Below are 144,179 nucleotides of genomic sequence, written 5' to 3'. Positions count from 1 at the left end.
CTTCTCTTTCGCATGATTAGGCAGCATTCTGACCGTGCTCTTTTTCAAACATTTTAACTTGTTAAATAGTTTCTTTTGGACGCTCCCAAACTTGGGGGGCAGGATATGGTTTTTTGTTGATTCACGTTTTTCCATGTTGTTAGAATTCTGAACAAAAACAGATGTATATATGCACTAGTTTATCTTATAAAATATGCCTCATGATATTTACAGTTATTGACTGAAAAGGTGGGAAGCATATAAATTTAACATCCTCATACTTGCCTCTGCTTTCCACCTTTAGAGAGAGGAGCCTTAAATATTGCTCTTGGTTTCATAGAGTTACTGCGTAAAGTGGGTTTCTTAAAAAATATAAATTTTGTTTATGTGAGCCCATAATCCTAGCTTGGGATTGTTCTCTGTAACTAACACAAGGTGTTAATGATAACCTGGCATGTTATATTACGCAGTTATATTATAGTGAACCTTAAAGTTTGTTTCGAGCATGATACTTAGCTGAAAATAAGGGAGGTTCGCCTTGGCCTCCTTCGCGTTTTGATGCTTTCTTCAGCGAGGCTATTATCCTGACGGTTCTCCCACCAGCTTGATTTTCTTCGCGCTCCTTTATTTTTGTTAATTTCGTTAGGTCTTAACTGCCTCCTAGTTAAGGTCTTACTGCCTTCCCCACATAAAACTTTAGGACTTATGGTCGCCTTGGGTAGGGTATTCCACCTGTTAGGCGACGAGATCTCAGTTCCATGTGCTCTTACGAGTCATTGGCCATCGATCTCTCCTTAACTGTGTTAGTATGCTTACCTCCTCAGACTATTCTGCGACAATGTATCAGGCCTAGGTACTCCCGTGAGTATAAATCCCCAGTAAATTGTCGTCTTTGACACAATCAGCTCCCTAATGGAGGGTGTCGTCCATTTATATTCCCCCATGAATCGCCCCTTTAAGGAGGTTACCCCTAACCATTTCAGTTGAGATCCTCCCATCCAGTGATACAACGACCAGTGTTGTCGCAACCTCATGCTTTTAGCCTACGTGTATTATTAGGAACGAGATCACACCCTAGGTGGGGTTTCCTTGGACCGGGTGTATCACAAATTCCAGGCCATCTTCTATCTCCACTGGCATGATTTTACACCCCATACCGGAGAACTTATTCGCTGAGTGGTTCGTTCTCAGTGGCCTCCAACGGATAGGCATTTCGCCCCAATATAAGTAACTTTTCCAGGATTACCAGCTATGACGCGCATTAGAGCTTAAGGGTCGTCTCTTACACATTGTGCAGTCCTTCGGTCGCACAGTTTTGTGCGAACTATAAGTTGACACGTCACAACTGTTGTCCCATCCTCCCTAGGTATAGGTTTTAATAGTATATTTCTGCCCCATATTGAGGTCTTACGAGTAATTCTTGTTGCTTCGCTTTGTAGCTTTGATATCACCTTTGGCTTGATCGCTTTCTTGTCAAAAGAACTCGCTTTGTATTAAGAGTTTATTTGAATCGATACATGGTTTACTTCTTCTGCCTTAGCTTTTCAGGTTCTTTTTCCTTCCTCGGGTGGTCATCGCAAAATGAGAAGCGTGCGACTGACAATCTTTTCTTTTTTCTTCATCAGGCTTGTATTGAGGCCTGGTTCCTGGTGAGATTATTTTTATTGTCTTCGCGGATTTGTCTCTTGGTTATTTTTCACGATCTTCCACCCTTCCGATTTGTGGGTGTAGCGTGTGATATGTCATAAGTTTCCTGATTTCCTCTTGTAGCGGTTTGGATATAGTTCTCGCGCTGAGCCATTTTTGTCCATTGTTTATTCTGGTACACCATTCTCCTTCTCATTCGATATCCCTTTCTCTTCTGCTAATTCATCTCGCTCCATAGATCCCTGTCTGTTTGTCTCTCCCTGTACCTTCGTTCCTACAGGTCCTCTCGTAGTTTTCTCCATATTCTATTCCCCATTCGTATTCTTGTATCCTTCTTCTCAGGTTCTGAATTTCTATCATCAACCATTTATGCTCCTGTGCAAGGTTGATTAGTTCTTCTATCAACATTTTCTCCGTTTCTTTCCATTGTGCGAATCTTGCTTCGTTTTCGCGATGGAGTGCAAAAATATCATCATCCTGGTTCTGATAGCGGAACTGGCTTTCTCTTCTTCCACTGCCTCTGCTGATGTCTATCATTGGTCTTTCTGGGTCATACGTCTGAACCCACTCCGTCCAATATTGTGGATCTTCCTCGGCGGTAGATGATTCTTTTTCATACCAACTGTTCAAATTTTCCCTTTGCATGGTTTTTCAGCGTTTGTTTAGAGTATTGAGAAGATGTGGTGTTTTAGAAAGATTTTTCTAAATAACTGAGTTTCAAAACAATGATGACCTCAAACAACCATGGGTGTATTTTTGCGACTGGCGGGAAGATGGTGGTAAAATGGTAATCACACTTGAAAAGATGGTGATCTTTATATGTACATCAACTGGCGAAGATAAATCCTCCATGTTTCTAGTGCCAAAATGTAGTTGCGGAAAATCGCACAACTACACCCAATGAAATGATAAGAACACAAAGTCTAAGCCATGGAGATAAACTTAAACATTAATGATATTATACACCTCTTGACACTAGATATGATCTTCATACAAGCTTTTATTAAGGATATGATGTTCTTACAAATATGATGAAGATTCAAGTTTATAACAATGGAGATCACAAGTAAAATATTAAACTGTAATGGCTTCTTTTTTCTCTTCTTAAAGTGGTTTTATCTTTGATTCTTCACTGGATTCTCTCCCAACCTCCTCCCTTTTTCTCTTTATTATTTGAACCCTTATACAGGCAAACACTATGGTAGAAGACAAACGGAGAGATGTCGTTATCTTTCGCGCTACTGCTTCGTGCTCTTCTTGATATACATCGTGCTATGTCTGTTGCGTGGTTATTCTCCGTGCTTCTTTCTTCTCATCGCATAATTACTCTTCGCCTAATTTCTCTCTTCTTCGTGTTGATGGTTGTCTTAGTCAGGACGAGGTCATGTTTTAGCTCTATGCGATATTTCTCCCCTACAACCTTTGGTGAAACAAGTGTGTAGCTAAACAAGAAATTAGATGATTATGATGCATCAACACAATATGACACACGAGAATCATCAAGTTTAGATGAAACACTAGTCCAGAAAGGGATATTAATCACGCTGTTAAATGATGGATTAGTCATGTGAATAGGGTTTCACACACAAATTCCGTCATATAACATGAAAATAATTGATCCCATCATTTAACGTAAAAACACCGTCATTCTCAAACGTAGTAATTTACTAGGTGTGTGATTTATTGAGAAACTATAATATCACGGAATAAATCCCACAAATATTTTTAGTATTTATACTCCCACCACTAATCTTCTGTTGCATGCCCAGAAGTGGCTAGCCAAATGTGATGTCATGTAATTATAAATTTGGAAATGGTTAGCCACGTACTAATATGCCGTGAGCTTTTCATCTAGTTCGGTAATGACCCATTACCCATAGCTAAGTTTTGAGCCCACTTCTTTTTTGATTAACTTCTAAACCTATCCTTTTTCCGCTCCTCTCTCCTTCTCTTCTCCGTCTTCTGCATCTCCTAAAGAAGAGACTAAAAAATTCAGAAAAACTAAACCCCTCCATCTTTTTCATCTTCTCTACAGAATGCAAGCTCTCCAACAAACCTAGAGACAACAACAACAGTTTGTTTCTCATTAAACAAACCCCTTGCAACATGTATGATTCTTCTTCTTCGTTTTCTATTGTTCGATTTTGATTTGATTAGATTTAGGTTTCTTGTAAGATTCTAGGGTTTTTATTAAAAAGTCCGATTTGGGGAAGATTGTTGTACAAACTCTAAGGTTTTAGTGAAATTGGTGATTATTTGTTGAACCTGGAATTTGCTAGGGGTTTTGATTTCTTCATGTTTGTTAATGCAGCTCTTATACCAAGAAACAAAAATAGTCGATCTATTCAAATTGTTCTTTGTGATTTTTCTAAATTATGTTTAAGTTCCCTTTTAATTAGTTAACACAAAAGTATTATTATGTTAATGTTGTTCCTTTTAGGGGTTTCTACGGTATGTATGATGTAGTTATAAGAAATCTTACAACTACACTCCACTATAACTAGTTCAATCTCTAGATGATCATTATGAATTCTTGTTTTATTAACTAAAGAATAAGAATGTTTATAAAACGGATTCAAGTATTACAACAATTCTACTTGAAACCTAAACTCACTTTCTCTCTCTTCCTATTTCTTTTCCAAGACATGTCCTAGAATCCTCCCAGAAACAATGACTCTCTCCTTTATATGATTTTACATAGTGGATGACAGCTAAGAATCCCATTATTTTCAGGATCACTATGCGACATATTCGCTCATATACAATCACTCATCTTCGCATGGCATACTTCTTCGCATAATTCTTCACACTTTACTCGTGACTTTGCTGACATCATCCGGTGCGTCATCTTAACTTTGCTATGTGCGATGCTCTTCGCTCAGGTTGTATTCTTCATTTCGCGTAGTTATTAACGTGTGCCAAATTTAACTCCTACATTTTCCTCTTTACATATTACTTATTCTTCAGAGTGAGTGGTATGAGAAATTCTCCTCTTAAAAATCGCACATGCCTATGTTTTTCAATTATACTTTGTCGACAGTTATTCGGGTTTCAAGTTCCTTTCTACACGTGTCGATTTTCTTCCTTTTTATCGGCTTGAACCGTCTTCAACCGGTTACTTCTTTTCATCTATTTAAGGGTTTTTTCACAATAATATCTTCCATCTTCATCATTTATCTTCTCTCTCTTGTTGTTATTCATCTTCAACTGTTATTACCCATTTCCGCTGATGTCACTGATTTCTTCTGTTATTATTCTTCCACCATGAACTCTAAATCAAAGTTTGTTTCCTTTCTTCATGATGACTATTGATTTTAACCATTCTTAAAAACTTTTTTTTATGATCTAATTCCCATACTTTCGCAGGAAAAGCTCTTCCATTAGCGCTCTTCGAATCATGCAAAAACCCAAGTCTTTTTCAAGTGAAAATAAGGAATCGCAGAAGAAGAAACCGAGCATTGATAATGAATCTCAAAATAAGGAATCTCACAAGAGGAAGGCTTCGCACAATAAAGAAGTAAGAAATATTTAACTATTTTAAAACAATATTGTTGCCTCTATTTCTTATCTACTTTATTTTCGCAGGCTTCCGATGTTGATATCGTTGATGGTAAGAAGCAGAGAGTTAAGAAGTCTCGCAAACCCATAACACTTTCTTCAAACCTTTCCATTCTAGATTTTAGCGCTATAAATTTTGTTCATGTGTCCACAGCTCAGCCTCCACATACTAGTCCTCCTATCACTCTGATAATAAGTCAAACTCTTGAAAAGATGTTTCTGTTACTCATATATCTCCCCAGTCTTCTGAGAAGAATGTTCCTGCTACTCCTTCACCAACAAATCTTCTTATGGGTGAGAATTCCTATGTCACTTATGACGAGCTTTTTAAAGAATCTCTTACAAATAAGGAATTTTCTCTTAGCCAAGTAATGAAAAGCACTCCTCCTGCTTCCTCTGCGACTTCATCGCATGAAAATCAAGCTTTTCCTTCACCCATTAACTCTAGATCTCAACCGAACCTTTCTCAAAAGGAATCCCCCATTCCAAAATATTTTACTACTCATTCTTCTGTTTCCTTACTAAATTCTTTTCCTTTGAATAAGAAAGCTTTGGATAGTGTAAAACTTGCTGCTCAAACTCTATCCGATGTCATCAACTCTGCCCAATCTTTAACTGATGATCCTTGCAAGATTCGCTCCTGTTATGCCTTAAGCAAGCTTTTATGTGAATTTACCGTTGATAAAGCTTCAAGGGATGAGATCCTTTCTCAAATTGACCCGAGTTTCCATGTTGCTCTAGATGTTCTGGTAATTATCCTTCGCACCTTAAATTTATCTTCTTTAATGATACTTCCAAGTCATACTAACCTCATCTTTTCCTTTTTAGGATTCTCATCGTCGTATGATGCTTGCTGAAAAGCATTTTGAATCTAGTTGTTCTCAGTTGGAACTTTCGCAGAAAGATGTTTCTTTGGAAAAGGAAATACAAAGGCTGAGAGGAGAACTCCAAATTTCAAATTTTGATGCTGAAAATCTTCGCAGCGAATCAGAAACTTAGAGGTATTTATTATTATATTTTAGTCACTTATCGTATTTTGTATTCCTTCGCGTACATTTATTTTTTAAAATTTCTTCGTGCATTTGTTAATATTTAAACCAGAAGCGAACAAATGAGAGATATGACTTTCAATTCCTTGTTGAAGATACCCAAGCGAATAACGCGAAGTTGCAGTCTCAACTAAATCAATTAAATAATCAATATTCATATTCACTTGATCAGATTTACAATCTTTCCCATGAAAATGACCGTCTCACTCAAAAAATTGACTTTCTTAGTGATCAAATATCTTATTTATCTAAATTGTCACGCGATGCTGATTTACTTCATCAAACTTTATCAGAAGAGAACCATACCCTTTCTAAGGAGAAACTATCTTTCTCGAAGAAAGAAGCAATGTTTTCACATCAGTATTCAATTCTTCATGAAATAAATGAAAACCAAGCGTGAACTCTTCACGTACTGAAGGAGCAGTACGAAACTTCGCTTAAAGATTTAAGCTCCCGGAGTGAGAAATTAATTCAGAATAACATAAGTCTTTCTGTGAAGAAGAATCGGTTTCAAGAACAATATCGTCAATTAAAGAATTCTTATGACATTATTAAGAAGAAGAATAAATCTCTTTCCTCTGAAGAAAAGAAAATTCTCTCTCGTCTCAGTGGTTCAGTTGGTGATGGATTCGATAAGGATATGGAAAGTATGAGGGACAATACTCTTGCTTTTTCCAAATTCTTTCAAGGTAGTCAGCTAGGGTTGACTGCCTTATTATGATTTCTTAGCGTTTTTTCGCATAATATTAATTCTTTATTTCTACTTATGGCTATGTATTATTCCTTGTTGATTCTGAGAAATCGCACCAGTCTGCTGTTGCTCAATTGAATTCTGAATTATCCAAGGTTCGCAAAGAATATGAAAATCTGGAATTGTCTCGTGGTAACCTTGAGCTCTCTCTTTCTGCGTTTCGAAGCAGAGCATGAAGAAGGTTTGCATTTCAGAAGAATTTTCGAGAGATAAATGCTAGAAATCTTGAAAGAGCAGCTATTCGCAAAGGAAACTCTAGTTTCCAATCTGTTATTGATGGAATTCTCTCAAGGAACTCTTTTCCAGCTGTAAAACTCCCCGTATGCAATGTGAGTGCGGATGAAGAATATCCTGAGCCAGATAGTGATTTTGACTTTTTAAGCGATGATGAAAAAGATCTAGATGATGAAGAAATTCAGCAATAAGGAGAGAAATCTGCTAATGAAGCCGGTACTGAGATTGAAAATCCTGAATTCAGTGCTAAAGTCTGAAAAGTATCTTGAATAATACATTTGTCATATTTTGAATCTTCGCACGCTTGTTTATTGCAAGGAAGATAATACATTTTTTTTTAATTCCCATACTTGCCTCTTATTATTTTTCTTATAAGAAACAATCGTGCGAATTTATCAGTGGTTTATTTAATTTACTTGGGAGGTCTTATTTTGCCTTCCTATGTAAAGGTCTTATCTTGCCTCATTTTTGTGCGACGAGATCGCAGGAGGTCTTTGCATTTTAGTACATCGACCCATTGATATCCTCTTATCTTTTTCGCTTGCATTATTTCCTCTTCAGGTTTGTCTCATAAATATCACAAGTCTTAATACTCCCATGAGTAAAAGCCTTATGATATTTACGTCTTTTGACACAATTCAGCTCCCTAATGGAGGGTGTCGTCCTTATCTTCCCCTATGATTGCCCCTTCAAGGAAGCTTACCTCTATCTGGTTATGTATCCATTTTTCGAATACTTTCTGCACCATTCTTTGATAAGTCGCACCGGCATTTTTCAACCCAAACGACATTTTCGTACAACAATATAAACCTCCTTGTGCAAATAAAGCGATGTGTTCTTGATCTTCTTCTGCCAAAGGAATTTGATTATAGCCTTTGTACCCATCTAACATGTGACTCTATCGTTCCCTGATGTCGATTCCACCATTTGAGGTATGTCGAGTAAAGGGAAACTGTCTTTAGGGCATGCTTTGTTTAAATCTGTGAAATCTATGCAAATCCTAATTCCTTTGTTCTTTTTAGGTACCACCACCATATTTTCTATCCATTCTGGATATTTTGCCTCCCTTATAATTCCTGCATCTAACATCTTTTGTAGTTCTGCTTCTATTTTAGGATGATAATCAGTTGAAATTTTCATTATATTCTCGCAGGCATATTTTCCCTAGCTTAGTCACCTCTACTTGACAAGAGAAGTTTGACTGTATAGAATCTGCTCACCTTATTAAAAATGGGTGAACAAAACTGACATTTATAAGTTCACGAGCATATATGACCGTAGATACGAATCAAATCTTCAGAGGCTCTTTATAAGATTCCCAAATTACTGTGCTGCATGAATTCTCAATGGTTTCCTTTAACCACCCTGCTGAGTTAAACTAGAGGTGTCATGTGTAACTAACTATACCAAGTGCCGTTTGAGTGTTGGCGGCATTTTATTTGCCGTTTCACCTGAAGATGTATAGTAAATGTAAAAATGAAGACGGTATAAAATAATGGTATTTTGGCGTATATTTTCCCTAGCTTGAACGGCTATATTTTCCCTATCTTGAACGGATTTACATTCTTCTTAATGTCTAATTTAATGACATGCGACAAACGGATCTATTCCAGGCATTTCTTCCATACTCCATGCGAAAATATAATTATATTCTCGCAGAATGCTTATTGTTTTTTCCTCTTCTTCTTTATCCATTTTAGTTCCAAATCTTAATATTTTTGGTTCTTCTTCAGTTCCTATATTTATCTCTTTTGTTGGTTCTGTTGCGGTAAAATTCTCTTTTGGTTCTCCCATAGGTGTTGGTTCCTTAATTTCTTTACTTCGTCCACCTTCCTCCACTGGTTCTTCGCCTGGTATTCCTTTTCCTTCTTTCGCTCTAATCATGTATATTCAAAATTCCTCTTCTTTCCTTCGTTCTTTGGCTTTTCTCCATCGATCCTTTCGTTTTTTGGCTCGTCCTTCATAATTTCGCACATCTATTTGATTACAAGTATTCGCAGCCTTAATGTCTCCTCTGATTTCACCTAGACCGCTTGGAATTGGAAACCTGATACATTGATGTAACGTTGACGCTACTGCCTTTAATCCATGTACCCATGGTCGTCCCAAGAACATGTTGTATGGTGACTCAATGTCAATCACACACAGTGTTATCTTTGTTTCAACCTCTCTCAGTAATATTTGCATCACGATTTCTCCCTTTGGATTTGTAACTGCTCTATTGAATCCATGAATATTATATGGTGTAGGTATCATTTCTTCATCTTCGTATCCCATTGCTTTGAATGTGCGATAAAATAATATATCAACTGCACTTCCTGTATCTATCAATGTCTTATCAATCGCCCATCCTTCAAATGTCCTCTGGTTGGAAATAATGTTTTCTCGCTCGACTGTGACCGTAATTACCAATGGATCTGCTCGCTGTAAGTTTTCCTCTGGAATTTCATCTGTCGCAAAGGAAATCTTCACCTTTTCCCAATCTTGTAATGGTAATTCTTTCTCTACCGTTTCTATCTTCTTTCCTTCGTAATTTCTTTTATGAGTTCTCCCGATTATCGTCGTTTGAAAATCTTCCTCAGAAATTGATACTTTAGTTATATTATTACACTGTATATCTCTGCCTCTTTCTTGAATTAGTTTGACTCTTGTTGTCTTCATGGATCCCTTATGAATTTCAGATCTACTAACGGGAATTAACATCCAGAGTTGATTTCTAGCGCCAAAAATGTAGTTGTAAGAAATCTTACAACTACACTCCACTATAACTAGTTCAATCTCTAGATGATCATTATGAATTCTTGTTTTATTAACTAAAGAATAAGAATGTTTATAAAACGGATTCAAGTGATACAACAATTCTACTTGAAACCTAAACTCACTTTCTCTCTCATCATATTTCTTTTCCAAGACTTGTCCTAGAATCCTCCCAGAAACAATGACTCTCTCCTTTATATAGGATTTTACATAGTGGATGACAGCTAAGAATCCCATTACTTTTGAGATCATTATGCGACATATTCGCTCATATACAATCGCTGATCTTCGCATAGCATACTTCTTCGCGTAATTCTTCACACTTTACTCGTGACTTTGCTGACATCATTCGGTGCGTCATCTTAACTTTGCTATGTGTGATGCTCTTCGCTCAGGTTGTATTCTTCACTTCGCGTAATTATTATCGTGTACGATATTTAACTCCTACATATGAGATTCTTGAGATGTTCTTTGATTTTTAATATTTGATGGATATAGATTTTTCTATCTTCGTTAGGATTTTAGTTTTTCTGGGTATGTAGTACCGTTCTGTTGTTTTCTTTAATCTGAGAAGATTTAGAATCTGGTGTTTCAATCTTTACGTTTGGTTTTATAAAGGATTATAAACAGATGTACCCCTGTTTTTATATCCGATAGACAAATCCACCCCCGTTTTTTTGACATTCGCAAATATAGGTCTGTTGGATGTTTTCCATCCAAATCTGTTTGAAAAGTCAATTTCTCAAAATTTTGGTCAATTTCTCGTGGATGAGATGAGAAATTTAATTGCAAGATTACACTTTTACCCTTTAGTGAAGCCACATATCTAATATATGCATCTGTTACGTGGCAAAAGCATTTGTGATCACGTATCTCTCTAAGAGATTGGAGAGCTGCGATTTAACCCCTGCGTTATTAACGCAAGCTAATCCAACCCTCTTCGTTATTTTTATTTCTCCATCCATCCATCCATCTATGTTCTTCAAGATGTTCTGGTAGCAATAATGATAATTTATTCTTATTAACAACAACGAAACTACAGGAGCAGTAGTAGCACCTCCATCGTTAGTATCTCAATATATGATTCGGTTTTCTCTTTTGATGTTCTTCAAAAATCACCAACTAAGATAATGACGGAGAGCTACAGGGAGATGCTGATAATTAATTCACAAGAGGGCTTGAGTTAGAGATTTTGTTAACTGATCCAAGGTAAAATTTGGGTTTGACTTAGATTTTGATTTTGTTTATTGTGTAATTTAAATTTTGAAATTCAAAATTAGGGTTTATATGGTATTCAGAGTTAGCGGAAATTTTTACTCATTTTGTGTTAGAATGCGGGCATCCAACTCAAAATCAATTGGCAATGAGTGGAGAGGCCCTAAGAGATTATAAACCGCAGGATCTTAGATTGCCCAAATTATAAACCGCATGATCTTAGATTTCCCAACAATGTGGGACTAATAATCACAATACACCCCCTCACGTGTAGCCTCGTTGGGTCTAACACGTGGACAATAAAGGGAAAAATACATTTAGTCCAAAAATCAGTCCAAATGTACGGTTTAGTCCAGCCCGAGTCGACTAGGTACAAATTAGTCCAAATATATGGAAAATACACTAATAACCCTTATTTACAATTTGGTCCAAATATTTGCATTTTAGTCCAAAATGACTCATGATGATGTCAGAAATTTTAAATAATATATAAATAATTAAAAACCAATTTATCTTTCAAACCACTCGTCCAAAATTCACAAAATTTGTATATTCGGAAAGTTCTTTTCGAAATCTACAAAAAGAGTACTCATATGACTATATAATTTTCACTTTATAATTTTTTTTAATTCACGGTAGTATACAATTATGTACACATGGACAACAATACAGAAAATTCAACACTCATGTATACAATTAATTCACATACAGACAAAAATATCAACCACACCAAGCTCTTGTTGTATAGTGGACGGTTTTGCACCTGCATCCAGGACAAAACAATAAAACATAAGAAACCAGAACTTGAAAAAGAAGTGATATCCTTTCACCAACAACCACATAAGAAAGAAAGGAAAGAAAACGATCTAATAAAAAGTTAGGCGATTATTAAATTAAAGAGACACAATCCATTTGGACCTAACTGCATAAAATTAATATGGCCTCATACGATCCCAATACAGTGATTTATTACACTTTTATTGCACTTTACCGAAAAGGAGATTATTAAATGAACATGTTTCCACTTTCCATGTACCAATCACTAATGTTAATGAATCATTAGAATTCGTGAGACAAGAAAAGATGCACCTGTTTGTACACACACAACTAGAATCTTGTACCTTAAGCACCAATAATAGCAACATAAACACTACTACACGCTTAATAGCCCTAAACTACTAGGTATACGAAGCAAAATTGTGAAATAGTAAGCTAAAAAAGAATTCATATCAGCAAAAACGAACCAAAGTTTCCCTTCCTTGACAAATCAGTGACATGCTTCAAACCAAAGTGAAACATTCTAGGGTTCAATAAAACTTCCACAACACAAAAATATAATATCAACGAAAAAAGAACCATAACTTTGACAACATGCATAAAGTCGATCATTCGCAACCACACACAAACCTATTTTTCATGGGAATTACACAGGTGCACCAATATGTACACCGTTGTAAAACATGGGAAACCTATTTTTTCATGCAAAATACACAGGTGCACCAACATGTATACCCCTGCTAAACATGCACAAAACAATCACTCGTAACCACCCAATACACAGGTCCACCAATATGTACACCACTATAAAACATGCATAAAAAAGATCATTCATAACCACACACAAACCTACTTTTACCTAGGAATTCCACGGGTGCACCAATATGTACACCCATGCAAAACATGTATAAAACCTAATCTTTCTGCTAAGATATCCTAATACACAAAATCCTATTATCATCTGAGACCAACATTAAGGTGGGCATCAAAAAAGGAACAAGTATACAATTAGATCAAATACCTTTCATCGTGTTGCAACATCTTAGGTTGCAAGCACAGCAGCAGCATGAAGCGAGGACCCATTTTTATCACTTTTGACTTTCATTCCCCCAACAATTGAAAGAAAGAAAAAGGTTGAAAATTTGAGACATATATATTTTACTAATGATCTAATGCCTAGACAATCATTTGATCCTATCCACATCAAAAGGTTTAACATATGAGATAAGTAAAAGACAAACATAAAAACAAGGCTTTAACTTACATGGGTCAACAAATATCTCATAATAACAACATAAACACAACTATATGCATAGCACTGAAAACTACTAGGATAAATGAAGCAAAATTGTGAAATAATTACCTAAAACAAATTCATACCAGAAATAAAAATCATAATTTCCTTTCCTAAAAAATCTGTCACATGTTGCAAATCAGGTTGATACATACTAGGGACCAATACAGGTGTACAACCATATGCACATTAAAATTCAACTTGTGTGCAATCATGTGCACAATAACGATCAACATGTGTAAAATTATGTACACATTAACTAATAAGTGTACAACAATGTGCACATAAAAGGTCAATATGTGTACAATAATGTACACATTAAGAATCAACATGTGTACAACTATGTACACATTAACAATTCAATATAAAAACAGTTGAAAGTCATATTTTACATGAGACCTGATTCATTCATAAACAAAATCTGATTTTGTGTAACTTGTTTATAACATTATTGCAGTTACAAAGTAGAGGTGTTTATGGGTTTGATTTGAGACCATCCATAAAAAAAATGCCACATTCTTTCACTACAAAAAAACACACGTTTAGTGACAAAATTTTATGTGACTAGTAAAATTTTGTCTACAAATCTAGTGTTTAGGGAGGAATATTTTTTTGGTCACCATATATATTTTTTACGCGATAAAAGGTAAATTTTGTCTTAAAAGTTGTCACTGAAAATTTTTGTGACAACTTGCTGGTGACCAATTTTATCTCTGTCTCTAAATATTTCTTTTGTGCCCAAATATAGTGACCAATTCTGTCTCCGTCTCTAAATAGTTCTTTGTGACGAATTATTTCGGTCAAGAAATTGGTTTCTAGCGACGAAGAAAAATTATAGTCTCCAAACATATTATTGCTAACAATCCAAGACTTTTGTCCCTGAATGTATCTTACACCGACAAAATTAGTTTGTTGTCAAAATGAATGCCCGTCAAACAAGGATTTTGCCGTTAGAACTATTAGTATCCAAACAAATTGTTGTCGCAAATGGAATGTTTTATACTGACAGAAAAAATGTTGGTCTCCAAAAAAAGTATTGATGACAACGTGTAACTTTTATCCCTATATCTATTTTTGCGGACAAAATTTAATTCGTCCGAAAAACTATTGCTGGCGACGTGTGACTTTTGTTCCTATACCTATTTATGCAGATAAAAATTAATTCATCATCTAAATGAATACGAAGCAAATCTGAAATTTTTCCGTTAAAACTTTGTTAGTGGCAAGACAAATTTTTGTCTGCAAATCCTAATATTCCGCGACTCAAACTATGACCCTTTACAGAATAATCGCTGACTGCTAGTGACGCAAATCTGATGATTGTATCTGATCATTGCTCCCTACTGGATTTTAAGCCTTTTAAGTCTCTGATAAGAGGAAATAAAGATTTTCAAGCTATAGTTTAAAAGATAGATCCACAAAACCTGTAATCAAACCAGTTTTGTACATTACAGTTTAAAAGCCAGTTTTGAAACCATAAGTTATTACCAAGCTTAATTTCCTTAAAATAAGTTGCTATCAATGCTGCTTCACAGACCTGTAAGATTTAGCAACAGTCTGTAAACCTCATCGATAGTTCCATAATCATTTTCATTAACGGAAGCTTGAACTTCACGACTGCTGATGAGTGCCAAATATTATTTATATTTATCCCTTTTTGTTAGTATTTAACTCATCTTTTGTGCATTAATTCTACACAAGGAAGCCGCGAAGAATGTTGTGCGCAAGACCAAAAGGATAGAACTGGGCTTGAAGAGGAAGAATTGTTCTTAAACAAGATATGGGTTTGGAATACCCAAGGCCCAAAACCCTCACCCAAACCCATTTCCAATATCCATGCCCGTCTTCATCTTCAGCCGTCAGATTGGATCATCTCAGCATCCTACGGTGGCTTCATCATAGTTCATCAAAATCTGAAGCTCTTGTCAAATACTATAGCACCTAACTCCATCTTGAGCCATCAGTTTCGTTGTACTTCCGCATCCAACGGTCGCTCCTCGCTTCCTTCTATCTCGTCGTTAGATCGATCCATCATCTCCAAATCCCACGGCTCCTACTCGCTGTTCATCCAATTTGCTGAAACCGACCAACACTCGAGCATTAAATATTTATACCCAAACCAAACAACCCCCTTCTCTTTTCCATCGATCTCTCCTCCCTCACCTCCGTCTGCAACTCCATCACCACCACTCCCTGCCACTTCCACAACCACCTTCACCACTTCCTGACGCCACCAACTGCCACCAAACGCCATGATGGCTACAACCCATCTCCTTTCCCATCATTTCCCTACCACTCTACCCACCTAATTCATCGATTTCCCCTCTTTTCTCTCTGAAACCCTAGATGAGAAAATCAATGAATTAGGTCGAGCTAGAAGATCAATTGAGGCATGGGAATGGACCAGGAGAAGAAGAGAAGAAATGGGTCGACCTTCTTGAGTGATTTTTCACGTCAAAATTAGGTAAAAATCAAACCCTAATTTCACTGATTTGGGGGGAAAATTGTATAAACACTAATTGAGACTTTGGGTATAAATAGATGGTGAATGGGGATGTTGTACACATGCCTGGTCTAGCCAGAGCTTCACCCAAGAGGACTGGACTAGCCAGTGCCTCAACTGTGCTGTTTTGATTTGTTCTATCAATGCTCTGTTTATGTTCAATGTTTCAATTCAAGTTATTTAATGCAAAAGACCCATGAATTGTAAAATCTTCCATTCAAATTTCCTGTCAAGATACAAAAAAAATATTATCTCGAGAAAAATTCTAAGCATCCTTATCACTGTCACAACTATGTACAGAACTGACAGGACTAACTTCAGTTCCCATATTAAAACACATGTTTCTAGTAACATATTTATCCTCAAAGATGACTACCTAGCTACTGGGTCTTGCAGCTTTGAACTATTATCCTCAAAGGAACTGGCTCTTGCAGCTTTGAACTATTGTCCGATCCTTAGTTTTATACTTGCATCAGCAAGAATTCAAAATCCTATACAGGTAGTGGTCCACATGTTGACTATTATCAACACTGAATTTTTTAGTTGGCATGTTATTGATCGTTACATCAGTTTCCATCTTAAGTCCAATATGTATCAATCTGGACCAAATGGTTAAGGAGAGGGATGGCAGTAACAAAAAAATAGTGTCTACCACAGGAGAAATTAAACTAACCAGATGATGTACTTGTTTTACTGCTGCAGCATGTGAAGAGTCCACAGTAGACCTAGCTGCTTCAACTTCAAAAAAAAAAACACTGATACAGAATACTCACTGTAATAACAGCATGACTATAATGCAGGCACAATAAAAATGGTGTCAGCAAGGAAGCTTGCGCAACTCGGCTCCATCATCATGGGAAGAAACACAGATGCAACTCTCCATATCTGTAAGTTGACACCAAGCTTAATTTCCTTAGAATCAGTTGCTATCAATGCTGCTTCACAGGCCTGTAAGATTTAGCAGCAGCCTGTAAGCCTTATCGATAGTTCCATAATCATTTTCAATCTGCAATCAAAAAAGATAACTTGTTAGAATTTGAGGGAGAGGGAAAGAGACTATGTATCATGAATCTAAAAGAACATGAAAACTAATGAGAAACTTACCTACATCAGCATATGGCTTCCCAAGACTTAAAAAAACTTAGAGAAGAAGATTGAAAACTTAGAGAATCTAAAAGATTAATTTTATTTCTCATCAAATGAAGGTAATACAAAGCAGGAACGAAACCAAATTTAGACTGCTGAGCATGAGTCTCGTAAGTGACAAACTAAAACAGTAAAACCAAATTCAACTTAGACTACTGATCATGAGTGTCTGTAACTGTGACATTCAGACCTAAACGATTCAGCACATCCTGTTGGAATAATGCCTAGTCTTCTTTCATTTTCCGAATTTCTTCTTCTTGTCTTCGGACTTTTTCACGCAGTTCTTCAGTTTCTTGATTCGACTGCATAACAGCTACACGTCTTCTTGCTTTTTTCTTCCCCAGGACCTCAGCACAGATGTCGTCTTCATCTCTAGGTTCCGATCCTTCTTCCATGCTTTGTTCTCTGATAGCGATCATTTGATCCTACACAAAGATCATGTGTAAGTAATAAGAAGAACCTAAATATACAGATTTAGATACAGAGGCACGCTAAACAGATCCCGGAAAAAAGACATTTATGTTTCATGGATGATGCAAGGATATAGTTCCAGATGAAAAAAAAACAGTGTAACTTAACATTTGACACCTTTATTCACATGATGATAACTTACATATTGGCTGCGTGCCTTGTCGCTCAGCCAGATTCGATTATTAGTCGTTTTATCAATCACGCGAGTGTGTGTGTCATGGAACACTTGGATAGGGGAGTGATTTTCCGATTCCATACTCTGTTTCATGAAGAATAAGATCAAAAAAATTTCAGCAATTTCATGTGTTACAATAGATCGTACTATTCAACTAACCAGAAATCGGTAGTTAATATACTTTTACTTGCATGCTTGAATATACTTTTTTTTTCTTTTTTTTTTTAGAATGACACACGTTCAGTTTTTTTCTTCTTATGATTTGGTTCTGATGCAGGAAACACAAGAACGAGTTGAAAGAAGAAAGTAATGTCAATCTATCACGGAGGCAAAGAACACTGTTTCCGGAATGGTTTCGAAAACATGTGAGTACAGATTTCTGAATTATTACTGCTGATAGTTTCTAACTGTATATATCATCTTTTGTAATTTGTATATAATATTGTTGTCGAATTTTTTTTTCGCAGATACAAGATCTGCACAGCAAAAAAGAAGCCACAGATGAAATGCAAACTTTAGCTTGGGGAGTTGATGTCCGAGTAAACTCGTACAAAGCGTGTAATGTTAATGGGGTTAAATATCATTCTAAAGATCGTGAAGCTCGAAGGACAACTCAGAATAGTGGATTGTTAGTTGATGGAGAACATGGGGGAAATGCAATTGAATTCTATGGCACTTTGCGTGATGTTATTGAGTTGGAATATCAACATGGGTATCGAATAGTGCTGTTTAAGTGCGACTGGTTTGACGTGAGCCCGAATAGAAATAAAATTCGAAAGGATTACGATTTAACAAGCATAAATGTGAGCAACTTATGGTATGAGGATGATCCGTACGTTCTTGCGTCACAAGCACAGCAGGTATTTTATGTTGATGATCATAAAAATGGCGCAAACTGGAAAGTTGTTAATAATATGGAACATAGACACTTGTGGGATGTTCCGGAGGTGGATGATCTGGGCGCGACTGTTGACGAGGCCTATCAGCAAGGTGGGGATTTGCCAGTATTATCTACGTTTGATGGAGGGGATGATGTTGAAGAAAATGAACTTGACAGAGATGACGTCCAACCAGAGATGGTACAAGTGAATATTAACGATCCCAATGATGATTTGTTTGAAACAGATGACGAAGATGATGAGACATTGAATGAATACAATAATGACATTTTGGATGCCGACGAGATAGTGGTGAATGGTGAAGACAGTGATATAGAGTGATCACAATGTTCTTGGCATTTGAGTTTTTTTTAAGCAGGTGGTTTTTATTTTACTACATTTAAATATAGGTCTACTGTTTTCAATTTGACACTTTATGATATGCAGATTTTAGTTTTTTTTTTCTTCATTTTGACACTTTATGAGTTAGTCTTGAACACCGGTGGTTTTTGTTTTACTAAATTTAATGATAGGTCCAGGTGGATAGGTCCACTGTCCCGTTTGCCCAATCTGAAGAATGCCATACCAGTCCAAGTCCTTCCCATCGTTTATTTTAAACTGACCAGAATAGTGTACCGTAAAAACTTTAAAAGTCTTATTATTAGTAGTGTGACCCATTTTAAGTTTTATAATCAACAAGCAAATTTTACACGATATTCTCTCCAAAAATAAAAGAGATTTGCAAGATATTTTATCTCTCTTTTAGAAGAGAGATTTAGTCCACTTTCCATACATGTCGCTCCACTATTTATTTGGAGATAAATTTGTTCCTAAAAATACATGGAAAAAAATTCACCTAATTTATTAGGAGATAAATTTGTTTCTCAAAATACACGAAAATTAAATTATTTTTTTTTAATATATATCTTAGGGAGGTCTATGATTCTAAAACTTCCATCGGATTTTTTTAAGGGTCGTTTTCAAGGAAAAGAAGGAACCGAAGAATGACTTCTAAGGTATTACTAGCATAACTATTACTAGTTATTATAATTATACTTGTTTTAGGTATGGGCTAATGATTTTATCGTTGTTGTAGAAACGACAGGTAACTCTCTCAAATAGGGGCCAAAAAGTTTACACAGGGTCGAGGTCATTCATTAAACACTACAAAATGGTATATATCTTTTACTATACTATTCAAAAAAAAATTAATCTATCACTTGTAATTTATACTTTTGCTTACAACTTATGAGTCTCTCTTTGACATGGAACAGAAAAAAAATTCAGAAGAACCCAAACTTTTTGAGGTCTGTAAATAAAGCATCATTGAAGGAGAGCAAAGAGATGATATTTGCAATGAGGTTTCTGGAAGAAGATTTAAAAGAAGAGACATGACCATTTTGTCTTTTGAAGATTTGATTGAAAACCTAGAAAGTAAAATCTGGAAGATACAAGCAGATTCCGAATTATTCAAACTAGAGATATCGATTCAAATGTTGAATCTTGATGAATAATTTATGAATACACGGTTTCAAGTTTTTAGTGTTTAGAACTAGATGAATTTCAATTTATATATTGTTTTTAGGCAATTTGCCAAAGTAATGTTAATCTCATATTTAAATATTTTATTTAATAAAACATAAATATTTTATGCTCAACATATGTTATGATTTTCTAATTGTAATAAAAAAAACGAATCACGAAAATTAAATTATTTTTTTTTAATTATATTAGTTTGCGGTTTATAAAAAAGCTTGTAGAGACGAATAATTTTGTCTTTTAAATTCTCTTCTAAGCAAAACAAGTAGTCCTTAATAAAGTAGTCAGGGACGAAGAAGAAAGTTGTCTGAGAAATTCATTTTCTAAGGAAAAATTAATTGTCATTTTTATGATATTTAGAGGCGATTTTTTAGACGGAAAGTATTCGTCTTTGAATAAAGCATTTCTAGGCAAACTGAGTTGTCATTTATGGAATATTTCGGGACAAAACATGTTGCTTTTGGAGGCAAAAAAAATTGTATTTGAAAGTTCGTTTTAAAGGCAAAATGAATTGTCTTTAATAAATAATTTAGAGACAAAATAAAAAGTTTTGGAGAGGAAGAATTTGTCTCCAAAAATTCTTTTTAAGGCAAGGAATTTGGTCACTAAATTTTTTTTTTTGGAGGCGAACAAGTTAGTCTCCAAAAATTTGATATTCAGGGGCTATTTATATTGTCTCTAATTAATTTAATTAGAGACAATTTTTTTGGTTTTTGATAATAACTATTAAAGAAAAATTAAATTGACACGAAAATTATATTTTTGGGACAATTTTTTTGGTTTTAAATATTTATCATTAAAGACAAATTAAATAGACATAAAACTTCCGTTTTTGAGACAATTTTATTGGTCTTAAACAATTATCATTAAGGACAAATTAAATTGACAAAAAACTTTCGATTTTGAGACAATTTAATTGGTCTTAAATAGTAATCATTAAAGACAAATTAGTTTGTCCTTGAATTTACATTTTTGCGACCAAAAAATTGCCCGCAAAAAATTGCTTTTCGGTGGCCAATTTTTTGGTCAATAAAAAATCTTTCGCAGACAATTTAATTTTGTTGGTGAAAGAGACTTTTATTGACGATAAATTTTTAGTTGTTAATTAAGTTTTCTCGTGACCGTTCATAATTTTGTCACGAAATACTTTCCCAGACAGGGTATTTGAGACAACTTCGCGACAAAAAAAAATCCATCTCAGAAAATATTTTGAGACAAAAACAAGGGATTTCCTGACAAACTTTTTTGCCACTAAACGTGTGTTTTGTTGTAGTGTTTCTCCTCATTTATGAATGAGTGAACCACAAAAAAAGTAAAGACTAATTGATATCTTCTAATCAGATGCATTTCTAAGTCCATTAATTGATATCTCCTAAAAGTCTTTTTGCAATCTAAACGGCTAATTTGCAGCAGATCTAGCTAAACAAATCATTTACCAAGCATGTTTGTCACGATCATAAAATTCATTATTACAAAAATAGGGACACGCATAAGAAGAAATATCAACAACACCTAACTTCTAGGAAGTCATCCAAGAAGTATCAAAGATAACTCTTCTAGAGAATTTTGTAATAGAAACCCAAATAAGCTGGAAAAACAAATACCACGACAATGCAACCAATTACTACCAATGAAAAATTATGTGCACATAAACGATCAACATGTGTAAAAATATGTCCACATTAACAATCAAGGGTGTACATTTATGTACACACTAAGCATCAACATATATGCCTTCTGCTACACCCTATTTTTAACAGCAAAATAGATAGGATGTTAACACAGCAGTAGATGGAAACAAAATCATAGGAAAATGCCATCTTAAATGTGTTATCTTCTTAAAACCAAGACTACGACTAAGCATTTCCAACACTGGAAGCACATAATCGGTAATTAAGAAGCACTTGAAGAGCTGGTGTGGTCTACTTCTAAGACATAAATAAATTAACAAAATCTTATACTTTTGTACAAACAAAGAGTTCTCATGAAATTAACCGTATCAAAAAAACTTATACTGGGTCATAGGCAACCAAATTTGGAAGTACTAAAAGAAAAATGATGACAATACATTATATCTATAAATATATATAAAAAAGAAAAAAACATAAATTGTAGAATTATGCCCAGCCTTCAAAAAATAACATGTGTACAACTATCTACACATTAGTAATCCATAAATAAATAATGCACAAACTAATAAGGCAAGTGTTTGGAATATCTATAAATTGTAGAAAGCCAGATAAAAACTTTGACTAGTGATCTATCTAACGTTTGATACGTTCGTTTAGGAAATAGGTGCTACCTTATGAACAATCTCTGAATGTGACCCATAAAAATTACAAAAAATACTCGTGTGCGACAGTTGCCTAATTATGTCGAGGGAATGTACACTTTGCATGAGCTAGCATTCACAAAAATCATATATGGTTACATCTAAGTATTTATTTGTCAAACTGATTGTAATACCTGCCACTCAATGCTTCAATAACCAGTTTGTAGCTCTTTCGTTAGATGGACTTGCTCTCTGGTATTTGAAGGGAAAGTCTCCCATTGGTAAAAAGTAGATTGTAGTTTGTCAATCAGACCAAAAAATCTTAAAACATTATGTTATAGGTCATTGGAAGGACATTGGAGCAATCATGCACAAATCTTCAAATAATATAAAATATAAAAAATAGGAAAGATATCACCAACAAAGTTCTCCTAGATTTGCAATCACAAAGGATATCATTTATAAATAATATAATTTCCCTTTGATTAAAGGAAACCATATATAGACCGAAACATGGCATGTTGTCATGTAATTAATATTTAGGGAGAAAAGGGAACAAGCACTACAAACCTCTTTGGCATCAACCAGGAATTTAGAGAGGACTGAGATCCAAGTTGTCAAAATTGCAAGTTTTATTATACATTTACAGATCTCAGGAACTTCATCATCGTCACCAACACTGACTCCCTCCTGAGTTAACATCACATATCACGTTAGAGATGCAAAAAAAAAAGAGTAAAAAAAAATCTAATATAGAAGATTTTTGTATAGTGAGAAGCATGTGTACAACTAGATACACTGAAGCCTAGAATGTCAATACAATTAGACTTCGTTTTGTTTCAAAAATTGTAAGACAAACACCTGCCCACATTTTCAGTTGAACAATTTGTGTTTTATGACCAACTTGGGATGAAACAAGGACGTTACCAACAATTAGACTTCTAATTTGTTTATCTATTTTTTAATTTTCTTTCGTCTTTCTTTTTCTCTTAATTTCATTAGCAGCTCGTATCTTCTACAAAGCGTGACGGCATCGACTAACAACAATGATGAAATGAACTCCTTAAGAGCAACCTAAGAATCTTGAACATCTCTGATTAGTTGTTTAAGTACTCATAATCTAGAACATGCTATATGGCAATCTTACAAACTGGTGCTATTAGTTCACCTGTTGATTGAAGCATTTAACTTATCTTTCGTCTTTATTTATAAACTATGGATTTTGATATTAAATCCTAGAGCTCATTCAGCTAAGATCATGTGCTGCAATTACTTAATTTTGAAGTCAACGTACGTATTATGCTCAAAGGCTGTAGTACTCATCTATAAAATTTGCTTGCATGAACTGCAATTATTACATTTTTAAGTCTCATTACTATCAAATAAAATAAATTATATTCCCTATATATCATAAATTCCTAAGCTACTATATCGATGCATTCACAATTAAACAACACCAACCCAATTGTAAAAAATTTAACCTACTAATAAAATTCAACGATGACCTTAGCAAATTTCGAATCCGATGCACAAAAATGAAAACCAAAAATCAAATTATGGTGAGATCTGAAAAAATTTGGTTATTACTACTACTACTTACATCCTTGAATCGTAGGAATCCAATATCTCGTAGATAAGAAACGGCTCTATGACAAATGACATCTTCTCTGAACGCATTAGATCCATGCTCAATAATCTGTCTACGACCTTCGTTTTCCATCAACCAAAATAAAAATTATTTCTCTAGATCTTCAAATTCAATGGGAAAAAAAGTTTAAAGGGTTTCTCTCTCTGTTTTCTACGGGATGGAGGGAGATAAACTCAAATTAAATGATAAAAACATGTTCTCATCTTTCAAATCGCTTCCAAATGATGAAATCTTCAAACTGATTTGCCAAAAAATTTCGATTTTGAGTTACTCTTCAATGACGACGATTTAGGTTTTTCAAAGATGAATCCATCATTGTTCGATTATCATACAAACGACAAGATTGAAATTTCATTGAAACGAAGAGATTCAGTTTTATGATTGTTTTCTTCGCTCAGGGGAGCTATTTTCTATGAAATGAAAAATGAAAAGATGGAAACTGAATCACGGATAAGTGATACTACATTTAACTGAAGGGTTTTTTGGCCCACGGAAAAAATAGTTTTGGACTAAATCGTCCAGGTTTGGATTAACCCGTACAAAATTTGGTAGATCTGGACCTCCTAAAACTAGGCTTGAGATGAGAGGACTAGAGTGTCCAAAGTCCAACAACTTTGGGATTAAACGTTAATTTCTACGGCAATAAATCGGGTGATGCAGAGTAAAGGTGCGGTCAACGACTCGACACAATTAACCTGCTCTGATACCATGTTAGAATACGGGCATCCAACTTAAAACCAATTGGCAATGAGTGGAGAGGCCCTAAGAGATTATAAACCGCAGGATCTTAGATTGCCCAACCATGTGGGACTAATAATCTCAATAGTATTGTATTGATTTCGGATTTTCGATAATTGTATTGATAAATGAATTGAAATGGCTACAATCAGTTTGCAGCCAAGATATGAAGCTATAAAAATGGTACGACACCAATAACAGCAAAGATAAGAATGCGCTTGCACCTGAGATCCCAGAGGATTTGTACCATTTGATCAAGAAGGATGTTGCTATCAGGAAGCATTTGGAGAGGAACAGGAAGGGAAAGGACTTTGAGTTTAGGTTGATTTTGGTTGAGAGCAAGATTCAGCGTCTTACCAGTTATTACAAGAGGACCAAGAAGCCTCCCCTATCTGGAAATAGTAAGTTTGTCAAAGCATCTTCCTTCAATCTGATTTCACAAATGTGTGTTTCTATAATATGATTCTCATAGAAAACAAGAATTAAAATTCTCACATGTGTGCATCAAGTTTGTATTTTGAATTGAATTCTTAAGCATGGTCTTGTTTAGTTTATTGTGCTGTGATAAACTTGAGATGTCTTGATGATGGATAACACAAATGCTACATGTTGGTTGCTTAGAGTAGCGGTACGAAGTCCAATGTCTTTTTAATGGCTGTCCGGATAATACCAAACTCTTATGTTTGTCGGTGTTTTAGTATATTTTGTATCTGTACTGTCGATGTGCGGCGCATCTTAATAATTTGCACATTCGTTTTTTTGTTCTTTTCGTGACTTTTCTCATACTCTCGGATATCCATACTCCATAGCAAAATGATCTTTCTGTTTGGGGTTGATTGGTTTTGGTACTTATATTTTGTCCAAAATTAGTGTTTGGTCTAACTTTTGTCCAACTTAATGGTTGGTACCTAAGATTGACATTGACCATAGTTGACTGTTACTGACCTGAATTTAATTAATTTTTATTAAATTAAGCTGAGTTTACAATTGTGCCCCTGAAGTGGCCCTCAAATCCAACTGCTTTCCTAACACCATTAATCCTATGCCCATGATGGAATATCCACTTGACCTAACTCTTTACTCTCATCTTCCGCCAACAGTTCCAATTATTGACCTGCAATATAAAGGAACGAGTCCTAGGCAATTCAGATGAGATTCAGGTTTAGCTAATCTCAGAAGAAAAAACTGGTTATGTTATTGTTGTATTTTGAAATTCATAACAAAAGATCTTACAACTATTCTACAACATCTCCTAGTGTAGAATCCATAACAATGAACGATTCATATTAGAGAGTGAGCGAAATTTTTTTTGTTTCTTTCACATTTTCACAGCTTCAAACCTCTATGTCCAATTCAAACTCAGAAAATCCACAAGACCCATCTTCTTCACTTCGAAACCACCATCAAATACCTTCCTTCACCTCCCATTTTAATGACAATAGCCTTTTGGTACAGAGCTAGTCATTAAGGCTTTTAATCAAACAAGTGATGGGTGTTTCAATTAATATTAGGGTTATTTAGTTTTTGGTACTTACGTTTTGTCCAACTTTAGTGTTTGGTCTAACATTTGTCTAGCTTTGCGTTTGGTACTTGGAAATGACGTTGACCTACATTAACCGTCTTATATCTTGACTTCTGTTAAGAAATTATCTTTTTTCTTTCTAAATAAAATTACCAATCGAGTTTACTATCATACCCTTCATTTTTACTAAAATTTACATAGTTATACTTATAGCAAGTGAGAACCGATCTTTTCTCCGAACCATCACCGCCATCAGCACCTTGTATGGCCATCACAACTACCTTCATCATTTTATGCGTCTCCATCACTAGCCTAATAAATGCTAAACCAATAGTAGAATCCAGTAATTTTTCCATATTTTTGCTCACAATCATATCAAGGGTTCCAAAATTGGGGAAATGGAATCTGAAAATCCAAAAATTGAATCAAGAACAAAAAGAATAAAGAAAAGATTCCACCCAACACCAATTTCATTTATTCGTGCTCAAATGAAATTGTAGAAAAGTAATGAAAACGTTGAAAAGCAATGAAATCGAATCGAAAAATTCCGGAGCTGTTAAAACATCTCTCAGTCTCCAAGGCATGTTCAGTCACTCCTCTCTATCGCCGTGGTTAGTTTCCAACACAAAACATCAAACAAAGTAAGTACTAATTATCTTTTCCGACTTGGATTTATCCATTAATTGATGAAACGCCCCTTGATTTTGAATTTTTTCATATACAAAAATGAAGATGAAAGAGAGAATATTGGGGGTTTTTGGGTAGATTTCCTACTGTGATTGAGTTAGTTATTCGGCTGGTGAAGAAATTTGAATGTTGTTTATTTTTGGGTTTACGTCGTGATACTGATGAGCATTTTAACGGGCAAAGATAAGATGCGAAGGGAAGAGGTTTTATGTAGGAGTAATAGTACCCGATGGAGGCGGAGGAAGAAGAGTGGCTAATTAGGTTCATGTATGTTTGATCTTCTGATCAGGACCATAGAATAAATAAATTCATTCAAGCCATTGGATCGTAGACTAACTTTAGGGGTACACTTGTAAATTCTGTATTATTACAATGTTTTTATTATACAAATTAATTAAAGTGTTGTCAAAGACGGTCAATGTCATTTTCAAGTTTCAAACACAAAGTTGGTCAAATGTTAGACCAAACATTAATATTGTACAAAATATAAGTACCAAAAACCAAATAGCTCTTAATATTAATGGATAAAAAAGAGGTTGTATGCGATTCTCTCCTAGCTCCTTCCCTTGCCTGCATTCCATTTAATTCCGACAACAACCTAAGTCCTGAATCCGACCAAGATTTTAATTATTCATCAATCACCAGCATTCACCTTTAATATCAATGGCAGTGGACCATTTATTCCCTGATTTGCGCTCAAACAATGTCGAAACAGAAAATAAACTCTTATCCAAGCTCTGATCTTCTAAGACGAGCACTTAATCTCCTTCATCCATCGACGAACATCATTAGTAGCAGCAGCAGTTCTTTACTGCTTTATCGTCTTGAAAAATTGATTCAAATCAGGGGTTGAGGTAGATATCATCTGATTAAGGAGGATAAAAAACGAAGAAGCAAATGGGGTGACCGGGTGAGTTGGAGATGGAAGAAGTGATAATGATCTGAGGAGGGGAAATGAAAAGAAGCAAAGAGAATGATGGTGGCGCCGGCGACGAAAGGAGATAAGAGGTAGTTTGTGGGTGTACATATCAGATGTAGTTTTTAAACAAGTCAAGGGTAGAAGAGTAAATTCTTATATACTTTAGATGCTAAATTAACTAAAATTTCACCCAACGGAGTCAACCAAAGTCAACGTGATTTTCAAGTACTAAACACTAAGTTGGACATATATTAGACCAAACACTAACGTTGGACAAAATATAAGTACCAAAAATCAATTAATCCTCTGTTTGGCCTTGTCTCAACTGGTCCTTCTATTTTGGTTGGTTTGATCGCTGGATAAAAACATTCCTTTAATCTAACATCTCTGAACAAGAGATGCTAGTTAGTGATCTCAGTGAATGGCGCTTGGATAATTCACTAAAGGATCGTATAGTTTATTAATAGTTATTCTCTCTTTCTTTTTTTTCATCGCAATTTCCTTTTTGTTTCATTCTTCAAATTTGGCGCTTGCACCATTGGTTATCATGCGAATTTTTTTGTGCCATATAATTAGCCCTTTTTTTTGAATTATATTTTATGGTTGTAAAGATTGATGCCTAATATATACCTGTTTATTAGCCCTTTTTTTTGAATTATATTTTCTGGTTGTAAAGATTGATGCCTAATATATACATAAAATTGGTTAAAAAGATCAAAATCAATAATTTCAGGGTGAAATGGACAGTTAGATTTTGATACTGTTTAAATGGCCAAAAATGTAAAAATAGGCAGGATGTAACTAATTTGATCGTGCATATTTTCAAATATTTTTTCTTATTTTTAATTTAAACAGGATGTATCCAGTTTCATCCTTGCTATTTTTTAAATTTAAGCTAGGATGAAACCAGTTTGGATGAAACCAGTTTCATCCTTACTATTTTTTTTTGGCCATTTCACCCAAACTATTTTTTACCCATCATTTTAAATTTTTTAAATTTAAGCTAAGATGAAACTTACTATTTTTTTTGGCCATTTCACCCAAACTATTTTTTACCCATCCATTTGAACCGTGATTTAAATATATTTGGACCAATGACCCATTTTCCGTAATATATACCTGTTTTCCTTTCTGTGTTCAGTGAATCTAAAACCGACAATGCTCTCGTTGCTAAGGTTGGACTTCCATTTAGGTAGAGTAGTGTTGCTGTTGGGAGCATGAAGATATCCTTGCTCTTAGGAATGGGGAGATCGATGCCAGATTAGTTTCTTTTCTAGAATTCTGAACGGGATTATGTTATCCTTTTAAGTTCTGTAAGGAGATAAATGTATGAACAAATAGTTTTGATGTTCTGGTTTGATTACCTTTACACATTTGGTGTTTCTGTTTTCTTGAATTGAAGTACGAGACCGCTTTTTATTTGTAGAAATTGATGTTTAATCTCAAAGTTGTTGGGTTTTGGACACTCTAGTCCTCCCCTCTCAAGCCTAGGGCTAGTAGTAGGAGGTCCAAATTTACATAATTCAGAACGAGTTGGTCCTTTGGTGAACGATTAATCCAAAATAAACTTTATTTGTGACAAAAGTACTCAGCAACATTTCTTCTTCATCGTCGGTTTCGATCGGCTTTATTTGTCGAAACTTGACAGAGCTCTCCATCTACCCCGGTTAAAGATGGCATCATAATATTTTGACAAAATTTCAGCAAAGATTCGATTCATGGTTTACATCATTTTAGGCGCCTCTTTTCACATTTCCCTCAACACCGAACAATCTATGGAAGAAGATTTCGAATTAAACAAACAGATTTGGTAAATTTAATTTAATAAATCTTAAAAAATTCATTAAATTTTACACCAGCAATTTGTTTTTAATATTTCTCGCAATCTTATTACAATTCATTTATGATGCTTTAGGTATTCATTTTATTTTTATGAGTTATCAGATACTATTCTTTTCTTATATCTAAGGTTCTTTTTAACTAAACAGAGTTTTGGCCGAGGAGAAAACGAAAAGGAACTATATATTTTGGTTTCATACCAATTCTTTTGAGCAGTCTTCTGGTATCTGCAATCCCTGGTAATTGCATCCATCTGATTCTTTTAATTTCTGTAAATTTTGATCTCATTTGTGATTTTAGTTTTGCGAGGGATTTAGGTTTTTGCTGTTTTTTTGTTGATTAGGTATACATTTCATATTAAATGATGGGTTCTGGTGAAAATATATGATCTTATGTCAGTATTGTTGAATGTATATCTCATTTTAAAGATAGAGAAGGAATATGATTATAGGGATTTGGAGAAATTTCGAAAATCGTTGTGATATTTCGTTTGTGTTTGCTTGGTTTATTAATTGTAGCTGAATATTGTAAACTTGTTTTGTTTATGTTATGTATTTTTTTGGTATGGGCGGAATGTTACTAGAATTTGTTGTAATTCAAACCTTCTTGAAAGCACCTTTGCGTACGAATAAAAACCAAGCACATCCTGGCATCAAAAGGAGGCGGACTTAATTAATTGCTGACTACTAAACTTAGTTTTTTGTTAGTTGTCAGCACCACCATTTACACGTCTTTGTATGGGAAGCAAAGAAATGTTTTTGCTTATTTCAGCATATGAACTCCATTAGTAGTTAGGTGGATGACGTGGTCATTTTACAAACACATTTCCATTATGGGTTGTGTTAAATATCATGCAGGGGTCGTTTGTTCTTATCGATTGAAAAGGGGTTTTGAGCATAACTCTGTCTTCCTCCAAGCAGCTGCTGGCATCATTTATTTAGAAATGAATGCAGTGGTGGTTTTCTTAGTTATCTACAATGGTGGTTGGCAGAAATGATCTTGATTATGTGTATTTAGAGGTAAAAAAAAATTCTCGTCTTCTATTTTCAGTAGAAATAATAATTATAGCTCATATTTGAAAGAAGGTGTTGAAAGGGAGCGGTACCATAGAGCTAATCATGACTCCTGTGTACTCAACGGTTCTAAATGGCATTTCTGAATACATAAGGATAATATGTGTTTCTCGATTCTTAGCACCTTGAATGTATGGAATGTTGTAAACTCTGAATTTTGACTTTAGGGTCCAAATCATATTGATGTAACAGCTTGCGTTATTGTGCACATGCATTCAATTGGAACGGTAGCTGGAGAAACAGAATCCAGCATCCATGCTTTATCAATGACAGGATTTTGTAGGTAATGATCATCCATTTCAAAACTCTGCCGAGTAAGTCGGTCTTTTCTTTTCTAAATGGTATGAACATGTATTTGGGTCAGTCTATGAGGGAAATGGTAATAATCTGGAGCGTCTAAGACAGGTGAATGTTTCATGCATATACTCATTATTATATTATATTTTCGTGTTTTCTTGGTTAACCTAGGCCATTGCGTTATTTAGTCTTCCAGAATTGTACTATGTAATATTCTTAATATTTTGAAGCCACTTGGTTATACTTTTTCCGGGTTTGATACACCTTCCTAAAGCTAATTAGTATTGCCAGTGGAAAAATCAAATTTTAGCCCCAAAATAATTTGCTTTTTACTGCACTTTTATATGGCACTCATGTTTACATTCAGTGTATCATTTTTGTATCAGATTCCAGGTGTTCAAATTAAGGTGTGTGTCTTGATGCTGATGGCAAGATTACCATTTGGTAGAAGCTCAATCTTGGAGAGATTGTAACCCCAACCACTACCTCTGGTAAGGCTTATTTTTCAATAGGGTTTAAGTTTAAGTTTTTGTGAACTTGCTTCTGTACTTCATATTTGAAGTCTTATGTCATACAATCTTTAGGAAGTTGGGTAAACTTTTTGGAAGAATGTGTTTTGTTGAGTGCTACTTATATCCTCCCGATGAGTGTCAATGTGTGAGTTTTGAAACACATCATAGTGGATCATTATGTGTCGTTATAGGGGACAACATAATATCAGCTTCTTGATTTCATAATTATCTTTTTAATTTTTTCGTCTTCTTACCTATACCTAATAACAATTCTCCTTATTTATTTAGCTTTCCAATTGTTAATGTGCCACTTAGTTGTATACATGATGATTCTTGACGTGTACATAGTTGTACACGTTTATTCTTAATGTGTACATAATTGTATACTTGTTGATTTTCATGATTATTGTTCCTTTCTCCTTGTTAGTTTCAATGATTACTCACATTTTAACCCATCTATCTTCTTTTACCTTCTTATGGATCCAAATTTAAATACTTTGTTGAGTTTCTATAAAAGTGAGTGCTCTAAATTTACAGTATTAACTTAATAGTAAACTTGATACTAGCAAAAGTTTAATGTTTTTGAATTTTTTGGTATTTTTGTTTTAATGGTGTAAACAGGGTGCTTGTGAGTCACCAACTAAATCTTGTACTTATTGTGGAAGCATCATGGAGGATGAGCTATAGCGTGAACATTGTGAGTTAACTACGCAAGTATCGACCATTATAAATCCAAATTATTGCATCCATAAACTTCATAGCATAATGGTAGATAGTGGTCGCTCCCATTTGTGTGTAGTCATCTAAAGAATCCGGTGCAATGCCTTTGGAAAAATGTTTCATGACGTCAACCATTTTCATATATGGAGAATGACTAGGAATACCACAAGCATCCGTTGTTTGGCGAAAATCATGATCAAAATCACAAACTTGTTCTAAAATTCTCAGAAAAAGTGGACGAGGCAAAGCAAACCGACCTTTGAACTTTTTTGGCCCATACATACAATTGAAGTTGAAGTACTGATGCATTATACGAGCATCCGCATCTACACGCTTTCTGTGCACCCTCTGACGTGTCTTGACTTCATTCGGGACGGGTTGACGTATTCCATGCCTCCTATGCATCTCCAAAAGTGTAGCCACTGCTACAACATTCGTCTCAACATCATCTTCATCATCCTGACGACTTTTCAAAATTCTTCTCAAAGCTCCCCGCATAATGTACCTAACACAATAAAAACATAAAGCTTTATGTATAACACTCCATAAAAAAATCACTTAAAAATTATAACACTTCATAGAAACACAAATAACACAACATAGGAACACAAATCACACTCCATAAAATAAAAATCACTTAAAACGTATAACACTCCATATGGTTTCATAAACACTACGACAAGTAATCTAATTCAGGTCAAGGAAATTATAGGATTGTCGTGGGTCGAACTGAGTATCATAAATAATATTAGGCTCGCTTTCCGTCAACAACGCAGTAAATTCATTTCCTCCTTGTTGATATTGTGATGTAGTAGCTCCATCTTCGATCCTAGGAGTGTAAAATTCTTGACCTGTAGCCCATTCATATGAACCACCTAATGTGAGGTCTTGTGATGTATTAATTCCATGTGGATTGTTTGGAGGCTGGGATTGGACAGATGGTACTGAAGACGATGTGGATCTGCCGGATGAGGAACATGAAGTTGTAGCCCTTTTATATGATTCGTCCCGTGCGACTTGACGAGCTCCAAGCTAGAATGAAAATGAGTTTTCCATAAACCTAATGCAATCATCCTACAAGTATATAAATCAGAGAATTTTAATAATATATTCAAGAAACTTAAAATGAAAATGAGTACAAAATGTAAATGTACTTACCATTGTCAAATTCAAATCTCGAAAGTTAAACGGACAAGGAACCCTTGGAACTGGTACTAGATGTTCTATGCCGGCTTCATCAGTAAATGGTAAACTCCAATCTATCTCCGGCAGTTGTGATGGGGGCTCATTCTGTGTGCCATATATATATGTCTGTGACATCATGTTAGGAGGAGGATGACTAGAAATCAAACTGCGAGGAATAGCTGAGCTACCAACTGCTATCTCATCGACATTCTGTGCATGGTATGAATCAGTGACATAAGCTCCAACACTCTTATGTCACTGATTCATACCATGCACAGAATGTCGATGAGATAGCAGTTGGTAGCTCAGCTATTCCTCGCAGTTTGTTTCCTAGTCATCCTCCTCCTAACATGATGTCACAGACATATACCTATGGCACACAGAATGAGCCCCCATCACAACTGCCGGAGATAGATTGGAGTTTACCATTTACTGATGAAGCCGGCATAGAACATCTAGTACCAGTTCCAAGGGTTCCTTGTCCGTTTAACTTTCGAGATTTGAATTTGACAATGGTAAGTACATTTACATTTTGTACTCATTTTCATTTTAAGTTTCTTGAATATATTATTAAGATTCTCTGATTTATATACTTGTAGGATGATTGCATTAGGTTTATGGAAAACTCATTTTCATTCCAGCTTGGAGCTCGTCAAGACGCACGGGACGAATCATATAAAAGGGCTACAACTTCATGTTCCTCATCCGGCAGATCCACATCGTCTTCAGTACCATCTGTCCAATCCCAGCCTCCAAACAATCCACATGGAGTTAATACATCACAAGACCTCACATTAGGTGGTTCATATGAATGGGCTACAGGTCAAGAATTTTACACTCCTAGGATCGAAGATTGAGCTAATACATCACAATATCAACAAGGAGGAAATGAATTTACTGCGTTGTTGACGGAAAGCGAGCCTAATATTATTTATGATACTCAGTTCGACCCACGACAATCCTATAATTTCCTTGACCTGAATTAGATTACTTGTCGTAGTGTTTATGAAACCATATGGAGTGTTATACGTTTTAAGTGAATTTTATTTTATGGAGTGTGATTTGTGTTTCTATGTTGTGTTATTTGTGTTTCTATGAAGTGTTATAATTTTTAAGTGATTTTTTATGGAGTGTTATACATAAAGCTTTATGTTTTTATTGTGTTAGGTACATTATGTGGGGAGCTTTGAGAAGAATTTTGAAAAGTCGTCGGGATGATGAAGATGATGTTGAGACGAATGTTGTAGCAGTGGCTACACTTTTGGAGACGCAGAGGAGGCATGGAATACGTCAACCCGTCCCGAATGAAGTCAAGACACGTCAGAGGGTGCACAGAAAACGTGTAGATGCGGATGCTCGTATGATGCATTAGTACTTCAACTTCAATTGTATGTATGGGCCAAAAAAGTTCAAAGGTCGGTTTGCTTTGCCTCGTCCACTTTTTCTGAGAATTTTAGAGCAAGCTTGTGATTTTGATCATGATTTTCGCCAAACAACGGATGCTTGTGGTATTCCTAGTCATTCTCCATATATGAAAATGGTTGACGTCATGAAACATTTTGCCAAAGGCATTGCACCGGATTCTTTAGATGACTACACACAAATGGGAGCGACCACTATCTACCATTATGCTATGAAGTTTATGGATGCAATAATTTGGATTTATAATGGTCGATACTTGCGTCAACCTATCGCTCAAAATACAAACAGGATTATAGCAGAAAATGAAGCTCGGGTATTTCCTGATATGCTTGGTAGTGTTGATTGTTTTCACTGGGCATGGAGAGCATGTCCAATGGATCAAGCAGGATCCCACAGCGGCTATAAGCCATATCCCTCGATTGTTTTGCAGGCATATGATAGATGAATCTGGCATTCCTATTTTGGGTTGGGTGGGCAGAACAATGATCTTAATGTCTTGCATGCTTCGGGTTTGTTCGATAGACAACTTCTTGGTGTATCACCTCCTTGTCATTATCAAATCAATGAAAAGAATTACGACCAGGGGTACTATCTAGGAGATGGTGCATATCTCATGTATGGTTGCATCGTGCAAGGATACAAACCCGCCTCAAACATTAGAGAAGGTCTTTTCAATCAATATCAAGAAGCTAAAAGGAAGGACATAGAACGTGCATTTGGTGGTTTAAAAGGTAAGTTTGGCATTATATCGAAACCTTGTCGTTATTATAAAAAATCTGACATGAAGGCAATTATGAGGGGGTGCTTGATAATGCACAACATGTGTGTTGAGGTGGAATATCGAAATGCGGATTGGGGGAGGATCATGGGAGATGAACCTCAACCGCCAATTCAAGGAAACGTAAGGCTACCTCCTCATATATTGTACAACCCTGCGATTTGGGCACAACTTCGCTTGGAACTCACTACACACATGTGGAACCGACACGGAGAAGGTCTGAGAGATGGTGATATTCCAAACATGCATATTGATGATGCCTTGTCGAAAGTTCATGAGGGTACAACCGACGTGGACAGCGATGAAGATCAATATGACCCTCAAGGAGGTGGTGCATTTTATGAGAATGGAGAGTAACCATAATACTCTTTTATTATAATCAAACACGCTTTCATTAATAAGTAGACATTTTAATTAGTTCTTGTAATACTACATAATACTCTTTTTATCACTTAAGTACGTTTACAATCACATTACATATTTAACTAGAACTTCATATGCATACTTCTTCATAATACTTCTTCATGCATATGCTTCATAACCAAGTATCTCCAAAGCGGTGTTATGAATGAACGACATTCCATGATCCGTTTCGTATAAAGTCCTAAAGAGTTGGTTGTTAATTGAGTATTGTTAACTTTGCAATAACGTCTAACCAAGTCATTGTCTTCGTCGATGGAAAATGCGGCCATGCTTGATTTTTGAATTGAGAATTATGTGATAGGAGAATTGAGAATTGAGGTGGGGATTTTGAGTTTTATGTGATAGGTTTATATAGAGATAGGAAATGATCTGAGTTTGAGCTGAAAATGTAGTCGTTTGAGGAAATGCCGAACCAAACGACGTTCCAACGCCGAACCGAACGGCGCTGACAAATCTTAGCCATCCGATCAAGATGACCGTTGCATTCTCAACAACTCAGATTTTGTAGCCGTTTGAAACCTCAACAGTTATATTTTCAGGCTTCCCTATAAATTGAGGACTACTTCTCCTTTATCCCTCACACCAAAATCAATTAATTATCTTCTTCATTGATTTTCTTCGTCTTCACATAATTTTGTTCATACAAAACTATGACACACTTTAGTACATTAGAAGAAGAGGCACTAATTTATGGTTGGGTCATAGCAAGCAACGATCCGATTCATGGAAAAGATCAAAAAGGTGCAATATTTTGGGGAAAGATAATGGAAGAATACAATAAAAGAAAAGGTCCCAATGGTGTCGAAAGAGATAGAAAGGCATTACGAACAAAGTGTAACACATTGAGAGCCGAAATGAAAAAATATATTTCATATATTAGACCCTACTTCCGAAGTAGATCTACGGGGATGACCGAGGAGGATTATGTAAGTACCTCAAAAAAAAAAATTAATGTTTTCTTTCTTCCATTTTGATCTCTTTCTTTCTTTCTCTAAATTTTTCTTTTCATTTTTTCCCCAGTATCGTCGTGGAAGAGAGAATTATGTAGCAGCGTTTAAAAAACAATGGATGCACGAGTCAATTTTTAAGATCCTGAAGACTTATCAACCATATTACAATCCAGCGGTGAATAACGATGATGGAGTCGGTACTTCCACTCAACCTAGTCAACATACTCAAACTACTGAAGAAAATGAAGTTGATAATTTGGATGAAGAATTTCAAAATATGGCAAGGTTTGGTAGCTCTTCATCTACTCATATTTCTGAAACCTCAGACATATCAAAGAGAAGGCGTTATTTTGAACAAACAGATGACGTTAGAAGTGAAGGGAGAGATCAAGCAAAGAAAAGAGCTCGTGAGCTAAAGCATCGCATAAATCAGATGAAAAATTGGATAAACTCATCGAACTTCTTGAAAACGCACAAACACAAAGAATGGCAAAATATGAAACAGAGGAAGAGTATCTGAAGAAGGACATAGAAAACTCTTCAATTTTGGCACAAACACAGCAAAGAGAATCGGACATGAAGATCCTACGTCAACTCTTGGATGAATTACAAGAATGGGAGAAACCCGTCTACAAAATATGGAAGAACGAGATTTTAGCCCGTTATGGATTACCACTTATCCCCTAAATTAAAATGATATATTAGTAATAATTTAAGTTATTTAGAAGTAGGGTTTCAATTTCAATGTACTTTTTTTTTTATGTTTTAAGTTATTTAGAAGTAGGATTTCAATTTCAATGTATTTTTTTATGCTCTAAGTTGTAGAATTTCAATTTCAATATATCTTTTTGTGTTCTAATTTATTTTAATTTTAATGTTTTCTTCAATTTCTTCAAAAAATATTGTAACCGTTTTGAAATGTAATTAAAAATTTCCCTTTACTTTGATAAATTTTCAAATTTGAAACACGCAACCATTGGAACAAATTGGAAAATCATTTGGAAATTCTCATAATTTAGGAAATGGAATTCTGAAAAAAATAGTCATTGGAGGAAAAACAGTCAAGCGTCGCATGGTGCGACGTTGAAAGGGTACGCCGAATGGAACAACTTTTGTGCAAACGCCGAATGGTTCGGTAGTGATTCTAGGGAATATTCGCAAAACGCCGAACAATTCAACGTTTAAACCACTTTTTCAGCGCCTAACGGTTCAGCGTTTCAATCTCGCTGATAGTTGGACTGCGAGCACCTGGTAGGAGAGAGAACTATCAACTATCACTGTTAACTTTTTTCCAACACTTATTTTGTAATTTGCAACACTTTTTGGCCAATCTAGCACTCCAATCTAGCCCATAGGACTTAGCCTTAGGCGTTTCGTGGCTAGATTGACCATCCCATAGCGGCTATGAGGTTGCGCTACCTGACGTGAATGGCCAATCTAGTAGCTAAATATCTAGCCCATAGGACTTAGCCTAAGTAGCACAGCCAGAATCCACATTGAAGAAGAAAATCATCATACACACACCTGACAGATCACTATATATTCCTTGGCTTTCTATATATCCATCCCACTCCAATCATCATTCAATAAAGAAGATATGGCAGCTGAAACATATCAAGGATTCCAGTCAGTATAACAAAAATAGGAGATAAAAAAATCAAACACTCGCATAATTGATAGTCATATATAGTAACTCAAGTAAATTCCTTACCAGCACAATACACAAATCGGAGGTTCTTCTCTGCACTAGTATGAATTGCATGAAACTGCAAATAAAGATGAAACAAGTTTATTCATATCACAGAAGCACCAAGGTTCAATGCTCTATGCTTAGCTAAACAGCATAGACTCAAACAAAACATTTTGAATTGAAGAGGGGCAGGAGGCAATACTAATAAGCATCCGAGTAGCAACAGCTTACCTTAGTCTGCATCCACAATGAACATTTTAAGGCCATCAGTACACAAACTAATAAGTCATCTTGGAATTTCTTTAAACCAAATCTGGGAAACATACATCACAGGGATAACAGTAGACCACTAACACTAAGAACTGTACAAAGCCAAAAACACTACAACCAAAAGTACAAAAACTGGGTTAATCTAGCAATCAGCCAGTTAAAACATATGAATTAATGATAAATGAAACAAAGAGCCCTAAGCAACTGAACCACCAACACCTTGCTATTTCATACACAACAAACATACCATTTAGCACTGCGGCTGCAACTCCACCAGAACCAGCCTGACACATTCTGCAACGACAGCACCATTGTCTCAGCAACACCAGCAGCAACAACAACTACTCTGCATTTGCAATCAGAATTCTCAACCATTGGATGTAGCTTCCAAATACAGCTGCTCTGCATCAGCTCAAAGCCTCAATTCTTTCCATCTAGCTGGGACAGTAACGAATGTTTGTTGAAATTTCGTATTCCCGACACCTCGAAATCACCTATATGACAAGTTCCAACAAAAATCTTCAGCAACAACCTAACAATTCACAACATGAACTAGCATGGAGGAAGAACTAATGGCACACCCAAGTCTAAACCACAGGACAAGAAGTAATTTACTAAAAAGTCAACTCTCGGGTATTAGTTTCACTAGTGAACATCTGGCTAACATGATGTGCAGAGAACTATTCATGGAAAAAATACAGAGAAGATGAAGTATAGCAATGTAGGACAACCAAAATAAACTCTAGAATAACTCTACAAAATAAGCTAGGGAACCTTATATACACTACTGCCCTGCTGAATACTGCTTAGTAGTAATTTAGGAAAAGCAAAATAAATTAGTCCCACTTCAACACAAGTACTAACTCCGAGGGTCAGTAACACAAGAAAATACATTAAAACTCAAACTCCAGATATGACTAGGAGTTGCAAACCGAGGAATTACTGTACAATGTATGATACTAGATGACAGAAGATGTGGAATTGATTGTTGTTAACCTTTCAGGTTTATTAGTTGCAAAATATAACCAATGGATGTAACGTCCAAAAATAATGGATGTAATGCAAGACCTTAAGAAAAGAACACTTACATCCTCGCATTCACGGAGCTTCTGTTGTGCACCATCGAAGTCATAGTTGACATACAAGCAGTACAAGAACTCAGTGATGGGATCCTTATATGCAGATTGCTCTTGCTGGATGACTTTGATCAACTCTTTGAGCTGAGGTCTTCTCTTTTTGTTGGCAATCAATGCAATCACCAAATCCCTTTCACAACCACTATATAGCTTCATGAATCACCACCAGAATCAACAACTCATCTATTTCCACAGCTCAAGCCATGTTACTAAAACAGCACCACCAGTTCCTCATTGCAGCAGCATTTCATACCCATTTCATTCACTTCCATACTCTCTATGAATTCAACAGCTCAACCTTGTCTTCTTGTGTGTATTCTTCAAATACAACACAAACCCACTGTTTACAGACCTGATTATTCTCTAATCGAACCCCCAATTTCTTTTTTGATTCTCTCTTCATTTATGTCTTCTCCGCTTCATCAATTGCTGTAGAACCCTAATTCAGCTCCATCTGCTCCAGAAATCCATCCTCCCTCAGTTCAAAACATCTCCAAATCAGATCTGCAATTACTCAGTGAACAACCACAGAAACCCATCGATTTCATCAGCTTCAATTCTTCGTCTCTGTCTCAATTTCGGTCCAGAACCAGCTTCATCTTCTCAATCTCGTAACCCTAACTCCAACACCAGAGTAAAAAGCGTAGCTAAGAAACTGATGAAAGCACCAATTTCAGTTCCTTCTTTCCTTCTGAATCGAACAGCTACACCCTATTCTTTGAATCCACCAGCAACCTTCTCAAATCAACAGCAAACTCTGATTTCTTCGACAACGACCAAATCCAAATCTGTGACAAAAAATCTTATGTAATACGAATTCGAACAGACCCCATCTCTTGATTCTTCCATTAGCAGCAACGGCTTGTTTTATTCCAACCAATTTCATCTTTGAATTTCCGCATCTCCTCACCTGTTTCTCAGATTGGTAATGCCGCCATCAGTTTAAGGTGAAGAAAATAAACAAAACTAATGATGAGATAAATAATAAGAATTGTTAGAATACGCGCATCCACTTAAAACCAATTGGCAATGAGTGAAAAGGCCCAAAGAATCTTAGAAACGCAGACAATGTGGGATATTGGGCGACGCGGAGTAAAGGTGCGGTTATTTAACTCGACACAAATAGCCTGCTCTGATACCATGTTAGAATACGGGCATCCAACTCAAAACCAATTGACAATGAATGGAGAGGCCTAAAGGATTATAAACCGCAGGATCTTAGAAACCCAGACAATGTGAGACTAATAATCTCAACATAAAAAAAAAATGAAGCGGCAACTAATTTCAGTTGAAGCCATGGCCGATCTGTAAATGGAAGAAGAAGGCAGATGAAGCAATTGCAATTTCAGCAGAAGAAAACCCAATCTCAGATGAATCGAATGAATCAGAATGGAACGGGGTTTCGGCTGCTAGAGTATACAAGTAACTATGGACTGTAGATTAGGAAGGTCATACGGATCGAGGAAATTCTTGGATGTCTTTGAACGGTACAGATTTTATTAGGGAAAGTCATACGGATCAACACCAATATGTGAGAAGTTGTGTTTCTTTGCTAAATTGTGCTTCTTTGCTAAACTAAATTCGGTTATATTATCAACCTTCCAAACGAAAAAATTTCCACAAAAAATATAAATAAATTTATGCAATAATTATCGACATTCTGATATAAAAATATCCAAAAAATGTATAAGAATGAATCGGAAAAATGAAAAATGAATTCGATAATTAGTGTGTTTCATTGTGCTTTCTCTTTGTGCTTTTGTACTTTTTCTTTGTGCTTCCGATTTGAATTTCGACTAGTCAAATAGGTCATGAAGTAATTTTGACTAGTCATACATGTCATGAAGCAGCTTTAGTGCATCCTGGTAGACTCCGGTTATAAGATTACTTGAGATGGACCACGAAATTCGGATGGATTCAGACTTCAAATGTGATATAAAGACATAAAAGTATGAAGCACGATGATCCGGGAGGATTCTGACTTCAGACTTAACATGATACATCATCGAAATCGATAAATATGAAGCTCAATGTCGATTCGAACTTCAAATGTAGTATGACGACATACAACTATGAACCGAGAAGCTCCGGGAGGGTTCAAACTTCAAACTTAACATGATACATCATCTAAATCAGTAAATATGAAGCTCGATGTCGATTCGAACTTCAAATGTGGTATACTGTCATACAAACTATGAACCAAGAAGCTCCAGGAGGGTTTTGAATTCAAACTTAGGATGATACATCAGCGAAATCGATAAATATGAAGCTCGTGTCGATTCGAACTTCAAATGTGGTATAACGGCATACAAACTATGAACCAAGAAGATCTGAGAGAGTTCTGACTTCAAACTTAGCATGATACATCATCAAAATGGATAAGTATGAAGCTCAATGTCGGTTCAAACTTCAAACTTGGTATAATGACATATAATCTATAAACCACGAAGCTCTGAGAGGGTTCTGACTTCAAACTTAGCATTATACATCATCGAAATTGATGCATATGAAGCTTAGTGTCGATTCGAACTTCAAATGTGGTATAACAACATACAAACTATGAACCAAGAAACTCTGAGAAGGTTCTGACTTCAAACTTAGCATGATACATCTTCAAAATCGATAAGTATGAAGCTCAATGTCGATTCGAAGTCAGAAAATTGGTAAGAACGACGAATCCATCCATTTACAAGTAAGATTCATTCGGAATATTCTACGAAACCTTAAACAAACCATATTTCTGCATATTGTACGCATACCAGGCTCCGAGATCGAAGCCTGGACGTGAGTGGACTACTCTAAGTCATAAACTTGGTAAGAACGACGAATCCATCCGTTTATAGGTAAGATTCTTCCAGAATATTCTACTAAACCTTAAACAAACCCTATTCTGCATATTGTACGCGTACCAGTTTCCGAGATCGAAACCTGGCCGTGAGTGGACTAGTTTAAGTTAGAAACTTGGTAAGAACGACGAATCCATCTATTTATAGGTAAGATTCCTTCAGAATATTCTACGAAACCTTAAAAAAACCATATTTCTGCATATTGTACGCATACGAGGCTCCGAGATCGAAACTTGGCCGTGAGTGGACTACTCTAAGTCCTAAACTTGGTAAGAACGACGAATCCATCCATTTACAAGTAAGATTCCTTCATAATATTTTACGAAACCTTAAACAAACCACATTTCTGCATATTGTACGCATACCATGCTCCGAGATCAAAACTTAGCCGTCAGTGGACTACTGTAAGTCATAAACTTGGTAAGAACGACGAATCCATCCATTTACAGGTAAGATTCCTTCGCAATATTCTATGAAACCTTAAACAAACCATATTTCTGCATATTGTATGCATACCAGGCTCCGAGATCGAAACCTGGCCGTGAGTGGACTACTCTAAGTCATAAACTTGGTAAGAACGACGAATCCATCCATTTACAGGTAAGATTCCTCCGAAATATTCAGTTAAACCTTAAACAAACCCTATTTCTGCATATTGTACGCATACCAGGCTCCGAGATCGAAACCTGGCCGTGAGTGGAGTAATTTAAGTTAGAAACTAGGTAAGAACGACGAATCCATCCATTTACATGTAAGATGCCTTTATAATATACTACGAAACCTTCAACAGACCCTATTTCTGCATATTATATGCAAACCAGGCTCCGATATCGAAACATGGATGCGAGTTGACTACTCTAAGTCAGAAACTTGGTAAGAATGACGAATCCATCCATTTACAGACAAGATTCCTCCAGAATATTATACGAAACCTTGAACAAACCCTATTTCTGAATATGGTACGCATACCAGGCTCCGAGATCAAAACCTGGCCGTGAGTGGACTAGTCTAAGTTAGAAACTTGGTAAGAACGACGAATCCATCCATTTATAGGTAAGATTCCTTCAGAATATTCTACGAAACCTTAAAAAAACCATATTTCTGCATATTGTACGCATACGAGGCTCCGAGATCGAAACTTGGCCGTGAGTGGACTACTCTAAGTCCTAAACTTGGTAAGAACGACGAATCCATCCATTTACAAGTAAGATTCCTTCATAATATTTTACGAAACCTTAAACAAACCACATTTCTGCATATTGTACGCATACCATGCTCCGAGATCAAAACTTAGCCGTCAGTGGACTACTGTAAGTCATAAACTTGGTAAGAACGACGAATCCATCCATTTACAGGTAAGATTCCTTCGCAATATTCTATGAAACCTTAAACAAACCATATTTCTGCATATTGTATGCATACCAGGCTCCGAGATCGAAACCTGGCCGTGAGTGGACTACTCTAAGTCATAAACTTGGTAAGAACGACGAATCCATCCATTTACAGGTAAGATTCCTCCGAAATATTCAGTTAAACCTTAAACAAACCCTATTTCTGCATATTGTACGCATACCAGGCTCCGAGATCGAAACCTGGCCGTGAGTGGAGTAATTTAAGTTAGAAACTAGGTAAGAACGACGAATCCATCCATTTACATGTAAGATGCCTTTATAATATACTACGAAACCTTCAACAGACCCTATTTCTGCATATTATATGCAAACCAGGCTCCGATATCGAAACATGGATGCGAGTTGACTACTCTAAGTCAGAAACTTGGTAAGAATGACGAATCCATCCATTTACAGACAAGATTCCTCCAGAATATTATACGAAACCTTGAACAAACCCTATTTCTGAATATGGTACGCATACCAGGCTCCGAGATCAAAACCTGGCCGTGAGTGGACTAGTCTAAGTTAGAAACTTGGTAAGAACGACGAATCCATCCATTTATAGGTAAGATTCCTTCAGAATATTCTACGAAACCTTAAAAAAACCATATTTCTGCATATTGTACGCATACGAGGCTCCGAGATCGAAACTTGGCCGTGAGTGGACTACTCTAAGTCCTAAACTTGGTAAGAACGACGAATCCATCCATTTACAAGTAAGATTCCTTCATAATATTTTACGAAACCTTAAACAAACCACATTTCTGCATATTGTACGCATACCATGCTCCGAGATCAAAACTTAGCCGTCAGTGGACTACTGTAAGTCATAAACTTGGTAAGAACGACGAATCCATCCATTTACAGGTAAGATTCCTTCGCAATATTCTATGAAACCTTAAACAAACCATATTTATGCATATTGTATGCATACCAGGCTCCGAGATCGAAACCTGGCCGTGAGTGGACTACTCTAAGTCATAAACTTGGTAAGAACGACGAATCCATCCATTTACAGGTAAGATTCCTCCGAAATAATCAGTTAAACCTTAAACAAACCCTATTTCTGCATATTGTACGCATACCAGGCTCCGAGATCGAAACCTGGCCGTGAGTGGAGTAATTTAAGTTAGAAACTAGGTAAGAACGACGAATCCATCCATTTACATGTAAGATGCCTTTATAATATTCTACGAAACCTTCAACAGACCCTATTTCTGCATATTATATGCAAACCAGGCTCCGATATCGAAACATGGATGCGAGTTGACTACTCTAAGTCAGAAACTTGGTAAGAATGACGAATCCATCCATTTACAGGCAAGATTCCTCCAGAATATTATACGAAACCTTGAACAAACCCTATTTCTGAATATGGTACGCATACCAGGCTCCGAGATCAAAACCTGGCCGTGAGTGGACTACTCTAAGTCAGAAACTTGGAAAGAACGACGAACCTATCCATTTATAAGTAAGATTCCTTTGGAATATTCTACGAAACCTTAAACAAACCCTATTTCTGCATATTGTACGCATACCAGGCTCCGAAATCGAAACCTGGCCGTGAGTGGACTACTCTAAGTCAGAAACTTGTTAAGAACGATGAATCCATCCACTTATATGTAAGATTCTTTCGGAATATTCTATGAAACCTTAAACAAATCCTATTTCTACATATTGTATGCAAACCAGGATCCTATATCGAAACCTGGCCGTGAGTGGACTACTCTAAGTCAGAAACTTGGTAAGAATGACGAATCCACCCATTTACATGTAAGATTCCTATGGAATATTATACTAAACCTTAAAAAAACCCTATTTCTGCACATTGTACGCATACCAGGCTCCGAGATCGAAACCTGGCCGTGAGTGGACTAGTCTAAGTCAGTATAGTGTATTGTTTTTACTGTATTGAATTTTTACTGTCATTGTCGCTCTTTTTGTATTTCCTTTACTAACACTAATATTGTTCTTGCAAAATATACAGTTAACGACTCCGTTTGGGTGCTTAATTTATAAAATGCTAGCTCTACCTTTATAATGTTTGTTCTGGGTAAACACCCATTTTTAACTCAGGCAATGTTAATGATATATCATTTCATTGCCGGTCTCAAGCCCGGATAAAGGAGGAGAGAAAAAGGGACATGTCATTTGTTATGATTGTTATATTGTCCCACCTAAAATCTGCCTTTGTCTCAGCTTGTGCATATTTGCTCTACATATGCTTATATTCGTATATATATGCTCCCTCCCTTCAAACTTATAAGATGACAATATACTTTCCATAATTCCCCAAACTTATTCACATAGTTCATTGCAGGCATTGCTTTGCTTAAAGTTGGTGGTCTTATATGAGCAATTACGTTCTTAGAAATTGACATTTTTGCCAGTATATGATTAACAAATTCCTAAATGGAATTATTCTTTGTTTCAATTCATGAATTATGTGTATTTGCCTGTGTAACATACACGATACTTCAACTCTTGGCATAAACTAATTGTATCTACTTGTATATATAGCCATATGGTTTTGGAATGACAGTTACATTTTTGAACTTAACCCCCTTTGGTGAGAAGAACGTATGTGATTGTTTACAAAGAAGGCTTAGCCCTGTTTGCGGCTCAGTCACTTGATCATTATTTTTTGAGCATTGCATTTTGTTTTACAACACTTATGAAGGGTTGTCATAAAGTTAGCTAGTGTATTAAAGAACCACAAACTTGATAGAACCTGTGATAGTGTAGGATAGTCAGTGGTATATACTTCCACGCCTGAGGCTCAGGATCGAATCCCCCCAACCTCATTTTTTTCCAACATTATATATTTTTACTTCAACAACACTTATAAGTGTTGTTGTAGGTTTCTATTTAAAAAAAAACCAAAACTTGTGAACTGAAAGGGTGGTTGATGAGCTAGACTTCCATGCAGTAGGTTCATGTTCGAATCTCCCCTCTAACATATTTTTCATTATCATATTTTTGTGTTCTTCAATAACACTTGTGAGAATTGTGATAGGTTAAGTCACTACATATATGGAACAAAGTTGTTATAGCTAAATGTCGTCACAACTATTTTTCTTAAGGAGTCGTCATTTGTTTTCTTAGCGCAACCCCTTGTTTCCTAAGGGTTGGCAGTGATGATATACGACAACTCTTCCTTTGAAACCAGTTGTAAAACATAGGACTTTCTACGATGCTTAGCAAAGAGTTGTTAATCTCCAGTTGTAGATGTATATTTTTCCTGTAGTGGCTGTAATTGTTACTCTATGTTGATGATATCCTTTTGGTGGGCAGTTCAGATCACCATCTATCCTCCTTTATTACTAAATTGGGCACAACTTTTGCAATGAAGGACTTGGGAGAGCCGCATTACTTCCTTGGTATTGAATCAACAAAGGTTGTTGATAACCAAAATCTTCTTCTTAATCAGTCCAAGTATGCCTTGGACTTACTCCACAAAGCTGATATGATGGACTGCAAGCCATGCTCTACACCAGTTGCACATGGTGCTAGGGTATCTATTCATGATGAAGAACTCCCACCAGATCCACAAGAGTACAAAAGCCTTGTTGGAGCATTACAATATCTTACGCTTACTCGACCAGACATTACTTTTGGAGTGAATTATGCATCTTAATTTATCCATGCTCCGACCACTTCACATATGTTGGTTGTGAAAAGGATATTACGTTATATCAAGCATTCTATTGGGTCTGGAATTACTCTCATTGGAGGAGATATTACCTCTTTGTCAGGTTACTAAGACTCTGATTGGGCAGGATGTCCAGAAACACGCAAATTTCTTGCAGGGTAATGTGCTTTTCTCGGTTCATCACTCACCTCTTGGACGTCCAAAAAACAACCTACTTTATCCAAGTCTAGCACTGAAGCAGAGTACAAAGCTTTGTCCTCGGTAGTATATGAAGTTATGTGGCTCTTTGCCTTGCTTGAAGAACTTCATCTATCTCTATCTAATTCTTTCACTTTATACTGCGAATGGAGCTCGTGCTCGTGCTTCCAACCAAGTGTTCCATGCTCTCAGCAAGCACATTGAAGTTAATTATCACTATGTCAGGGATCTCCTAGAAGCAGGTTTAGTGAGTTTTACCTAAACACCTACATCTCTACAACTAGCTGACATCTTCACCAAGGGCTTAACACATACAATCTTTTCTAGACTGCGAGACAACATGATGCACTTTTCTACACCAACATCAGCTTGAGGGGGTGTATTGGAGCGTGTTACTAGAGTGTAGTTTTATTTCCTTTTGCTATCCCCGACTGTTTCTCTGTTAGTTGTCGTGTATTTACTGTCTGTTAGGTTTTAGTTATCTTTCACGTGGGCATACTCTATAAATGCTCAAGTGACTCTTGTTCTCCTTTAAGACAATAATATTATCTTTGTTGTAATTTCTTTATCCCATACTGAATATTAAGCCATTAATAACCAAAGATTGTTGGTAAGCACGATACTGTTCGTTTAGTGTCAGAAAGTTAGAAACAAGTACTAACTTCTTATTCAGTACGTATATTATCATACATGCACACTATCACTAGTTCTAGACAAAGGACGTGGGAGGAAGAAAATGGGAATTTTATTTCTTTTCTTGTTAACTCATTACATGGGACTGATGGGCTATTTATAGCCTATACAATGTGTACTAAAATGAATCATAAAGTCCCACGTGTAAGCCCATACGGAAGCACACTGAATGCCATGGGTTATGATTATCAGTAGTCATACATATCCCAAAATATGTTTATCTTTAGGCCTTGTATAGGAACAATCTGGATAGCCTTCATGGTGGGCCACCCATGGACAGACGTGTCTATATAACACTCCCTTGGACCACCATTACTTGTTAAAGCTCTGCTGGTAATATCTGGTGGGATAAAATCCGAGAAAAAAGAATTCATTGTTGAAACTGCGCCAGGGAAATCTATTTGGGGCCAAACCCGAGCGAAGTTTTAAGATGTGCTTTCGTTATCTTGTTAAACTTATCAGGAAAAACCGCTTGCGGCAAAAACCTGAAGCAGATCGTACATGCTTATATCGAGAAATTCTATGGATATACGTCTCTTTAGATTATTATCACCGTTTTAAGTTGATATCTCATTAAAAACCTCGTCAGGAAAACCCAGAGGGACAAAACCTGAGCGTAGGAAAACATGAGTACTCAAAACAATGATAAACCCGTAGATGGTGCCTCGTTAAAACCTTGTCCGGAAAAACCCAGTAGGACAAAAACCAGGACTAAGGAAAAATAGTACAATATTTCGAGTTGTGGATAACAGTGGACTCGCATGCCTCATTAAAACCTTGACAAGGAAAACCCAGTGGGCCAAAATATTTGACTAAGGAAAAAGAGTACACGACGTAATATCCAACATTCCAAATATGCATAGTCTTCTATAGATTTACTCCCCCTGATGAGTAGCCGTCTCAGCTGTCCATTCAGTTTGATAATACTGCATAGAGATCACAAACCATCTTGTAATGTGTTCATCCACATTCTTTACTCTAGAAAACTTGGTTTGATCTTCCTCTGTACAACTTCCAATAATCATCTGATTGTACCAGCTTTTATTCTCTACTAGCTTTGTCTGAACAATCATAATCGATCGGAGGATAAACAAGTATCCTCTGCTACTAGACTTATTAGCTAGGAAAATGTTTGGCTGCTTTCACGAACCTTCCAAAATTCAAAACTTAAACAGTCGGATTAGCTTTTCTCTGTGGGATACATTCAACGATCTTTCATGCAAAAGATCAAGCTTAAGGATACCACGAAGATGGAGGAGTTTTCTTCGGACCAATGTCTCGATATTGGTGTTAGGCAAAGCAATACTTACATGTACTATAAACCAATATCAGGTATATATAGCGTATTTAAGCCAATGTACCATTTAGACATTCTTTGTGTAATACGAACCACAGAGTGATGCATATCCTTTGTTGAGATGTAAACCGATCAATATTAAAAATAAGAGATCGAATGACTGCAATTATGTTGGTTTGACCTTTTAAACATGTCTAAACCATTCAGGTTGACGAAATTAAAGGACTCCCATCTACAATACTCAACCAACAAACTGAGATCTTGTTTTACCGAGAATTTTATCTCGAATTCCTGCTTTAAGCATTTTTGTGCTTTGGAGAACTCTTCAGGAGTTCCAATCAAGTAGATGTTGCATAAATCAAATCTAGTAAATACACAGTTTATGAGCATATAAGATGGTTCACATATCCCTGGATAATATAAGCATTCACTTAGACGATTGACCACTTTTGTCCTTACTAAGCAAATGCAGATGACATGGTAATTCTACTGATGGGTGAAAACCCTTCAGTAATTTGTATGCATTTATCTGTATCTAGTCTTTTATACAGATTTGCAATAACCATATCCATTAGATGCACGCCAAGTCCTTAGAGACTTCCAGACTAATACCAAATAGGTATATAGTTGCATCCATAATAGGGAATATGTCACAAAGTAATCCATTTCATATTTCTGTGAAAAACTTTTTGCTATTACTTGAATTTTATTTTCTCACAATGCACACTCAGTCAATTGTAGCCACTAGGGGCTACATTATCGTATTGCAGGACTGCAAACACCCGTTTGTGGCCAAGAGTAGCTCACATTATGGATTGTTAGGGATTCAATACCAAATCTATGCATTTTTATGAGAAACTGTAATTCTGCCTGAATCCCTCCTTTCATGTTTAACCAATCATTCCTTGATGACATTCCTTTGTAAAGAGTGGTTTAACACTAACATCATCTATGACAGTATCATTAGATACTTTCAGTATGTCACCAACAATCATTATGTTAAGATCTAAGATTTCTCTATTGCACGCATGCTTTATTGGAATATCCCCATTTTGAAGTTCCACAGCCTTGCAGAGACGTTCTCTTAATAGGAGAACTATACTCAGAGAAATCAGATCTTCCATTGATAGTATCTTTGAGAGCACTATCTTTCAATCATTGTGATTGCCTCTTCCTTATAGGAGGTGAAAAATATTTTAAATCAACTAGTTTTCCACGCTCAAGGTGTGCTTCAAATGACACACTAGTTATTACATACACAGCTTCTCAAGGAAGCAATTCAATTTGCGATTTATGAAGATATCAAATATTTTGTATGTATATCACTGATGAAAGCATTAATGATGAGATACATCCTGGTTTATCTTTGTGCAAACAAGGATACTTTACGCCGTTTTTCAGGCGACAGCCTTTTCTTCCCCAAACAGTGGGAAAACTTTCTCATCAAATTTACAAATCTTGTAGTAGTAGCAAATGCAGTGGAACACAACACATCTCAAACAAAAAACATTACAATGGTTTCATGAATAATAAGTTCATAACGCTTTATGAATGGATTAACTAAACCATTCAATGAAAGTAAAAGAACAATAAAATACTTACCATTAAGGCCCATAACATTACTAGGATGACACAACATCAACTACTGAGAAACAAGAGTTTCACTTAAAATGTATATGAGTATAGATACACAGTTACCACCAGGTAAGATGTCGAGTCATTTATGACTACCAGACGTATTTCCATCAACATAGTTAATAACTGCGGAAACTCACTGTCAAGAGGTGGTGTTGCATAATAAGAGACCTCATTTAGTTCTCGCATTACGCTTTCATATAAGCATCAAATTTGTGACTGATGCTAAGACTAAGGTCCCAAAAGCATACACAAGGGAGAGAACATCTCAATATGGACTAAGGTTCATATCTGCAATCATATAGACTTTGTCGAGAATTCCTTTGCAAAGGGGGATATTCATCCACAACGATTTTAGTGGCTACTCTGAATATTATCAACAACCAGTTAATAATCAACTAGTTAACGATCTTACATCCTTCTCAAGAACATGAGGATATTCTAATCCATTGGTACCAGATTTCAGTATGTAGATATTCTTCACCACAGGATATCAACGCAACTTTTATGGATTTTCTCCTCGTCAGGAGATATATCAACTCATAACTTAAAGAGAATATGGACGTAATATTATTAGATTGGCATACCCCATACAAGAGGTTTTCTTATATGATTCTAAGCATATTTCCAGACGAAATAATCGTTGCGATTACATGGCAAGCCTTGCAAGGACTTTAGTATATGCCGAATCAAGCAAGCATACTCTTGTTAAATCTAGCAACAGAGTAGTCTCCAGCACCTCAAGAATTTCTTGGTGTGAGAATTTAGATGAGACACAATTGGAATTAACCAACATCGTTGACGATTCTCCCCCTGATCCTTAGGCGGTAAATCCTCTTCAACAGAACATTCAGTTCTGCATGACTTCACCTATCATTTTATCTTTCAGAATCGAGTTTGATAACGAATCTATAAAAAAACAGCGTATCGATATTTCTCGGACGAAATGCACAAAAGATGATGTTTAAATTTGTGATATTACATTAGACTACAGTGAGTTATAGGTAATTACTGGTATTGATAACTAGAACACACTGGTTTAACTATGTGTTCAACTACACGACTGAGTCGTGTGACATTCAGCCGAGCAATCATGCGCCAAACAAATGTCCTCCAGATTACATAACTTATTTTTTAAGGGATAACTAAAAATTCTAAGTGTTAACAAATAAATTACATAATTTATTTTTCGATGTAAAAATTCTCTTAAAATCCCATGTAATAAAGAGAGAATACTAAGTGTTAACAAATAATCTTGTAAATAGGGAAGGATACAAAAAATAGAGAGCAAAAAGGAGAGGAATTCTTATTATTGTGTGTCTCGAATACAATGTTTAAGCCTGTATTTATATATATATAGAAGACTTGGTGTCCAAGATATGTAAACCCTAAACTTAGACACGAAGGGCATCTTAGTAAATAAACTTGGTTTATAACACTCTTCCCTGATGACCACTGTGGCTAAGTCATTAAAAAAATACCAGGAAAACTCAAAAGAGAAAAACCTGAAATTGCATGAGCATGTAAAGTAACTAACAGTGTTGGACACGCATATGTTGCCTCGTTAAAACCTTGACAAGGAAAACCCAGTGGGACAAAACCTTGACGAAGGGAAAAAAGTACAACGCGATAAGTCCAGTAAATGCACCTTTGATGATGGTGCTCCCCCTGATGAGTACTTTGGTTAAATCTTGGCTTGCAAATCTTTGAGCCGTGACTTCCCAATTTGATGAACGGATTTCTTCAATGCAGAAGATTCTTGTTCTTTCGTGAAGAAAATTGCTACTTGATGAAGTCTTCTTTTGTGTTAGTCTTCTAATAGTAGTTTTCTCGAGTCTCCGTTCTTGTGTCCTGGATTGCAAATTCTCGGAGATGATTTGCAGAAATAATTGAAGTAGTCTCTTCAACAAAGGGCCAAGATGTAGATACATTACCAGAAGTGAAAAAAATTGAATTTATGGTCATGCCTTATGTGGATCAGAATGACATCCAAATTCCTAAGGGGTTCTTATGTTAACTTGGTCTAACAAAATGACCCAGTTAATGGTTGGAATCCACCAAATAACCAAAATTTGATATAACTCCCCCTTGGATGACCACCATGTTGAATACTTTGTCTCACTAAAACCTTGCCATCAAAAACACAACGGAAAAAATATATATATATGGATGAAGGAAAAAGGGTACACTATCAACATTTTGAAATAAAATTAAACGTCAACAAGATGTTGCCTCATTAAAACCTTGTTAGGAAACCACAAGGGATAAAACCTAAAACGAAGGGAAAAGAGTACAACTTTTGACGTATTTATCAGTGCTAACCAAAACTATATGAGATTTTCAAAAATAAACATCAAAATAATAACTCTAGTCTATGTTAAAGACGAGTTTATGCTAGCATAATTCTAACTGCAGATTTAAGAAAGGAAAGAAAATAGAATTTATGCTGCTAAAGCATGGATTTTTGTGTTTTTAAGGACTCCTCAAGAGACCTATAAAAATGATATCATCAAATAATTAATCTGGATTCTTGGTTGTGTACCAAAATTCTAAAAACACATGGAGGATTGTTCAACCTGATGTAATCAAGTCAGGTGGCTGCCTGAATATGTTCTGAACCACATTTCTTGTGTAAATGCAATACAAGACCTTCAAGGACTACCACACTAAAAACATAATACATGAAGAACAAAAATTTATTGAATCAATCCTTAAGTCTGAGAAAAAAATAAAACCCTCAAATCGTTTATACAACAAACTTATTTCTCCGATAACGCATTATGACTACACCAACCTGTAAGTAATAGGTTTGGCAATTTTAAGGTACTGAGTCTTGGATCCAAAATTTCATTAATTGAGAAATTATAATAATCCAATCTATTTGGATTGTATGCCAACCAATCATATATGTCGATATTCCTCTGCAGAGGTCGGGGTTCACAACCACCATCATTTATTATTTCAAAAGCTAATATAGATGAATATTCGACAATTTATTGCTTGCTACAATCCCACATAATTCCATGTATGCATACTTTGAAAAATTCAAAATTTACTGGTACCAGTGTCCACGGGCGTTATAATCTCATATTGTTCAAATCAGGAGATATGAATTTTGAGAATGTGAATCATATTAACATACACTCTGTTGGGACATATTTGTAGCCTATATAAAAATGGTACATGATAGATGTGATTGGATATTCCTTTTCAAATGGCACAAGCTTATTGGAAAACTGAATGAGATTTTTCACGCCTATTTAATGGAAGCCTTTTTTCTATTTGATCATGATGGGAGAGAAGTGATATAACCTTTAAGTTAATTAATGTCAACCTCTAATAGCATAGAGTCTCTCCTTGATTCTGGCGGAAATCGTCATCTCATATACGAAAACAAGTTTCGTAAAGTATTATCCGATTAAATCAAGGACATATACTCATAATAATGTCTGGATTTTAACAATACTAGTTGGACTGTAGATAATGACTTCAAAAGTCATAAAAAAAACATCCTTAAAAATTGTAGTCTACTTGACGTACAAATTTAACATCTTACGACCAAAAAACATATAAACTATGCAAATAAAACTCCAAAAAGATAATTAAAAAATAAATAATAATTGTGACCAATAGGGCCAACGAGATAATGTTTCAGAATGAAATTGTAGACACTTTCTTTAAAAAAAAAAAGATCAATTAAGTCACTTCACGGACTAATAATATAGGCTAACAAGTCGGGTGCGCACCCTTTGATCTTCTGTGTCCTAACCGCATTCCAACTATAAGTGGAACGGTTCAAAATTTCGGAGATTAGCAAGAAGAAAAATTAAAATTACTCGATATCCCTCAAGAATGCAACAATTTTTTTTTTCATTCACCGGTATTTGCAATTGGTTTAAACCATAATAATAATACTTTGTCCCTCTAAGATCGATAGGGAAAACCAAATCTAGTTGGCTTATACGTTTCTTTTGAAGAAAAATAAAGAAATCATTATCATCATTCATTGAAAAGAAAAAAAATCTACTCTTTATGGTCGATAAAGATTTCTTCGAAGGAATAGAAATCATGAATCAAAATTGCTAACAGTTCTTAGTATGCCAATTTTTTACATCTCGTTGTAGAGAATTGAAGAGAAAAACCAATATCAATTGATTTGTACAATTAACGAAATTGTATCGACAAATAAAGGATATTGTCGTTTTCATCACTGCATATGGAAAATCCATCTTATGTCTGACGGATGGTTTCCTGTAAATAAATGAAACCAAAAATAAAAATTGCATGATCTAAATCCAACGGATAAAGATACCAAATTTAATTGGCCGTAGGTTTTTCAACCATGCATATGATTTATTACTGTAAAGATGATCAAATTACGACAATACCAATGTTTGGTGATTACAGTTTCATTAGGGTAATAGAAACCGTAAACCATCATTTGATGGATTTTATTTTTCTTTCTCTCTAGAAAATAATTAGAAAAGAAAGAAAGTACCGGTTTTTGGTAATTACAGTTGCATAGAAGAGGAAGAAAACTGCAAACCATCTTTTGATGGATTTTTTTTTCTTTTCTTTTTTATGTTCTTATATTCTCTATGAAAAAATTAGAGAAAACCGAAATCAAACTTTTTGAAGAAATTGATCGCCCATATCGTTTTAAAGATTAACTAATGGATTATAATTGCACCAAAGAAGTGCAACGAACATAGAAAATCCGTCAAAAATAATCCATGATGTACATAGAAAAGAAAAAAGCATCATTGATCATTAGAATTATAGATCAAATATAGTTAAAAAAAGAGTAAAATAATAATAATCAAGTAACTAACAAAACACACAACATGTTTTAGTGTATAAGGTTAGTACGTATTGCGTCCTCGCGTTCCGTGTACATCAGTTTGATGTCTCCTGGTCTTGCATATGAGCATACCATTTGAGATTCATGTCGCCCATTTTAATGAACTCATAAAAGACAAGGAAAAGAAAACGCTAGGGAGTCATGATTTGTAAGCTATGAATGGATAATCATCTATCTATCACATACCCATCATGTATAATAATAAAATAATATAAGCAATTGAAAAATAAAGGTAATAAGTGTATAAAATAAATTCAATAACAAAAATTAGGGCATAACTATGCTCGCTTCTTTGATTGAAAAATTAACCCCGTTATGGTTTTCGAATTCGATGATTCCCTCAAAGGAACGTGCATGATATCGTCTTGTAAATAGGGAAGGATACAGAAAATAGAGAGCAAAAATGAGAAGAACTCTTATTATTGTGTGTCTTGAATACAATGTTTAAGCATGTATTTATATAGATAGAAGACTAGGTGTCCAAAATATGTAAACCCTAAACTTAGACGAACGACATGTTAGTAAATAAACTTGGTTTATAACAAATAAGAAATTTTTATAACCAAAATAACTACTTATTTACATGTTTCTACAAAAATATCTAAAAGGCTAAAAACCTAAGAATAAAAGGGAAAAGAGAAACAAAATCTTGTAGGTTTTGATGGGTGAGAGAAAAAGCAAATAAAGGCCTATTGTTGCACCACTAGAACTGAAAACTTCCCCAACGAATTAGAGGTTGCGAGAAGGTCTCCAATGACGCCAAGCTCTTTATACACACTCCATTCATCAAGTCCTGATAAGATCGGCGAACTATTATTGTGTCTTCTTCCCACCATTATGAAATCACAAGTGTTTTCAATTGCTTTGAGTTTACAAGCTGTATCTGCACCATCTGTAACCTCTTCTTCCTTATACGCAATATTTTCTGTGTCCATGAGTTTGGACCAAAAATCACGTATAGCATCATCGTCTTTCTTTGTATTCTTATGGAATCCATTCGAACCCGAAAATGTGAATCTAAAAACTGTGAGGTTTACGTTAAGATTCTCCGCCATTTTCATACTTAATGTTAGTGCCTCTCGGTCATCTGGCCCTCCGATGAAAATCATGGCAACATTTTCATATCTTATGCAAACATCCAAAATAGATCTTGAGCCATTTAAGTGGTCAAAGAGGATACCAACTGAACAAGGTGCTTTCTGCCATACGTTCTGGATGAATAACCGAATGGGATGCTCAACTGACTCATGAAAGGGTATGATCACCAGAGCTGTTCTCTTGTCCATTATTAGGTTACATACGTCATTATGCATGCCTGAGAATGGTGAAATTGTTGTGAAAGCTTGTCCTACGAGGAAGCCTTGATTATGTTGTTCAAAGTGGTGGAAGGCCTTAATAATTCTTTCTGACGCATTGTTAGCTCTACCAGAGTGTCTGTTCTTATGATGCTTATGAGTGACCAGGATAGAAGCTGCACGCCCAACTAGCTCAACGAGGTGCAGAACATAGATACACACAGTGTAATTTTGTGCTGGATTAATGGCTTCAAGGAAATTGAGTATGCCTGGAACGCTGTCTTTGTCGAAAACACAAGCTAGTATACGGAGCTCTCTCGAGTTCACAACATTTTGGATGGTTTGCCTCTTGTAACCTGCATACCTCCTTGAAGGATTATATAATCGTTTCACTAACGGTGAGGCCGCCATTTGTATCCAAGCTCTTGTGAGGATGATAATAGTGTAAGATTCCTTATCAATCCACTGCATTGAGGAAGTGAAAAATAACAAGGTCACAAAGATGGCAAGGGTATAAATTGCTGGCAGAATTTACATATGGCAACGCCTTGTTAACCCGCTAATTGTTACTAGGAACCGTAGAAATTACCTTCACATTGAGTAAACGAGCTAAAATCAAGAGAGCAAATATGCCGTCACAGTTCAAGATGAGACTGATCGAGAGAGCTTCCTGAAAAGGCATCTCGCAGTAGAGACAAGGCAGCAATACTGCAATGAGCCTCATAAAAAAACCAAGGAAAACTAGCAACTCTACAATTGCAAAATTCTTCAAGTTGATGTTGAACACATCTATCTGATAACAAGCTCCTATGAAGAAAGATGGCAATAGCACAAGGGTAACGAAGTATTCGAGCTTTTCTACAATAGCAGAGGCTATTGGTGGCCCAACAGGTACCGCCAATCCCATTAGAACTGCTCCAGACACGGCCTTTTCCCCAATGGACTCAGTGTAAAATGCAGATATCAAGACGAGAAGGAAGATCAAGATAACATAACCCTCCTTCAAATTGTCTCCTTCCGGAGTGTTTCTAATCATCCATAAATATAATGGACGGACAAGAAAGAGGATGAAGCAAAATAAAAGAGCTTTACTCATCCAAGAAAATATCACCGTATGTAGATCCAGAGTGAGGATTTCTTTTATGGAGAAGATGATAAATACTATTGCCCAACTGAAAATTCCACTGACAAATGAAATGGATAGAGATAGACGGCCAATCTCTGAGTTGAGCAGGTTCAAGTCATCGAGGACACAAGACGTATCATGGAAGGCCGTTAGAGAAAGTACCAATGCAATTGCAGGGAGGGATTGACGCAATCTTAGGTCCATGTCCATGAACCTCTTCATCAGCAAAGACACGCTAAAATTGACAATTAAAGGAACGATGAAACTGAAACAGCCTATGAAAATTGTTTTTCTCCTTGTGGTCAGAAGCATAGCCATGTCTATTTTCGTCCCAACAAGGAACGTAAAATAGACTAACCCGAAGGTTGTAGTAACGCCCATGAGTGATTGTGTTTCATAAACCATAGTTTTGAATGTTTCCAATCTACCCAGAATTGACGGGCTTTGCATAATACCAGCCTGTAATGGTGAACATGTACATACAAAAAAATCAATACTTTTTTTCGTTAATCTGGAAACAGATATATATATATATATATATATATATATATGATCTACTAAATGTATGTTACTATATGAGTAAATTAATGATTTTTGGAACAATTGATTAAGGAACCTTACAAAGAGCACTCCAATGAATCTAGTTTGTTCCATCGGGCGAAGGAAGAAATTAAGGCTTCCTGTGAGTAAAGCACAGCAGCCGAGCTGTTGCAGTAGCCTAGGAAACGACCCATTCTCAAACATTCTCTTGGGTGCCTTACATATAGTGTTAAAGGCCATTGCATTCTTCTTTTGTATTTTCTTTAGATTATGCTCTATTTTTCAGCAACGATCTGCAGCAGCAAAAGTTGGAAATTAAGTCTCCGACGACGCCTCTTAAACCACCAAGCTAGACTCACCACATCTACCTTACTCTAGAATTCACCATTAGTATACTTGTCTTGTACGATCTTCTAGGCAGAATCAGATCATAAAAAGGAAGAAGAAATGAGTCACAAAGAGGCAATACTATGGAGTGGGGTTTCCGGGAAAATGTATGAATGGGCAGGAATAGTTTACGGAGTGAGTAATGATCTAACAACAAAAATGCCCATGCATTTTTCTAGTTTGTAGGGTTTGACCCAACATTATCTATTGCTTCTACCTATCTATATATCTATCTATACTTACAAAACAGAAGTGGTAGTAATCTCACCGCAACTACTGAGTATGTATATCTTCTTTATCTGATTTTAGAGATTGTACATCATTTCTCTATATACACGCATTTTGTTTCTTTCCTTCCCTTTAACTAGAAAAACGCTGTCGCGATGGGGAGTGCCGACAGAAGAAAAAACTAAACACCCCTGATTGCATAGCGTGTTATATATCCTTTTTCTTTTTTGTCGGAATGTTATTTTTGAGGCATACACATCGTTTTAGTGGTTGCATAACCAAATTAGTGGATGCATGAACCAAAATACGACTGTATAAATTGTTATGCATCCTTTGTGGTGGCTCCATAATTTGTCATGCATTTTTTTAATCATATACTACCTCCGTTTTGAAAATATTTTTAAGCATATACTACCTCCATTTCAGAAAAAGAGATATTTTCAAAAATTTATTTTTGCCTAAAAATAGGTCACATTGAAAAAGTGAAAATATCACTTTTCCTTAAACAAAATGAAAGTATCACTTTTCTTATAACAGAAAACAGAAAATTAGTCGATGCATAAATCAAAATATGGTTGCATAATGTGTTATGCATCCTTTGTGGTGATTTGCATAATGGCCATGCATTCAACTTTCGAGAATTGTGCCTAAAGTGAAAGTATCACTTTTCTTGAAACAAAGTGACTACATCGTTTTAGTAGTTGCAGCGTAAAATTAGTTGACTACATCGTTGTATGTATCCTTTTTAGTTGTTTGAATAATGAATATACATTTAATTTACTAAAATTGTGCCTCAAATGATAAACACCTCCGAAATTTTCGTAAAAACTCTAAATTTGATATTGTTGTTTGTACTCATTGCGTAATTTTTTTAACCTTTCTAACGAGATAAAATTTGTAAAATTTCGAGGCATGGAATTCTAGATATGTTATATTAAAATTTGGTTGCCAATTATACCTCTAAAAGGGAAGGGTATTTTGGTATTATCAAGTGAAAACTACCAAAATCTTTTAATCAAATTGCAAATTTATGTGAGGTTTCATTTTCCAAAAAAAAAATGGTCATAAAAGGGACTCCCTCCCTTCGGACCCTCCGGTCGGTCGGCCCAATTACATTCCTAGGCCTTACATACCCAAAATAGCCAAAAGATTGCACAACCATATACTAATAAACTTTTTTCATGGACAAAACGTCCCAAAAAATAATCCGGCGACCTGCATACTCTCCATGCACCTATAGCTAGAACATTGAACCCATGTAATTTTGCCACAGGTAAAGTCGAAGAAAACTCGGCACTGAAGAACAATAAGCGACTAAGAAGCAACTGATGGACACATTTTTGTGTCCAATTTTTCTCGATTCACTATATTGTTAGGGCTCATTTTTGTACTTATTATGGTATTTTATGTGTGTAGGTATTTTTGGACAATAAACATTTTTGGAAAAATCTGCTCGAAAAGTTGCTAAAGGCACCCGAAGGAATTGTTATTTGCACCCATCATTTGGATAAGGGCCACCCCCAAGGCACCTGCTATCGACACCGCTTCTCTGGATAAGGGGCATTCTCTTCCTTCTTCATTCAAAAGTTGTTTTTGGCTGGAAAATAAACCAGCACACCTGCGGATTTAAGGTTGAAGTTTTGGGCGATTTTTAAAGAGATTCAAGGGCTGATTTTCGTTGGGCTGGACTTGTGCTAGAGCACAACAGGGTTGGTACGAGTGTTTGGATCGATCAGAATGGGCAACATGATAGTGTTGGAGTAGAATAGAGAAGTAAATATCGTGGACATCCTGATTCGGTAATAGGTGGAGATTTGATCGGATTTTCTGTTCGAATTGGATTGGGATTATCCTGTTTCGGTTAAACGGGGAATGTATGTCAAGCAGATTCGAAAACAGGGGATGGAGAGATACTCGGGTTTGGTGTTCAGATTTGTGGAAATTACGTGGGAATAAGGAAACTGTATATCTTGTGAGATGTGAACTATCCCCTAGAGAGTTCAGGGACGTTAGATTAAACCAGGAAGCCACATAGAGGTGAAGTAGAGGCAAGAAAGTCCAGGACTTATGGAGGAAAATTATGATTTTTCGAGATATTCTCGACCTTGTTAGCTATATAAGGGTTGGGTCGAGTCACAAAAAGGAGAAGGAACACTTTGGGGAGGTTTAGAAGCATAATAGAGCAGAAAGAGAAGTTGCAGAGAAGACACAGTCAAAAGGACGAAGAAGAAAACAGAACAGTAGAAGAAGACAGTCGTTTATTATGTGGCCTTTGCTTTCAAACTCAAAACCCTTTGTCACAACTTCGGTAACAATTATTTAGAGTTCCCAACAGTTCTGTTAAGGTTTCTCTGTAACAGTGGGTGTTGTAATAATTATATCAGTTACAAACACGATGCTTTATACCTTCCCTTCTTTTTAATCAACTTTTGAGCAACAAACATGTATTTTGAGAAAGTGATTAATATGAGGAGCTAAACCCCATTGCTGAGGCAACAGAGGAAGCTATTTTTCCAACAAAAAAATGGTATCTTCTTATTTATTTATTTTATGATTATTTGCCTTGGTTGAATTGTTTGAATGATTTTTGTTAAGCAACTGTTATTTCTTTTGATAAAGCATGCTTGTCCATAGGTTTTTTATGCTCTACACTTTGGATTTACACTTGATTGTTTGAAAATCTGCTTGTTGTAATAGTTTAGATTCAAATTAAACGCAAAAATTGCATGAATTTAAATATTGGTTTAATCACTTTGAAATTGGAAAATAGTGGAATCTTAGCCTCAGTGTTCTTTTAATCTTGATAAAATCTTTGTTTGAGTTTTATATCTTAGTTTTAGAATTTAAGTCTAGAAATATCCTTCACAAGTCTGAGAAACGAATTCCTTTTTATCACTATCTACAAATCACATCAATTTTTGGCGCTGCCGACGCTGACTTGTTTTTAAGGGTTTTTAGGTTTAGTTTTTCTTTTCTTTTCTTTTCTTTTCTTTTTTTAGGTTTTTATTCTTTTGTTCTATTCTACGTTTTCTTGGGTATTTGTATTTTGGTTACAGGTTTTGGATCTCGGATCTAAAAGAAAGCTGAGCCAAAGATTTTGGTGATTAACTAAAGACTTGGAGTCAAAGAGAAAAGAAACGAGGAAAAGACAAAGAGTTAGATTTTTTTTTGTTTTTTATTTTATTTTATGGTTTTGTTTATTTTTAGAAAAAAAAACTATTTTAGGGTTTATTTATTATTTTGTAAATTTTCTTTTCTTTTTGGACACTTTGGACTTTTGGACTTTGGGACATTATTTTTTCAAAAGAAGGGTTGTAGTAAATATAAACTGTTTGCAGAGAATGACGACAATTACGATACTGTCTCGGTCCTTCGAGTTCATACACTGACATAAGATTTGGTGGCCCGAGTCGACTACAACTGATTCATCCCCTGTCTAGAACGGGAGGTAAGTTTTTCTAAACACCCGCGAATGCCTTGTCAGCGGGTTATTGTCTTCCTTCGTATGCTTATATGTTGAGGACTTAATACATACACTTATTTGTCTAGTAAAGGGCAAGGCCTGGCCATACAAGATAAGGGTTCGTATTTCATCATCGTTCTTTTCTTGCCCGCCTTAGGAACACGTAACCTACGCGAACCTAAGCATTAAAAGTTTCACTACAACGAGACCAATAAGGTAACGAGCTTATAAGATAGTCGTTCAAAAGGATCCTATTGGGTATCTTGTTAGCCTAGCTCAAAGTTCAGGAATATTACTGGAAGTCGATTAGAGCCTCCTTGTAACCCAGGGAAGCGTTGCCAAATAGGTGGGGGTATCAAATCTCCCCTGAGCTTCTCCTTCTTCTCTTCGACTTACTTTATTCGGATCGTCCTACGAGGTTTGACAAAATTGTACCTAGGCCTCTTGGAAGAGTAGAAGTTGGTCTAGAAAAAATCTAAGTGGATCCATCATGCTTTTTGTTTGCTAGAAATCAATTGGTTTGATTTGGTAGAGTCGGCCTTGATTTGTGATTTCTTAGAATACCTTCTAATTTAGGAAATTTTTTTTGTATGCCTGAACGTAGAAGAGATGCTCTAGGTCGATTCATTAGTTCTAAGAATCTCGATTACCTTAATTTAGAAAGTCCGATTTTCGGATAATCCAGTTTCAAACGTCCGTCTTTTACTGAGGAGAGAATCCCTATTACTCCGATAGAGCTAGAATGGCAGCAACTTTGAAAGATTTGTTGAATCCGACTAGGACTACTCGTCCCTCGTGTATCAGGTTAGCTGACACGGAAGAAAATAATGAACTTAAACATGAGACCTTACAGATGCTCCCAATCTTTTTAGGGAAAGAAAATGAAAACCCTTATTTCCATGTTAAGGACTTTGAGGAAATTTGTAGTACCCTAAAAATTAGAAACCTTGATGATGATGCTTTGAAACTTAGGTTATTCCCTCTTTACCTGAAAGATAAAGTCAAATCGTGGATACATTGTTTGGCTTCCGGGTCAATCGGAACATATGAACAACTTACATTTTCCTTTGTGAACAAGTTTTCCCTAGGCACAAAATATTGTCTATTAGGACGCAAACGTGCACGTTTTCTCAATAAGAGGGAGAATCTTTGTGTAGGTATTTGGAAAGGTTCAATGATTTTTTGACACAATGTCCTCATCATGGTTTAGAAAAGGTTAGGCTAGTTCAGATCCTTTATGAGGGTTTAGATTATTCAACTACAACCATAGTAGAATTTATGTGTACATGTGCATTTGAAAACCAAACAGTTGATGATGCGATGACATTTTTGAATGAAACCGCCGAAAAGACCCAACAATGGGAAAATAGTAGGGAACCCTAGAAAAAAATTCTTCTAGGCATAGGAAACGTTAACAGGGTAGAAGGAGGCTTTGAATCAGATGCCAAAATTGTTGTTATAGAAAAAAGGTTAGAAGCTTTTGAAGTGGGTCACACTAGTGGTAGAGTGGAGCCTTTTTGGGAAGGCCAGAATAATGAAGAGCAAACCAATGCTCTGTATAATAACACTAGATTTGACAACCGTCAGAAATTTGACCCATATTCAGAAACCTATAATCCTGGTTGGAAAAACCATCCGAACCTTTCATGGTCTAAGGGCCATAGTCAAGGCCATCTTAGTAATTCGAATGCTCCCCTAGGTTTTGTTTAATATAAGAACTCTTCAGGTCAAGCTCAGTTTCAGAACCCTTCAGAGAATAGAATGACTAGCTTAGAGGAATCTCTTAGTATATTAAGGATGAGCCAGGATATGTTAGCACGGAGCCAGGAAATGTAAGTAAAGAACCAAGTTAGTTTTCAACAGGAAACCAAGCAGAACTTTCAAATTTAATGCTCAGACTCTTGCTTAGTTAGAACTTCATGTAGGTCAAATAACTAAGACTTTAAGTGAAAGAGATAACGGAAGGTTCCCTAGTTAAACTAATCCCAACCCTAGAGGAGTTCATGAAGTAGGTGCAAACCATCAAATCAATTGAATGTTATTAGAACCCTTGGGAGTGGTAGAGTTGTAGACAACAAGGTAACCATGCCTGATAGTGAACATACTGTAGTTCACCACTCATGATCACCACTAGCTGTGGGGACTGATAAAATTTATGATGATGCCAATTCGGTTCCTAAAAGGTCTGATTCTGTGCCTAGAGCCCCATTTTTCCAGCTATTAATACCAACAAAGAAGGAATCTAACTTTAATTACATAATGGAGGTTTTAAAGAAAGTTATCGTAAACCTTCCTTTATTAGAAGCAATTAGGCAGTTGCCGGCTTATGCCAAATTCCTTAAGTATATGTGTATGCGAAAGCGCAAGCTTAGTATCCCTAAGAAAGCTTATTTAAAGACCACAACTCCTAAGTATAAAGACCCAGGATCCCACCTTTGCTTGCACGATAGGAAAACACATGGTAGATAAAGATTTACTTGAGTTAGGAGCTAGTGTGAACTTACTCCCGTACTATGTGTTCCTACAACTAGGACTTGGTGAATTAATTGAAACCTACGAAGATAACACTACAGTTAGCTGATACGTCTGTTAAAATTCCTCGAGCTGTTATAGAGGATATTCTTATTGAGCTCGATAAGTTTATTTATCCAGTGGATTTTGTTGTCCTAGATACCCAACCTGTCCTTGACCCAGAGAACCAGATACCTGTGATTTTAGGTCGCCCATTTTTAGCTATGTCTATTGCAATCATAAAATGTCTAAATGGTTTCATGAATCTATCTTTTGGTAACATGACTATTGAGCTAAATATTTTTAATGTCAATAAGCTACATTCTGAGCTAGATGACACATGCATTGAAGAGGTGAACATGATTGGAACCTTAGTTCAGGAGTCATTACCAAACATCTTATCGGAAGATCCATTAGAGAGTTGCCTATCCCATTTTAGCCTGGATTTTGACGATGATAGCAATATTGAACAAGTAAATTCTCTGTTGGATTATATTCCTTTTTTAGATACTGATAGATGGAAATCTAGGTTCGAACATACCTTAATCCGTTGTTTAGAAGAACCCCCTAAATTAGACCCCAATTCTGCATTTTTAAGCCCATATGAGACTTTCCCTGTGATTATAGCTTCCGATTTGGATAGTGATCAGGAGAGTAAGCCAGTGATCGTGCTTCACGACAGTAAGGAAGCTTTAGGGTGGACCATAGCGGATATTAAGGATATAACTCCTACAATTTGTATGCATCAGATGCATATAGAGGATGAACCACCTGATTATAACTTAGAAAAAACAATTAGGCTTTTTCAGGAACCTGATGGTCTAGAAATTAGGAATATTGTGACTAGTCTATTTAGAGCCACCCAAAATTCTAAGTTTGGGGGTGGACTATATGCCTCTAACATTTCACAAGAGTATCTTCATAGAGAAGAGCAGTTATTAGAAACCCATCCTCTGGTTGATGTGTTTAATCCAGGCTATGGTACCCAAATTGACTTTGTATTCCCACCAAATATTTTTCTTCCAAATATGGGAACGTATGAGTTTCAAATATGTCAGCTATTCAGTTTTAAGACTAAGCCTAAGTATTTTAGGAGATTAGAATCGACACATTTTCTAAAGAATGACCATCATTTCATTGTGGTCAACTGTGTATGTCTAATTTGATTGAATTTGAGGATCCCCAATTATTCATGTTATTATTTTGTGTTTCAAAGTTGTTAGTTGATTTTTCTAGACTCTACAACCTGAATCGGATCTTTCCACTGAGGAAATCTAGCCCAAAGAGGTTTACCTAAACTCATCTATAGAGCTTCAACCTGAACCAAAAATAGATGTAGTGGTCTTTAACAAAACACTGGATAAGGTTGTGCTCGGTTTGTTCATTATTTTAGAAACACTGATGGAAATAAGTAGTTTTACGGTAGTTGAGAAGTGTCGTTTTGGCCAGTTAAACGATACTTTCTGATTGTCGTTGAAAGTGTCGTACATTAATTGTTCTTTTTCTGGAACGACATTTTCAAGTTGCATAAAAATTACGACAGTTTCAGTTTGTCGCTAAGCACAACAACTGGATCACATCGTTGATTCAATTTATTTTAAAAAAAAATCATATCTAGCTGACTGATTGTATCCATTCTGACTGGGGATGAAATAATTCTGATTCAGAATTCAATATACACTTAAATAAAACCTTTATTTATAAACTCAAGTTACCATTTCATCTATTGTTACACCAACTCATAACTGAATTCATTATCACTTAATTAACACTCAGATTCAAAATAACAAGAAGAAAAAAAAACATTAACACTCAAATTCAAAATAACAAGAAAGGAAAAAAAAAGTATTCAACGATCCTGAACCCATACAATTAAATAGCACTTTAACAAGTATTTCTCTTTCTATGCCTTCAATTTGTTCTACATACATAATCGAAAGCTTGAAAGTGATACTACTTCTTGCAGGTTAGGTTCATCTGTCTGAACATGATAGAGATGAAGTTGATAATTATGATAGTAAAAAGGTATTGATACTTAAGCATCTCCAACTCTAACTCTTATTCTTTTGGATTCAGAGTTGCAGTAATTCTGATTTTCGTCTTTACGTTGGCTGGAAAGGGTGCTCTAACAAAACTACATTGCAAGCAATATATCCAAGTTACGTCTCCCACGATGATTTTCCTGCAATAGAAATTAGTTGGTATTAGCGAACATAACAAGAGTGTACAGAACACACAAAACTTGCAGAACTTTAAAGAATTCATAAAAACCAAAATTAAAGATTGTATATGATACACAACAAATTTAAGAATTTAAGGGTTATCAGTTATCACAAACCTTCAATAGATTCTCGAGAAGTCTTGAATCACAAATCAACATTTTTGTAGAATCTGCATTTTACCAACATAAACCAAAGTGTTAAAATCTTAAAGTAGATCATCGTGAGTACACGAACTTCATAGCTAGTAGAACATCAAGCCTAAGCTTTAGCTGAATTCACAAACTTGATGGAGAACATACTAAATTCACATAACAATTTACAACAAGGTTAAAAAACAACACTTAAACATTAACTAATTAAATTTTCATCCATACTAGGCTTGTAGCTAGCAGTTGAAAACGATCTTAATCAGAACTAAGAAAATTGTTACAGAGTATTCAAGGATTATCACAAACTTTTAATATCTTCTCGAGGAGTCTTGAATCCCAAATAAGAATTCTTGTAGGATCTGCATTTTACCAAATAAACAAGAGTATTAAAATCATAAGGTGGATCATCGTGAATACACAAACTGCACAAGAAGTGACACATCAAGCTTAAACCTTAGCTGAATTGACAAACACCCCGGTGTGCAAAAACTACTAGCCTTGAACACTACATTTACAGTTTACTATTGTTAGAGCACTGCTCGGTCGAACTCGCAAGCGTTGCTATCTCAAGCTTGTTTGTCAATGTTAGTGATCAAAACTATAAGTCTTGATTTCTAGTCTACTTATAAATGTCTCGGAGTAGGATAGATTGTGTAGTTGAGCTTTAGAATCCATGACGTTTATCGAATGAAGAAGAAGAACTACTCAAGGGAACTTGTGGAACTTCATCAACAAAAGGTATGTGGAGACTTTAACTTATCTATCACTCAAAAGTATATCTATTTTATCTCCTATTTTGAGACAAAAGTCGTATCGCTATATAGACTTCAATTATACACATTTTCTATTTCGAGCCGAGTTTATTACGCTTATTTATTTCTCGAAATATTTGTTAGTAAGCTTTCGCTTTGGACAAGTTCATCTTTACTCGTGACGAAAGTCATGTTGATTATTTCAATAACTTGAAAATCGCTTTGATGAAAATAGTTTGTGAACAAAAACTATTTTAACATCCTTTAAGAAAGTTTCAATGATTGAAATGAGAGTTTAGAACAAGTAACCATGTTTGGATATAAACATAGTGTGTTCTCGTTTGTGTAAAAGTCCAAAACCGGGAACATAAAATATGCGTACCCGTACTGGCGGTTGTTGGAAATCCGGGTGAGTATGCGTACACTGGAGGAAGTTTCACATCCGTTAATTTTTGCTGGAGTTTGGAAGTGTGAATTGGTATGCGTTCCTGTACGCGTACTGGCGTAACCAAACTTGGTCCGGCTACTTAGGTATGCATACCCGTTTGCATACTTAAGTAGTTACTTTCAAAAATAGGGTTTTTCATGAACTAAAACATTTATATAATAAGGAATGGAATCTTTGCAAACCATGGCTATAATGTTCATGAATTGATTCGGGTGAATCAAAATCGATTTTTCTTCGATTGTATCTTGTATACTTCTATGAGATCTAAACAATTGAGTAACTCTCTAAACTAGTTCATTTGAGTCATTTGAACTAGTTATGGTGAAGATGAACAGGTTGATATGAAAGTGCTCATATGGCTAACCATTGGTTAACTATTGTTGAACCGACTAAGTGTAAACGTTTAGGTACAGTTACCCAAACCTAAATGTAGGTGCATTTTATTTGTGTATAACAAGATAAGTTCGATCTAACGGTTGAAAGATATTATGTTCAATCTAATCAGGTTTTCATCTAACGGTGAATACTGAATGCTTTGTTACCAAGGTAACTTAGATTGCAAACCCTGATTTGGAGACTATATAAAGGAGAACTCTAGCAACTGGGAAACCTAATCCCCACACATCCTGTGTGATACTAGTTTTATAAGCTAGAGTAGATTCTCCTTTAAACTTAGGTTTTTCACGAAACCATGTAGGTTAATGACTTAAAGACTTCATTATGATTGTGAAGCCAGACCCAATTATTTTCTCTGTAGTTGTGTGATTTGATCTTGCTGTTTCTATCGTGTTTGAGTATAATCGTATGATTGGCTTGATATTTATATCTCCGATAGGCAAGATAGAAAAGTAGTCAAAAACACCTTCGTCTCATCGTTTGTGATTCCACAATATCTTGTTTCGTTAATCGATTAAGATTATTGTGAGGTGATTGACAATTCTAGGTTGTTCTTCGGGAATACAAGTCCGAGTTATCAATTGGTTCATGATCACCTTGATTTATCAAAAGACAAAACAAAAACTCGTAGGTATATCTGTGGGAGACAGATTTATCTATTCAATAGACTTTTCTGTTTGATACAGATTTGTTTATCAAGTCTTCGACTTTGGATCGTAGCAACTCTTAGTTGTGGGTGAGAACAGCTAAGGGAATCAAGTGCGTAGTATCCTGCTGGAATCAGAGACGTGAGGAGGTGCAGGGATACTGAGGGAACTAGGTGAACTACAGGTTTAGTTGCTTGGTCTCAACTATACGAATATGAGTTTGACAAAAGGCTCTTCCGTTTATCCTAATAAACTCCTTTGTCGGTTCTTATATCAATCTATTCAACAACTACTAAAGTAATTGTTTAGACTATGCAATCAATAATAGGATCTGATCAAGATACTAAATACTGATGCTGATCTACATAACTAATCAATCCAATCTATCAAAAGATAAACCGATTATAGTTGGATCCCCAGCCGATCAAGTTTTGTGCACACCAAATTATATTATGAACTCAAATAAGAAATTTTCTTTGTCTTCAAATCTTCTTAAATCTTCAATAAACAGCTGCACACAAACAACTTGAATCTCTTGTGATCAACCACACACAAAACGGAGTCTGTTAACGATGAATTATCACAAGATGTCTTCAGAAGAGAAGATTCTCAAGCATAAACAAACTAGGTGCAATTAAAGTTCAACAACTGTTAATCAATCAAATCAATCAAAATCTAATAATAAACAATTATCTAGTTTCCCACCAACGGTACTCTTAGAGCTTCTCAATCCCAAAGAAGTCTTTAAAATGATCGGTCGTAAGAGATTTCGCCTAATTAGGGTACTTTCGTCTCCGAATAGACGGCTCCACCAGTAACAACACAACTAGGTAGTTTAGCTGGATCTGAGGATTAGTTTTCTCGAAATGCAAACTTCATTATTTATAGGCCAAGGAAGTTTGGACACCAAGGAATTTCCAAAACCAAATATTCTCAAAGATAATCAATAAATCCAAAATCGGATTTCATAATTCCTAGAAATGCACTGTTCAAATATTGACCAAAATATCAGTAGAAAATCTCCAATTAGTAAATGCACGTTACCAATTTTTATTTTCTAAAGATATGCATTTAATTGCTGGAAATTAAAAGCATATAAAAACTAAAAACCTTAATTAAGAGATTCTCAATTTACTTCAATCCGGGATTCTCCTTTAGTTATTAAGTAATATCTTTGAACAATAAAAGATAAGAATTATTGCACATGTTCAAAGTATGTCAGCATCTTTACTTTGTAAATCCTTTTTCATATTTACAATCTTGGAACTGACTTGCTACACTTCCAAACAAGTTTAGAATTGGTTCATCTGACTTCCAAGAACTATGTGATTGATTATCCTATCAAATCACCATTAATGGGTTTCACGGTTCCACCAAAACACAAAGCTTCGCTTCTACCTCCATGTGGGTACTAGGATATGTGACACTAGCTTTCCAAAAATTGATTGACTAGGTACTAGGATCGGTTACTACATTATTATGGTATTTACTTGTGATCGGTTGTACAAGTCATAGGATGGGTTACCAATTACTAAGACTTGTTGTACCTCTTACAAGGATCGATTCCACATACTTGTGATTGGTTGCGCCTCTTACTAGGATCGGTTACCCAATGTCTAGAGTTGGTCATACCAATTACAAAATATCGATCATACCATCTCAGGTGATTACTTAAGATCGGTTTCACTAATAAAAGTCATACCAATACAAAAGTCAGGCATTGTGAATAGTTTTACCAAGATACATAAACAAGTTATGAGCGGTTATACTAAACACACATATGGTAATCCAAATATTTGCAATGAATAATAATACCAATAAGCCTGGCGATTTCCCTTTCGATTCACAAAACAAGTTTATGAATTGTACTTCCTTTAAACGAATGTAAAATATTGTTTCCTAAGACGAAATCTTCACCCATACCCATACATAATCACAATAGCACCTCATACGATTATGTCGATGTCTTATATACGAAGTTCAAAATACAGACATTATACTTCGTATTGTAATTCCTTAATACGATGTCTAACTAGAGTATAATCATTCACAGCTTCGCAGCTATGTTTTCAATATGCACGACTTGAAAAATATGTTAGGAATGAAACATTTCAAGTCAAATATTACTAACCTAAAGAGGAAGGATTATGGTGTCGTTGTAGCTCTTTACTTCTTCACATTCTTCAAGTCTTCACGTAATACTTGTAAGTCTCATATCCTGGTAAATTTCTAGCTAACATATACGAATTTGACTCTAGAAGATAATCCAACGACTCTTTAAATGAGTTTTGGTTCACTAAAATACGACAACCAAACTTGACATACCGACGCTTGGTGGGTTCAACCGAGCAATGCTCTAACTCCATGCTTTTGAAGGAGCGGTAGAATAGTATGTCTACCGAGCTCCCTGTATCTACCAGAATTTTATATATCACCCATTCCTTCGATTTGGGCGCCCTTTCCTTTTTTCCTTGTGACGCTCGCCTTGTAGTCAGAGTTATGACTAGTGGGTTTGTATGTGACTGGTTTTCCAACGGTATCTCTTCCGCAGAAAACGTTGTTCGCTGCTTCTGCCATTCCTTCAGGGGCGAGGCTTTGTCTACCGTCATTGTTTTCCTTCCTTCATAATCGCGCTTGTGAATTTTTCCTATAATACCTGTATGCAATTCTGCAATAGTCACAGGTGAATGTGTTATTGAGTTTCATTGTACACTCATGCTCTCTTCTTTTATCTCAATTTTTTGTGGTGTTCTTATTGGTCCTGGATGTTTCGTCGTCGTTTCTATCACTTTTGCTCATTCTTTCTTGTGTAGTTATTTCCCCTTCTGCTTATGTTTCTCTTTCGCTGGTAGAGCTTCCATCCTTTAATCTTAGGTTCCAATGAAAGCCCTAAAATATTAATAAAGCCCGGAACATACAAGAAAACTCGAAAACTCCTTTTTAGATCTGGGTTTTTTATATTAAAGATGTTTAGAAAACCATCAAATCCTTTGAGAAGAATCTATTTACTCGACCACTGGTATTTTTATAATGCAAAAAATGAAACAAACTTTAGATGTCAAAAAAACGAAACAAACGATTGTTTTAGACCATTTTGAAAACTTAACAGGTGAGGAACAACATCCCTCTTACTCATCCGAGCCATTTCTATGCGCCAAAATGTAGTTGCGGGAAATCCAACAAGGTACACCCGAATGATTATTAGAAACAGATCTAAGACGTGATGGGAAATTCTCAAAGTAATTTTATTAAGAACATGAACTATCACAAATACAATATGGAGAAACCTTAACTTGGAGAAAAAATAACTCTCACTCTCTTAAATTCCTCACACAATATCTCAAAAAGATCTCTCTCTCTTACAATAGCTTCTAGTCCTTTTTATAACGGGTTACGTAGTTGAGGACAGCTAATAAAGCCCCTTATTTAGGATCTGAGAGAGCGATACTATCGCGCCCGTATTATCATCGCGTTGGACTTCACATGTTAGGTGTGATTCTCATGACGTCATCGCGTGCGTCAGGAGTGACGTAGTGGACTTTGTTATCTTCGCCTCCGAGTGACTATCGCTAAAGGATCTTCTCGCATTCTTTTTGGTTGAGCGATATTTTGTATTTACAACATGTCTCTTCTGATATGAGTTGCGCGGTGGCATTCAACGTAAGGACGCACGAAATGTCATAAAGAAGTAGAAAAGAGGAGTAATCTTTGGTGTAACAAATAGCAAAGTAGATGATTATGATGCATCAGCGCGGTACAACACATAAGAATCATCAAGTATAGACGAAAGCCAATGTTGCTCATGACGATTATTATTTTATGGCATTGGACAAGTTTTTAAACGTCGGAAACACCGTAAGTTTGATATTGTGATTTGTAATCGTTGGTTGTCCAGAGGGCATTCCGTGCTTATCCAGTGTCAAAATAAACAAATAAAAAAATAATAATAATGGATCGGTCAATCGATCCTCTTTGTGGTTATACACACACAAAGTTGATGTTACAATTTATGATATCACAATAGAATACAGTAAGTATAGTTAACTAGTTTACTGTTGCAGCAGCGCTAGACGACAGTTAGGTAACGGTTTGGGCTTAATTTTTTGCGAAAGATGTGTAACGGTTTTTGTAACAATTGTTGTAACAAAATTAATACTCCCTCCGTCTCACTATTAGATGACATAGTTCAAGTTTGCACAATTCTTAAGGAAAGGAAGTGAAAAGAGTATTTTTAAGTATCTTTTACAATTATACCCTTCGGATAATAACTAGTAAAATTTAGGAATGATTTATATCTCAAACTATACCACGGATGTTCGCAAACTTCATACCATTGAAAAGCATTTTAGAAAAAGGAATTGAGGCAAGCACCAGAACCACTTAACACATACAAGTATCCACTCAAATTGAAATTTAAAAAAAACATATGATTGCAGCTAATTTTCATATGTAAAATATCCCGTCCATAACTCATGAAGAAATTGAGATCCCGAATTCCTGATCAAAAGCACACACAGTAAATTGGTAGAAGTCTTAGGAGAAAAAATTCACAAACTTCACCAATTGAGATCCTTACCGAGCAGACTTGCCAGTTGACACTCGTAGGGAGGTCCATAGCTGCATCCATTTCCATCTATATGATCAAACTTTAATTCCACCTGCTCCCTCTTGGAATTTCCACCACCTGAAATTATTAGGAAGGTTATTAGTACAAATTCATTTAGCCTAAACTCTGTTCATTTTAAAATAAGCAGTTCCGGCAGCTTACGAAATGGATTCAACTAAGTCATTGACATAGAACTTAAGAGAATTCCTAAACACTCTTTTACATTCAAGCAGTTTAATACTTAAAAGAATTCCTAAGTTTCAGAAACTTAAATAGATAGCATATAAGTAAACTAACAGATAGATAACTCACATAACAATCTTTATTATTCTTGCGTCATGTTTTGTCTCTCAAATCTGCAACACTTACAAGGTCCAGGGTCTGCATTATGGCTATGAGTTATGCACCTGAACAAGGTCCTGGTTGTGAGCACCTTCTGCAAGGCAGGTGTCCTATTTTAGTTTCTGCTACAAGCTATCAAATGAAAAGCTACCACTGAAGCCCCATCATCATGATTACACGACGCAAATGCCAGTGGTACAACATGTGGAAGGTATTGTTCAGTTTTACGAATAATATTTCAATAGACTTCAGCATGGAGGAATGAAACTACTAAAGCGTCAAGACAGTGACCAAAATATGCCAGTAAATGGATGTGTTACTGACCATATCAATGCCAGCATTAGTTCCGACTTCAATGGGATAGCTGCAATTACATACACGTAACTGATAAGATAATAAGACCGATGAATTAAAAATGCAACATTCAGGTAATGAATAGATGCATATGCCATCAACTAAACTAACCAAAAATAACCGATATTTCTCTATGTGAGTTAGTTAACAATCGCAACATCCGATTTCTAAGATATGTTAGCAGTGGGATACAGTAAAACAGGATATAAGAGGCTACCTCGATTAGGCTGTCATCTTCCTTATTACTTCAGTTGGATCCTCATCAACCTTAACCTGAGATAAAAAAAAAGGCAGAATTAGGATAACGAATAAGAATGAAAAGAACCATGAAGCCCCACTTGTTCATGATCAAACATTATAACTAAATGTGAACAGAACAAAAACGGGAAACCAAACCTCTTTTGTATCTCTTTTCTTTCCAGGTATATATAGGGAACGATACGAACTACGAGTAGTTCTTCACAAGTTTCTGGACCCCTTCCGGATGCGCAAAACCTTTGTCATCACGCTGATCACAAGAAAAAGTAAAAGAAACAAAAATAAATATCATTATATCAACCTTCCAGGAGTGGAAGAACTTATGGAATACAAAACTATCATAACAGACCTTGAGATATAATGTTAAACGACTTCCTCTCCGGTTATATAGGAGCTGGCTTTAGCCACTCCCTCCCAATATATTGCATTTCAGAATGGGCCTAAGGACGTAGATCTGGCCCTCATCATCAACCAACTTCATACCTTCGCTAATAAAGTATCCCATATGAAGCAATCCCCATTGGAATATCAGCGAACAAGAGCCTGCCTGATGATAAGAACGCAGTAGAAGTCACAGTAAGAACATCACTACCTCCAGGTTGTTGATAAACCTGGAGCTGGTGGCCGGTCCTCATGTCAAACAACCTGCATATTCCAAGGAAAAACATCATAACCAACCAAGATGCTTTAACGACAACGCAGAGAAGACAAAGTTATTGAGTTTGTAAGAAGTTTGTAAGACAAAGTTTAACACACCTGAACTCTGGTGTGTTAACAAAGTGCAGTTCTTCGCTCCAGCTCTATTGAACACAAATCTCGTCCGGCCATGAGCCTACAACAGATAGTAACAACAACATCTTCAGGGGGGTCCTATCACACAAAGTCAGATAAAATTTCAAACAAAAGATTTAATATGTGGAGACAAATGAAAAATTAGAGATAAGGCTGTACAAAAAAAGAAAAAGAAAAAAAAAAAAACAGACTGAAACCTGCAATTGCCAGCATCAAATTGACAAAAGGAATCAAAGAACTTTACTGCCATCGGCAACCAAGAAAGGATTTATCTTGGAAGTGCCTTTGCTATCTCTAGAGAGGATTTCCAAACAGAATTAGAATTATATCCCATAACGAGAAGAGGACGGTTACAAGCTTGTCGAAGGCGCAATAGCGTCAAGAGAATATTAACGTAATTTTCTTGATATCAACATAATCAACATTCATGTATCCCTAGTTGCACTCTAAGAATAAATATACGAAAGCGAGCATAGATAGCAACTTGTGTATTGGATCAACTGACAGATGACCAACATTACCAATATTTTAGTATTTAGTATAAACAGTGCCAAAAATATAAACAAACTACAACTTGAATATTGACTTCAAGAATTGGGAAAAGAGGTAGAATGATACACTAAATGAGCACTGATATTTCCAATTTGTAGTGTCTTCTTAATTATGATGAGGAAGCAAAACCAAATAGAATAATGCTCTCTTAGAAGGCTTGAGAAATACTAAAAAAGCCACGTAAGATGTTTGAAAAAATCTTAACACCTGACAGAGCAACAAACTTTTTGAAGGGAGAAAAATAGGATATAACAATGAGGCAACCAAGAAACCCAACAGCTACAAAATGACAAATGACAAGGTGGTTATGGGAACAATCTTAAGGAAGTAATACAACGAATACATTGATTGATATTTGGTGTTTGTCGTTTGGTGCCAGCAATAGCATGCATCTTACCCATAATTATGAATTTAGTATTAAGAATAAAATTGGGAAAAATACAAATTGTAACATGAGGGATCCTAGCTCTGAAATAAAAAGATCAACTATAAAGCTATTCAACTGAAAAGAATCATGCCAGATACAAGTTTCAGAAAACTACTCAACTGAAAATCATACCATGGGCTCATGGGCTTATGTATTACGTATGCCACAATATGAGTACACAAGTATGTCAACTAATCTTAAGCATACAGATAACCAGCAAATGTTCTCAACATGTTAATTCACCAACAAAACTAATTTCAACCCTTGTGGTATTGCTATATATAAGGTCTAGCATGGCAGAAAGATAATAATAACATAATTATAATTAAAAATTATAATTAGCTAAACATAAGTAAAACAGTGAATCAAGACCCAAGCAAAATAATATTCATGAACAAATATGCGCAGGACGAACAAAAAATGCAACACAGGGAGGTAAAACAATCACTTCCCATAATTTAAACGTAACAAAAAATCCTCACCTGGATGTAAAATTTGTTCAATCTATCATCATTCATTAAATCCTCACCTCCTCAGATTGTAAAACTTTCGCTTCCTATATGAAAAAGCAGGGGTCTAACAACACCACCCAATATTTCGTTTAGCAATCTGTATGGAGTAACTCCAATATAATTTTTATGATAATCAACTAGATAGTTAGACTCAATCAATAAAAAGATATATCAAAGAGTTTATATCTAAATCTCTCGATTTGATCTTTACTCAAGCAAATGGAAATATGCGAGTCTTTATCAAAGAGAGATAACTTGAACGATACCAAAGACCAATGTCCAAGGATCAATCGATATCAATCAACAACCAAAGGTTGAATTTCCAATTGATGATCTTTAACGCGCAACCTGTATTATTTAAATTATATAAAAAATATAATGCGGAAAAGATATAACACAGACACCAGAAGTTTTGTTAACGAGGAAACCGCAAATGCAAAAAAAAACCCGAGACCTAGTCCAGATTGAATACACACTGTATTAAGCCGCTACAGACACTAGCATACTACAAGCTAATTTTGGACTGGACTATAGTTGAACCCCAATCAGTCTCCCACTGATCTAAGGTACAGTTGTACTCCTACGCCTCTGATCCCAGTAGGATATTGCACACTTGATTCTCTTAGCTGATCTCACCGATAACCAAAAGTTGTTACAACCCAAAATCGCAGACTTGATAATAAACAAATCTGTCTCACACAAAAAAGTCTATCAAAGGATAAATTTGTCTCCCACAGATAAACCCTAGGTTTTGTTCCGTCTTAAGATATGAAATCAAGGTGAACAGGAACTAATTGATAATCCGGTCTTATATTCCCGAAGAACAGCCTAGATTAATCAATCACCTCTCTAGAATCCTTCCTGACTACACACGAGGTTTGTCGAGTAATCATAAACAGTGAGACGAAGATGTTTGTGACTTCTTTATCTTGCCTATCGAAGAACTCTCACGATCTCAAGCCAATCAATAGATTGTACTCGTACGATAGAAGATGCAAGATCAGATCACACAACTACAATAAAAGTAGTATCGGTCTGGCTTCACAATCCCAATGAAGTATTTAAGTCGTTAACATGGTTTTAGAGAAGAAAACCAAAGGTTAAAGGAGAATCGACTCTAGCGAGCGCACTAGTATCACACAGACGTGTGGGGATTAGTTTTGCACAATGATAGATGTCTCCTTTATATAGCCTTCAAATCAGGGTTTTGCCTTAGTTACAAAGCAATCCATATTCACCTTTAGATGAAAACCTGATTTAGATTCAAGCTAATATTTCTCAACCGTTAGATCGAAAACTTAGCTTGTCACACACACTTGGGTAGACGTATACTGGGTTTGCGAAAACCATGCCCAAACGTGTATGTGTATGTTAGTTCAACATAGTAACCCAAAAGGTTAACCATATGAGCATTTCATATTAACCTTGTTCTTCTTCACAATAACTAGTTCAATTGACTCAAATGAACTAGTTAGAGAGTTGTTCAATTGCTATGAGATCTTATGTAACTACATAAGACACAATTGAAACAAAGATGATTCGATTCGATTGAATCGGCTCATGAACTTTATAGCCACGGTTTGCATAAAGCATTCCTTAGTAATTTAAGTTTCATGTTCAGAGCACATATTTAGATCATAACCACTTAAGCTCACAAACAAGTTCGCGGACTTAAGACAACCGGTGGAATTTTCCAAACTCAGCAGAAAATCTCAGCAAAGAGACTTTCACCAGTTCGCGGACTTATTCGCAAACGAGTTTTTGGAAAATCCCAGCAGAAATTCTCGGTGCGGGAACTTTCGTCAGTTCGCGGACTGGGTTCGCGGACTTGACAAAGCCAATTCCTCCGGTTTCTCTCAATCAACAAAGTTAGAAAACTTTGGATTAAGGAACACATGATTATGTAATCTAAAATATCATTCCAATCATTGATACATTCTCAGAGGACGTTATATAGCCGTTATTCACAGACTGTTTCGCGTCAGAGCAATTCTCAAAGTAATTGAAACTTTTCATGACTTTCGTCACTTGGTGAAGATAAAATTGATCAAAGAGAAACACTTTACCAACACATGATTTCGAGATATAGATAGGCGAGATATACTCGGCTCGAAATATCAAATGTGTATGATCCAGTCTATATAGCATACGACTTTTGTCTCATAAGAAGTAGGAGATAGAATAGATAAACTATTGAGTGATAGATAAGTTCAAGTCTCCACATACCTTTTTGTTGATGAAGTTCCACGGTTCGTTAAGTAGATCTTCGTCGTTGTATGATGAATCGCCATGAAGTCCTTGAGTTTAACTACACTTTTCTATCCTAGTCCGAGACTTAGCTATGTAGGCTAGAAATCAAGACTCATAGTTTTGATCACTAACATTGACAAACATGCTTGAGATAGCAACGCATGCGAGGTCGACCGAGCTCTAACACTATAAATTAAACACGGAAACAAATAGAATCCCAATCAAAAACTTAAAAGCGAGTAATGTAAAATCTGTTCAATCTATCATCATTCATCAAATCCCTACTTGCTCAGACTGAAAAACTTTGTTAAATACACCTTTATTTTTTTGTTGCTTCCTGCAAATATAATTCGGCTAAAGTTCATGGGTTTGCGAAATTCCTTTCCTCTGGCCTCCGATCCTACACATCGCATAATACAATAAAAATCAAACACTAAAACCTTGTTGCTTATGTGATACAAACACCCTTGCACATGAAACAAATTTCAAATTAAATCACAGATATACAACATAATTTATCAACAATTACCTTGCTAGAAAATCTCACAATTCGTTACGGTGAGATTGAGATTATCATTGCTCTCGAAGACTACGAGCAAGTTGCAAAACAAGTTCTGCGATGACTTAGTCGCACCATAAATTATGTAAAAACATATAACAAACCCAATGTTAATTGAAATCAAATTAACCTAAATTGTCAAAATTAAATATAACCAAGATAACAGGTTCTAAATTCAATGTTCGTAGTTCAAATCTAAATAGAAGATTAATAGTTAATCTTACCATTTTCATTATTTCACAAGATCTTTATACTTGTGGTCATCATTTGTTCTTACTGAAAACCCTAAAAATGAAGTAAAGAGGATATCTCAATCAGAATCCAAGGATTGTTAAAAAAAAAATGAAAGAAGAAAGGAACCCTAACCGGAATATAGCAAAATCATCCCTTACGATTTATCCGTCTTCATCAACATCCTCTACTTATTTTTCTGATACTTCTTCGGTGATATTTGTGTTGTTTAATTAGAGAGATTATAAGAGAGATTGAGGGAGAGTCAGGGATGAAGAGTGATTGATATGGTTTACTGGGTTTTAGTTGATGGATAGGGTTTGTATATTTCCTTCTCAGATCGAATGATGTCAAGTAATTTATGGTAAAGGTGAAGGATGGAGAAATGAAGTGGATTTGAAATTTGGGAATTTTGGTTTTTCTGAGAGACAAAAAGAGAATATAGATTGATGTGGTGAGTGAATGGATAGGAAAAAGAAGAAGATAGCGGTAGGTGTCCGAGTGAATGAAAAGAGATGGAGAAATTTCCTTTTACAATTTTTTTTCATAGAAAATTCTGCATCTCATAGTAGTTTCTGAAGTCCATAGGAAAGACATATTTTTTATGGAAATACCCACTCATAAAACGACCGTGTCAAAAACAAGTTTTCTTTTTTTTATTTTAAAAACTACTGGGTCTCACAGATCATATAATCACCCTGGCCGGAGGAAGTCGTTTTTTCAAATCCCTGGAAGTGTTTAAAATCTCATTTTCCACTGGTGATGCGTAACGAATATAAACATGCCTATCAAATTATACATATATCTTATCAAAACTACTCATAAAAACCCAAGGTGACCAAACTTGTGGTACAAAAACCCCACTCAAATGTTGGGATCCATTAAAACTCCATCGTAAACAAAATTGATACAAAAACCCCAAATTTAAATGTTGGTTTCATCAAATTTGGGATTTTTGTGTTAATTTTGTTTTGATGGGGTTTTTGTGTTACTTTTGTTTTGATGGGTTTTTTGTGGAAGGATGGTGACACCTCTGGGGTTATAACTCGCGGACCAATATCCTATATTAATAATAATCAATTAAAAGGATAATTTTAGAAATATCCCTTTATTTAGTGATATAGGTCATTTATTATTATGAGACAACATCTAACATCTAAAAATAAATAGGCCATCCAATAATGGGATGGAGGGAGTAACACTTATAAGTGTGATACTTTTGTTTGCGTATTTTCTGACAATTTTGTAACAATATTTTGTAATAACTTTGTAATAGCAACATCAGCCTTAGATCCGATGGAAGAATTTTGTTGGTAATCAACGGCCAGTATTAAAATTAAAAGTATGGGTGACGGTGACGGTTTTTCTGCCATTTTTAGCCACAACCACCGTCAATCGGTTCAACTTTCGATCGTTTTGATTGCGCCCAATCATATTAATGGTTGATGATTATCCAATTACCGATCCAAATTCGTAGAAAAAAGACCATTTGACGTTCAGTTTTTGCGATGAAAGATCAAAAAACAGGGTTACAATCGGATTACATTTTGGCTCCATATAGGTAAACACATAAAAGGACTCCAAATTACTGGTCAAACAATGTCCTCCAAACTACATAATTTATTCATTGGAAATGGGTAACTAAAATAACTACATACCTTTTTACATGTTTCTACAAAAGTATCTAAAAGACTAAAACTAAGAATAAAAAGAAAAAGAGAAACAAAATCTTGTAGGTTTTGATGGGTGAAAGGAAAAGCAAATAAGGCCTATTGTTGCACCACTAAAACCGAAAATTTCCCCAACGAATTAGAGGTTGCAAGAAGGTCTCCAATGACGCCAAGCTCTTTATACACACTCCATTCATCAAGTCCTGATAAGATCGGCGAACTATTATGGTGTCTTCTTCCCACCATTATGAAATCACAAGTGTTTTCAATTGCTTTGAACTTACAAGCTGTATCTGCACCATCTGTAACCTCTTCTTCTTTATACACAATATTTTCTGCGTCCATGAGTTTGAACCACAAATCACGTATAACATCATCGTCTTTCTTTGTATTCTTATGGAATCCACTTGAACCCGAAAATGTGAATCTAAAAACTGTGAGGTTTACGGTAGGATTCTCCGCCATTTTCATACTTAATGTTAGTGCCTCTCGGTCATCTGGCCCTCCGATGAAAATCATGGCAACATTTTCATATCTTATGCAAACATCCATAATAGATCTTGAGCCATTTATGTGGTCAAAGAGGATACCAACTGAACAAGGTGCTCTCTGGCATACGTTCTGGATGACTAACCGAATGGGATGCTCAACTGACTCATGAAAGGGTATGATTACCAGAGCTGTTCTCTTGTCCATTATTAGGTTGCATACGTCATTATACATGCCTGAGAATTTTGAGATTGTTGTGAAAGCTTGTCCTACGAGGAAACCTTGATTATGTTGTTCAAAGTACTGGAAGGCCCTAATAATTGTTTCAGACGCATTCTTAGCTCTACCAGAGTGTCTCTTCTTGTGATGCTTATGAGTGACCAGGATAGAAGCTGCACGTCCAAGTAGCTCAACGAGGTGCAGAACATAGATACACACAGTGTAATTCTGTGCTGGATTAATGGCTTCAAGGAAATTGAGTATGCCCGGAACGCTGTCTTTGTCGAAAACACAAGCTAGTATACGGAGCTCTCTCGAGCTCACAACATTTTGGATGGTTTGCCTCTTGTAACCTGCATACCTCCTCGAAGGATTATATAATCGTTTCACAAACGGTGCGGCTGCCATTTGTATCCAAGCTCTTGTGAGGATGATGATAGTGTAAGATTCCTTATCAATCCACTGCATTGAGGAAGTGAAAATAACAAGGTCACAAAGATGGCAAAGGTATATATTACTGGCAGAATATACATACAGCAACGCGTTGTTACCCCGCTGATTGTAACTAGGAACTATAGGAATTACCTTCAGAAAGAGTAAACGAGATAAAATCAAGAGAGAAAATATGCCGTCACAGTTAAAGATGAGACTGATCGAGAGAGCGTCCTGAAAAGGCATCTCGCAGTAGAGACAAGGCAGCAATACTGCAATGAGCTTCATAAAAAAACAAATGAAAACTAGAAACTCTATAATTGCGAAATTCTTCAAGTGGATGTTGAATACATCTATCGGATAACAAGATACTATGAAGAAAGCTGGCAATAGCACAAGAGTAACGAATAATTCGAGCTTTTCTACAATAGCAGAGGCTATAGGTGGCCCAACAGGTACCGCCAATCCCATTAGAACTGCTCCATAAAAGGCCTTTTGCCCAATGAACTCCGTGTAAAATGCAGATACCAAGACAAGAATGAAGATCAAGATAACATAACCCTCCTTCAAATTGTCTCCTTCCGGAGTGTTTCTAATCATCCAAAAATATAATGGACGGACAAGAAAGAGGATGAAGCAAAAGAAAAGAGCTTTACTCATCAAAGAAAATATCACCGTATGTGAATCCAGAGTACGGATTTCTTTTATTAAGAAGATGGTAAACACGACTGCCCAACTGCAAAGTCCATTGAAAAATGAAATGGATAGAGATTGACGGCCAATCTCTGAGTTGAGCAGGTTCAAGTCTTCGAGGACACAAGACGTATCATAGAAGGCCGTTAGAGAAAGTACCATTGCAATTGTAGGGAGGGACTGATGCAATCTTCGGTCCATGTCCATGAACCTCTTCATCAGCAAAGACACACTTACGTTGACAATCATAGGAACGATGAAAGTGAAACAGCCTATGAAAATTGTTTTTCTTCTTGTGCTCAGAAGCATAGACATATCTATTTTCGTCCCGACAAGGAACGCAAAGAACATTACCGCAAAGAATCTAGTAACGCCCATGAGTCCTTCTGTTTCATGAGCCATAGTTTCAAATGTTTCCAATCTACCCAGCATTGACGGGCTTTGCAAAATACCGGCCTGCCATGGTGAACATATACATACATTATTCTTTGTCGTTACAAAACCTTTTTTATATACTCCTTCCTATTTTGGAAAATAGATTCTATTACTTTTTCATTTTATCCTAAAAATATATAAAATTGAAAGTGATATTATCTCTTTTCTAAAAACGGAGAGAGTATAATCTTGCAGCAGACATATGATCAAATAAATGTACGTTACGAGATGAGTAAAGTAAGGATATTGGGAACAATTTAAGGAACCTTACAAAAAGTGCCCCAATGAATCTAGGTTGTTCTATCGGGCGAAGAAAGAAATGTAGAGTCCCTGTGAGTAAAGTACAACAGCCGAGCTGTTGCAGTAGCCTAGGATACGACCCTTTCTCAAAGAGTTGCTTGGGTGCCATACAGTTAGTGAAGGTTGGCATATTATTTTTCGTCTGTAGTTTCTGTAGTATACCCTCCATTTTTGCAGCAACCATCCTCAGCAGCAAGAAAAGACAACGTTCCGACAAGATCCCTTACGCTACCTAGACTCACCACGGCTGCAAATTATTCAATTATGCTGTACAATTCACCATTACGATACTTGCTTGAATTAAATCAGAGAAAAGGGGGAAAAATTGAAGAAAAAAAGAAAAAAAAGATGAAACGAGTCACAACGAGACAGTCCTATAGAGTGGGAAAAATGTACGAATGGGCAGGAATAATTCACGGGAAACAGAATGTCGTCTAACCACAAAAGTGCCCATGCATTTTTCTAGTTTGTAGGGTTTGACCCAACAATATCTATTGGATGTTTTTCTAATAGATCAACAGTTCCTAAATGAGTTCTTACTTCAAGTATGAGAGTCAGACTACTAACCAACTAGATTCTCCCTATCGAACTCTCGCCCCTCTTACTCAGAAATATATAAAAAGGGGTCTTGAACTGCGTTTTACTACTTCTACACAGTGGATTATTCAGAAAATTTTTAGGGCCCATTGCTGACGGGAAACTTCTTGAAGGATACGCATACCGAGGGGGTTGCCGATATATTTTGACATGCGATGTGCACCTCTTGGTTGCTAGCGGCAGTAATCCTCTTAGATTTACTAATTAAGTCCAAAGGAAATGATGGTTGATTATGTTGGGATTTGACACTGATATACTCACTTTACGTGCAATCGGATATCTTGTACACGAAAGAGGTATATCCATAGTTGATCACGAAGCTTTCAATCTTATCTGTATCCAAAATGTTAAATCACACGTGTATATATATGGTTTATCACGAAGCTTTCAATCTTATTATATGTATCCAAAATGTCAAAAACACGTATAATTGAAAAGGCCTACTCTGGATCCGACCACACAACACAAATATTGTCCCCAACTTCACCACCTATTATGGTAGGAGTGGGTTCTAATTGAAAAGGCTTCGGTGTGTGTAAAGAGATGCCCGAACCTATTAGGCATCGCATGTACTCCTCTTATTTCATGTGGGACTAGTCTAGCTATACGTGTGTGGTTCATATCGTGCCACATATTCCAACAATCTCCACTTTGGTGAGATTAGAAAATCTCACCAATCCAATCATACTCCACCATATGATTAGTCTGAATATGCTACCCATCGAGCATGATTATTTTTACTATGTGCCTTGGAACCCTACTCCACCTGTTAACGGGGGATGTCCACTAACTCCATCTTGAGCTCTAGCTCTCCCTTGAGTCTGTCTCCACTTGTGCCCTAAAACGGATGACATCCATAACCACTTCTCCGTTCAGACAGTAGCCCCAACATAGGCTCTGATACCAGTTCTCAGTATTTTTATCGATCAGTGACAATCGTGGAATACACAGGATCTTGAGATATTATGATGAATAATAAGAAAACCAATCACAAGAAAGAATAATAATATGACAAATCAACTCACGAGACACAAGATTTATAGTGGTTCAACAATACATACAACTTGTATATATTGTCTACGTCCACTTTGAGACCGCACCAACTCAAATCCACTATGAAGAAAACGATTACAACGTCATGTAAATCTCAGCAATCCCTTGGTTACACCACTAGAAACCCGAGACGATAACCTTGTCTCTTGTTCCTCACTAATATGCTATCATAACGAAACCCTAACTTTTTTACCCTAAAAGCTATACAATTGGAATTCACTCTTTCTTTTTATTAAGCTATCCACATGTACTAATAACCTATTTATATAAGTTACAAAATTGGCCCCGAAGAATCCTAGTCGGTTAGTAAAACCCTTCCCAAAAGACTAATACAAAGTAGGAAAAAATACTGACCCCAAAAGTCGTTCATGAATCAGGTCACGCCGGAATACGTACTAGTATGCGTACCTTCCTTGGTTCACGAGTTCAGGGACTTTAGGTATGCATGCTGGTATGCTTACCAAAAAAAATCTATGAACTAAATTAAGTCTTCCATTACTTAACAATCTCCCATTTTGAAGACTTGATTGTCTTCGATTCTTCGTTTCTTCTTCGATCTTCTACTTTGGATTGACGGCGCTAAAGCAACTTTCTTCTTAGTGCGGCTCCCCTCTCAGATCCTCATTCTGAGAGACTAACTAAAGTCTTGCAGAGCTTTAGCTTGTCTGATATAACTCCCTGGGTAAACATATATTCCGTATTCTTCGAACCAAGAATCTTCTCTAGCTTCAACTCTCTTTCTTCTTAGAGTTATCGAATAAAATGGTAACGGGTATTTTTTCCTTTCCCAACTCAGCTAACAAACCTCGTAACCATATCATCTCCTTGCTAACTTCTATAACTGCTACATGCTCAACTTCCATAGTGAACAATGTCATAAACTTCTGTAACCGTGAGTTCCAACTCACTACAGGTGACTCCATAGTATAAACATTACTGGTCATACTTCGCCTTTATCTACATCACCTGCGATGTCTGCATCCACATAAACCCTCAAGATAGAACCACCACTTCCATAACACAATGGTACACTTGTGTTACCTCTCAAATATCTGAGAATCCACTTTACTGCTTCCCAATGTTGTTTATCTGTATTGCTCGCATATCTACTCACTACTCCCAGTTTATGTGCAATTTTTGGTCTCATACACACCATAGCATACATTAGATTCCCCAGTGGCCGAAGAATAGGGTACGTTAGCCATGTACTCATTTTCTTCATCTGTCTTTGCACACTGCATACTTGAAAGAAGAATTTGACTTCCAAGTGGAGAATTAACTAGTTTAGCATTCTCCACATTGAACCTCTTCAACCCCCATTCAATACAGTCGTCCGGACTAAGCATAATAGTTCCCTTAGCTTTGTCCCTTATGATTTTCATACCAAGAATCTTTTTTTCTTAACCAATGTTAGAACACTGCTCGGTCGAACTCGCATGCGTTGCTATCTCAAGCATGTTTGTCAATATTAGTGATCGGAACTATATGTCCTGATTTCTAGTTTACTTATGAATAAGTCTCGGTCTAGGATAGTTAAATTCAGTTGAGCTCCAGACTCTATGGCGATCATCTTACGAAGACGAAGAACTACTCGAGGAACAAGGGGAACTTCATCCGACAAAAGGGTATGTGGAGACTTGAACTTATCTGTCACTCAAAATTCTATTCTATATCCTACTCTTGAGACAAAGTCGTATACGTATGATAGTTTTCATACATACACATTTGCTATTTCGAGCCGAGTTTACTCGCGTATCTTTTTCTCGAAATATGTGTTGGTGAGATTTTGCTTTAACCATTTTCATCTTTACCCGTGAAGAAAGTCATGATGACGTTTCAATCTTGAAAATAGCTTTGATGACGATAGTCGTGAATAACGATTTTTATAACATTATAGAAGAATGTTTCAATGATTGAAATGTAGAGTTGAGATTACCAACTATGGATATAAGCATATATAGTGTGTTCGCACATTAGTGTATAAATCCATGTGCCGGAAACCAAGTGCGTGCATATGTGTGCATGCGGTATTGGTAAAGGAGACAGGTTGAGTACGTGTACCCGTACGCGTACCTGCGGAAGTTTTTGAACCGAAAATTTCTGCTGAGTTTGTAAGTTTGCAAACTAGTAAACCAGTCACCTTAGGTACGCATACCTGTACGCGTACCCACGGAAGTTTTCGAGCCAAAAATTTCTGCTGAGTTTGTAAACTAAAATCTGGTAGCTAAGGTACGCATACCCGTACGCGTACCCAAGCTGGTTATTTCTCAAATCGGTAGTTCATGAGCTTAAAACAATAAATTATAAGGAAGGAAATCTTTGCAAACCGTGGACATATTTTTCACGAATGGATCAAGTGAATCCCCGTTTTTGTTTCAATTGTGTCTATGAATAAAGACCTAAGAAATTGAACAACTCTTCAACTAGTTCTTATGAGTCATTTGAACTAGTATGCGAAAGATGAATACGGTTAATATGAAAGTGCTCATACTGCTAACCATTGGTTAACTATTTGTGAACCAACTAAGTGTACACGTTTAGGTACGGTTACTCAAACCTAAATGAATACATTTCATTTGTGTGTGAAAAGCTAGTTTCGATCTAACGGTTGAAAGATATTAGCTTGGAGAAATCAGGTTTGTCATCTAACGGTGAATATTGAATGCTTTGTTACCAAGGTAACTTGGATTGCAAACCATGATTTGAAAACTATATAAAGGAGACATCTAGCAATTGGAAAAACTAATCCCCATACTCTTGTGTGATACTAGTTGGTTTTGCTAGAGTCGATTCTCCTTTAACCTTAGGTTTCTTCTCGAGACCCTGTAGGTTAATGACCGAAAGACTTCATTGGGATTGTGAAGCCAGACGAAAGTACTTTCTTGTAGTTGAGAGATCTGATCTTGACATTTTCTATCATACGAGTTCAATTGAATAATTTACTTGAGATTATATCTCCGATAGTGCAAGATAAAAGGAAATCACAAACATCTTCGTCTCATCATTTTTGATTCCACAATATCTAGTTTCGCTACCATACGATTTAGATTATTGTGAGGTGATTGATAATACTAGGATGTTCTTCGGGAATATAAGTCCTGGTTATCAATTAGTTCATGATCACCTTGATTTATCAAAAGACGGAACAAAAACTCATAGGTTTATCTGAGGGAGACAGATTTATCTATCATCATAGACTTTTCTGTGTGATACAGATTTTTTTATTGAAGTCTTCGACTTTGGGTCGTAACAACTCTTAGTTGTGGGTGAGATCAGCTAAGGGAATCAAGTGTGTAGTATCCTGCTGGGATCAGGGACGTAAGGAGTGCAACTGTACCTTGAATTAGTGTGAGATTGATTAGAGTTCAACTACAGTCCAGACCGAAGTTAGTTTGTAGTAGGCTAGTGTCTGTAGCAGATTAATACAATGTGGTGTTCAATCTGGACTAGATCACGAGGTTTATCTGCATTTGCGGTTTCCTCGTTAACAAAATTTTTGGTGTCTGTGTTATTTCTATTCGTCATTATATTTTGTTATATAATTGAAATATCACAGGTTGTGCGTTAAGATCAATCAATTAGAATATCCAACCTTTGGTTGTTGATTTAAATTGATTGACACTTGGATAATGGTCTTTGGTACCATCTAATTTTATCTCTCTAGTATTTGATAAATACTCGCAGATTTCCATTTGCTTGAGTAAAGATCAAATCGAGAGATTAAGATAATTAACTCTTTGATATACTTTTATCTAGACTGAGTCTGAGTGTCTAGTTGATTCTCTAGAAAGTATATTGGAGTTAGTTCATACAGATTGCAAATTGAAATATTGAGTGAGGTTGTTAGACCCCCGCTTTTTCAATTAGTATCAGAGAAGGAAAACACGTTCAATAGCGATCTGACTAGATGGACAGTAAAATCTCTGATAAACGCGTCACTAAAAATAAAGATTATATTTCTAATATGCCTATTAAATAGAAAGATCCATCAATCTCTGCTATAGACGAACCTAGTGTTCAAACGATACATACTGACACTGACATGTTTTGTTCCAATGAATCTGACTCTGTAATTCAAGAACATGTCAATGTTCTTCTTGGAGTAGAAAAAGACTGTGTCTCCAGTGAAAAGTCTTCATACAGAGAAAATCCTGAAGTTCGATCAACTCGTATCTTACTTGAGACAAAACTTAAAAAGGATGCCTTAGATGTTGAACATCTCTTGAGTAAACTCTCTATTCAAGGATGTTCAGGAAAGTCTATTATACCAACTACTTCTATTCAAATTGAAAGAGCTCCAGTTTCAGAAGTAAATTCAGATTCCCTTCCCACTCAAACTAATATGCAGGGGATTCATACATCATTTAGAAGAAAGACATATCCAAACGATAATGTCAGGTATGAGATCTCTAATCACTCAGAAAGTGTTCCTTTTTTGTTATTAAAAAGGGTATATAGTGCAAAAGAGGAAATCCAAGTTGAAAAACACATCGTTGGTTCAACTTCAACATACCTTAGATTTAATTCTTAAAGGTGTAACTGACACTCGTATGTCTAAACCAATTGGTTTTAGTACACATCCTGTGTTCCCTACCAGGAAGGTCAGTTCGATGAGTTCCTTAAATGCACAAAAGCATAATAGACCTATTTACAAATATCGTCCAAGAAGAACTCCCGTTCTCTCTCCTATCTGAAATGTAGATAATGCTAATCCTGATGTGAACCAGTTATCAAGAGAAAAAAGCAAATATGAGAAGATGGATGAAAACCTAAAATTGATTATCGAGGGATATAAGGAAATCATCAACAAATTGTGTACTCCATCTAGACAACACTCTTCAGGTAAAAATCCTTACTATGTGTCATATTATGATGATAGTAATTTTTATGATAATTTTTCACATCATAACAGTCTTCTTCCAAAATACCGAAGATAGGGGTTTAACCAAAAACAATATTCATTTGATGAGCTAAAAGCTCATACTTGTGCCAATTAATCACAAGGTTGAAATATCTCACACAAAAATCCTAATTGAGAGACATGCTCAGGTATACTTGTGTCAATAATATTCTTGGATTCTCAAGTTATTTTCTTATCGTCTTTAGCATGAGTGTTTTTGGAAAATACTTGTACAAGTATTTGTATTTGTTGTGTAAATTTTTATATTTATTGTTTGGTTAAACAAGGTGCTACTCACATACTCTAAAACTGCTTCTCTATAAGACATAGAGTTTTTGAGTCATTTTGATTTCTTCAAAATTTCAAGAGTTTTTCAACATGGTTGTGCGTGCACGACCTTTGTATTTCTTTTGGGTCGAGATTGATCTCGTACAGTTACCCATGTGAATCGCACGAGCCAATTAAGGAAACCCTAAAATTCCTTCCATAAGAAACCTTTTAAGTACCCGACCTATTGAGTTTCGTAAGTCACGTACGCATACTCTAGGTTATTTTCCGGGTTATCAAGAATATCATCTTCTCCATCTCGTTATGGTGATCTTGCAAAGGGATTTCTTGTGGAAGGTTTTGGTTTCGAATCAAAAGGGAGGAAGAAAAGAATTCTTGTAGAAGATGGTGCACCTAATGCCTCATGCTACTATGCTTAATCACACCAAGATGTTGAGAATGAGGATATGGGTTCTGTTGATGTGGTTCATGACTTTCTTAAATACTTTGAGGAAGCAAAACTGAAACTTGTTGATACAATGAAGGATCTCGATGTGGTTAGAATTGAGTTGACAAAGGTTACTACTGACCTTGGTATCATAAAATCACATGCTAAAGAACTTCTCAATGAGGATATCTTCTCCGAAGACGCAGTTGATATTATGAATCACAAGCTCAAAGGCATCGGGACCCGTGAAGCTGGCGAACGTGAACCTTGATTTAGCTTGTGATCGGTTTCTAATAGATACTTTGCTTTTTATTTAACTAGGAAACTTCTTAAAAGAATTTTATTCTTGTTTTTGTTTAAGAAGGATAACTAGGGTTTGGAATAGCCATTATTGTGAGTACACATAGCTATGTCCAACGTTTTCATCTTCATGTTTTTAGATTTATTTTTTTATATTCTAAAGTTTGGTTTGGAAGATGATTTTTGCAGTATTAATTTTTAAGGTCTTAAATATGAGCAGTGCTGTCCGGCGCAGCTGCGCGGGAGAGCTTAATAAGCAAGCAGCTTATCAGTCACTGGATCATTTCACCAACGGTTGGATTAAAATTGATATAGATTTTCCAGTTGAACAGGGTAGGCAAACTTTTATTATTAGAAATACGTCCCTACACATAGTGATTCATTCGATAAATACCATCGGAAACAGTTAATTATTTTTAAGAAGAGTAATCGACTTCTGAAGAAAAAGCTCACCTTCTTTTTTGATAAGCTATGTTTATGGGTATGTAAACAATAAATCTTTCAGTAATGCTCCACTCTTCTAAAAACCATACTGGGTATTTTGCGAGTAGTCTCTGTATGTTACAAGAATAGAGGGATTTGCTTGTATATATGTAGTAATTAACTTGTCAGATTTTGTTTCAGCCGAGATTGCTACACATGTAAAAGAGATAGGGAGAGAGAATAGTTGCACAAATGCAGAGTCATAATTTAGTTGATGAAAATCATTGTTCAAGATATCGTAGTAACAAAATTTAAACGGAATTACGTAGTGATTTGTTGTGATTAATGAAATTTAGTAATTTAAACGGAAACAAGAAATGGGAAAGCAGCAATTATGTTTTCTTACCGAGAGAGACAGTTTTGGTGTTGATAGTTCTGAACAAACATAGAGAGAGTCAGAGATATTATAGAGACCAGAAATAAAAAATAAAAAGAACATATAATGAAGTTACGGTTGCTCATCTCTCAGATCATGGATTGTATAAAGTACTTAAATCCTTTGATTTCAAACAAGACTCAAACTGAAGGAAAAGGACATAGTGCTGAATGGAAAATTCTTGAAAGGACTTGTTTACAATAAAATAAGATTTCCAGTTGTATGGATTTGGAAAAGTCTTGTTGATTTGAAGTAAATTTAATCTAACCGTTGGTGGGATGATCCAACGACAAATAAACTGCTTGCTTATTAAGCTCTCCCGCGCAGCTGCGCGGGATAGCACTGCTCTTTATATATTGCAATGTGTTATGGGATATGTATGTTTGCGTCCGTGAACTATTATGGTCTCATATATTGTCAAAATTTATCTCTTTTATATGTCGATATGCATGTATTGATACAAAATCGATCAACTTTTGACAAACAAAAGTTAAGCCTATTATGTCATTTATTGATGGAAGATAGGTTAAAATCTTTTGTTTACAAGGATTATGTCTATTATATGTCATTGTGCAAATAGTTATGGAAAATAGAATGAATCCTTGTCTATTCCGCAGTATTGATCTTCCCTGATCCATATTTAATGTATATATTGTGCGTCTCCATAAGTCTTCTCGTGTGAGCATTTCCAACTAGACTAATCATAGATTCGTTTGTGGTTATGTTGGTTGTGTATTCCGATTAAATTAATCATGCGTTATCTTGTGGTTAGTTTAATTGAGAATTTTGGATACAAAATCATTTTGTGGTTTTTGGTGTCCAAAGAAATCCTTCTTTTCTCATAAAAGTAAGGTCGCTCTTGTTGTTCTTTCAGGAATGACATCAAATGGGGGAGAGTTCTTTTGAACTTGCGCTTAATTACCATATCTTTGTGGGGAGTGTGGTTGTGGAATATTTGAGGAGTTATCTTGTATCTTTATAAACTCCGTGATGAATGCATTTAGCTTCGGCTTTATGATTGCATCTAAACAAAGTTGATATGTAATTTTCTTTGGTCTTGAAGTGTCTCCATGAATATTTTCATTAGGATCCCGTTTCGTACCTTTGCCAATTTTATTGACAAAAAGGGGGAGAAATAATATGTAGTTCACACTACAAATACATATGGTTTTCGGATCATTATGTAAGGGGGAGTGGTTTTCGTGTTGAGACGAAGTATTGACTAAGGGGGAGTGATACGTATCACTGTAGTATTGTTGTCGAAGTTGTGATATGAGAACTTTGATGTTGTGTAATAATACTATGACACTGTATAACAATGATCGAGAGCTTTTGTTTTCTCATTGTTATGGCTATGGAACTTCAACAACTATGATGCTGATCTTACAACCTTCGGAATCATGGAAGTACTTGGAAAAGACGATTTTTTCGTGTAATGTTGAAGCGCCAAGGAGATGAAGCATGTGGAAGAGAAGCTACAAAGTTTTATCTATTTTTTAATCCATATGTATTGATAATTTTGTCACTAAAATTGACAAAGGGGGAGATTGTTAGAGCACTGCTCGGTCGAGCTCGTATGCATTGATATCTCAAGCATGTTTGTCAATATTAATGATAAAAACTATATGTCTTGATTTCTAGTTTACTTATGACTATGTCTCGGTCTAAGATAGTTAAGTGCAGTTGAGTTCCAGACTCCATGGCGATCATCTTACGAAGACGAAGAACTACTCGAGGAACAAGTGGAACTTTATCCGACAAAAAGGTATGTGGAGACTTGAACTTATATGTCACTCAAAAGTCTATTCTATCTCCTACTTCTGAGACAAAGTCGTATAAGTATGGTAGTTTTCATACATACACATTTGCTATTTCGAGCCGAGTTTACTCGCGTATCTTTTTCTAGAAATATGTGTTGGTGAGCTTTTGTTTTAACCATTTTCATCTTTACCCGTGAAGAAAGTCATGATGACGTTTCAATCTTGAAAATAGTTTGGATGACGATAGTCGTGAATAACGATTGTTATAACATTATAGCAGAATGTTTCAATGATTGAAATGTAGAGTTGAGATTACCAACTATGGATTTAAGCATATATAGTGTGTTCGCACATTAGTGTATAAATCCATGTGCCGGAAACCAAGAGCGTGCATATGTGTGCATGAGGTATTGGTGAAGGAGACAGGTTGAGTACGCGTACCCGTAGGCGTACCTGCGGAAGTTTTCGAACCGAAAATTTTTGCTGAGTTTGTAAGTTTGCAAACTAGTAAACCAGTCACCTTAGGTACGCATACCCGTACGCGTACCCACGGAAGTTTTTGAACCATAAATTTCTGCTGAGTTTGTAAACTCAAATCTTGTAGCTAAGGTAGGCATACCCGTACACGTACCCAAGCTGGTTATTTCTCAAATTGGTAGTTCATGAGCTTAAAACAATAAATTATAAGGAATGCAATCTTTGCAAATCGTGGCTATATTGTTCATGAATTGATTCAAGTGAATCAAACCGATTTTGTTTCAATTGTGTCTATGAATAAAGACCTAAGCAATTGAACAACTATTCAACTAGTTCTTATGAGTCATTTGAACTAGTTATGAGAAAGATGATACAGTTAATATGAAACTGCTCATATGGCTAACCATTGGTTAACTATTTGTGAACCAACTAAGTGTACACGTTTAGGTACGGTTACTCAAACCTAAATGAATACATTTCATTTGTGTGTGACAATCTAAGTTTCGATCTAACTGTTGAAAGATATCAGTTTGGAGAAATCAGGTTTTTCATCTAACGGTGAATATTGAATGCTTTGTTACCAAGGTAACTTGGATTGCACACCCTGATTTGAAAACTATATAAGGAGACATATAACAATTGGAAAAACTAATCCCCATACCTCTTGTGTGATGCTAATTGGTTTTTGCTAGACTCGATTCTCCTTTAACCTTAGGTTTCTTCTCGAGACCCTGTAGGTTAATGACTGAAAGACTTCATTGGGATTGTGAAGCCAGACGAAACTACTTTATTGTAGTTGAGCGATTTGATCTTGCCATTTTCTATCGTACGAGTTCAATTGAATAATTTACTTGAGATTATATCTCCGATAGTGCAAGATAAAAGGAAATCACAAACATCTTCGTCTCATCGTTTGTGATTCCACAATATCTAGTTTCGCTACCATACGATTTAGATTATTGTGAGGTGATTGATAATACTAGGATGTTCTTCGGGAATATAAGTCCGGGTTATCAATTAGTTCTTGTTCACCTTGATTTATCAAAAGACGAAACAAAAACTCATAGGTTTATCTGAGGGAGACAGATTTATCTATCATCATAGACTTTTCTGTGTGATACATATTTTTTTATTGAAGTCTTCGACTTTGGGTCGTAGAAACTCTTAGTTGTGGGTGAGATCAGCTAAGGGAATCAGGTGTGTAGTATCCTGCTGGGATCAGGGACGTAAGGAGCGCAACTTTACCTTGAATCAGTGTGAGATTGATTAAGGTTCAACTACAGTCCAGGCCGAAGTTAGTTTGTAGTAGGCTAGTGTCTGTAGCGGCTTAATAAAGTGTGGTGTTCAATCTGGACTAGGTCCCGGGGTTTTTCTGCATTTGCGGTTTCCTCGTTAACAAAAATTTATGGTGTTTGTGTTATTTCTATTCCGCATTATATTTTTTAATATAATTGAAATATCACAGGTTGTGCGTTAAGATCAATCATTTAGAATATCCAACATTTGGTTGTTGATTTAAATTGATTGACACATGGATATTGGTATTTGGTACCATCCAAGTTTATCTCTCTAGTATTTAATAAAGACTCGCAGATTTTCATTTGCTTGAGTAAAGATCAAATCGAGAGATTGAGATAATTAACTCTTTGATATACTTTTATCTAGATTGAGTCTGACTGTCTACTTGATTCTCTAGAAAGTATATTGGAGTTAGTCCATACAGATTTCCAATCGAAATATTGGGTGAGGTTGTTAGACCCCCACTTTTTCAACCAAGATCTTTCGTACAAATTCACTTGTTAATTGTTTCTTCAAGTTCTCAACTTATTGTAGAGATGTTCCGGTAACCAACATATCATCCGCATACAATAATAATATGATGTAGTTAGAACCATACCTTTTGAAGTAACAACAATTATTCACAATACACCGTGAGCAACCACTTATATGCTTGAAGTTATCAAACTTCTTGTACCACTGTCTCGGGCTTATTTTAAACCGTACAAACTCTTCTTTAGCTTGTACACCATCTCTTACTTTGTTGTTTAATATGAATGCTTCTGGTTGTTTCATGTAAATTTCTTCAAGGTCACCATGAAGAAAATAATTCTTGACATCTAACTGTTCAAGGTAGAGATCTTCATACGGAACTAGACTTAACACTACTATGATAGTAGTCATCTTCACAACTGGAGAAAATATCTCGTTGGAATCAACACCCGGTTTCTGCTAGAAACCTTTTACAACCAACCTCGCCTTGTAGGGAATTTCTCTATTTTTTTCAGACTTCGTCTGATAAAACCACTTATTATGTAACGCCTTCTTACCTCTTGGTAATCTTGCTAACACCCATGTACCATTCTCCTTAAGTGAATTCATCTCATCTTCCATAGAAAGTTGCAATTGCATGGATCATCAACCAATAGTGCTTTTTTAATATCTTCAGGTTGATCTCCATCTATAAGTAATAAATGATTTAAAGCATACCTGGGATTTGGTTTCGGAGTTCTTGAAGATCTTCGTACTTCTTGTGGAACTGTAGGAGTAACTCCTATTGCAGCAGAAGTCCCTTCACCTTGTACTTTTCCGCCATCAACAATACCATGCTCTTATTGTACCATACTTCTTCTAGAAACATCATCACTATCGGTATACAACTCCTTATTGATGTTGCTTGACCCGACATCTTCATCTTGTGTTACATTCCTGTCCTTGTAGATCTCATTCTTATTAAAAGTAACATCCCTACTTCTAATAACTTTGTGACCCTCAGAATCTTAAAGTGTATACCCAAAAGCGCCATCTCCTTAACCAAGAAATATACACTTCTTTAACTGATCACCTATCGTAGACCTATCATCGGGGCTGAAATGAATATAAATAACACAACCAAAAACTTTCAAATGGGAAAGATTTAACTTTTTGTCGGTCCAAACCTCCTCTGGTATTTTCATGTCTAATGGACTACTATGTGTACTATTGATTAGATAAGCAGTCATCTCCATTGCATGTGCCCAGAAGGTCTCGGCAAAACCAGACTGCAACCTCATGCACCTCACACGTGCATTCAACGTATAATTCATACATTCTTCTACTCCATTCTCCTGTGGTATCTTCGGAACCGTCCTCTCCAAACGAATTCCATTTGTAGTACATAACGGTAAGACTTCAATTTTATCATACTCACCACTATTTTCTGACCTTAAACACTTCAACTTCAGACCATTTTCCATTTCAACCAAATATTTTCACTTCTTAAACACTTCATACACCTCAAACTTATTCTTCGTGAAGTAAAGCAACATCTTCCTTGAGTGATAATCAATAAAGGTGACATAATAATGAAAATCACTGTGACATGCAACATCAATTGGTTCCCACAAATCGGTATGAACCAAATAAAGTTTTGCACTTCTCAAGTCTCTTCCTCTTTTGATGAAACTAACCCGGTTTTGCTTTTCAAGAACAGAATCTTCACAAAAAACTCATATCAACAGACTTCACCTTCCGTACATATCCTCCCAAACACAAAATTTTCATGTTTTTATCACTCATGTTCCCTAATCTTCTATTTCATAAGTTAATGCCTTCACCACTATTAGCCAGTGCTAAAGTAGATCCATATGAAGTCTGGTATAAAGTATCAACTCTAACTCATCGAGGTAACACCATATCCCCTTTATTCACTTCCCAATTGTTCTTGCGGTTTCCCAACTCTTTGGTAACTACAATAACAACCGTAAAGCTTTAACTTTATCATCAAAACTAATACTAACTTTTGAAAGCTAAGAAATAATCGATTTAAACTTCCCAAGATGTGATGAAACCGCTTCGCCTTTTTGCATCTTTAGATTAAATAATTGTTCACACAACATAATCTTCCCCGAGGCTGATGACTTTTGATACCACTTTTCAATTTCATCCATAAGATCCTTCGTACAAGTTTCCTCTTCCACATTGTAGGCTCCCTCCGTTATACATCTAAGGATTGACTTCCAAAACACAAAGTTCTTCTCATTAAAAACTTTAATCCTAGCTAACGTACTTTCGTTATTATCACCTTAACTCTCATTCCAATAGTACTATGAACAGACTTGTGCTCACGTACCCGAAGCTTAACCTAAAGCTCTGATATCAGTTGTTAGGATCTTCACGGACCGCCGGACCCTACTCCGGGTCCGACCACATAGAACTGATATTATCCCCACCTTGACCACCTGTTGCAGTAGGTGTGGGGTTTTAATCGAAAAAAGTCCTCGGTGCTATGTAAGGAAATTCCCAAGCTTATTAGGAACCACATGTACTCCTCGTATTCCATGTGGTACTATCCTAGCTATACATATGTGGTCTATATCGGGCCACGTACTCCAACAAACCAGATGTTGGTATTTATATAGCTATTTGCTAACATTTTTCTACAAGTTTCAATACTTGATCCTGTGGTAGAATTGAAAGACAAATGAAGGAGAAACGATGTTCTTTAATTAACTGTACATCTACTGTTTGTATCGACTACGATTCTACTGTATAAGGAACTATTGTTGCACTACCAAAATTGAGTATTTCCCTTGGGAATTAGATGTAGCGAGAAGATCCCCGATGACTCCAAGCTCTTTGTACACGCACCAATCTTCAAGTCCAGATAAGATTGGTGATTTGATATCATGTTGTCTCCCTACCAACATGAAGTCATAAGTGTCTTCCAGGGATTTGATTCTACTTGCTGAATCTGCACAATCTATTACTTCTTCCTCTTTGTACACAATGTTTTCAATGTTCATAATTTTGAGCCACAAGTCGTTTATGATTTCATCATCCTTTTTTGTTTTTTTTGTTGCCGCTACGTAGTTTTGCATGCGTAATTCTTATGACTGTTAGGTTCAAGCCTCGCTTCTCAGCTATTTTCATACTATACGCTAGTGCCTCTCGATCATCAGGCCCTCCAATGAAAATCATGGAAACATTATGATCACTGATGGAAACATCCATAACTGATTTCGAACTATTCAAGTGATCAAAGAGTATCCCCACTGAACATGGTGCTTTATGTAAAACACTTTGGTTGACTGCCCAAGTAGGACACTTATTTACCTCTCCAAAAGGCATGATCACCAGATTTATTTTCTTTTCCATTGCTATCTGACATACGTCATTGTGCATGCCTTCGTATGGTGATATCGCGGTGAAAGTTTGCCCTATTGTGAATCCTTGATTCTGTTCTTCAAAATGGTGGAAGGCATTGATAATTTTCTCTGAAGTATTGCGATTACGAGTGCGTGTAAATTGTTTCTTCTTTTGTTGTTTATGTTGGATGAGGAGGGAAGCTGCACGGCCAATCAGCTCTACAAGGTGCAAAACATATACACATACAGGGTTATCTCTTGTTGGATTAGTGGCTTCAAAGAAATTGAGAATTCTAGGGACGTTTTCCTGGTTGTAAACACAAGCAAGTATGCGAAGCTCTCCCTTGACATTAGAGTTTTGGATTGTTTGTCTCGTGTAGCCAGCATATTGCCTTGAAGGGTCATATAGATGTTTCACTATTGGTGTAGCTACCGTTGTTATCAAAGCATTTGTGAGGAGCTTGATGGTGTATGTTTGTTGATTGAGGAACTGCATCAATCAAAAATTAAAATATGAGAGTGGTCATATACGAAATATGCGATACAAAAAGTTCAAGTAAAAATTACCCATAGATTACCTTTCTTTCATACAGTTGGTCTAAAAAGATGAGATTATATATGCCACTACAGCTTAAAATGAGACCGGGTGAGATGGAATCCTCAATAGGCATGCGGTCGTAGAGGGAAGCTAACATTACCACAGTTTGCCTCGCAGCAAAAGCAAGAAATATCATCAACTCCACAACTACAAAGTTCTTCATTTTGACCGTAGAAAATTGTACATGATAAGCTCCTACTATGTAAACTGATGGCAGGAGCACAAAAGTAACAAAGCTCTCGAGCTTTTTCTGAACAGCTGATCCAATAGGTGTCCCAACGGGTACCACCAGGCCAATCACAATTGGGGCGTACACAGCATGTTGCCCAATAACGTCACTATAAAATGCACTTATCAAGACGATGATAAAGATGAAGGCAACATAACCCTCCTTCAAAGTTGTTCCTTCTGCAGTAACATTATTCATCCAAGAAAGTAGGGGACGTATAGCGTAGACGACCACTAGCACAATGAAAGCTTTACTCATCCACGAACCTATGGCCAAATGTGGCTTTAATGTAACGACTTCACCCAATAAGCCGAGTGAAGACGTGAATATCCAAGTGCACATTCCGGTGATTATTGAAATGGCCAGGGCTAAACGACCAATCTCCGCATTGAGGAGGTTCAAGTCATTGACTGCACAAGCAGTATCATAAAAAGAAGTGCAAGATAGTGCCAGGCCAATGTATATGAGAGAATCTCGCAGATCTTCATCCATGGGAATGGTTTTCATCATCACAAAACTAATGGATACATTAAATCCTAAAGGGATTATGAAAGTAGCAAAGGCTATGACGTAGGTTTGTTTTTTTGCTTTCAGAATCATATCCATGTCTGTTTTCACTCCGACGAGGAATGAAAAGAATGTTAACGCAATGGCTGATACAATTTCTAATATAGCGGTACCTCCTGACTCAGCAAGCATATCCTGAAACGCTTTTATATCTATACTAGCCATCAATGAAGGGCCAACCATAATACCACCCTGAAAGATGCATCATGTATACAAATTAAGCAAACGACATAAATACTGTAGTACCATTAGATGTTAGAATTTTCTGAGTTTTATATTCCATTTTATTTTTTCCGGACGAAACCTATTTTACTAGGAAATCTAATGAGTGAACGTCGAAAGGAACCTTACCAGGAGTGATGCGATATATTTAGTTTGGTGTAGCGGACCAAGAACGAAATTCAACGTTGCTGTAACTATAACGGCACCGGCGAGCTGCAACGATAGAAAAGGAAAGGAACCTCTCTCAAAGAGTGCTACAATTGCCTGACAGCCGAATTTTCGTTTCCCCGCCATGTTTCTCAAACCTTTAATCCAGTGTAATATCTTCTCCTTTGTCTCTCATTTGGGTGGTAATACCCTTGACCTGAAGCCGAGACTCATAATTACTGATCAAAAATTAAAGTTGTCCTTTTATCCGCAGCAATCTACGCTTGCAGCTCTAGACTTACATTAGAAATTCCCCATGGTCTTTCCTTAGCGTCATTAGTCAATTATTTAATACTTATAAGAAATGAAATTAAGAAAACCGAGAAAACTGAGTTGCAGAGACAAATCCATGACTTGTTTGGGGAATATTGTAGGAATTGAATTTAAGGCTATGAATAATTAGCGGAGAAATGAAATGATCTAACCATAAATGTCCCATGCATTTCTCTTGTTATTTTTGTTTTATTTTATTAAAGAGAGGAATTTATATAAACGCCCCTCACTTTTCAGGAATTTTAGAGAGTACCCATAAAGGATATTTCCTAGTTTAATTTGTTGAGACTAGCGAGTAAAAGAAAAGAGGGTCATTTAGGAGTAATTTCTGTATAATTCTTTATCCGGAATTCTTATAACTAGATTTGTGCCCAGTGCGTATATTTTTTCTTTATTTTGTGTGCGCGGGGATTCGCCGCGTCCCGTGCAAGGTAGTCAATATCGGTTGCCGATATTAAAGGATTTTATAGGATATCAGAAAAAACCTTTACGATACTGAAAATATCGGTGATACGAAGGAGAAACGATAAAAACGCATGTATCGTCCTGTACGGACCGATATATCGGTTTCACTTGTACACTGATAATATAGGTTTCACCTGTACAATGATATATCACTAATGTATTTTGTCTTTTGCTTATGATTTCTTGAACTTTTAGTTCAAGAAAGTAACTCCACTAATTTTGCTAGCTTCATATGTGATTATGGTGAATGTAATTACCGTAAATGTGATGTCGATGAGATAACAGACATCCAATGCTTGGTTTCATTGTTGATAGTATAAGGCTCTAATCAACCACCTCTTATTTTGTAAGATTGAAGTATGTTTACTACAATTATTATTTTCTATTATGATTATATCAATATATTTTTTTATTTGATAAATAATAATATTAAAAAAAAATCCTAATGATGCATCACCTATAAAAACAGATATTATCATTTGTATAGGTGTATACGATCCGACCGATACGATACCGGTACATGATATTAACTACTTGGTCCCGTGGCAATGAATTTTTTTATTTGGTGTGTGTAGGGCTTCGCCCCTCCACGTTGATGCTTTTTTTTTTTGATTTGGTGTGCGCGGGTCTTCGTCCCGCCCCGTGACGATGATTTTTAATTTGGTGTGGCGTGACAAATACATTAAATAGGTGGAGAATATGTGCATATTTTATTTATTTTTTTCCTTATAGCTTGTTGTGCGTGGGGCTTCACCCTGCCTCGTGACAATGCATTTTGATTTGGTGTGCGCGGGCTTCACCGCGCCCTGTTGCGATGGATTTTTGATTTGGTGTGCGCGGGGCTTCGCCCCACCCCTTGACGATGTATTTTTGATTTGGCTTGGCAGGGAAAATATATTGAATAGGTTAATAGTATGTGCAGATTTTATTTATTTTTTCTCTTTGAACTTGGTGTGTGCGGGGCTTCGCCCGTCGTGTGGCGATGCATTTTTTATTTGGTGTGTGCAGGGTTTCACCACGACCCTGTGGCGATGCATTTTTTATTTGGTGTGCGCGGGACTTTGCCCCGTTCCCTGGCGATATATTTTTGATTTGGTGTAGGGGGACAATACATTAAATAGGCGGAGAATATATGCAGATTTTAGTTATTTTTTTCCTTTTAGCTCGGAGTGCGCGGGGCTTCGCCCCTCCCCGTGGCAATGCAATTATTTAATTTGGTGTGCAAGACTTCACCCTACCCCGTGGCGATGTATTTTTTATTTGTTGAGGCGGGACAAATATATTAAATAGGTGGATAATATGTGCATATTTTATTTATTTTAGTTATATATTAATTTGAAAAAAAGAGTCATAATATATTAGTAATACTCGATTTCCAAATTGAATTTGGACTTCCACAAAATTCCAAACACGGTAAGTTTGGTTTAAATTTGTAATTTTTAAACCAACCATACATCGCAAAGTATCCTCACCTAAATATTGTGATGTCACAAATTCCAAATTGAACCTGGTTTCCTTTTTTTAATCTTTTTCCTATTCTTTTTAAATTTAAACCAATCATACATTGTCAAGTGTCCTCACCAAAACCCTCGTTTCACAAAACTCAAAAAAAAGGCCTATTTCGACCAATAGGAAGTGAGGATTTTCTAATCGTTCAACGTGAGAGCTTTATTTGTCTAGGCCTTTAAGTCTGTAGATTTTCATAGTGGTTGATTCTCCTTTACTTAATCTTGTTTAATTAAGATTTAATAATTTAATATTCTTAAATAAAAATATTTATTTTTTGTAATTTTTATATTTTTCTTTTTTTGTTTAGTTAGTTTTTAACTTTTATTTTATTTTTACCCAGTTTAGATGGAAAGTCGTTACGGTACTAAATTACGAGTATGATGACTTTTCATGGCCAATTTCTATTTTAAATTTTTAAGGAGTCGTCATGGTTAAATTTTAGAATTATGACAGCTACGATGTAATATTTATGTTTGTTTTAAAATTATGAAGAATAGTCATGGTTGAAATTCAAGAGCACGACAACAAACAGCCTCCTAAATTTCAGTTAAAGTCACCATGGTCGATTAATTAATACCATGAAGATTGAAAAAAAATCGTTATGTCTATAAATTTGAACACTTTTCATGATCTAATTTAATTTTAAAATTTAAAAGAGACGTCACGGTTTAAATTTAGAATGATGGCGACTATAAGATTTTCGACAAAGAGTAAAACAGTTATTTGGGTGAATTTTCAGATCAGTGTTAAAATAGTAATTTTACGTATCAGGGAAAGACGGTCATTTTATAAATCTAAAAGTCATACTCATCAGGCTTTGGACTAGGGGTAAAATAGTCATTTTATCATAATTTGACCTAAAAGAGAATAATGGTCATTATGGGATTTTTCGTACAATACTTGATTGTCAAAATGTTTTAGTATTACGTTCCCTAACTGAAATCCTAAAGCCAACTTGACATTTTTATTCATTCTCAGCTGAATGTAATTGTTTTCCCCTAAAATTTTCGCAAGCACGATATCTCAATTCCTATTATTATATACTAAGCCTTCCCAAGTTAGGAATTAATTAATATCATGGCCGGTTAGCACAACACCCCTAATCAGGGTGGAAATTGGTGAAAATCAAAGTTATGGTTAAAACTGTGACTGATTGAAGGAAGTTGACCACGCCACTCGGATGGCAATATGACAGGCTTTACGCCTTACACATTCGACACAATCAGGATTCATGGTGGCTACCTGTTATCCTCTTCCTAATCGACCAATCAGATCGCTTATAGCCTACCTACTCCGCTCCTAATAGCCGGCCAAAGTAGGCTGGTCGAGCTGTTTAAAATCCTATTTAGAAGGGATTTTACCTTCTGAGTCGGTCGTGGAATGATTTCGACCACTAACTTTGGTCGACATATCTAACTACCCTAGCTTTTACTATGCTCGACCAATCAGGCTCCATGGTGACTACTTGCCGTCCTTCTATCTTTCCAGCAATTCAGAATGCTTCCATCCTACTGCTCCGCTCTAAATATCCGGCCAAAGTAGGCTAGACGAGATGTCTGATTTTGTTTAAAATTAGATCTTGGCCGCTCAGGTCAGTCGCGGAATAATCACGATTTCCCAACTTGGCCGGTCAATCTAGCTATCCTAGCTCCTACTACGCTCGACCAATTAGGTGTCATGGTGACTACTTGTCGCCCATCTACTTTTCTGACTAATTAGATCGCTCATAGCCTACCTGCTTCGCTCTCAGCGGTCATCCAAAGAGGGATGGTCGAAAAACCTTATTAGGTTAAGTGGTATTGTCCAAGTCAGTCTCAAATTGATGCCTACCACTCGACTTGGCTTGCTAATCTAGCCGGCTTAGCTTCAATTTTGATCGGCCAATCAGGTACCATGATTTCTACCTGTCACCCCTCTTCTCAACAGACCAATCAAGTCGTCCATAGCTTACTTATAAATCTCCCAATGGGCAATGACCGATCAAAGAAAGCATGGTGAAGCATGTAAACTGCACATGCGATTTTCTATGTGATTCGCATGTGCCAAATGTTTTAAAATGTTAAATATTAATTATAAAGTATATGCGACTGATTCATTTAAATAACTTAATGGTGTGAGATATTTAATCAATAGCACCACTGAAAATGCGGGGGTATAACAACCTCACGCAATATTTCGATTAGCAATTTGTATATACTAACTCCAATATACTTTCAAGAGAATCAACTAGACAGTTAGACTCAATCTTAAGAAAGATGTATCGAAGAGTTAATATCTTAATTTATCGATTCAATCCTTACTCAAGCTAACAGAAATCTGCGAGTCTAATTGAATACAAGAGAAATAACTTGGATGGTACCAAAGACCAATATCCAATGATCAATCAATTTCAATCAACAACCAAAGGTTGGATTTCACAATTGATCGATACAACGCACAACCTGTGATATTTCTATTATATAACAAAATATAATGCGGAAAAGAAATAACACAGACACTAGAAGTTTTGTTAACGTGGAAACTGCAAATGCAGAAAAACCCCGGGACCTAGTCCAGATTGAACATACACTGTATTAAGCCGCTACAGACACCAGCCTACTACAAACTAACTTCGGTCTGGACTGTAGTTTAACCCCAATCAATCTCACACTGATCCAAGGTACATTTGCGCTCTTTACGTCTCTGATCCCAGAAGGATACTACGCACTTGATTCCCTTAGATGATCTCACCCACAACTAAGATTTGCTATGACCCAAAGTCGAAGAGTACTTTAATAAACAAATATGTATCACACAGAAAAAAGATTACGATAATAGATAAATTTGTCTCACACAGAAATACCTACGAGTTATGTTCTGTCTTTTGATAAATCAAGGTGAACAGGAACCAATCGATAACCCGGACTTATATTCCCGAAGAACAACCTAGAATTATCGATCACCTCACAATAATCTTAATCGACTAGCGGAACAAGATATTGCGGAATCACAAAAGATGAGACGAAGATGTTTGTGACTTCTTTTCTATCTTGCCTAGCGGTGTAGTTGCAGGAAATACTACACTACACCCCTCATATGATTTCATTATTAATCAACTCATTTGTAAATTTACACTCTTAATTTTATTGATCAACCTTTGAATATTCTTACAAGAAAAGATAAAGAAATCAAGAATGATCTCTGATCTAGACTTTCTCTCTCCTATTTACTTGTTTCTTACTCAAAAAAAGATCGCTCCTCTTTACAACTTGAATGACTATTTATAAGGAAATACATAGCGGGTGACAGCTAATCTGTCCTTTATTTTCGGGTATGGTGTGTGACATTCTCGCAACCTTACAAATGTTAATTTCGCAAGCTCTCTAATTTTCGCAGGACTATCACATCTTTCTCGTGATCCTAGCTGACGTCGTTTATCGTATCATTTCTGAAATTGTTTTGCGACGCTGTTGTGCTGTGTCATTGATAATTTCGCTGAAACATTGTCATTGCGAGATTCTGATCCTACATCTTTCCTATTCTCATATCTTCTCTGCAAAGTAGAGAATGATGTGAGAAATGCAGCAGCTGTTCATCTTTTCATATTCTGCATTTAACACACGCATTCTTTCTTCCATTTGTTTTTTGACACGTCTTCTGTAACAGCTGCTTTTCAACCGCTCACGTCTTTTTATCTTAATGGTGTTTATTTTTTCGAGTAAAAAAAATCTCCTTTATATACTCTTCTTACTCTTTTTTCCACTTTTCTTTTTACTTTCTCTTTTATTTTTATTCTCTCATCTCTGCAACTCTGTTATTCTTCTGCAAGTTCTGCTGCTGTAATTTTTTCCTCCTTCAATCCTCTTACTTTTTATTCATTCCTATACTCTATATTCAAATATGGCTCCAAGTGGTCATAGATATGAGAAGAATTTACAAGATGTCCAAAAAAATCTTGCTGATAAAGGTTTCACACTCTCCACCATTCTTGGTGAAAATACCAAATCAATTCTTTCTGTCAAACTTTTCTCTGATCAGTATTGTGATGATCAATAAAACACAATTTCGCTAGGTCACATTCTCGCAGGTCTCCCTATTCCTCTTTATAACCCAGATCTTCCTTTATTTTATGAAATTCTCGCTCACTCGGGATTTTCGCGAGCTAGCTTCCAACTGAGTGGGGACTGCATCCTTATGATGCTAGAGTTCGCTAACCGTGGTGCTGGTAGAGGATCTCTGTACTCCAAAGAACTTAGGGATACTAAATTTGCAAACCTAGAGATAATAGCTGAGAAATACACAGTAGCGAATTTCTTTGAGAACTATGAATTTATCTCCACGAAGAAAGAGAATACTCGCTGGGGTATTCGCTTAAAAAGGAAAGATAACATTGATGAAGCCAAAATTCTCATGGAAGATATTGACTAGCATTCTGGTAAAAACACAACTCCTCGCCAATACAATGATAATAAATGGTGTGTTTTTCCTTTATTGCTAAAAGGACCCTCCATTGCTGGGTCAAATGTTCTTCTTGTGAATCTCGCTGCTTATCAACCTTGGGTTTTTTCTTGGCCCGAGAAGGAGAAAGAGGTATGTTTCTTCCCATTTAACTCACTTTATATTTCTTTATTTATTTTTATTATTCTGTTCGCTAACTCTTGCGACATTTCGCAGATCCAAAAACTGAAAGATAGTTATAACATGACTGGGAAAGCTAGTACTCTGTTGGCTCTTTGCTCATACACAGATTAGGTAAGAAATTTTATCTTATGATTTTAAATTTTATTCAATTTTATCTTATGATTTTAAATAGTATACTGTTGCTTTCATGCTTCCATTTTTTATTTCTATCTGTGTGTGAAGATTATTGCTGAAGTAGAAGAATCTGCCGATGTTGCGAAGACTGGTGATAAAGGTAAATGTGCTCTTCGCAGGGAAAAATCAACTGGTCCTCCTCCAAAGAAAAGTAAAGTTCGTTCTTCTTCTCCTTCAAATATTTCTCCTCGCGAAAATTCCGAAAGTGACAAGGGTGATGAGGAAAATGATGATCTTGCTGCAAGTGAAGATTCTCCACCTGAATCTTCTATGGCTAATCTCTCTAGCCTCTTTTCTGATTCTCTACAAGGAATGGGAGATAGCCAATTCGCAAATACCTTCAAATCTCTCGCTACCCTTTGCGATGTCCCTTTACTGGATGGTGATAGCTCTCTTCGTGGAGTTTCTAGATCAGTGACTCCCGACTTCTTGCATTCTCTCAATAGTCTGGTATACTTTTATCCTTTTACTTCTTCATTGTTATAACTCAAAATTTCTTTCTATATTAATATATTTTTTATGTTTTCTCGCAGGATGGAAAAGATTCTTTTGTTGTTGCCTCAGATCTAGAGAGAAGACGCGAAAATCTTGAAAAGAAAAATCTTCAATTTCGCAAAAAGAATGAAGAATTGGAAGCTGAAGTTAAAGGTCTTCGCGAGAAAAATAGACAATTAGAAATTGATTCTTCTTCGTATAAGAACAAAATCTCTAGTCTTCAGCAAGCTAATAATCAGCTTTACGGTATGTTACTTTTCTCTTTTCCCTTTATTCATTCATCTTGTTGTTTTATCTTATTTAAATGATCCTTTTTGCAGACATTTATGGTCTTTCTGATGAAGCTACTCTTCTTCATTCATTTCCTAATGCCTTGGATAATTATACCCTTCTTGAGCGTCTTAACAATTCCTTAAATAGCTTCTCAAATGATAGAATTTCATCTCTTTCTCTAAATGAGCTTAGATCTAAATTTTTCCTCTTAGAAATTGACCATAGATCTAGTTTAGGCTTAGACAACCGATTTAAGGGTCTCCTTCTTGATTCTAAAGAGAAAACCAATGAGTTAAGAACCAAAATTAGCGGTCTCATAGATGATAAGGATCGCATTTCTGATCAAGGTGCCAAGGCATTGGCGAAATTCCAAAAGACTCTTCTTGAAGTTCAACTTGAACGAGATGAAGCTAACCGCAAGAACATTGAACTCTGCGAAAGGGAAAATCAAATTCGTTCTCGTCTTCTTATAAGTAGTGAGGATGAATTTGTTTGGGTTGCAAAAGTCTTAGATGATGCTAGAAAAGATTTAGGTGTAAATGTTAGTCTCCAAGTTGAGCATACAGCCTTGATTAGAGATATGATTTCTGACAGAGAAGGTTACTAACTGCCCTTCTTTACTAATCTTTTGCTTCTTATGAATTCTTATCAAGTTAATAATTGATTGTCTTTTTCTCGCAGATTCTGAAAATAGATATCGTGAAAAGATTGAAGAACTCGAAGCTGAAAAGGAGGAACTCGCAAAGAATCTTTCATCTCGCAACGACAAGTATTTTAGATTAAAGAATCAAATCAAAATCACTGTTGCGAATTTTAAGAATGATGCTATGCATTTTCGCAATCAAACTATCCAAATGGTTTGTGACGATCACAATATCCCATATTCTGATTATCCTTGTCTCTTGGAAGAAATCCCACAGAATACTCCCAGTTTGATTATCTCTGATTGCGAAGCTGACGATGAAGAATCTGATAGTGATGGAGGTTCTGATGGTGATGAAGATTCTGATGCAGACGAAGAAGGGAATAAGTCTGATGAAGATAATGAAGGATTAACTAAGAAGTAGTCTTTATTTCTTTCTTTGCTTCTTTGTAATACTTGTACATTTATTTCTTCTTTCTGTATATTTGTGTTTCTTTTATTTTGACATGCATTCATTAAAACAATTCTTCTTTGCAATACAGTTAATCAATATAATCATTAATTCTTGAATCTTTGAGTAAATCTATCATATGGAGACAAATAACATTTTCTAATTTCATACATTCTCATACTTGCCTCTGTTATTTGTACCCAAATGAGAGATTTCATAAAACTTTTCTTATTTTATGTCTCAATTTCGCGGTTAATTATGTATAACTTCACAATCTTATGCGAAGTGAATTTTGATTCTTTTCAAAATCTCATTCCTGTGTGGTCTTATTTTGCCTTCCTAATTAAAGGTCTTATTATGCCACCTCTTGTCATTGCGACAAAATCGCAGGACGTCCTTGCACTTTCATGCAAAAACCCATTGATCTTGCCTTAACTTTTTCTTTTTTTATTATGGCCTCTTCAGGAATGTTGCGACAATATGACAGGCCTAAATATTTTTGCGAAAATGAAGCCCCATGACATTGCCGTCTTGCGACGAAATCGCAGGACGTCTTTGCACTTTCATGCGAAAACCCATTGATCTCGTCTTATCCTTTTCTTTTGTATTATTGCCTCTTCAGGATTGTTGCACAAATATGACAAGCCTTAATATCCTTGCGAATAAAAAGCCTCATGACATTTGCGTCTTAAGACACTTATCAGCTCCCTAATAGAGGGTGCCGCCCTTATCTCCCCCTGGTTTCCACTTCAAGGAGGCGTACTTCTACCATACAAGGTTAGCTCCTCCCATCCAGTCTTAACAACAACCAGTTGTTTTCGCAGCCTCTTATCCCTTTTACCTATAGGGCTTATGGTTATGAGACTGCACCCTAAGTGGGGTTTTCTTCAGGCCGAGTGCAGTATAAGCCAAGACTTGTCAAGAATGGCAAAGTACGCTTCAAACGTCTCTGGAACTCTTGACTCAACCGTGTACCTCGGCGCCTTGATCAGATCTGCACTCCTTGGGAGAGTCCTTATTACCTTAGTCGTCCAACCTACGTCATATGCTTAAGCTGAGAATCCAAGGTGCCTCTCCCGGATGGGCTTCATTGACCCCAAATCTGCATGACTCATGTTCCGGTAGCGGTGTAGCCTTTCCCTGAGCCATCCAACAGGTACCCCCTTATATGACGTACTTTAGGTCTTACATTTGCCTCTTGCGAAATTGTATTCGCAAACTAGGGTTTACGCCATAAAGGTTCGCCTCTTTCTCTTTTTTCATTTTTCTCTGATTATTTTCTGTAAAATTCATTATCTCTGCGAGATTCTCGCACATCATCATATTGTATTTGGATTTCGCAATCTCAATTATGCCATTCAATAAAATGTATTTTTGAGAATTTTACTTATTGCGAGAGTGTCGCAACAACTTAATCATTCATACATTTCTTGTTTTTATTACCTTTGCCATCCTCTGCTTCTTTATTATTTTCTACTACTGCTTCCTTGGTAGTGGTATGTTCATCATTTTTATTCTGATCTAGCATTAGTTTCGCAACATCTCTTCTCCTTTTCTTTCGATTGCATCCACCATCAACCTCTCACTTCTCTGTGTATCTTTGATTTTGTGTCGCCAGTTTTCCTTCTTGTTTGCTCTTCCTTCGCAAGAATCTATCTCAGTTTCGTAACACCTCTTTCCTTCAACCCAATCTCCCTTTATGATTCCTACACCACTAGGGTGAGGTAATTTGATGCATTGGTGGAAAGTTGAAGCTACACCTAGAATCCCATGTAGCCAAGGTCGACCAATTAACGCATTGTAGGGTGATTCTACATCAACGACACAGAATAAGATTTTAGAAGATATTCCCTTCAATGGGATTCGCATAGTAACCTCCCCTTTAGACTTGTTAGCAGTACCATTAAAACCATATATCTTATATGTTGATGGTATAATATCATCATCTCTTCCACCCATGGTTTTATGAGTATGATAAAATAAGATGTTCACAGAGCTTCCAGCATCAATTAGAATTCTATTAATTTCCCATGAATCTTCAGCTTCTTCATCCTCATCTTCTTTCAGTTTTGGATTAATTTCTAATTTTACTACCAATGGATTGTCATGCACCTCTTCTCCTTCGGGAATTTCTTCTGCGGTAAAAGAAATGATATGTTTCTGCCATTCCTCTAGTGGCGAGATTTTCGCAATATTCATAATTTATCTTCCATCATTATCTCTTGCGAACACTCTACTCAAAACATTATCATGAAAATCTTCAATTGTATTATATGAATGTACGATAGAGTGACAGAATAGATTTTTTGCGTTTGCACTAACTTCTATGAAGAATGTTTCCTTCTTTTTCATCGTATTCACTTTGTGATGCTCTATGGTTGTGGCAATGGTTGAGATTGTGGATGCCCTACTAGAAAGTCGTTTAGTTTTCCTTGATCTATCATTCTCAAAATAATTCTTTTTACATTTTTGCAATCATTTGTAGTATGTCCATGAAAATGATGATAAGAACAAAACTCATGACTTCTGTGGTTTGGAGGTGGTTCCGTTCCCATGTTCCATGGTGTTGGTATATTCCCAATCAATATTATAGCTTCCCATATCTTCTCCACACATGCATTTAGAGGTGGCATCTTGATTTCTTCCCATACTACCTTGTGACCTCCTTGTCCTCTATTATATTTTTGTCTTTGACCTCCATAAGTTTCTTGTGGTTGATCGAGTCTTTGAATCTTGTTATTTCCACCACGATTGTAGAAATTTTTTCCTCTTTCATACTCTTCTTGATATCGGCTTCCCATACCCACCAGTTTCTGTTGATTGTTACTTGTCACCTTCTCTTGTTGTACTTGTGAAGTATTCGCCACTGTGTTTATTATCTTGGGTAATAAGCTTGCATTCGCTGTTTGTGAGATGGTGTTCGCAACTGGATATGATTCCATTTCATTTTGCCTTTCCTCTAGATCAATGTATTTTTCTTGAAGTTCTCGCAATTCGATCATTGTGATCGTATTCTTGACTCTGAAAATTTGGACATACAATAGGTTTGTTGCAAACATAGCATTGATAAATGATAATATAAGATATCTCTCATCTACACGGTCAGCCATTTCGCTACACATAGTTCTCCATCTTTTAGTCAGGTGTTTCAAACTTTCGCCAATCCTTTGTTTTAATCCAAACACATCTTCTATACCAGGTCGCGAGGAATTATTACTTATATATGACCCCAAGAATGTAGTCTGCAAATGATTGAAGGAGGTTATTGTGTTATTTGGTAGACCTTCAAACCATTTTAACGCCTCTCCTGTTAAGCTGGATGCGAAATATTTGCACAATACGGCATTACGATTTTCCCATTGTAACATGCACCTCACACAGGCTTTAATGTGTTGAATTGCACAAGTTGTTCCATAAACAATGTTGGTTAATGCGGGAAAATTGCATTTTGGTGGTATTCCTCCTAATTGTACTTCCCTTGTAAATGGAGTTTTCGCAGCTTCTTCTATTGCTTTATCCAATTGTCTTCTTCCTACTTCTCCTCTATTATTTAGCATTCCTCTAATTTCTTCTAATTCTTTCAAGATTTGTTTATTTATACCTGAATCTTGATCCATTGGTCTCTTTAATTTCGCCTCTCTTCTTCTGCGTTCATGTCTATCTTCTCTCGCGAAATTTTGCATTTCTTCTTCATTATCCTCATCTCGTCTTCTTTTGCGATTCTCTTCCTCATCTCTATCTTGAATTCGCATATGATGATTCCTTTCATTTTCCCCTCCATGATTTTGTTCATTTCTTATCAATTCAATTCGTTGTCTTTCAGCCATCTTGTTTACTCTGTCATACTCCTCATTGAGATTACCGTTATTCCGGTTTTGTGTACGCCTTGTTTCTCGATTGTCGTGATTGTTCTGGCGAATTGTCTTCTAAAGCTCTTGTTCTTCCATTTCCGCTCTCAATCTTTCACGTTCGCAGATTAAACGTGTTTGTTCAGCATAATGTCTTTCAATTTCTTCTTCAATTGTCTGTTGATTTCTTTGAGTTTCTCTCTCATGTAAAATTCTTCTTCATTCCTCTCGATTTCCTTCGCCATATTGGTCATTTCGTCCCTGATGTTGTCCTTTCTCTTGATTTCCACCATTTTTCCCATCATCAAAAGTTTCATTTTCTGGAACATAACGATCATCAGCTCTTTCTCTATTTTCGCGATATTCTTCATTAGGATTTGATATTTCTTCTTGAATATTGTTTCTAGCATTGATTTTGGGTGAGTTTCGCCTCACTTCTCTTCTAGTTGATCTTGAATATGATTTTGTAATACTTCTCGATCTTCTATTCTGTAGTCTTATATTCTTCATCCTTAATTCGTGATTTTGCCTTGTTAAATTTGCATGTTCTTCTGCCTCAGCTCTTCTTTCTTCATGTATTCTTTGTTTCAACGTTTCTAACGCTCCAATTTCCTCATCTCCATGAATTATTCCTTCATATGCTTCTTGATTTCTCTCTTCCTGTCTATAATTTATGTTTTGTTGCTCTTCTTCTACTTCTTCTGCCGAATTTGATTGCCAAGTGTGTATGCTCACCCTATCATAATTTGTATTCCTCCCTTGAACTAGTGTTTGTTGAATTGGTGGTTGAATTTGATTTTCTCTATTACTTCTTATTCTAGTAGATTCTCCCATTTCACTTCTTTATTTTCCAGCAATTCTCTTGCTTCTTCTAACAGTAGTCGGTTGTTCGGATGTATTTATTCTACTAGCCATTTCTTCAATGTTAACAATATTGCAAGAAATTATGGAAAATTCTTAATCAATCACTCTAAAGTTTCACAAATCTCAATATCAATTTTCAGCTTTTTCTAGAATAATCTTCAATACCTCCCTGTTTCTAGCGCCATTATGTAGTTGCAGGAAATCCTACACTACACCCCTCATATGATTTCATTATTAATCAACTCATTTTTAGGTTTACACTCTTAATTTTATTGATCAACCTTTGAATACTCTTACAAGAAAAGATAAAGAAATCAAGAATGATCTCTGCTCTAGACTTTATCTCTCCTATTTACTTGTTTCTTACTCAAAAAAAGATCTCTCCTCTTTACAACTTGAATGACTATTTATAAGGAAATACATAGTGGGTGACAGCTAATCTGTCCTTTATTTTCGGGTATGGTCTGCGACATTTTCGCAACCTTACAAATGTTAATTTCGCAAGCTCTCAAATTTTCGCAGGACTATCACATCTTTCTCGTGATCCTAGCTGACGTCGTTTATCGTATCATTTCTGAAATTGTTCTGCGACGTTGTTGTGTTGTGTCATATATAATTTCGATGAAGCATTGTCATTGCGAGATTCTGATCCTACAATCGGAGATATTAATCTCAATCCAATCTTACGATTGTACTCGTACGATGGATACAACAAGATCATATCACACAACTACAAGAAAAGTAGTCCAGTCTGGCTTCACAATCCCATTGAAGTCTTTCACATACAGTGTCTCGAGAAGAAACCTAAGGTTAAAGGAGAATCGAATCTAGATAACACAACTAGTATCACACATGAGGTGTGGGGATTAGGTTTCCCAGTTCCTAGAGTTCTCCTTTATATAGTTTTCAAATCAGGGTTTGGAATCAATGTTAGCTTAGTAACAAAGCATTCAATATCCACCGTTAGATGAAAACCTGATTAGATTCAAGCTAATATATTTCAACCGTTAGATCGAATCTTAGATTGCCATACACAAATGAAATGTATTTCATTTAGGTTTGAGTAATCGTACCTAAATGTGTACACTTAGTTGGTTCACAACAGTTAACCAAATGGTTAGCCATATGAGCACTTTAATATCAACCATATTCATCTTCACCACAACTAATTCTAATGAGTTCAAAAGAATTAGTTACAGAGTTGTTCAATTGCTTAGATCTTTTGGAAGACACAATATAATTGGAACAAAATTGGTTTGATTCACTCGAATCGATTCATGAACATTATAGCCACGGTTTGTAAAGATTGAATTACTTATAATTTAAATGTTTAAGTTCATGAACGGACCGATTTGATAAAGTAACCAGCTTAAGTATGCGTACGGGTATGCGTACCTAAGCAACCGGATTTTGAGTTGGTTTTGGTTTCCAACCTCAGTAGAAATTCTCGGGTGGAAAACTTCCGCCAATATGCGTACGGGTACGCATACTTAAGATGACTGGTTAATAATTTGCCAATTCCCAAACTCAGCAGATATTCACGGACGTAAACTTCCTCCAGTATGCGTACGGGTACGTATACTTAACCTGTCTCCTTCACCAATTTCGTACACAAACATATGTTTACACTTGGTTCCCGGTTCATGGATTTAAACACTAATGTGCGAACACACTATATATGCTTATAACCAAAGATGGTTACATAATCTCAACTCTACATTTCAATCATTGAAACATTCTTAGAGGATGTTATATAGTTATTATTCACAAACTATTTCATCAAAGCGATTTTCAAGATATTGAAATGTCAACATGACTTTCGTCACGAGTAAAGATGAACTTGGCTAAAGTGAAAGCTTACCAACACAGATTTCGAGAAATAGATAGGCGGGTTAAACTCGGCTCGAAATAGCAAATGCGTATAATTGAAATCTATATACTTATACGACTTTTGTCTCAAGAGTAGGATATATAGTAGATAGACTTTTGAGTGATAGATAAGTTCAAGTCTCCACATACCTTTTAGTCGATGAAGTTCCACTGGTTCCTTGAGTAGTTCTTCGTCCTCATATGATGATAGCGCTGGAGTCTGGAGCTCAACTACACTTAACTATCCTAGTCCGAGACTTTAGCTATAAGTAGACTAGAAATCAAGACATATAGTTTTGACAACTAAATTTGACAAACAAGCACTTGAGATAGCAACGCTTGCGATTTCGACCGAGCAATGCTCTAACAATCTCCCCCTTTGTCAATTTTAGTGACAAAAATATCAATACATATGGATTACAAAATAAATAAAACTTTATAGCTTCTCGTCCACATGCATGATCTCCTTGGTTCTTCAACATTACTCGAAATCTTCATCACTTCCAAGTACTCTCATGATTCCGTAGATGTTCAGTTCAGCATGATATTCTTTGAAGATCCGTATCCATAACAATGAGAAAACAAAAGATCTCAATCATTATTATACAGTGTCATAGTATTATTACACAACATCAAAGTTCAATTGCATCACAACTTCATCACTATTTGCATAACGACATATAATAGACATAATCTTTGTAAACAAAAATTCATCCTATCTTCCATCAATTATTTGCATAATGATACAATAGGTTCAATTTTTGTTTGTCAAAAGTACATTGATCTTTTATCAATACATGCATATCGACATATGAAAGACATAACTTTTGACAAAGTATGGGACAATCAAAGTTCACGGACGCAAACACATATCCCATAGCAAATTGCAATATGTAAAACCATGAAGATTAATACTGCAAAATCATCTTCCAAATAAACTTTAGAATTTAAATAAATAAATCTAAAAACAGTGCAAGATGAAACAACGTTGGGCATAGCTATGTGCACCCACAATAATTGTTATTCCAAACCCTAGTTATCCTTCTTAACAAAAACAAGAATAAAATTCTCATAAGAAGTTTCCTAGACAAATAAGATAAACTTAACTGAAATATTTCACTTACTTTGAGTACTCTTCTCATATTCTCTATATTCATCAAGCTAATCTTCAATCAGATTAATCCTGGATTCAAGGTTTTCCATCTTTTCTTCCAGTCTTTTGGTAGAGGATCCTAGTTCACTCTTCAGAGCACGCACTTGTTCCAGGACGAGATTCATAGTCAACGAGAGCTTTTCAAAATGAGAGACAGAATGATTCCTTATCAAAGGAGGAATCACATTTGTCAGAGCACATCTAACTATCAGAAGAATCGAACCGAACCTTCTTAGAGGAAAAGAGAACAGTCCAAACATCACTTTCTTTGCTTGAAAGACTTGTTGAAGACATCATAGAAGAGCGAAATAAAATGCTCAACTCTGGAGAAAACTTCTTCTTAAAAAGAAAGAGAAGATATTCCAAAAAGATCTTCGACCAAAACCCTAACAACCTTTGGGTAAGCTCAAGGAAACGGTCTTATAGGAGGAACCGTTCATGCAGATACACGGTTTAAGGTTCAAACAAACCAGAGTATGAAGAGAACCAATCCAAGAAGACAAAAAAAAATAATTCTTTACAACCCTCTCAGAAGAATATGGTTCTTGTATAAGAGTGAGGGATACAAGAACCATCTTTCAAGCTTCTTACACAATGTTATTCTGCCAATCCAGGTCAGGACTGGGAGGTTTCTGTCGTGAGGATGTTATTATTTCTTGTTTCGGTTCTATCTTTATGAGAAAGGAGTTATGAGCTTTACTCTTTATTTTTAGAGCAGTTTCAAGAACCATGTTTGTTGATTTTCTCAGGCTATGAATGGCTTTAGAAATCTCTTCTGAAAATACGTCATACTTTATTGAATATTTCTTCTTCCTCTTTTGCAAACATGGTTTAACAGAGGAGGCCATTACTTGATTCTTAGTGCTTATAATATCTTGATGATCCTGATTTTCATACAAGATGTTCAACTTATTGGAGACATCCTTTTAGTCTTATATATCATTCCTTTCGTTAGATATAGAGTCAGGAGTAGTTTGCTGAAATGGCTTAAAAGAAATGATCGAGGTTTGGTATTTCTTATAAGAATCACAATTGTGACAGTTGGCCTTCCAAATATTCAATTCTTTTCATTAGAGATTCCTTTTCCAGTTGAGTTTCTTCTAGAAAGGTAGAATTAAGTATCGAGGAACAATCAGGACTGTTTGGCGGACATGTGTGATTATCAGCAAAAAAGTTAATGGAACTTTTACAGACATCTTCCTCTGGACAGTAGTCAAGAGTAGCCATCCAAGCCTTAGTTAACTCGTTGAACTTCTCATTAGAATTTTTAGAAGTATCATGAATATTTTTGTAGCACTTAAAACAATTATAGCCTTTTTGATCTTTACTATTCCCCTTTTTGATTGAGAGACCTTTCTTTTGAGACATTATTTTACTCTGTCTGAGTGTCTTTTTCAAATGTTGTCTGAACAATGAAAGATACAAATTAAAGCAATTCTCATTTCATCATCAATCAATTTTGGGTGTCGAGATTTTTTATCAGTTGTAGTTACAGAGTTAACTACCATATGAAGTTTCTCTCGCTGACGTAGTTCAAGATCGAAAATCTTTAACTTCCCAACCAGAATATTTCTGGAGACAGTATCAAGGTTATTTGCCTCAACGATGGCATGCTTCTTAGAATCATATCGAGATGGCAGCGATCTGAGAATTTTCATCACAATGTCTTTTTCAGGAATAGTCTTACCCAATGCAAAAGATGCATTAACAATTTCAGACACTTTGTGATTAAAGTCATCAAATGAATCTTCATCTGCCATATGAAGGTTTTCCCAATCGAAATTTAGGTTTTGAAGCCTAGCTTCCTTTTCACTAGTATTTCCTTTGAATACGCTAAGATATCCCAAACATCTTTTAACCGAGTGCATGCTGAAGATCTGCGGTAATGGCATGTATGATGGCACTCAAACCGTCGGAGTTTTGCTTTGAAGCAAGTATCTCAGCAGCGTCATACGCACCAATATCCATAGGAACGGTCGCATTCCCCACTGCCACAATGGGAGCATCAAAGCCATTAACTACATAAACCCATGATTGAAAATCACACATTTTAAGAAAGGCACGCATAGCAATTTTCCACCACAAGTAATTTGAGTCATCGAAGACTGCTGGTACGTTTATAGAGATAACACTTCTGTCCATATCAGATCGCTACAAACACAGACTTATAAGGTCTTTAAACGTGTTTGCCTGCTATGATACCAATTGAAAATGCGGGGGTCTAACAACCTCACCCAATATTTCGATTAGCAATCTGTATGGACTAACTCCAATATACTTTCTAGAGAATAAACTTGACAGTTAGACTCTATCTTAAGAAAGATATATCAAAGAGTTAATATCTCAATTTCTCGATTAAATCCTTACTCAAGCAAATATAAATTTGCGAGTCTAATTGAATACGAGAGAAATAACTTGGATGGTACCAAAGACCAATATCCAAGGATCAATCAATTTCAATCAAAAACCAAAGGTTGGATTTCACAATTGATCGATACAAAGCACAACCTGTGATATTTCTATTATATAACAAAATATAATGCGGAAAAGAAATAACACATACACTAGAAGTTTTGTTAACGAGGAAACCGCAAATGCAAAAAAAACCCGGGACCTAGTCCAGATTGAACACACACTGTATTAAGCCACTACAGAAACTAGCTTACTACAAACTAAATTCGGTCTGGACTGTAGTTGAACCCCAATCAATCTCACACTGTTCCAAGGTACAGTTGTGCTCCTTACGTCTCTGATCCCAGCAGGATACTCTGCACTTGATTCCCTTAGATGATCTCACCCACAATTAAGAGTTGCTACGACCCAAAGTCGAAAACTTTGATAAACAAATTTGTATCACACAGAAAAGTCTACGATAATAGATAAATCTGTCTTCCACAGAAATACCTACGAGTTTTGTTCCGTGTTTTGATAAATCAAGGTAAACAGGAACCAATCGATAACCCGGACTTAGATTCCCGAAGAACAACCTAGAATTATCGATCACCTCACAATAATCTTAATCGACTAGCGAAATAAGATATTGAGGAATCACAAACGATGAGACGAAGATGTTTGTGACTTCTTTTCTATCTTGCCTATCGGAGATATCAATCTCAAGACAATCTTACGATTGTACTCGTACGATAGATACAACAAGATTAGATCACACAACTTCGATAAAAGTAGTCCGGCCTGGCTTCACAATCCTAATGAAGTCTTTAAGTCGTTAACCTACAGGGTATCGAGAAGAAACCTAAGGTTAAAGGAGAATCAACTCTATCTAACACAACTAGTATCACACAGGAGGTGTGGGGATTAGGTTTCCCAGTTGCTAGAGTTCTCCTTTATATATTTTTAAATCAGGGTTTGCAATCAATGTTAGCTTAGTAACATTAGATGAAAACCTGTTTAGATTCAAGCTAATATCTTCCAACCATTAGATCGAATCTTAGCTTGTCATACACAAATGAAATGTATTTCATTTAGGTTTGAGTAATCGTACCTAAACGTGTACACTTACTTGGTTCACAACAGTTAACCAAATGGTTAGTCATATGATCACTTTCATATCAACCATATTCATCTTCACCACAACTAGTTCAAATAACTTCAAAAGAACTAGTTAAAGAGTTGTTCAATTGATTAGATGTTTTGGAAGACAAAATTGAAACAAAATCAGTTTGATTCACTTGAATCGATTCATGAACATTATAGCCACGGTTTTCAAAGATTGCATTCCTTATAATTTAAATTTTTAAGTTCATGAATTGACCGATTTGATAAAGTAACTAGCTTAAGTATGCTTACGGGTATGCGTACCTAAGCAACCAGATTTGAGTTGGTTTTGGTTTCCAACCTCAGCTGAAATTCTCGGGTAGAAAACTTCCGCCAGTATGTGTACGGGTACGCATACTTAAGGTTACTGGTTAAGAGTTTGTCAATTCCCAAACTCAACAGATATTCACGGACGTGAACTTCCGCCAGTATGCGCACGGGTACGCATTCTTAACCTGTCTCCTTCACCAATTTCGTATACACACATATGTATACACTTGGTTCTCGGTTCATGGATTTATACACTAACGTGCGAACACACTATATATGCTTATATCCAAAGATGGTTACATAATCTTAACTCTACACTTCAATCATTGAAACATTCTTAGAGGATGTTATATAGTTGTTATTCACAAACTATTTTTCATCAAAGCGATTTTCATGATATTGAAATGTCAACATGACTTTCGTCACGAGCAAAGATGAACTTGACTAAAGCGAAAACTTACCAACACATATTTAGAGAAATAGATAGGCGAGTTAAACTCGGCTCGAAATAGCAAATGCGTATAATTGAAATCTATATACTTATACGACTTTTGTCTCAAGAGTAGGAGATAGAGTATATAGACTTTTGAGTGATAGATAAGTTCAAGTCTCCACATACTTTTAGTCGATGAAGTTCCACTGGTTTCTTGAGTAGTTCTTCGTCTTCATATGATGATCGCGTTGGAGTCTGGAGGTCAACTACACTTAACTATCCTAGTCCTAGACTTTAGCTATAAGTAGACTAGAAATCAAGACATATAGTTTTGACAACTAAATTTGAAAAACAAGCTTGAGATAACAACGCTTGCGAGTTCGACCCAGCAATGCTCTAACAACCACGTACTGGTCTTTTGAGTATTTCTCCTGGCAAGTCATATGAGATCTGACCTGCCACTACCCACCTGCAACATAGCTCGCATGTGATTAGTCGAAACCTACAGGTCTTACATACACCATGAACAACACATACTTAGTTAATTGGATGTCCACATATATTATTCTCAACTACTTATAACCATTCTTCATGTGTCATAATGTCAAGGAGAGGTGTTGGAAAACCACGTTTCACACGACACAACGTGCCAAGCTAGTCATTAGGGCAAGCTGGTCAGACACAAGACGACTTCTTTTATATTTTTTAATCGAGACATCAACAATGTCAAAATTAGGGAATATTCATCAAGGTACTGTTCTGGAGGCCCACAACATGTGGTGTGCAACACACCAATTTTGAGACAGTGACAAGAAGAGCGGACAGTTGATGAGTGGAGAAGTAATGGGTGTACAACCGTCCAGTCCTGCCATGATAATAGACACACGGTTTTCGCCACTTTCATAGGATCTCCACTTCTTAACTACCCCACAACTTTTACTTCCTATGAGATCAGCGTGTTCGACTATGACTTGATATAAATATATTATTAATCTATTTAATCAACAATCAACACAAGTATCCAGAAAGCACAAAACACACAACTTATATTTTACAAGCAACCTTTTGATACATATAGTCATAAACAACCTCACCTTACTGAGTTCATCATTTTGATCTCAACACCTTCTCTACTTACCTTCCTAAGATCAACCTTTCTCCTTCCTTTGTAACCGAAGAAAGACTAGAACGGTCGTTTCTTGGTTTCGGCCAGAATATTGATCTCTCGAATATAAAATTCTCCTGTGCAGTATATTTATTTAGGTTTTAGACTCGCTTCCCATCAAGCTAACCCATTTTACCATTTTCGGCAGAATCAGTTTTTTACCCTACTACAAATTGGCGACCACAGTGAGAGATTAATCTCTCGGTTGCAAATTCAATTTCTTTCAATTTATGAAAAATGATTGGTCTTGGGTCGGGTTCAGGTTCAGGTTGAACTACCAACCGTAATATCAATACCAACAGCGTGGCACTCCTAATGCCACTGCTCCTTTCTCCAATATTGGTATTCCAGGTAACAATCATTCTGTCAACAATAATGATGGCAATATCAGCAATCCAGGTAATACCCCCTTCACCAACACCAGAATCCATGCTTATGCTATCAACTCACCTCCAGGATAATGAAGAAGCCAGAAACAAACGAGCTCATCCTACCATAGCCAATTTGATGCAGACGCAATTCCTTGCTAAGAATCAAGGAGGTACGGTCACCAGAGTTACTCAATTTTCTCAAGCATCTGACCGAGCAATGCTTGGAAGACCAAGCCAAGAATGCTTCAACAATCCACTATAATCTCGAAACTTTCAAAGGCCCTATCCAAGATGTCGTTGATAGTTCATCATTAAAGGATCAATAAGAAATACAACCTTTGACCTTCTGTGAGCATTGAAGTAGCGGAAATCCACCGCCTCAGATATGCAAAATCTTGCACGTGCAGCCCCACCATCCCCAGTTCTGTTTTATTGATTTTTTATGAGAATCTTATTATGTGAAATGCTTTTAATTTGCAAGAGCATAATGTTAAATTTGAAAATCAATTTCCAAAAAAACAAAATGATGTTATTTAACGGTATATCTATTTCGTCTAAGATTCTGCTTTACAATAGCCCAGGTGTCGGACTCTCTCATTCTTGAGGTAAGTCGTTCGAGTGTCCCCGCTAACCATCTCCAACGAAAAAAGAAAAAACAAAAAGAATTCTACTTCAGGACCTATTGTTGCATTACCAAAATTGAAAATTCCCCATGGGAATTAGATGTAGCTAGAATATCTCGAATAACTCTAAGCTCTTTGTACACACACCATTCGTCTAGTCCAGACAAGATTGGCGAGTTATTGTCATGTCGTCTACCTACTATTATGAAGTCATAAGTGTCTTCCATGGATTTATATTTAAATGCAGTGTTTGCACAATCTGTTACTTCTTCCTCTTTATACATAATATTTCCGCTTGTCATGATCATGTGAAACAATTCATTTATAAGTACGACATCCTCTTTTTTTCTTTTTTTACTGCCGTATTTCGAGTTTGAATGCGTGAATCTAAAAACTGAGAGATATAAGTCAGGTGTATCTGCTATTTTCATACTATATGCAAGTGCCTCTTAATCGTCAGGTCCTCCTATAAAAATCATAGCAACATTATGGCATCTTGCAAGAACATCCATAACAGGTTTCGACCCGTTTATGTGGTCGAATAGTATCCCGACTGAGCATGGTGCTTTACCCAAAATACTTCGGTTGACTACCAGAATGGGGTGTTGGGCTAACTCAAGAAAGGGTATGATGATCATATTTGCCCTCTTGTCGATTGCTATTTGAGCTACATCGGTGTGCATGCTTGCAAACGGTGATACTGCAGTGAAACATTCTCCAATGATGAAGCATTGATTCAGTTGTTCAAAATGGTTGAAGGCGCTGATAAGTTTTTCTGACGTGTTACGACTACGGGAATGTGTATATGTTTTCTTCTTATACCTTTTATGTTCAACCAGGAGGGAAGCTGCACGGCCTACCAGCTCAATGAGGTGCAATACATATATACACACAGTACCATCTTTCGTTGGATTAGTGGCTTCAAGGAACTTGAGGATGGTGGGGGCACTGTCTTGTTCATAGACACAAGCAAGTATGCGGAGCTCTCCCTTGATAGTAGAATATTGGATACCTTGTCTCTTATAGCCAGAATATTTCCTTGAAGGATCATATAATTTTTTCACTATTGGTGTGGTTATCATTGTTATTGAAGCAATTGTGAAGAGCATGATGGTATAAGTTTCTTGATTGAGCACCTGCACCCATCAAAAGTTCAAAAATGAGAGTGTTATTCTTGCATGGCTAACCCATCCCTACATCGCATGAGTTCGAGTATGAACTACCTAAGTATACCTTTTCTGCATAAAGTGAAAGTTAAATACATGAGATGATATATCCCGCCACAATTTAAGATGAGACCGAGTGAGAAGGAATCCTGAATTCGCATTTGGCAATAGAAGGAAGCCAACACCACTGCAGTAAGCCTCGCAAATAAAGCAAGGAACAATATTAACTCCACAATCGCAAAGTCCTTCATTCTGACTTGGAATGCATGTACTGGATAACCTACTACAACATAAAATGCTGGCAAGAGCACGTAAGAAAGCAGTCGAGCTTTTTTTGAACAGCAATTCCTACCGGTGTCCCAACAGGTACCAGATGTCCAATCATAAGCGGTCCAAACATGGCGTGTTGCCCAATGGCCTCGCTATATAATGCAGTTCCCAAGACAGCAAGAAGGATCAACCCAACATACTCCTCCTTTAATGTTTTGCTACGTATAATGAGCAGGACGAACATGACAATGAAACCTTTACTCATCCAAGAAAATATCACCATTACTGCCTTCAATGTAGTGGCTTCGTGCAATGTTGAGTGCAAACGTGAATAACCAAGTGCACAACCCGGTGATTATCGAAATAGCCAGAGCTAGACGACCAATCTCTGAGTTGAGGAGGTTCAAGTCACCATCTACACAAGCGGTATCGTAGAAGGAAGAGCAAGATAGTATCAGTGTAATGAATTTGAGGGAATCGTACAAATCTTGGTCCATAGGAATATGGTTCATGATGAAAAAACAAACAGCTGCAATAAAGATTAAAGAGATGGTGAAAGTACAAAAGCCTATGACAAAAGTTTTTTTCTTGCTTTCAGAACCATATCCATATCTGTTTTCACTCCGACCAGGAGTAAGAAGTGTTAAATAGTACCACATCGCCTAGGGTAACCTAGGATCCATGCTTAATAAGTCATGGGCGATCCTAACCTTGCAAGCCAATTTTCGAGGTTAGTTAGGTCCGGGAATTTCTAACATCGTACCAGAGCCAGGCCCCTCTCAATCCATCCGTGTCCATCCGTGTGTCCGTGATTTCTGTATCACCCATCAGTGTAGCCCAGTCAGCGGATGTCACACCCATCAGTTCAGTGTAGCCCTAGTCGTTGAGGGGGTATTAAATAGTACCACATCGCCTAGGGCAACCTAGGATCCGTGCTTAATAAGTCATGGGCAACCCTAACCTTGCAAGCCGGTTTTCGAGGTTAGTTAGGCCCGGGGATTTCTAACAAGAAGAACATCAACCCAATGGATGAAACAAGTTCTACTAATGAGGTTCCTCCTGATTTTGTGATCATCCATTTAAATGTTTCTGTACCTCCAAGCAATGACGGCCCTACCGCAACACCAGCCTGAAACAACATTACAACGCACAAAATTCTAGCATTAGATGATCATCGTTTATAATGTGAAAATAAAATAAATGATCGAGAGGAACAAGGAAACCTTACAAGGACTAATGAAATATATCTAGTTTGATTTAATTGGCCAAGAAGGATGTTGAAGGTTCCGGTGAGTAAAATTGCACAGGCGAGCTGCAACGATATAACTGGAAAAGAACCTTTCTCAAATAGTCCTACAATTGTATTCTGACACTCAAAAATTTTATCCAAAGCGATCCTTCTTTTCTAACCCCCAAATAGTTTAATATCTTATCATCATTTTTGCAGCAATGATCAATCACCAGTAGTGCAACTAAGACCTGGCTCCTGAGTCCCTGTGCGACCTAGACACATCACTTTATAACGGCTGCTTTTCCTTGCTGGTTGAATCAGATAAGAGGAAAGCGAAAGGAAAAAGAAGTTGATTTGCAAAAGAGAAAAAACAAACTATGGTATTGATAAATTGTAGGGAAGCATTTGATTAATGCAGGGACTAGAATTATTTGCGGGGAAGTGAACTGATTAATTACCACAAATGTACCATGCATGCATTCTCTAGTTTGTAGCTTTGACCTGTGCAACAAAATCTTTTGGACTCTCTAATTAGTGACTAGGCGTGTTATATATACTCATCTCATTCTTCCATGCTTCAAAAAAAAAAAAATCGTTCTCCCTCTTGATTGCATGGACAGTAATGACAATTAATTTTGTCTGATGGCTTAGAAACTTACAGTCGAAGTGTACCTTTTAACTTGCAGCTTATCTAGAGCAGCACCCAACGGAATTTCGTGATGAAAAATATCTGTCTTGTTGGATATTTTCAAGTGGATTGTCCATAATTTGATGTCATTTTCATAATTCCGTTCATCATTCAACTGATGTGTCTCAAGTATTAAAAATGAATTTAAACTTTGGTAACTTTTCCTTTCTTGTTTGTAACTACCACCAATTACATGGAGATTTGTATGTGTATCTACTCAACTTACATGCAGGTGCATGTATATATATTTCATGCGTTTTTCAGCTCGAGAATTGCTACTGCGTTTTTTTTTTCATGTTTTCTTCATTTTAGGTCAGAAGTAGACAGATCACAGATGGTGACTCCTTGAGTTGTTACTATGGAAATAGGTAATCTTGAAAAATCCCAATTGGAAATAGGTACCCACTACGGGAAAAATCACCATTGACAACTACAGTTTAGAGTTGTAGTACCCCTACGACAACTCCATTGTATGCATTGTGGAAGGAGGTATCGTAGAAAGTCCAAACTTTTCTATAATTCTTTACTAAGAGTTGTAAAAGGCGATGTGATTCATGATTCGACAATATTTTTTCAAAGTTGTGATTCTCTTTCGAATTTTTTTGAAAGCCTAACACAACTCTTGTTTGTGTTGTAGGACTATTCTACACAACAAAGGATGTGTATCGTAGAAATATGTCACACAACACTTGTTAAAATTGTAGGACTATCTTGGACAACCTATGATGCGTATCGTAGAAATATGTAACACAAATACTTGTTAAAATTGCAGAACTATCTTGGACAACCTAAGATGTGTATCGTAGATATGTGTAACAACTCTTATTAGTGTTATGAATAAAATTTGCACTACACTTGTTAGAGTTGTAGAATTATCTTGGACAACACCTAGTTTGTGTAGTTGAAATATGGAACACAACTCTTATCAGAAGTTGTGTGCATAAAACTTTTTCGAAAAAATTTTATAGCTAAAACCGAATTGCCGAAAATATTTCTCATTCACATTAAGCTGCCAGTGTGGCACATTTACATTCACTCAAATGACCATTTATTTAAATTATAATGAAATGAAACCTGCATTCATAAATCCAAATGACCATTCATGTAAAAATCAATATTCATTGTACAATTCATAACTTAATTCATCAGTTAACACTTAACTTTAAAAAAAAAATCCAAGTCTACAAGTCCTAGCTAATAGGTTCTAATGTGTCTTGGATACAATTGTAAAGCAAACCAGCAAATCCTGAATCTCCATAACTTTTAGTCTACTTTTTGCCCAGATTGGATAGATGCCCAGATTGGATAGATGCAATTGTAATGTGTCTTGGATAACACCTGTGGAATTTCCTAGAGATTCAGACAAGTTAGTTTTCTCGAAAAGTACTCCAACAAAATCCCTTCAAGAAAATGAAAAAGATTGCAGCAGATAGTTAGCAAGTGACAGAAGTGCATGTCATACAATAAAAAAATTTATTCAAGTTCAGTTCCAACTTCCAAGGGAACTACCTAATTTCATTAAGGCTCTCCACTGCTTTCTTTGGGAACATCTGAATGGACTGTGACTGACAAAACACAAAGAGACAAAAGAACAAGAATTAGAAATGCACGAGCCAAACATAGGTGGCTTATACACATGGAACACAAACCAAATGCAGTAAGCTAAATTTTAAGCTATCTACATATGCAGAAAAACAAACATAGTGCAAACATTATGAGTTTGATAGAAACGTTTAAAAACGGAAAGAAAGAAGTTTCACATGTTATCCTCAATCAACTCAAGTAACAGGCTTTACAGGTTATCTAAGCATGCTTTGGTCACCTAGCTGCAGTTCTGCATCGGTTGCTGAGGAATTATAGATAACTACTACAGCTTTCTTGCAGGATATAAAAGTGCTTCAAGTTTTGGCTTTAATCACCATATTTCAGGGAATATAAAAACAAGACATTCAATCATAGATCAGAGCATTTAGCTTATCAATATCAATAGTTGAGCACGTCTTCTTGGTATTTAGTCATACAAGACATTTACCAAGCAACACAACAGCTACAAAGAATCAGATGAAAGTTATATCGTAACTGCGACATAAACTGAAATTCCAAGGGGTACTGAAGATGGAAATACCTGCACAAGGCTTATAATAGCCATGAGTGATGTACGAAGCCACGGTAAATCAGCAAATTCTTTTGCATCTTTTTGAGCAATCCTAGCAATTGCAGCAATCAAATTCTTGATAAGATCATACGATAAAGCTGATCTGTTTGCTAATACACTAGATACCATCAAAGCACCAGCCTGCGATAAGAAGGAAAAATGTCATAACTTAACAGAAAACAAGATAAAAGTTAAATTTACAGTACAGCCATAAAAAGCAAATAATGCCACAAAGTAAAACTCATCCAAATTCAAAAACCATAAATAAATGCAGCCCTTTACCTTGTGGTCAGAGCCTCCATTCGCATTTAGATCAACTCCATTAAGTACAAAGGGGATAACATTTCTCACGGTATCAGCATCTATAACCTTCAAAGCACCAAGTACCTCAACAGCAACTGCAGTGAAAAAGCTAATAACAACTAAAGAAGGCTGGTATTTCTTTGCTGGCATTGCCTACAAAAAAAGAAACCAACATTCACTAAAACACTCAAAAAAAAATCCACAATCTAAACACTGAACAGCATAAACCCATCTTAACATACAGTTCCAGCTCAACCCATCACTGAAATTCCCATACACACTGTCACATCTCAGTCATCAACAACACCAATCTCTGTCAGTCCCAGTTTCCTGTTTCACCTTCGGGGACTTCGGCTCCTAGTCCTCCTAATACCCCGATCACTAGACCTTCTATCATAACCAAGACCACCATATGAACGCTCTCCATAACTTCGATGCATGTGAGGACTGCAGCTTCTGCTTCTACTGTGGATACGCCTTGAACGATACCTACCAAATAATTGCCGCCTCAATTCCCTGGCATTGCGGAAATAAAATACATCAATTGCAAAATAACTTTCCAAGCCAAGAAATCACAAAAGCATAAAAACTGTAAAATCTAGCTCTACAATCAATTAACCTGCTAACATCACATGCAATATAATAAAAACTAAAACGAGACTAACCTGCGAATATTCTTCAAATGCATAAAGTTACAATATCCATCTCGATTACAAGTATTCTCTTCATACTGCCTACAGGTAGCTTCACGAAAATCCGTCACAAGAGAGAAATCAACAATAATGTAGGACGCCCTGAAAACATAAAACCAAATCAGTACACAAAAACAGGCATCCAACATTTTCACAAACCAAAGAATTCTACAAGATGAAACAAACTAAATCAAAGCTCGGAAAATGGTTACCTGCATAAAACCTTCCAGTCAAATTCTTAAGGAAGCCTAATATTGGGGCTTCACCTTCCAATAGAGGGGCTTCACATGGATTGTTAGTGACTAAAAAATTAGTTATGGGTATCTTGATGCAATAGAAAATGTCTAACTTACCCTCCACCTAAATAAAAACCTAAAAACTAAAACCAAAACCTAATTTCAATGCCAAAATCTGCTTCTCTTTTTCTTCTTCTAAACTTCCTCCCATTCATCAACCGTAAATCCTCCTTCTCTTTTTCAATTGAAACATGTCATCATCTTCGATTGATCATCAGTTCAAAAAATTTCTAATCGTCGATTGAAATTTTTACTAAAAATGCGGAAGAAGCAAATTGATAGAAGTGATGGCAATCAACAAATCAATTACGTACGAAATGGTTAGGTTGATTGAAATCATTACAGAAATTAGGTTTGTATAACCATTTACAGTTAGGTACTCCTAATTTTTTAACCGTAGTATTGTTCCCTGTTACTGTTAGAATGTTAAGAACTCCAAACCGTAAAATTCCATAAACTTTAAGTGTGTGTGATTTGACGGTTAGGTTTCCAACCGTAATTGTTTTATGATTGGGTTCGAATTTGATAAAACCTAACCGTAACTCTTCTTTTTTTTACGGATAGGTTTAGGCTTTCCAAAATCAATCGTAACTACTTTACGGTTGGGTTAGGACCAAGCCGTAGAAAATCCTGGATCTTCAAAAATTTCCAAGTTTTGTTTTTACGTTTGGGTTCGAGTTTATTAGTTAGCCGTAATGGGTCTTTAACGGTTGGGTTACTGGTTGAATGGTTGAATAGATTTACTGGGACAACAAGGAATAACGCCTATGGACCAGTTGCTGCAAAAACTGTTTATGAGGATGATGAAGTAGGTTTTCGAGATTGTTGTTAGCTCGGCCTTTTACTGATTTCAGAAGGTAAAAGTCTCGTGGAGGAACACTCTTACTTGTGGCATGGTCAACTGAGAAAGAAAACGTTGTGTCTCAAACTGAAGAAGCACAATTCTTTACACTTGAGAAAATCAAACGTTGTGTCCAAACTGAAGAAGCACGCATCTTTTCCAATTTTTCTCTCACTAAGAGTCGCTCCTTTTGGCAAGAGACGTATCCAACAACTCAAAAAAAATCCACTGTAAACTCCCTCTATATACGTGACTATCAGAATTCCATTTGTTCCCTCCTATGTTCCCTCTACTTTGTATCTTTTCACCAAAATTAATAGTGTCTGTAAAATGAGAAGCCACTGTGGGCATCGGTTGTTTTCTGCTCTGAGATCTCGGTCCTTGCAATCATGCAAGGTAGAGATACTGCACCGATGGAGCATAAATGGGAAGAAAGTTTGGGCTGGGAAAGAATGGATGTGATCCAAGAGAGTGAATACAATGTTTTTAATTATTTTTCATGTTTGTTGTTTCGGCATGTGTTTGAGTTTATATTTGTTTGGCTAGTTCTTGGACTAGCAGTACACTTTCAGTTTATTTTATTCATTGGATAAACATAAGTTTCGGATATATCAATAATAATTCATTCTTTGTCGCCTTACATTTCCTCATGCATCTATATATATGTCAGTTTTATTTCTGTTCGTGTTCTTGGGCTTCCGCAGTGTCCATGACCATTTTAACAGTTGAGTGCATCTAATGTTAGAGCATACAGAATTATCGTGAACTCTCAAATTCAGAAGGAGAAAAGGTGAATTTGGGACACAAAAAATTATTGCATAGTAAATAATGTGAGAGATTATTATTGTTCAGGAGGATAAAAGAGTAGAAGAATGTCACAGCTTGAGAGTTATGCCAGGGATGAGTGTTCCTCACGAAGGATAAAGAAACCTGATGATTGTTTAAAAATGTTGTTTGTTTAATATTTTGAAAATATCAAACCATACGAAACCGTACATTCATCCAAATATATGTTCATAGCTTAGGTAAAGACTAAATACTTATTAGCTCATCTGCGGACACAGTGTTTACCAGAGAACATATAATAGAATCACTTGGTGGGAAGTTTCATCCGGTTTCTTTCATATTTTTTAGCATCTTGCGAAGAAACTGCAATGCCTTGCCAGCCTCTTTCCCTCCAGAAAAACCATTGATTATGGTAGAATCACTTGGTGCAAAGTGTCTTCCACGCATCTTGCGAAGAAACTGCAATGCCTTTCCTGCCAGCCTGACACAAACCATGAAAAGAAAGTTGGAGACTTTGTTCTCACCAACACAACAGCCTCAAATGAAATTTAATTCATCCAAAACAGATAATAAAATTGAGAAATTACAGTAATCGATCGTTCAGACACTTCGCTACGGATCCTATATAACGTTTGCATTCATGCATACAAGCAGCAAAAAGGCAACTTCTGAATTTTCTATCTGTATATACCGAATTGTTAGCATAGAAAAGGAAAAAGAAGTATATCATTTTGAGGTTAAGATGGATAAGAGCCATCATCAATCTCAAGTTGAGTATATGACGAGTATAACTACAACTTCTTTTTTTTGTTTTGATCGGTAGTATAACGACAACTTAAACTTGGGTTAACATAGAAAATTAGGTATACGAAAAAATGATCCAGACGCAATATTTTTTTTTTTTGAATTCAAACCTAGCCGTGAAATATACTTGCAAATAATGAGTCACCACTGCCATCTAGAACACTTCTTTTCTTCCGTCGATCACCATTACGATAATGGCAGCACCTAAACTATTTGATAAATTTCATATCACAAACACCCCAAGCTTTCTATTATCTTTAAGTGTCCAATGATGTGACTAAAACTCGAAATATCTTCACGAAAATAATCATCATAGAATCACAATTACGATCAATCACCAATGGAAATGACAGCATCCCAGCCAACCCAATACTTCGTGACATTATTAGCTTCTTAAAAATCTTCCCTCTAATCAAAACTACCATACAGTCAATGGTTGGACTAACAACAACAATGGTTGGCGGTAATTGGAGACGAAAAAGATAGATGAAATCTTATGTCGGCTTGGTTTGAAATCGGAATTTCTAGCCGTAAAAAATCTTCGAACAAATTAAGGCTAAGAGTTCTATTTTTCCTAGCCGTATACTTCCTCCGTCCCTAATTAGATGATCTAGTTGTAGTTTGCATAATTTTTAAGACAAGGATGTTAGTAAAATTTAGAAATGATTTATCTCTTAAACTATATCACGGTTTTTCGTAAACCTTTATACCGTTGAAAAGTATTTTAAAACACCTACATAACGAATATAAACATAACTATCAAATTATACATATTTCTTATAGTAACAAAAATAGGTCATCTATTTATGGGACAAAACTTAAAACCAAATAGGTCATCTAATTAGGGACGGAGGGAGTATAACAAAAGAACTTATCTACGGCTAGAAAATGGGTGTCGTTCCTAGTCGTAAACAGAATCGTAATCTAGTTGAATTCAAAATATGTAATCTAATCTAAATATAAGTCAGTAATCTAATTAACTGTATTATTTTACTTAATGAAATAATTATCACTAATGAAACATGGGTAGTTTAGTCATTATGAGAAATAATTGGATATGGGGATTTTGTATTTACTTACTAGTAATCTTATTTTGTCTTACATGTGAAGCCCCTCTATTGGAATGTGAAGCCCCAATAATAGGCTTCTTCTAGAGAGCATTAACAACATGTTCTTCCTCTCTAAATTGAACATAACCATTCCCCACCATATGATCAGCCAAATTATCACATATATTAAGACTTTCAATCTCCGTAGTTTCTCAGCTCATCAAACAAATCTTCATAGAAATCTTTCAATTTCAAACAAAACCCACATTCAGAAACTCACAAATTCATCAAAAGAAAAAATCCAAAAAAATAAATTTAAAAAATAATCTTACATCAAAATGTTGTTGAATATGACGAGGATTGAACAAAACTCCAAACCCGAATCCAGTCTAGGTTTTCAATGAATCTAATCAAAGCAAATCTAATCAAAATATAAGAAAATGAAAAATATCTCGTTTCAGTGAAAATATAATCAAAATAAAACTCTGGAATCATCAAACATGGGAAAGAATAACGATTAGATCAAAACAAGCATGAAACAATAATGGAGTGAAGAGATGGATCCAAAGGACTTACCATGGATGCGAGAAAGAGTTAACCAAAAAATCCAGTTAATCAGAAGCCCATGATAATCACCATACCTCTGCTAATCTCAATTTATTCTCGGATTGAATAGAAAACCCTGAATCTGAACCAATTTGTTCTCTCTGTTCATCTCCAACAAATTTTTCAACAGATTCCAAAAATTGAAGGTCTCAACCTGCAAGGACACCTCCTACAGAACCTAATCCTTTAATTCCGATTTGATGCAGCATAACCATCACTTGATTTTTGTCAGAGACGAAGAAATTCTGATTTTTAAAACCCTAGTTTTTCATCTATCTACTGAAACCCTGATTTCTTAATCTCTATGTCTCTCTTTATGAATAATCATTAGAACTCTGCAGATCCATGTGGAAGAAGTAAATATCAAGATCACGGATTAGATCTGCAGAAGAAAAAAGAAGAGAGGGAGAGTCGGAGGCGCAGGCTGAGAAAGAAAAGAGAGATGGAGAGGAAGAAAGAGAAAAAAAAATAGATATGAATTAGAGTTCTGATTGTTTGAGGGAGGGTTTTGTGATACAACCAAAAGAATGGACGGACCATGTTTCGTTTGATCCACTCATAGGGATTAAGAAAAGATCTTGACGGTCGAGATTATATTTGGGATGCTCATACGGATTGAGAAACATGTGTGTTTCTCTTTGTGCTAATACGAACTCATGTATTCGGTTTTATCATCAACCTTGGACACGAAAAAAATCCAAAAAAAATATTAATAAATTTAGGACATTGTTATCAACATTCTGATATAAAAAATCCAAAAAATGTGTAAGAATGAATAGAGAAAATGAAAAATGAATTCGATAATTGGTGTGCTTCTTTGTGCTTTTGTACTTTTTCTTTGTGCTTCCGGTTTGAATTTCGACTAGTCACATAGGTCATGAAGTAATTTTGACTAGTCGTACATGTCATGGAGTAGCTTTAGTTCATACTGGTAGACTCAAGTTATAAGATTATTAGAGATGGACCACGGAATTCCGGACAGATTCAGACTTCAAATGTCATATAAAGACATACAAACTATGAAGCACGAAGATACGGGAGGGTTCTGACTTCAAAGTTAGCATGATACATCATCGAAATCGATAAATATGAAGCTCAATGTCGATTCGAACTTCAAATGTGGTATAACGGCATACAAACTATGAACCGAGAATCTCCAGGAGGGTTCAGACTTCAAACTTAACATGATACATCATCTAAATCAATAAATATGAATCTCAGTGTCGATTCGAACTTCAAATGCGGTATTCCGTCATACAAACTATGAACCAAGAAGCTCCGGGAAGGTTTTAAACATACCTCTTTTCGTCAAGTCAGAATCTTGGTAAGAACGACGAATCGATCCATTTACAGGTAAGATTCCTTCGGAATACTCTACGAAACCTTAAACAAACCCAATTTCTGCATAATGTATGCATACCAGGTTCTGAAATCGAAACCTGGCCGTGAGTGGACTACTATAAGTCAGAAACTTGGTAAGAACGACGAGTCCATCCATTTACAGGTAAGATTCCTTCGAATTATTCTACGAAACCGTAATGAAATCCTATTTCTGCATATTGTATGCGAACCAGGCTCCGAGATCAAAACCGGGCCGTGAGTTGACTACTCTAAGTCAGAAACTTGGTAAGAACGACGAATCCATCCATTTACAGGTAAGATTCCTTCGGAATATTCTACAAACCTTAAACAAACCCTATTTCTGTATATTGTATGCATACCAGGCTCCGAGATCGAAACCTCGCCGGGAGTGGACTAATATAGGTCAGAAACTGGGTTAGAACGACGAATCCATCCATTTACAGGTAAAATTCCTTCAGAATATTCTACGAAACCTTAAAAAAACCCTATTTCTGCATATTGTATGCATACAAGGCTCGGAGATCGAAACCTGGCCGTGAGTGGACTACTATAAGTCAGAAACTTGGTAAGAACGACGAATCCATCAATTTACAGGTAAGATTCCTTCGGATTATTCTACGAAACCTTAAACAAACCCTATTTATGCATATTGTATGCAAACCAGGCTCCGAGATCGAATCATGGCCGCGAGTTGACTATTTTAAGTCAGAAACTTGATAAGAACGACGAATCCATCCATTTACAGGTAAGATTCCTTCGGAATATTCTACGAAACCTTAAACAAACCCTATTTCTGCATATTGTATGCAAACCAGGCTCCAAGATCGAAACCTGGTCGCGAGTGGACTACTCTATCTCTGAAACTTGATAAGAACGACGAATCCATCCATTTACAAGTAAGATTCCTTCGGATTAATCTACGAAACCGTAAAGAAACCTTATTTCTTCATATTGTATGCAAACCGGGATCCGAGATCGAAACCTGGCCGCGAGTTGACTATTCTAAGTCAGAAACTTGGTAAGAACGACGAATCCATCAATTTACAGGTAAGATTCCTTCAGAATATTCTACGAAACCTTAGACAAACCCTATTTCTGCATATTGTATGCATACCAGGCTCCGAGATCGAAACCTGGCCGTGAGTGGACTACTATACGTCAGAGACTTGGTAAGAACGACGAATTCATCCATTTACAGGTAAGATTCCTTCAGATTATTTTACGAAACCTTAAAGAAACCCTATTTCTGCATATTGTATGCGAACCAGGCTTCGAGACCAAAACCTGGCCGCGAGTTAACTACTCTAACTCAGAAACTTATTAAGAACGACGAATCCATCCATTTACAGGTAAGATTCCTTCGGATTATTCTACGAAACCTTAAACAAACCCTATTTATGCATATTGTATGCAAACCAGGCTCCGAGATCGAAACCTGTCCGCGAGTTGACTACTCTAAGTCAGAAACTTGGTAAGAACGACGAATCCATCAATTTACAGGTAAGATTCCTTCGGAATATTCTACGAAACCTTAAACAAACCCTATTTCTGCATATTGTATGCATACCAGGCTCCGAGATCGAAACCTGGCCGTGAGTGGACTACTATACGTCAGAGACTTGGTAAGAACGACGAATTCATCCATTTACAGGTAAGATTCCTTCAGATTATTTTACGAAACCTTAAAGAAACCCTATTTCTGCATATTGTATGCGAACCAGGCTTCGAGACCAAAACCTGGCCGCGAGTTAACTACTCTAAGTCAGAAACTTATTAAGAACGACGAATCCATCCATTTTACATGTAAGATTCCTTCGGATTATTCTACAAAACCTTAAACAAACCCTATTTATGCATATTGTATGAAAACCAGGCTCCGAGATCGAAACCTGGCCGCGAGTGGACTACTCTAAGTCAGAAACTTGGTAAGATCGACGAATCCATCCATTTACAGGTAAGATTCCTTCGAATTATTCTACGAAACCTTAAACAAACCCTATTTCTGTATATTGTACGCAAACCAGGCTCCGAGATCGAAACCTTGCCGCGAGTAAATTACTCTAAGTCAGAAACTTGGTAAGAACGACGAATTAATCCATTTACAGGTAAGATTCCTTCGGATTAATCTACGAAACCTTAAAGAAACCCTATTTCTTCATATTGTATGCAAACCAAGATCCGAGATCGAAACATGGTCGTGAGTGGACTACTATAAGTCAGAAACTTGGTAATAACGACAAATTCATCCATTTACAGGTAAGAATCCTTCGGAATATTCTACGAAACCTTAAAAAAACCGTATTTCTGCATATTGTAAGCATACCAGTCTCCGAGATCGAAACATGGTCGTGAGTGGACTACTATAAGTCAGAAACTTGGTAAGAACGACAAATTCATCCATTTACATGTAAGATTCCTTCGGATTATTCTACGAAACCTTAAACAAGCCCTATTTCTGCATACTGTATACATATCAAGATCCGAGATCGAAACCTGGCCGAGAGTGGACTACTATAAGTCAGAAACTTGGTAAGAACAACGAATCTATCCATTTACAGGTAAGATTCCTTCGGAATATTCTATGCAACCTTAAATAAACCCTATTTAGGCATATTGTATGCAAACCAGGCTCCGAGATCGAAACCTGGCCGTGAGTGGACTACTATAAGTCAGAAACTTGGTAAGAACGACGAATCCATCAATTTACAGGTAAGATTCTTTCGGATTATTCTACTAAACCTTAAACAAACCCTATTTATGCATATTGTATGCAAACCAGGCTCCGAGATCGAATCATGGCCGCGAGTTGACTATTTTAAGTCAGAAACTTGGTAAGAACGACGAATCCATCCATTTACGGGTAAGATTCCTTCGGAATATTCTACGAAACCTTAAACAAACCTTATTTCTGCATATTGTATGCAAACCAGGCTCCAAGATCGAAACCTGGTCGCGAGTGGACTACTCTAACTCTGAAACTTGATAAGAACGACGAATCCATCCATTTACAAGTAAGATTCCTTCGGATTAATCTACGAAACCGTAAAGAAACCTTATTTATTGATATTGTATGCAAACCAGGATCCGAGATCGAAACCTGGCCGATAGTTGACTACTCTAAGTCAGAAACTTGGTAAGAACGACGAATCCATCAATTTACAGGTAAGATTCCTTCAGAATATTCTACGAAACCTTAAACAAACCCTATTTCTGCATATTGTATGCATACCAGGCTCCGAGATCGAAACCTGGCCGTGAGTGGACTACTATACGTCAGAGACTTGGTAAGAACGACGAATTCATCCATTTACAGGTAAGATTCCTTCAGATTATTTTACGAAACCTTAAAGAAACCCTATTTCTGCATATTGTATGCGAACCAGGCTTCGAGACCAAAACCTGGCCACGAGTTAACTACTCTAAGTCAGAAACTTATTAAGAACGACGAATCCATCCATTTACAGGTAAGATTCCTTCGGATTATTCTACGAAACCTTAAACAAACCCTATTTATGCATATTGTGTGCAAACCAGGCTCCGAGATCGAAACCTGGCCGCGAGTGGACTACTCTAAGTCAGAAACTTGGTAAGATCGACGAATCCATCCATTTACAGGTAAGATTCCTTCGAATTATTCTACGAAACCTTAAACAAACCCTATTTCTGCATATTGTATGCAAACCAGGCTCCGAGATCGAAACCTTGCCGCGAGTAAACTACTCTAAGTCAGAAACTTGGTAAGAACGACGAATCAATCCATTTACAGGTAAGATTCCTTCGGATTAATCTACGAAACCTTAAAGAAACCCTATTTCTTCATATTGTATGCAAACCAAGATCCAAGATCGAAACATGGTCGTGAGTGGACTACTATAAGTCAGAAACTTGGTAATAACGACAAATTCATCCATTTACAGGTAAGAATCCTTCGGAATATTCTACGAAACCTTAAAAAAACCGTATTTCTGCATATTGTAAGCATACCAGGCTCCGAGATCGAAACATGGTCGTGAGTGGACTACTATAAGTCAGAAACTTGGTAACAACGACAAATTCATCCATTTACAGGTAAGATTCCTTCGGATTATTCTACGAAACCTTAAACAAGCCCTATTTCTGCATACTGTATACATATCAAGATCCGAGATCGAAACCTGGCCGAGAGTGGACTACTATAAGTGAGAAACTTGGTAAGAACAACGAATCTATCCATTTACAGGTAAGATTCCTTCGGAATATTCTATGCAACCTTAAATAAACCCTATTTAGGCATATTGTATGCAAACCAGGCTCCGAGACCGAAACCTGGCCGTGAGTGGACTACTATAAGTCAGAAACTTGGTAAGAACGACGAATCCATCAATTTACAGGTAAGATTCCTTCGGATTATTCTACGAAACCTTAAACAAACCCTATTTATGCATATTGTATGCAAACCAGGCTCCGAGATCGAATCATGGCCGCGAGTTGACTATTTTAAGTCAGAAACTTGGTAAGAACGACGAATCCATCCATTTACAGGTAAGATTCCTTCGGAATATTCTACGAAACCTTAAACAAACCTTATTTCTGCATATTGTATGCAAACCAGGCTCCAAGATCGAAACCTGGTCGCGAGTGGACTACTCTAACTCTGAAACTTGATAAGAACGACGAATCCATCCATTTACAAGTAAGATTCCTTCGGATTAATCTACGAAACCGTAAAGAAACCTTATTTCTTCATATTGTATGCAAACCAGGATCCGAGATCGAAACCTGGCCGATAGTTGACTACTCTAAGTCAGAAACTTGGTAAGAACGACAAATCCATCAATTTACAGGTAAGATTCCTTCAGAATATTCTACGAAACCTTAAACAAACCCTATTTCTGCATATTGTATGCATACCAGGCTCCGAGATCGAAACCTGGCCGTGAGTGGACTACTATACGTCAGAGACTTGGTAAGAACGACGAATTCATCCATTTACAGGTAAGATTCCTTCAGATTATTTTACGAAACCTTAAAGAAACCCTATTTCTGCATATTGTATGCGAACCAGGCTTCGAGACCAAAACCTGGCCGCGAGTTAACTACTCTAAGTCAGAAACTTATTAAGAACGACGAATCCATCCATTTACAAATAAGATTCTTTCGGATTATTCTACGAAACCTTAAACAAACCCTATTTATGCATATTGTATGCAAACCAGGCTCCGAGATCGAAACCTGGCCGCGAGTGGACTACTCTAAATCAGAAACTTGGTAAGATCGACGAATCCATCCATTTACAGGTAAGATTCCTTCGAATTATTCTACGAAACCTTAAACAAACCCTATTTCTGCATATTGTATGCAAACCAGGCTCCAAG

At 36.2% G+C, this 144,179-nt stretch overlaps 4 protein-coding genes and 2 long non-coding RNA genes across 8 annotated transcripts; 1 reads left to right on the top strand and 5 right to left on the bottom strand.

Moving 5' to 3' along the window:
* The first annotated feature begins 34,922 nt into the window (after positions 1-34,922).
* Positions 34,923-35,942, top strand: LOC113280237. Its single transcript, XM_026528888.1, has 2 exons — positions 34,923-35,120; positions 35,286-35,942. Exons 1-2 carry the CDS (start codon positions 34,923-34,925, stop codon positions 35,940-35,942), a joined length of 855 nt encoding a protein of 284 aa, XP_026384673.1.
* A 356-nt stretch (positions 35,943-36,298) lies between these two features.
* Positions 36,299-40,995, bottom strand: LOC113283845. 2 transcript variants are annotated; one of them, XR_003327710.1, is made up of 6 exons: positions 40,007-40,995; positions 39,166-39,412; positions 38,880-39,029; positions 38,670-38,724; positions 38,483-38,562; positions 36,299-38,206 (listed from the first exon to the last, which is right to left on the bottom strand). It is a non-coding gene; the product is annotated as an uncharacterized LOC113283845 (long non-coding RNA). The 2 variants fall into 2 exon arrangements; XR_003327708.1 differs by having other exon boundaries at positions 38,880-39,412.
* A 16,324-nt stretch (positions 40,996-57,319) lies between these two features.
* LOC113280236 (cation/H(+) antiporter 15-like) lies at positions 57,320-59,369 on the bottom strand. Its single transcript, XM_026528887.1, has 2 exons — positions 58,515-59,369; positions 57,320-58,390 (listed from the first exon to the last, which is right to left on the bottom strand). The coding sequence occupies exons 1-2, from the start codon at positions 59,367-59,369 to the stop codon at positions 57,320-57,322; spliced, it is 1,926 nt and encodes a 641-aa protein (XP_026384672.1).
* Positions 59,370-83,279: 23,910 nt separating this feature from the next.
* On the bottom strand, positions 83,280-86,232 carry LOC113278272 (cation/H(+) antiporter 15-like). Of its 2 annotated transcripts, none has more exons than XM_026527162.1 (3): positions 85,882-86,232; positions 84,641-85,636; positions 83,280-84,517 (listed from the first exon to the last, which is right to left on the bottom strand). In XM_026527162.1, the coding sequence occupies exons 2-3, from the start codon at positions 85,610-85,612 to the stop codon at positions 83,447-83,449; spliced, it is 2,043 nt and encodes a 680-aa protein (XP_026382947.1). In that variant the 5' UTR covers positions 85,613-85,636; positions 85,882-86,232; the 3' UTR covers positions 83,280-83,446. The 2 variants fall into 2 exon arrangements, with proteins under 2 accessions (XP_026382947.1, XP_026382946.1); XM_026527161.1 differs by having other exon boundaries at positions 85,887-86,232.
* A 14,710-nt stretch (positions 86,233-100,942) lies between these two features.
* On the bottom strand, positions 100,943-103,888 carry LOC113278270 (cation/H(+) antiporter 15-like). The gene is made up of 3 exons (XM_026527160.1): positions 103,445-103,888; positions 102,278-103,285; positions 100,943-102,189 (listed from the first exon to the last, which is right to left on the bottom strand). Exons 1-3 carry the CDS (start codon positions 103,607-103,609, stop codon positions 101,389-101,391), a joined length of 1,974 nt encoding a protein of 657 aa, XP_026382945.1. The 5' UTR covers positions 103,610-103,888; the 3' UTR covers positions 100,943-101,388.
* A 22,609-nt stretch (positions 103,889-126,497) lies between these two features.
* LOC113278269 lies at positions 126,498-129,559 on the bottom strand. Its single transcript, XR_003325400.1, has 3 exons — positions 129,241-129,559; positions 127,810-129,141; positions 126,498-127,712 (listed from the first exon to the last, which is right to left on the bottom strand). It is a non-coding gene; the product is annotated as an uncharacterized LOC113278269 (long non-coding RNA).
* Positions 129,560-144,179: the final 14,620 nt, after the last annotated feature.

The sequence above is a fragment of the Papaver somniferum genome, chromosome 5 (assembly GCF_003573695.1).
Source record: "Papaver somniferum cultivar HN1 chromosome 5, ASM357369v1, whole genome shotgun sequence".
NCBI lineage: Eukaryota > Viridiplantae > Streptophyta > Magnoliopsida > Ranunculales > Papaveraceae > Papaver > Papaver somniferum.
This window is presented reverse-complemented; position numbering and strand designations above follow the sequence as displayed.

What these genes read in the sequence shown, in the direction of transcription:
- LOC113280237 (XM_026528888.1), top strand. Translation starts at nt 34,923, where the DNA reads ATGGTTGACGTCATGAAACATTTTGCCAAAGGCATTGCACCGGATTCT. An exon ending in TAGCAGAAAATGAAGCTCGG is followed by an intron (nt 35,121 to 35,285) that starts GTATTTCCTGAT and finishes TTGGGTGGGCAG; the next exon opens with AACAATGATCTTAATGTCTT.
- LOC113280236 (XM_026528887.1), bottom strand. Translation starts at nt 59,369, where the DNA reads ATGGCTATGCTTCTGACCACAAGGAGAAAAACAATTTTCATAGGCTGT. An exon ending in CTCGTTTACTCAATGTGAAG is followed by an intron (nt 58,391 to 58,514) that starts GTAATTTCTACG and finishes TCCTCAATGCAG; the next exon opens with TGGATTGATAAGGAATCTTA.
- LOC113278272 (XM_026527161.1), bottom strand. Translation starts at nt 86,099, where the DNA reads ATGGTTGCTGCAAAAATGGAGGGTATACTACAGAAACTACAGACGAAA. An exon ending in GATTCATTGGGGCACTTTTT is followed by an intron (nt 85,637 to 85,886) that starts GTAAGGTTCCTT and finishes TCACCATGGCAG; the next exon opens with GCCGGTATTTTGCAAAGCCC. An exon ending in CTCGTTTACTCTTTCTGAAG is followed by an intron (nt 84,518 to 84,640) that starts GTAATTCCTATA and finishes TCCTCAATGCAG; the next exon opens with TGGATTGATAAGGAATCTTA.
- LOC113278270 (XM_026527160.1), bottom strand. Translation starts at nt 103,609, where the DNA reads ATGGCGGGGAAACGAAAATTCGGCTGTCAGGCAATTGTAGCACTCTTT. An exon ending in AATATATCGCATCACTCCTG is followed by an intron (nt 103,286 to 103,444) that starts GTAAGGTTCCTT and finishes TGCATCTTTCAG; the next exon opens with GGTGGTATTATGGTTGGCCC. An exon ending in ACCAACTGTATGAAAGAAAG is followed by an intron (nt 102,190 to 102,277) that starts GTAATCTATGGG and finishes TGATTGATGCAG; the next exon opens with TTCCTCAATCAACAAACATA.